This window comes from Canis lupus, chromosome 13, assembly GCF_003254725.2.
Source record: "Canis lupus dingo isolate Sandy chromosome 13, ASM325472v2, whole genome shotgun sequence".
Classification (NCBI taxonomy): domain Eukaryota; kingdom Metazoa; phylum Chordata; class Mammalia; order Carnivora; family Canidae; genus Canis; species Canis lupus.
In genome coordinates this window covers 45,190,103-45,315,496 of record NC_064255.1, presented here as the reverse complement: position 1 = coordinate 45,315,496, position 125,394 = coordinate 45,190,103, and the positions used below count along the sequence as shown (strand labels likewise).

The window sequence follows — 125,394 nt, the reverse complement described above, 5'->3', positions numbered from 1 at the left end:
TGCCTGGGCTATGTCAGGGCCTATACGCTCATAGGGCACATTACTGCTCTCTTCCAGAACAAGAACCAGGACAGGACTTGTATGGCAATTCGAAGGTTTTAGAACTTTAGGAAAATGGACGATTTCCTATACTGTCATGTTAACATCAGTTCTTTTATCGAGCTAGAATACGGGTTCCGAGAAAGGGTGCACGTAGTAAGAGTGCCGCGTTATGAGTTATCCCAAAGTGAAGAAACCTGTATAACCATCATCCTAAGACTAAGCCATGACCAGAATCTTGGAACCTCACCCCCCACCCCTTCTCTCTCCAAATGACCAGTCCTCCCTCCCCTTTGGCTCAGAGGCAACCCCAGTACTGACTGCTAACACCATAAATTAGCCTTGCTGGGTCTGACGCTTAGATACATGGAATAACAGAGCACGAATGTTCAACTTTGGCTCTTTCATAGTAGAATGATAATAATCAGGTGTGCTGTTGCACGTAGCTTGCTCTAAACATTGATTTCAATGTCATTTGGTGCACTTACGTGAGCATTTTTCTTTTTTTTTCAGATTTTATTTGTTTATTTGAGGGAGAGAAAGTGAGCACAAGCTGGGGGAGGGGCAGAGGGAGAAGCAGGCGCCCCGCTGAGCAGGGAGCCCGACAGGCTGGATCCTAGGACCCTGAGATCAGGACCTGAGCTGCAGGCAGATCCTCAACTGGGAGCCCCGGGGCTCCCACGGAGGCATCTCTGATGAGTATATACCTAGTGGGGGAGATGATGCATCACCAGCTATGTGCGTGCTCAACATTAACAGATAACGGCAAACAATTTTACACAGTATTTGTAGCAAAGCGCACTCAGGCTCAACATGCATGAGTTTCAGTTGCTCCATATCCTTACCAAAACTGAGTATTGTCAGTCGTTTTATTTTTAATGTTAGCCATTTTAGGGTGAGAATAGAACAGTTTCACTGGGATTCTAATTTGCATTTCTCAGATGATTAACCGTGTGAATCATCAGATGCTTAATGAATCTCAGATGCTTATTTGCATGCAACCCTTTAAGATTATTGTACGTATTATATCATTTGTTCTTATTTTATAAATACAGCAGATCACATTGATTTTCAAAAGTGAAGCTGACTTCTCAATTTAGTGACCTTTATATTTTTGCTCAACTTGATAATTTAGGATTTTTTTTTTTAGGCACCAAAATTTTTATTTACCCACCTTCCCACTCTCTTTGAACATTATAAACATTAACTAAACATTATAAATAAAACTAATCTTTTTGATCCAGGGTTGTGATAAGAACCATCATGTTACAAAAAGGTGCCCAGATCTATGTCTGCTTTTATGATTCTCTGGCCCTTCTCAACCTCTGGCTGTCACTTCTCTCATCCTTTTTTGGCTGTCCCTTAGCCGTCTTTTTTAAACTCTGTAAAATAGAAACTGCAAGTACTAACCTCATTGTTCTGTGAAACCTCTTCAAGAGAATGCCCAGCACTAAGCCAGGCTCTCTGGGGCAAACTCTCAAAAGCTCCTCCCTTCCTTTTTTTTTTTTTTTTTAGATTTTATTTATTTATTCATGAGAGACACAGAGAGTAGAGAGAGAGAGACAGAGAGGTAGGGACACAGGCAGAGGGAGAAGCAGGCTCCATGCAGGGAGCCCAATGTGGGACTCGATCCCGGGTCTCCAGGATCAGGCCCTGGGCTGAAGGCAGCACTAAACCGCTGAGCCACCCAGGCTGCTTGTCCTCCCTTCCTTTTGATATAATCCATTCTCATCTCTCATGGGCTGAGGGACCAGTGAACCAGTAAACTAAGAACATGGGTACAAAGTTCATAGGCCAAGTGAGGGCCTAGAAGGTGATGTGTATGGGCTTTGGACCTTGACCACTGCTGACTTCCAACCTAAGTAAGGACTGACTGGGTGAGCAGTTCCCAAACCCCTGAGCTCAGGGTTCCTTGTGGGTTCCTCCTGGGTACCTCTATTATGACCAGGGCTTGAGAAGGGGCTTCTCAATTCCCTCTGCCACACCGAGAACAGTACGAGGGATGCAGCAGAGGCCAAAGACTGAGTGATCAGCCCTGGGGAGTCAGTGGGGGACATTAACAAACCTATCTCAAAGTTGGCGCCATTTGCTCTTGGGGAAGAGAGGTGGGACCCCAGCAAGGCCAGCAGTTATAAGGCAAATAGTAGGCCTGGTTCTCAGTAGAGGTAACGATCGGGCTTGAAGGGGCCATCACGGGACAAGCCCAGGTACTGGGCCTGCTTCTCAGTCAGCCTGGTCAGCTTCACATTCAGCTTACCCAGGTGAGCTTCAGCCACTGCTTCATCCAGCTTCTTGGGCAGGAAGTGAACCCCAACAGAGAACTTGTCTGGGTGGGTCCACAATTCAATCTGTGCCAGCACTTGATTGGTGAATGAGTTGCTCATCGCAAAGCTGGGATGGCCCATGGCGCAGCCCAGGTTGACCAGCCGGCCCTCAGCCAAAAGGAGGATAAGGCGCCCATTTTTCAGCCGGTAGCGGTCCACCTGGGGCTTGATGTTCACCTTCTCTACAGCATTTTTGTGCAGCCATTTGATGCCAATCTCCACGTCAAAGTGTCCAATGTTACACACAATGGCATCATCTTTCATTTGTTCAAAATGCCAGCCAAGGATGATGTCAACACAAACTGTGGTGGTGACAAATGTATTGCCATCCTGACAGGCCTCATCCATAGTGGTCACCTCATAGCCCTCCATGGCAGCCTACAGTGCATTGATGGGGTCGATCTCTGTGATGATGACGCGGGCCTCAAAACCCTGCAGGGCCTGGGCACAACCTTTGCCCACATCACCCTAGTCTGCTACCACTGTCACCTTGCCTGCAATCATCACATCCATAGTCTGCTTGATGCATCTATAAAAGACTCCTGGCAGCCATACAGGTTGTCAAACTTGCTTTCGGTGACAGTCATTCACATTGATGGCAGGCACCTTCAGCTTCCTGTCGGCCATCCCCTTGTATAGGTCATGAACCCCTGTTATGGTCTCTTCAGAAATGCCTGATAGGAGCTGTGGGTACTTGGTGTGGATGAGATTGGTAAGGTCACCTCCGTCATCCAGAATCATATTGAGGGGCCCGTCCTTGAAGTACAGTGTCTGCTCAAGGCACCACAGGTGCTCCTCGTCCGATTCCCCCTTCCAGGAATACACTGGAATGCCAGCCTTGGCAATGGCAGCAGCTGCATGGTCCTGGGTGGAGAAGATGTTGCAGCTGGACCACTGCACCTCAGCACCCAGAGCCAGATGCGGGCACCCTTCAGTGGCTTGGAGGCCGAGTACATCTCCCTCATGCGCATCAGGCCCGGCATCTCATTCTCCACAATGTCCAGGGCCTTGTGTCCCCAGGAGGCCAGCCTGACGTCAGTGACTTTGTAGGGCAGTTTGTCCAACATACTGGCAGCGCTTCCGCACAGCGTGATGGACACCAGCAAAGGGAGCTGGCCTTAGGGGGTAGGACCTGACACGGGAAGGGTGGTGGTGGACAGATAGTGATAACTTAGGATTTTTAAAGATTATTTATTTATTCCTGAGAGATACAGAGAGAGAGGCAGAGACACAGGCAGAGGGAGAAGCAGGCTCCCTGCAGGGAACCTGATGCAGGACTGGTCCTGGGGTCACAACCCGAGCCAAAGGCAGATGCTCAACCCTCTGAGCCACATAGGCATCTCAATAATTTAGGGTTTTTGTACCTATGTCATTAAAGAAATCGACCTCCAGTACTTTTTCTTGGAAAGCTCCTAGGGCACGATGATATTATAAAACAAGATCCAAAGACTTAGTGCATCTCTTCCTTAAATGTTTGGAAGAACTCATTGGTAGGGACATCTAGGCTTGAAGTTTTGCTTTCTTTTGCTTTGTAGGAAGTTTTTGCTACTTAACTTCTTAAGCAGAACATCAGGAAAGTGCACATCAGTAGACTGCAGTACATTTTCACAAGCTGAGTACATAGCCATGTGGCCAGCACTCAGATTGAGAAACATAATCAGCACATAATCAGCACATAATCAGCCTTCCAGATGCCTGTTTCTGGCCTTCTTCCAGCCATTATCCCCCTTCCCGAGGGTGATTGCTATCCTGAATTCCGAGACCATTATTTAGGTTTGCTGTTTGGGTACTTGATTGGAAATCTGTTGAGACTTACTTTTGATCCAGTATATGGTTAGTTTGGGTATTGTTTTGTGTTCACTTAAAAAAAAAAAAAAACAAAACCTGCCTATTTTGAAGTTGTTGAAAAGAGCACACTATAGAAGTCAATTTAGTCAACTTTGAGAATTGTGTCATTCAAATGTTGGATATTCTATTTGTCGGCCCGTTCTATCCGTCAGTGAGAGAGATGGGATAAAACCTCCAACTATGTCAGATTTGTCAGTTTCTTCTTTTGGTTCTGTTACTTTTGGCTTCTTATGTTTTGAAGTCATGTTATTAGGTTCATAAGATTGAGAATTGCTGTACTTTCTTGATGGATTGAACATTTACAGTTATATAATATCCCTCCTGATAATTGCCTTGAAACCCACTAGGCCTAGTGTTAGAATTGCTTTAGCAGCCATGTCTTTGTTAATGTTTGTAATGACCCATCTTTATCTACCCTATTATTTAAATACTTTGGTATTTAAGATTTGCCTCTGGTAGGCAGCATATAGTTAGGGTGGTGGTGTCATTGTTCTGAAGACCTTTGTCTTTTACTTAGTGTAATTCATCCATTTGCAATGAATCTAATTATTAATTATTTGGGTTTACTTGTACCATCTTACTCTTTGTATTATATTATGTATCCTACATTTATGTCTTTTCTTTTTTTTTTTTTTTTGGTTATCTCTTTTCTTCATTTTAATTAATTAGATTACTCCACTGCTTCTCTTTTATTAATTTGTCCTACATTCTTTACCATTTATATCTGATAGGATTTCAGTTCAGTCTGAACAGTTTCCTTTAATATTTCTCATACTACAAAACTGGTAGTTGGGAACATATTTTCTTGATTTTCAGTTATCTGAAATTATCTTTGCCTTTATTCTTGACGGATTTTTCACTGAGTGTACACTGGAGGTATTGGTCCAAGGTCTTTTCAACTTCATTGTGTTTGATGAAGAGTGATGGCTACTGAAATGGTTGTTCTCCCCTATACAGTGTTTTGTTTTTTCACTCTGCTACTTCTGTGACTTTCTCTTTTCTTTGATTTTCAGCAGTTTGACTACAATGGGCGTAGGTATGGTCTTCTTCATATTTATCTTGTTTCAGGTTTCCTGAACTTCTTAAATCTGTAAATGTATGTGTTACACTAAATTTGGGGAAATTCCAGCCTTTGTTTCTTTGTGGGTTTTTTTCTTTTTGTCTCATTTTCCCTCTTTTTTCCATCTGAAATTCCAGTCATTTGTATGTTAGGTCTTTGCTGTTGTCCCATAGGTGCATGATCTTCTATTCATTTAAAATGTTTTTCCTGGTTCTCCATATTGGATTAATATCCATTACCTATCTTCATTTGCATTGAATCTTTCTCTTGTGAATTTTAAAAAATATTTATTTATTCATGAGAGAGACAGAGACAGAGACATAGGCAGAGGGAGAAGCAGGCTCCCTGTGGGATCCCTGGGATCAGTACCTTGGCCAAAGGCAGAGGCTCAATCACTGAGCCACCCAGGTGCCCCTCTCTTGTGAATTTTTAATTTCAGTAAAAGATACTCCTAGAATTCCCATTTGGTTGTATTTTATAGTTCCTTTTTTCTCTTGAGATCTTCCACCTTTTCCCTTATAATGATCATGTTTTCCTTTATGTTTTTGACCCAATTATAATATCCACTTTAAAATTCTTATCTAATTCTACATCTGGATCACCTCAGGACCAGTCTCCACTGATAGTCTTCTCTTTTGAGATTTGGTTAGATGTTGCTGATTCTTCATAAGTTAAGTTAGTTGGGATTGTATCCTGGATATTGTGATTCTTTTGTTGTGGGAACTCTGGGTTCTGTTAAATTCCTCCAAAGAGTATTGATTAATTTGCTTAGATTCAAATAGCCAATTCTGTCTATTGTGTAGCACCTCAAAATGCACTTCAGTAGTTTTATCTTTAGCTCGGCTACTTGCAGACCACCCTGCAGACACATGGTTCAGGGATTAGTTTCAAGTTTGGGCACAGTTTATACTTAGAATTTGGGATTTCTCCCTTCTGGCTCTATTTCTGGGATCTCTTCTCACTTTCTAGAGGCTGTGGTTGCCCTAAAATCTGTCTTCTGGTTGAAAGGCTGTAGGTTTTCTATGAAAGTTTTACTCACCCCATGTGATGCAGACTGCGGCATAACTAAAAGCTAAAAAGCTAAACTAAAAGCTAAAAACAAAACAAAACAACAACAACAACAAAAAACCCACCTTTTTCTGTCTCATTCTCTTAATCCAGGTGTCAACTAATCTTCAGACTCTGCCTGGTTTTGCTTACTCTCCTGTGCTTTCAGGTCATTATCTGCTTTTAATTTATCTACAGTATTTTATAATTTCTACCTATACATGTGGCTGCTTTTTAAGATTTTCTGTCTTTGTTGTTTTTTTTTTTTTCAGAGGTTTTACTTGTATGTTGGTTTGCCTTTGTCCTGCTTGAGTGTTTGCAGCACTCTTGAACTGGGACTTCTTATCTTTCACTAGTGTAGGAAAATTCTTAAACATTGTTTTTAAAATATTGCCTTTGCCACGTTCTCTGTCCTCTTTTTCCAGGACTAAACTTGTTTGTATCTTAGACCTTTTCACTCTGCTGTAAATCTCTTGACTTATCTCTGTATTTTCCACTTTTAAAAAATTTTATTTTTAGTTTCTCTGTGCTTCAGTCTAGATTCTTTCTGACATATTTTTTATTCGTTAACTCTGTCTTTGTTGGGCTTAATTTTCTGCTAAATCCTATCCACTGAGTTACTAATTTCATTTATTAATTTTTCAGTTCTAGAATTTCCATTGGATTCCTTTTTTTATAGTCTCCACTTCTCTGCTGAAATTCTCTCCCATAAATGTAATTTAGAGTTATTTAAAGTCCACATCAGATAACTCTAATATCTAAATTTCCTATCAGTCATTTTTTCTATTGGTTTTCTTCTTTCTTAAAAAAAAGTTTAAAAAAAAAAGTCTTGTCCTGGGGCACCTGGGTGGCTCAGCGGTTGAGAGTCCCAGAGTCCTGGGACTGAGTCCCACATCAGGCTCTGAACAGGGAGCCTACTTCTCCCTCGCCTGTGTCTCTGCCTCTCTCTCTGTGTCTCTCATAAATAAATAAATAAATAAATAAATAAATAAATAAATAAATAAAATCTTAAAAAAAAAAAGGTCTTGTCATTTTTGTAGACTTGGTTATTTTTGAATGATTAACATTAAATAACATTGTGTACAAGAAATTACAGACATAGTAAAACGTTCTGTGTGATATTTCTTTAATAAATGAAAGATTAAAAAAAAAAAGATTATTTCAAGGTTTCAATAGTCTTACAGACATTTAAAAATAGACATTAAAAAGTAGAGCAAAGCCAGCTGGGAAAATGGGTTCTGGTCTTGGAACTTTGAGGACTAAAAGCTGCTCCATCTGTCTTTCAGGGAACTGCACATCTCATAGCTGCTGCTTACTGCTGCTCTGTGCCAATCAGCTTTTTATTTCTGACTTATTGAAATATAAAATGGCAATCTACCCCAAATCTTCATGACATTATAGATCTCATACCCATCTATCTCCTCCTGATTTAGTATATTTTAGTTCAAGTTCCTGAAGAAAAGAACACGGGGGGCTCAGTGAAGTCTATGGATTGGTACCCATTGGGACAGGTGTGCACGTCCCTGGCCTAGTTGGCCATAGCCATAGGTGTGAACTCACATATTCACAAAGGGCAGCAAGAGCAGGAAGTAAGTCTCAGCAGGGGTGCCTGGGTGGGTCAGCTAGTTGGGCGTCTGACTCTTGATTTTGGCTCATGTCTTGATCTCAGGGTCATGAGATGAAGCCCTCCATTGGGCTCTGTGCTGAGCATGGCGTCTTCTTAAGATTCTCTCCCTCTCCCACTGCGCCTCCCCCACTAAAAAAGATATCTGCAGCAGAAACCAAAGACGATCCTGTCTAGTATAGTCTGAAGGCATTCATGTCAATATCATTAAATTTTGTGTTATTTTCTTCATTTATTAGCTTTGCTGAAGATACATTACCTCTCACTGTTTTAAATTTGAATTCTTTTCCTATGAGCGAATAGTGTTTTATTTCATATATGTGTAACCCATGGATGGTCTATTTTTTTTTTTCCAGATTAGAATTTACTTCTGGTTCTGTCAGGCAGTTAGACTCAGGACATTCACTGCAATCACATCAGGGATTGGACTGATTTGAAACTGAGCTTTAGTCCTTGTGCTGGTCTATTTCTAGCTCATCCTTATTTGTAAAACCTTTCAGCTTCTCAGTGTCCTAACCATAAGTCTAGGGGTTTACCAGAACCCTTCCTCCTTGGCAGACTAAACTCACCCCAGTGAGACCTTCAAAAGATCTTCTGAGCTCCTCAGCCTCTGCTTTCACTCTCGAATGGACTACATCCTAAAGGAAAAAAGTAGCCTTGAATACTAGCTCATCAATCTTGGCTTCTTTCTTCTTCTAGATCTTTGCCCAACAAACGTTCACTTTCTTAGTAGCTTTTCAATTCCTTCAAACAGATTCTAAAACCATTTTGCCTAACTTTTTAAAGCTATCCTATTGAGGAGGTTGTCCAAGACAGCCACCGTAGGAAGCAAACTTCAGATGCTATCCACATACTTCCCAAGAATGTCACCAACTTAGAATAATTGGTCTTACTTCTCAAGACCTTTGATCCCTCCATACTATGGAAGACTTTATAGCTAACCTTTACATTAATTGTTGCATCTGATGATTTTTCTCAAGAGTTTTCTGAAAACATAGGCCATTATGGCACATCCTCTGCTCTTGCCCCATTGCCTCAGAGAGACCCCAAGTTCAGCCTAAGGAACTCATGAAAGTGGAAAAGAGCTACATGGTGTGATATATACATGTCCTCATCTACTCCAGCCATCACTTTTGTTTTTGATGAGGGTTGTGATTTCTTCCACTTTGCCTGGCATATGGGTAATGACAGATATTAAGCTAATGGGATATTTGGGACAAAGAGAGATGTTGAGTGGACCCTATCCACCACCACAGCATGGGTCTTTATATAATAAAAAAACTATCAACTCTCCTCTTGTTTCCTAATATGTACACAGAGCATGATGGCTGGTCTCCTACAATCACTACCACCAATGGCCAGCTTTTCAAGGACTCTTGGCTCTTACATGAGGTGTTCTTTAGCTCCCTCAGCAAATAGGAGACACATTTGGAAAGTGACAGGGGTTACCTGGTTATCATTTGATTTCTCGTACTGAGGGAACTTTCAGAATGTTTTCCAACCCTTCACTTCACTATCACATTGAGGTACAGCCTCCCATCTTCTGATGGATTTGGGTATTAGGACCACATAGATCCATGGAATTATTCCACCTCGTCTCCAAAGCTTGGGTTTGGGGAGTACCGGGTTGGAAAATGATGTGGAAAGTCAACCTCTGCTTATCTATATCTTAAATGTGTTGCCATGCCAATGATGTCATAGTATTGGGGTAAGGCCCACCCAAATCCATTCTTCAGCTTCCTCCCACTCACCATCAGTTCCATTTCTAGATTGTTCCCTATAGGAGTGATTGTCTCCTGCCTAGTTGACTCTTGGTCTCCTACTTCCATCCTCCAGAACATCCTTCAACATCTTCTGTATGTCAGGGGGGAAATCTTTTTTTTTTTTAATAAATTAATTTTTTATTGGTGTTCAATTTACCAACATACAGAATAACACCCAGGGCTCATCCCGTCAAGTGTCCCCCTCAGTGCCCATCACCCATTCACCCCCACTCCCCGCCCTCCTCCTCTTCCACCACCCCTAGTTCGTTTCCCAGAGTTAGGAGTATTTATGTTCTGTCTCCCTTTCTGATATTTCCCACACATTTCTTCTCCCTTCCCTTATATTCCCTTTCACTATTATTTATATTCCCCAAATGGATGAGAACATACACTGTTTGTCCTTCTCCGACTGACTTACTTCACTCAGCATAATACCCTCCAGTTCCATCCACGTTGAAGCAAATGGTGGGTATTTGTCGTTTCTAATGGCTGAGGAATATTCCATTGTATACATAAACCACATCTTCTTTATCCATTCATCTTTCGATGGACACCGAGGCTCCTTCCACAGTTTGGCTATTGTGGACATTGCTGCTAGAAACATCGGGGTGCAGGTGGTCCCAGCGTTTCATTGCATCTGAATCTTTGGGGTAAATCCCCAACAGTGCAATTTCTGGGTCGTAGGGCAGGTCTATTTTTAACTCTTTGAGGAACCTCCACAGTTTTCCAGAGTGGCTGCACCAGTTCACATTCCCACCAACAGTGTAAGAGGGTTCCCTTTTCTCCGCATCCTCTCCAACATTTGTTGTTTCCTGCCTTGTTAATTTTCCCCATTCTCACTGGTGTGAGGTGGGATCTCATTGTGGTTTTGATTTGTATTTCCCTGATGGCAAGTGATGCAGAGCATTTTCTCATGTGCGTGTTGGCCATGTCTATGTCTTCCTCTGTGAGATTTCTCTTCATGTCTTTTGCCCATTTCATGGTTGGATTGTTTGTTTCTTTGGTGTTGAGTTTAAGAAGTTCTTTATAGATCTTGGAAACTAGCCCTTTATCTGATACGTCATTTGCAAATCTCTTCTCCCATTCTGTAGGTTGTCTTTTAGTTTTGTTGACTGTATCCTTTGCTGTGCAAAAGCTTCTTATCTTGATGAAGTTCCAATAGTTCATTTTTGCTTTTGTTTCTTTTGCCTTCATGGATGTATCTTGCAAGAAGTTACTGTGGCCGAGTTCAAAAGGGTGTTGCCTGTATTCTTCTCTAGGATTTTGATGGAATCTTGTCTCACATTTAGATCTTTCATCCATTTTGAGTTCATCTTTGTGTATGGTGCAAGAGAGTGGTCTGGTTTCATTCTTCTGCATGTGGATGTCCAATTTTCCCAGCACCATTTATTGAAGAGACTGTCTTTCTTTCAATGGATAGTCTTTCCTCCTTTATCGAATATTAATTGACCATAAAGTTCAGGGTCCACTTCTGGGTTCTCTATTCTGTTCCATTGATCTGTGTCTGTTTTTGTGCCAGGACCACACTGTCTTGATGACCACAGCTTTGTAGTACAACCTGATATCTGGCATTGTGATGCCCCCAGATATGGTTTTCTTTTTTAAAATTCCCCTGGCTATTCGGGGTCTTTTCTGATTCCACACAAATCTTAAAATAATTTGTTCTAACTCTCTGAAGAAAGTCCATGGTATTTTGATAGGGATTGCATTAAACGTGTATATTGCCCTGGGTAACATTGACATTTTCACAATATTAATTCTGCCAATCCATGAGCATGGAATATTTTTCCATCTCTTTGTGTCTTCCTCAATTTCTTTCAGAAGTGTTCTATAGTTTTTAGGGTATAGATCCTTTACCTCTTTGGTTAGGTTTATTCCTAGGTATCTTATGCTTTTGGGTGCAATTGTAAATGGGATTGACTCCTTAATTTCTCTTTCTTCAGTCTCATTGTTAGTGTATAGAAATGCCATTGATTTCTGGGCATTGATTTTGTATCCTGCCACGCTACCAAATTGCTGTATGAGTTCTAGCAATCTTGGGGTGGAGGCTTTTGGGTTTTCTATGTAGAGTATCATGTCATCGGTGAAGAGGGAGAGTTTGACTTCTTTGTCAGGGGGGAAATCTAACTCCGGAGACAGTCCATAGGAAGAAACTAGAGCACCACTGGATGAATCCTCTTTACTTAAGGGGTCATAAACTGTCCTTCAACCTTAGCAGCTTACTCTCTGTAGGACTTACTGTATTATTCCTGGGAAAAACTGACCTCCTCTGATGTTTGTTCCAAATTAGTAAGGAGCAGTCTGATATTCCTCATATTGCAACTCTGAGGCACAATGTGCCCCCTTGTCCCATTTTTGCTTTTAATCCACCAGATGACCCACTCCAGCATCCCAGAGTAATCACATGTATGTCATCATCCAGTGTGCCTGCAGCTCGAAAGTCACAGAAAACCCCTGGCTGGATGGCACCACTCTAATAACTAGGCAGTTTCTCATGTTTGTCTTAGTCTTTCTCTGCTCTCTTCTCACACATGAGGTCATTCTGCCCGAGTCTGTTGGCCATTTACAGGGACAGGGCTGACCACAGGGCTGGTCTGGATTTGAAGACTAGTAGGAATGGCACAGCAACTCAACTATGGAAACTTCCACTTTGTTTCACCATCTCTTCACCCAGAAAACAATGCAAAGTATATGCAAGCATTCAAGGACCCATGGTAGTTTCAAGCCAGTGGACATGGTGTCACTGGGTTTCCCTTATTTTTCAAAAGGTATCTCTGCAGGCTGGAAAGAGAGGAGTTTCCTAGGTCCGAGGAGCCCAAAGCCCAAATCCTGCTGTCTTCTATATCAATTTTGGCTAGGGGCCGGAGCCCGTCAGCCGTGTCACCTAGACCTCATGTCAAGGTCCTGGATTCACAACTTCTTGCTGTGCCACAGTTACATAACCTAAACTTATTCTTATTTTTCTTGGGACAATGAGACTCACTCGTTAATCATCTTTTCTTATTCTCCTCTTGGACTCTTCCACACTTCCATCTCTTTGAACCCACTACCTCTCCCTTCTCTTGGTAGAAATCTTTGAATCAGTTCCTGAGAAAACCAAGGCCATAAGGTTAGACCTCTTAACCACCTCCTACTCATTTACAGACGACTCCCCTCTTGTCTCAGGGGAAAACTGGTCCCTTGCCCTAAACCTCCACTTGGCTGTAGGGTCCCTCCTCCTGCTTCCTCCAGTTCTTCATTCCACCACCATCTCCATTTCCCTGCTTTTATCTTGAGGATGAAAAGTTCCTAGCCCTCTCTTCAAGAAAGGAGGGAAAAGCAACAGGATCATTGGCCATAGTAACATGTCAGTCACTACTAGAACTGGTTTTAAACTTGGCTCTGTTGATCAATGACAGCTTTGTATCATCAGTACCCACATGTGATATTGTGATTGATGATAAGAAATATATATTTGGTCTTGGTCCCAGATCCTGGTAGAGTTCCTAAACCCCTCAGAAATTTCCTAAGTGATAAAAGAATTAAGATGCCTTTGTGATGTTAATGAGGTGACTTAGAAAGTCCCTAGGTAACCTGAGGATGGGGTTGGCTTCCTGGGGAGCCCATCCTGTGATTACAGGATTGCCTGATTAACTGCCAGAGGCGGAGACATCCACCTGGGTTTAATCCTCACTCTTGCACCTTCCAGCTGTGGGAATTAGCACATGTTACATACACGTTCTGAACCTCAGTTTCTTCTAGTTCCCATGATTGTTGAAAGGTGTCTCGGGAGACCAGTGTAGAACACACTGCCTCACTGGCCTTCTTCTCTTCTGAAAGGAGCTAAGTAGTGTCAGTAAGCCACCAACTGGCCTTCCCGTCCACATCCCTTGAATCCATGACAGCTTGCTGGCAGTCAGCTCTCAAAATCCATGAATACACACATGACATCAGTGTATAAAGTACCAAAGATGATGGCATTGAACCAGAAAGTCTGATTTTTTTTTTTCTTGCTCACTACCATGAGTCTGTCACCTGCAATGTCATCTCATTGTGGTCAGAATTCAAAAAGTACTTGGCCTAAAAGACCCATCAACGTCTGCTCCTTTATATCCCCAAATTTCCACGCCAGAGCACGAGGGAGATGGTTGCAGGTGCCTTCTAGCAAGTTACTCTTTCCGCAAGGAGGGTGGTGGTGGGATAGGGCGACACCTAGGTCACACAACCGCTTCGCTGCAAAGATTTTGACGGTCAGACTGCACAGAAAAAACATGCTGTTTGGAGGCTGGATGGATTCGGAGCCAGTGGGGAGGGCGCAGGGTCTCTGCTAACCCGCACATCCTCCCTGCAACTGAGAGTTGTCAGCAGGTGAACTCCCTGCTTTCTGAGCCCTGTCCACACCTCGGCCAGCCTGCTCCCCATGGAGGTTCCCCTCCCCTAAATCTCTCCCCCACACTGCCTGACCCTTCTCACTTCCCAGCACCTCAGCTTCCCATTCCCCTTGCACAACCTTGGGCGGGGGTGGGGGGTGGGGTGGGGAGGCGGTCTTCCTCCCATGGGTCTCCTCCCTTCTACAAAAATGACCAGAGGCTGGGCCTGGGAAGGACACTCCTGAACAACTGATCTTCCTGTGTCCCTCCTGTGAGGAGAAGGCTGGGGTGCTCTGCACCCCTTACTATCATCAGGTGAGTGGGCAGGCTTAGGGCCAGAGGACATCAGAGGGGTACGCCCTCTGGGAGAGGGCCAAGAGGCATCTCACACTTGCTAGAAGCCTCACGCTGTGTGGGGGTTTTCAACCATAGTTGGACAGCCCAAGTGCACTTTGGGGATCTGGAACCGTCTCCTGCTTGAGGTAGCTGCCTCAATACATCCCATATCTTTTTTTCCTGAGACATTTCTCCTCATCAGTTTTACTGTTCTCTCTTGATGGCAACTACAAACTCCTCTGTCCTGAAAAGCCCAACTTCTGTGCTGCCACCACAAGCTTTGTGTACACTGTTAGGCACCCCTGAGAGTCATCCATGCTCAGTTCCCATCTACCCCAGTAATGCCCTACTCTCCAGAGGAACTCTTGGCACCCAGTGTCCTTCTGGTCTACCACTTACTAAGTGGCTGACGCCACTTACACCCAATGGGCATGAGACCCCACACCCAGGGGTCCTTCCAAATTTTTCAATCTGTTGATTTTCTCTTTATCCCAGTCCCCACTCTGCACACTTACAAATTTTAATGCCCGTGTTCCCAATTTCACATAATGGTTCTGCCTAACAGACAACTGAAGTTTGCTGATAAATGATTACACTGAGAATTTGAAAATCCACCTCGATTAGTTACATAAAGGAGGAACAAAAATTTGGAGCACTTATGAGACATGCCGAATAGGGTGCTAAAAGGCACGTGTTATTCGATTGGGATCATCTGTGGTGGGGTCATAACGCTTGTCCAAGTCCCACTCTCAAGGTGGTGCAAGTAGGAGCGCCACAGGTAATGGAGCCAAAATCAGTAATAAGCAAGTAGATATGAAATGCGGTGGCTTTTTTTTTTTTTTTGAGAAGGGGGAGAGAGGGAGGGTGAGACAGAAGTGGGGAGAGGTAGAGGGAGAGAGAGAATCTTAAGCAGACTCCAGGCCCAGCATGGATGGAGCCCACCATGGGGCTCACTCTCAGGACCCCAAGATGATGACCTGAGTCAAAACAAAATCAAGAGTTGGACGTTTAAGCAATGGAGCCACTTGAAAGCAGTGACTTTCAAGGCACTACCGGAAGTTGGCCAAAACTTTTAGGTTAGTCCACTGGTTGGGAGTACAGCTGCAGCTCTCCTGATCATCACATTCATCCCAAGATTTCTAGAGAACACTAGTTTGAATTTCAGATATTCAAATTTAGGCAATTCTGAGAAATCTCTGCTAGAAAGTGCTGGAGGAAAAACAAAACGAAACAAACCCTCCTCAGCTTACTTTCTTATTGCCCTGGTTCTTCACAACCCTCAGGCTTCAGAGTGATTGCAAAGGAATTTTTTCCAAAGGACTGAGCGCATTTCTTCAGGAGAGGAGATTACATTTGAAATGATGCTTTAAAAAAAATTTCCATTTAATGACTATAGACAATTTGCATCTTTCAGTTTCCAATTATTATTCTCAGCATAGCTACTCACTCGCTCTAGTTTCTAAGCAAGTACTTGTACACACTTTTTTTTTTTTTATAATGGCAATTGAAGATAAATGTCAGGAGTGAGTTCCGGGGGCGGGGGGGGGTGGACACCAAACTATCTTCTGCTGAATGTGTCCACCGTGGTGAACGTGCTCTATTTCAGGTTACCTTGCACTACAAGCTTAGGGGAGTAGACAGGGCCAGAAAGCTCATGTATTATTTCCTCCCGTGTTAGGCTTTTTCCCCTTTCTAGCTGTAACTAAGTTCCGTGGGCAACTCTTTTCTAGAAGGATCATAGAAGCTTTTCTCTCATCTTGTGGCTGGAAGTTACTCTTCACACGGAGATACGCGGTTAACGTTCAAGCGAGTCATACAGGCCATGAGGCCCACGGCACCGTGGAGAACAGGTCCTGCCTCCCTGGGGGGCTCACACAGGCCAAGAGAGGTGTTGTCCAGAAGCAGCTCTCGTCTTCACTGCTGTGGCCCTGGGACGGACTCAGGAACCTTCCATCTTTTCCTGTGGGTGATGTTGTTCATTTTCAGTTCACTTTCCTTTCTGTCCCATTATTTAAAAAGCTGCTTATTAGAAATGCCCTTCCTTTGGGGCAACCTTCCTGGAACCTTCTCCCTTCACTGGTCTGCCTGCCATGCACCTCGAGTTGGCTTTTTTTTTTTTGGTCTGAGACAGGCATCAGTGATTTATTCTGTCCCCAGTCTACCCTGCTCGTTACACTGCTGGAGAACTCGATTTCAACTCACTTTCCTATTTTGTAGCATCGGATGAAGTGCCTCATGCCTCCCCATTGGCTGTAGCCCAGGCTGGGTGCCCTGTCCCGACACTGGCCATCCCCCATTGCCTGCCATCCACGTGCAATTAAGCTTTTCCTTCACCTCCGCCTACTATCTTTGGAGGAGTCTGCAAGAGTATTTTCTTGAGTCCATCCTCAGCTTTGGGTCCAAAGTAAGAGTCGGAAGACCATCTACATCACCAATTTAAACGGAGTGTTTGGATTCTGTGTTGTAGGAATCTTGTCTTCTCCCTCCTGTCGAGCTTCTGGGAGTCTTAAAGTCTAGATCTTCAATCTTCAGGTCTACGTGGGTCCTTGTGGGTTCTCTAATCTTTACGTGGTTTCTCAGGTCCTGATAATCCATCGTCAAGCACGAGTTCCGTGACTTGCTTCCTCCCACATACATTTCCTGGGCACCCACTCGTGCCAGATGTCCTGCCATCGGGGGGGGCTGAGGTTCTAGTGTAAGACAATTTCAGAGAGGGGGTGACCGGGGCTGATACACACTAGAGGTAACCAGATGGCAGCGTTGGACGTAGTAAAAATGGGCATCTCTGCCCGACGCTGGCACATGGTAACCACTCAGTTATTAGCTCAGTCTTTTGGAAACATAAAATGTGGTTGTTTATCCTTTTAACTCACTGTTCGGCTGAGGCGTGTATTCCATCTGGAACTGTTCCAGATTAAAAGAGACTGAAGAGACAGGACAGCTCAGTGCAATGCTTTCCCCCAGATTACGAATAAAATCGCCGTCAAGGCCAATACTGGTACAAACGGAGAGGTTTTAATCTAGACTGTGTATCAGGTAATACAACTGTTATCAATGTTAAATTTCTGGAGTGTGATCATTGTAGTGTTGTTACAAAGATGTCCTTGTTTCGACACACTAAGTAAGAAGCATCATAATGTGATTTACTCTCAGTTCGGGGGAAAAATGTATCTATCTGCAGGGAGAAGTGTACCTGCACACACATGCACACACACACATGCACACACACACACACACGCACACTCAGAGTGGCATGGAGAAGGTGGCAAAATGGTAACAGGCAGAAAGTCTAGGTGAGAGGTACACGGATGGGTGCTCAATATACTACTCTTGCATTTTTTTTCTGTAGCTTTGAAATTCTTCAATATAAAGAGCGGGGTGTGGGGGTGGGGGTGGGGAGGGAGCCAATAAATAAAAGATAAAATACTTTAAAACTATCTTAACTGGTTTTTTGAAGCACAATCCTGAGAACAAAGAAGTCACCAATCAGTTCTGAAACCAAACACAAATACTTTTTATTTATGGGATATCATTTTACATCAATTCCATTAAAACCTAAAACCAGTTTGCTGTACTCAAGTTAGGTGGCATAACAGTGTTTTAGTTAAGCTGGAGTCACAGGTTTATGGACGTAATGCAGATACCGACGACACGAAGCGTTCACAGTTACAGGTTGGCTGCTGTCCGTTTAACAGTAACCCCCAGGGGAAAGGTTTTTTTATGATAAAAAGCAACCCACGTTTTGGTCTCATTTACAGACACCCAACATTTAGTTGGTCAATGGATTCTATACATTTATTATACAACATATGAAAGAATAAAAGATAAGGCTTACAGAGGTATTTTAGCAGTTTTAAGAATAAAAACCAAGGGCACAAACTAACTTGGAAAGCTTTCTGGATAAACTTCAAAAGCACTGTTAAAATGGAGCCGGAGAGGCAGCAGACGTGTGTCGTGAAATGAGAAGCTACAGGTTTGTCAAGTCAGATCTGTACGAACTTAATTCAGAGTTCATGCTTCGGGAAAGCTGCGCGCTACGTTACCGTGGGTGTTTACGGCAAATCAAATCATGGACTTTCTGACCTACCAGTAAACACCGAAAGGCTGTATTCCATGACGACAGAGTATTGCAATGGGTAGTTCAAGACACAGTGGCAGGAGAGAAGGGGTGTAGACAGGTAAGAAACAAAAACCAGAAGAAGGCACCCTAATTTCTTTAACATTAGCCAGTAAGTGTCTGATGACTGACTGCTCAATTTTATGTAACTTAGGGACATTTTTAAGAGAAAAGTATCTTATTACTATGCGTTTGGCCCCTTTTCCTCTCCCTAAAAATAGCTGCATAAAATCAAGAACCAAGGGCAAGCTCTCCACAGTCACAGAGGTTTATTTTTCAAGGCAGCTTAAAAATTATTTGGAGTCTTCTAAATATGCAAGATTATCGACACCTTGGAATACTTACTTTCATATTCTAATTCACGCATAGTTTTTCCCCCTATTATCAAAATGTTCGCTGTGGATGAAATGTAACAGCTCCCCGTAACAATCCTTTTATGTTAGGATTAACTGTGCTTAGTGTTTTAAAAACATTCTCCAGTTCCTAACCCTAACTTTTAAAATAATTTCATCTATGATTTCTTTAAGCAAAAACCATAGTTGACCGAATCTAAGAACTGTTGCCTTTAAAGTGTGATTTTTTTCTTCTTTTTTAACTTTACCAGATACTTCTGAAAATGAATCACGTCTTTCACAAATTCAAACCTGCCTCTGGCCCATCGCCACTGGAATACCAGGCACCTGTGGGAATGGAACCCCTTGCAACACATCGGTCCCAAGAGCTGTGCTTTGCCATCAACATCTTCTATTCTCTTCAGATATTAATTTGTGCAAACTGGTATGAAGTTGTAAGGTAGAGGCGAGTCTACAGTTCCTAAGCAAGGAATGATTAAGTCTGCTTAATCACTACAGAGTTTTCCACACTTCTGGTTTATTTCACAGCAAACCACACCTTTCTATTTGGTAGAAAAAGGAAGTGATTTCCTTCTACCATTATCATGATCTTGTATATGCACACACACCGTATATACATACAAAATTTTCTGTCTTTGGTGGTTCAGTTAGGGGAAAAAAATAATATGAAAATCTGAACACTGTTTGCAAAGAAACTGTGAAATAGTGGTCAGGAGTAGCATTGTCTGTGTGCTTTACTCATTTAATGCCATTTAAAGGTTCACATTTAATCCGAAAGATTTTTTTGGCCAGATTTTGCAGTAAGCCGAACCTCTTCCAATCATTATTCCATCATGGGTCTTGCTCACACCTACAGCATTCACTTGTTCAAATGCACCATTAGCTTTTTACTTGGTTTAAATCATTAGACTTTTATGTTTTCACAAAACTTTAGGGACTAAATTAGTCATTCAATAGCACCAGATAGTTGAGGGGAAAACATGTTATCTAGACATTTCCTCAAGAAGGGTAAGGCAAGGAAAAAAAAAAAAAAGACACAAAATACAAACCTAAAAATACCGTCCTGTTTACTCTTGTTTCCTCATCCACATAAATAATGGCTATCACCTTTCTGTACAAATTACTCGGGTAATGAATGACGAGTGGCCCCTCCAGGAAAGGTCCTACTGTGTAATAAAGTTAGCTCAATGCTGGTGGTTTCGTGTCCACTGCCTGCAATGGACATCCTGCCAGGAAAAGCCTAGCATGAAAGAAAGAAAACAAAAGAAAACACCTCTCACTTACAGTATAGTTCTTTTTTCCGAAAAATTAGAAAATTAGACACCATGAAAGCTTAACTAAAAATCCAAACCACAACTGAAAGTGCTCTGCGGTTACAAACTGCCAGCAAACCATTAGGTTTCCGCGGAGGAGGCAAAATCAATGTTACTTGAATGGCACGGGAAGCATCGGCAGACCCAACACTGACTAGGAGAATGCAAAAGGAAAAAGAAGACCGTAAAGGAAGTTTACGAGAGTTTCAAACTCATTTAAAAAAAGGTGCAATTTTAATTTGTTCATTTGTACCTATATTCAAACTACTACGGCTTTAACATCAGAGAATAGAAACCTACACCTTGCGTGGTGAAAATCATTTGTGGCATGTGGGACAAGTCTATATGCTCAAATAATTGTAACTTTCATCATTTAAAAAACGCTCATATTTAAGGAAATCAAATTATATTTGGCATATGCCTCTGGAAAAGTTCTGATTCCCACCTCCTTCCAAAAGTTGGCCTCTTTAACAATGAGGTTAATTCTGGCAACATTTGCTTATGGTAACAGCTGTTCTCTCTTGTGTTCTGAAATGCTACATTTGAGACCAAATAAAGTATAATCGGTTCATCTGAAAAAAGGGACTAGAAATATGCCACAAAAATTATTTTTACAATACAGTTTTGCAGAAATAATCTCTAGGTGAAGCTTTTTCTTTTTATACACATATACAAAATTTAAACAGCAATATACACATCATCACAGTGAGGACGTTGGCAAATTCACCAATCTGTAGTGTAAATACAAACTGCAAAGCAGCCTTCCAAGAGAACAATGCTACACAGCAAGCAGAGCTGGCCCATTCAATAGCAAACACCAAAACGTCCCTGCAAAAGGGAGACAGTGCAAGAAAAGCAGCATGCGCTTTGATACAAACAGCAATTTATGGCTAATGGTTGACATATCTGTGGTAACAGTGACTCTCTCGCTGCTATGCATAAAGTCCTAGGACATCTGTTTGTCTTTATACCACTCCACAAACTCGTCCAACAAAACTGGCCCTAAAGAGAGAGAGAGAGAAAAAAAAACACGGCTATAAGGCTCTTCCCAGTGAGGAGGGTGTGCGAATGTATAGCGATGGGGGTGGGGTGGGGGTGGGGGTGCGTGTGCGAGAGCGCCCAGCGCCGGTACTTACACGCTCCATCTTCGTCGTAGTTGCTGAGGTCAAGGTTAATTGTCCTGCTAAACTCTAGCACATTGCACCACTGGTCTTTGTTAATAACTTTATATTTTGATTGCTGATGGGAGGGAAAAGTAATATGAATTACTGACACAATTAACAAATGGCACGGTTTCAACTGCTGTATGAATCAACTTAATAAAGTTCATGAAGGTTAACTCTTTCCATTTGAGGTATGCTAAGCACCAATCTGGGAGAAGGATGAGAGAGAGCAAGAGTAGAACTTAAGATGACAATTTCCATTAGAAAAATACCATGAGGGCTCAACACAAAATGACAAGCACATCAAAGAAACATGATTTTTATCCCTAGAAGTGAAATTTCTAGACTGCCAAAGCCCTTTTATTAAAAGGAGACACAGAGAGAGAGATAATTAGCCTACTTCATAGAGATCTTGTAAGAATTAAAAGAGATAATTTATGTAAAGTACTTCATTCAGTGTTTGGCAGAAAGCAGGTGCTAAATAAAGAGTAGCTCCCACTAATAACCCCTGCCCTGATCAGCACGCTCCCTGTCAAGCTGTCAGCGTCAAGCACACCCAGCAGCGAGGCACCCTTCGGGAACTCACCAAGGGCTCCCGGCGGTCTCAGCACTAGGTGCTCTGGCCGTTGGAAAAAAGTTACTGTTCTAATCACTCAGAACCTGAATCTCATCTTCAAAGTAATAAATTAGAAGACCCATGAAGTAGTTTTCCTATTCCTCTTAGACAAGAAATATGCCAGAGGCATTACTTTTTTTAAAGTACACAATTCCTGTATAAAGACTGAAAAATAAAACCCAGATTCAACAGTTTTTATATCCTATCCATGAAAACTCAGCAACACCGGGGAATAGCACGAGTAGGTAAAAAAACTAAGAGAGCTGAGCCCCTGGTTTGGGGACACAGACGCAAGAGAAGCTCAAACCAAAGGACTGCGGTGTCCTTTGAAAAGAAAAAAAGCAAACTAACGTAAAAGAGAGAACAAAGCCCGGACTACAAGTTTGACTCTAAGCAACTCAAAGCAAACACCAGTCAGAGACAGCCGAAGATGCTCCTGCAATTGTGCAAAGTCGGACTTGCTCACAGCAAGGTCTTTCAGCTAAAAAAAAAATTCCTCCTCTCGCTGGGGCTCAGATTTCTGCTATCCCCTGAGAACAAGGACCTATTTCTACTCATTTTCCAAAGAAAGCTGATGTTTCATGGGATAACCAGAGAAATCAGAACAGATCATCTGTAGACGTGGATTGGCGTGTAAACACCTCGTACAGTAAAACTAGTTTCCAGACTTGTCTTGAGGAGTCCTGGTTAGTGACGCTAAAAGCAATTTTTAGTGACAGTCCTCAAAGAATCCGGTCAGCTGGAAGTTCTTCTGGACCAGTGTGTCAAGTGAATTGTAAGAAAGAGGGTGGCAAGAGGGAGGCCGGAGTCAGGGTAGGGCCCAAGCTTTTCTCAAAGACCCAGCACCTTCATCCTTCTGGGCAGAGGGTGCTTTGTAAGGGGTTTGGGTCTGGAGGGCAAGAAAGATGCCAAGATACGAGACAAGCCAAGCAGCTCAAACTCCCATCTCAGACATTTCCAGGTCCTACAGTATCACCTGGCATCAAAACCAGCTCCTGATAAACCAGCAGCTCAAAACTTTGGATCATTAATAGTTAGAGCAAGCAACAACAGTGAAGTGCTGGATTTTCTTCTATCGCAAACATGAAGGAAAACTGAAACTGAGGGAGATATTGCCAGTTTGCCTCACACTTAGGTTGACCTAGGTCCCCATGTTCTCGGGGACAAGAGTGGATAACAACACATGACAAGCTTCTTTTAGTAAGAAGGCAGATGGCTGTTCTTTTAACGAAAGTGGAAGTTCATCGTTGTATAGAGCAGGAAATCCTAACGGAGGGAAAGCTGTTAAAGTGGGGTGACAGAGAGGAAAGGACAGAGCTGTGGCTGTCTCGGATGCGCCTGCACTGGGAAGCCATGTGGCACATACACCCCCCGCCCCAGACACACCCAGAGAAAACCGGTGACTGCTAACGGACAGCGATTACGTCACCATCATTCCTACGGGCAGAAGGGGACAACACACAGAAAGTTACGTGAAATGGTTAAATAAAAGTATACTTGGTAGTTCTAAGCAAGCAAACATACATTCCATAAAATAACAATTTGGTACCTCTAAGAATTGGTGAAAAACTGGAAAAAGGGGCCAGATTTTTCCTAATAACAGTCCCAACATGCACTTGGCAGTGTTTATGTCTAGGCTGCGCTGGTCCTTTTCCTGTTTAACAAACAAAAACAAGGATGAGCCAGGTGCCCCCAAATAATAATTTCCAATCATCCAAATTTCTATTTCACTTCGACACAAAATTAGTAAACAGCTCATTTATCATACACCATAAAAACCCTGAACCAAGCCTGAGGTGGGGGAGGGGAGGCGGGCAAATGCAATGGAAGGGCTTAATCGGTTGAGTGCTGTGTCAATTTACCATGGGAGAGATTCACGTCAACTGAGTGATCGCCCTGATGCAAAACCAATTAGTTATGTAGTAACAGTAGCTATGATTATTTCATGGGATAAAGAAAAATCTCCAACTCAATCACTTGCTGTGATGTTTATGATAATTGTCCATATCATGATCATTGACCCCAAAGCCCACATCTTAACTAAATGGAATGTTAAAGGTTTCAATTTCCATGCCTAGAAATCAGGTTTCCTTAAGAAAAATCATGTTTTTCCAATCATTTTATTTCACTAAGTGTTTTTCTTGAACCTAACGTTGGAATTAAATTCAACTCCTAGTAAATGCTGGGGCTCTGGAGACTCTGAGAGGATGAACTCTTCCACCCACCACTGGGGGGAACAGGGTCTGGCCTACTGCAATCCTCCTTACCTTGGATTTACTAGTTGTGGAATCTCTTAGCGGAATACCCCTACCCAGTAGCCAAGTGAAAGACAACATCTTATAAGGAAACCAGAAAGGCAATAGTACATAAGCCTGAATACGGGCAGATTAAGTTCTATTCACTTCTACTTGCAATTCAAGATCCTACTTTCTCCTTCTCACCTTTCGTACAAGTTCCCATTCCAGAACTACAAGCAGGCCGCTTCAAGGTAAGGGGACAGCACCTGGGACCATAAGCGGTGGCCTCACATATCCAACGCTAGCCTCCTGGTGGTATTTTAACTACAGTGGAAATGTGCAACAGTAGTTTTCTACAAAAGAGAGAGTGCCTGGCTAGCCCACTCGGGGTGGAATCTAAATGTTCGCCAAACTCAGGCATGATGCTGTGACCACCACCGTCGGCCACGTGTGCAGCCACACATAAATGACCTTCCGATAAAATTGACTGTTACCTCAAGGACTCCGACCCTGGAGTGCTCTTTAGCACACACCGAATTTCTGGTCATGACACTGGATTTAAAAGTGAAGGACTTAAACAATACAGCAAATGTGAGGGCCTCACTCGACAACAGCAAACAAGGTAGATGCAGATTCGGGAACCTATGCAGTAGGTCCGTCCTTCTGGTCCCAGTCATATAAAGCGTTAACGACCGTTCACGGACAGACCAGGGCAGAGGGCTCCATGTCACCCCTTCTCTGTTACAGGCCACACAACTGAGTCTGCTGATGGCGGGGGCCCGATTCCACGGTTCCGTGCAAACAGGTGGGACCTCCCTTCCACCGCTTTCTCTGCCTGTCTCCTGGCCACATCTACGGTCTTGCTCAGGGCTTGTAGGACTCTCCCATGGAGAGGAGGACAGCAGAAAAGGTGCTCCCGAGATTGCCCACCTTTTGCCAACCACCTCACCGGTTTGTACATTTCAGGGGCTCATCCTCCTGTGATGCACCCTGCAAGCAGAGGGGAACCTCCTCTTACCCGGTAACATAGGTGTGGCACACAGCAACAGCACACCACACTATAAAGCAATCCACAAGAAAATTTAAAAAATAATAATAATAAAATAACGAGTATTGAAAACACACGCGGCACCACAGGACCGGGCCCAAAATTCATTTGTTGCACAATAGCTCCAGTAGCACAGGGCCGACGCCACCAGCGCTCAGCCAAAGCTGCCCCTCTGAGGGGTTTGTAGTCGTTCACTACACTTGAAATCACTAGTCTTGCCTTGATAACGTTTGTGCCTTCTTCCAACATCAATGCCTCTGTCCCCATCACAATGGACATACACTAAGGTGACAAAAAAAAAAAAAGAAAAAAAAGAAAAGAAAAGATACAAAGGACCTGGACAGACTCTTTGCAACAATATAATCATCTGACAAACTGATGATCATGAAGGATTTCAATGCATGTGTTTGGCAGTGAGGCCAAAACATGGAGGAAAGGCATCAGACTCACAGGACCGGAAGCTGAACAGCACTCACTTACTCCTGCTTTGCAAGGGTGCCAGCCGGTGGCTCGCAATCACTAACACCATCTTCTGCCTAGCAAATAAGAGAAAGATATTATGGATGCACTCATGGTCTGAATGGTGGCATCTCACTGATAACCAACATTGCCGGTGGGTGGACACAACTAAGTGCAAATGACCATGACTGGAGACACTCAAAATTCCTGCGAACAGCACAGTTGAGCTATCCCACGGCAAACATCTCCTAAACAGGAAAACTGGAGACACACCCAGGGAGTTCTTGGACAATGCTCCTAATGGCAGTCTCTGCAAAAGGGATCCCAATCAAAAAGGAAATGAATCTTCTAGGATGCTAGGAGGTAGCCGTCAACATCATGGGCAGTGAAGAAGAAAAAAAAAATCACCTTAATGAATTCAAGGAGTATGGTGAAGACATACAGAAGCTCCTTGAAAGAAATTAAACAGTACACTGTCAACACCGACCCTATGATCCTCCGCTCCTGGAGCACCAAGGAGCAAGGGACAGACTTCTGCATCTCAAGGTCAGAATCTACGCAGGAAGGACCTTGAGACAGACGGTCAAGAGTCGATCGGCGTCCCCCGAATGCCCATCAAGGTTAAAGAAGAAGAAATGAAACTTCCCTTCCTGACTACTCCTGACCCAAGATGTGGGGGGTATGTATTTCATGAACTTTCATTTTCTAGGATAACAACTTAAAAAACAATTTTATTTTTCAAATAATAGGAACTGACACCAAAGATGTACTAACTCCCCACAATACACAACTAGACTGCCTTGTTGTCTTCCTTAAACAGAGATTTTAAAAGAGCAGCTACAGATGAATCAGGCCTCTCGGTGATGGTACAACCGTAAAACCAGAGGAATGTACTCTGAAGATCTGAGGACGTTACCTGTTGTACCTGGAATAAAAGGATTCCTCAATCTAAAGTCTAACAACAGCTAATACAGAAAGGGATGACATTTTTATTAAGGTCTGATTTAAAGCTTCTAATATATACATATATAGATATACGTGCATTTACTATATCTCATATATGTATGTATAGGTGTGTAAAGCACCTTTGTTCATGTAAGACTATTCCAGTATAAACCTTCTTATAAAATGTCAAAATGAAGCATTTTTTTCTTAAATCGCTCAAATGACTTAAGTAACAAGAACAGAAACAAAGCAACTTAAATATATAAATATTGTATTAGAAAATTAATCTTCCAACATCCAGGTATCCAGATATGCTGTATCAGAGGTGCCCAACTGGCTCCAGATGATTTCTAGTTTTCATAAAGTGTTAATAGCTTAAGACTTTGTATGTGAAAAGGGGAACCTTGAATTATTAAGATTATAAAGAAAATAAAATTCCAAAAAAAAATCCCAAACATTTTCAAAAGAGACTAGATCAACTCAAGAAACAATATATGTGACCACAATTCACAAACATAAACGGCAAAAACCAGTCCGAAGTTGGTACATGAAATCAAAAGGCCTAAACTGAAGACCTATGATACACGTTCTGCAATTCTCCCTTGATACCACAGGGATTACAAAAGATAAAGAGAAAACGCGGTCCTCCTTAACACAGCTCCCTACGGAAACAAATATAAGGTAAAAATAGTGCTAAAGAACTTATGAATCCTAATCTGGTTCAGTTTCTAAAACTGAAAACACAGTAAAATCAGTTTTTGGAGTGGGAGTCCTTTTTTTTTAAAAGAAAAAAAAAAAAACAACCTCATTAAAAACAAGTAAAAAACCCAAGACTGCCCTCTCATTGGGAAAAATAGAACTAAATAATCTGCTCTTAGAACTTACCCAGCATTCAGTTACAGGTAACAATGTTTGCAAGGCAATTACTTAAATTAAGTGAGACTATTGACACTTCTTTTAAAACAAAAGAAAAAAAAATCTGCCCACAGGAGTCTTTCCTTGTCATCTTATTTGGCAAAGATTCTATTACTGTAAGCACGACTCTTGGAAAACAAGTCATTATTTGAAACCTGAGGTTTGCAGACAACCTACATAATGTCAGCACAGAATAATTCAACCACTATTCCTAAATCTATGGGCAACATTTCTGGAGAGCTCGATCTGCACCAAAATCTCTTAAAGGTGCCTTATACTTAGACTCATTTCATACAATAACCCTGTTAGGTCACGCATTACGATAACCCCACTTTATAAATAAGGAAACTGAGGCCCAGGGAGCTGACTTGAGCCGGCAAGTACCATGGCGCTCTCCCGAGAAGGGGTGGGGGCGGAGGCTGCCGGCCAATCCCTTCCACGAAGAGCTGCGTGACCCCATACCCTATGAGTCATCCCCGAAGACAACACTGACAAGATGTTCGGGGTCATGACCCCGGGGTTGGAAGGCGCCACATTCTTCCTACTTTTGTCCTCACCCAGGACCATTTTCTGTTTTCTTCCTAATCCACCATGAAAACAGGAGAAAAAAGGGGAGAAAAAAGGGAGGGTTGGTGCGTGTTGGGAAGGGAGGCTGTGGGGGGAAACTAGATAGCCGTGTGCTTGAGAAGGGAGACTCGGCCGCGGGAGAAGAGGAAGTGGCCCCGACGACGGGGGCACGGGCTGAGGTCAGTCAGGGCACACTCTCTGCCAGCATGGTTGCTGAGGAAGGCCTGGAAAATTTTCCTGAGCAAATCCTACGGGTAACCCTCATCGTCGTTTCTGGTCGCGTGGGATGACTCAGTGGCCCTTCCACTCAGAGGAAGGTGACACAGAGGCTTCCTCAGGCTCTTGGGCCTCCACGGAACCTTCCGGCACATCCTCCTAAAGCTGGACTTGAGGGCCCCCGCCCACTCTAGGAGGACCCCCCACACCTGGCTCCGCACCCAGTCCACGCCCTGTCTCTCCTCGGCACCCAGGCCCGGCGCCCCCCACAGCCCGACACCTGTCCCCCGCCCAACGCCCAGTGTCTACTCACTCCATGACCTCAGCTCGCTACCTGCCTCAGCACTGAGCATGGAGAAAAACCAGTCTAACAGATTTAACTATTCCCAGATCCACAGCAATCACTAATCTTTTACCTCATTCCATTTCTCCACTTTGATGCTCCCTAGGTCCTTTAAAAAAAAAAAAAAAAAGGAATCAAGAAAAAAATGACCATTTTATTTTAAATGAGTTCATAAAAGATACTTGTTTATATAATAATATTTACGTTGTGGGGGGATTCTCTCTGCATAAATCCCACTTGTATGAAGGAACTGGCCATTTCCGCCCTTGAATGTGTACCCCACTCTCTTCCTCCCCCAAGACATCATGGGACGGGGGCAGCTTCAAGTCAGGGAAGGCAGTGTGGCTCTGTGAGGGCCCCGTGCTGTCCTGCCGTTGTCCCCTCCTCTCTGGCTCTCCCGTCTCATCATCTGCAAAATGGCAACACTGGACCAAGTGGCCTCTATGGTTTCTTTCAGCTCTCAAGTTTCACAATTCTATGGCATCTGTAAGACTATAAATAAGTTCTAGTCAAAATAAAATTAGAAGAAAAATAATGTAACTTTACAGCCTACCAGTATTTTAAATTGGCTACAAATTTGAAAGTGAAGGATAAAAAAAAAAGAAACACACCCACTGGACTATAATCTGGGTGGAGAGATGTCAAAGAGGTCATCTTACCGTTTTCCGGTACTGTATCATAGTTTTTTTTCCCTCCTATATTAAAGCATAATTGAAAATATTTAACTTATGCTATTGTTACGACAGGGAATATTTAGGATATTTAAACTATTAAGAAAGCTTAATTTCCATTAAAAGTTTGGTTATAAAAGGTCTGCTGCATTAATTATATGTTATTACCTCTAGGAGTCCTTTGTTAGTAGGGAAAAAATAAATACTACAGGGAGAAAAGAGGAGATGGAGTTCTGCTTCCAACCAAGATGGAGTTGGAGAAATCAGATTTCCCCTTTCACTTCGAACAATCAGAAAACTGGACCAATGATCTGAAAGAATGGCCGTCACACAGCGGACAGCAGGCATCTGGAAGCCCTACAGTGATCTCTGCTCACTGTTCAGAGGTGGTTTCCAGGCCAGAGCACGGGAGGGAGAACCCAAACCGAGCCCAGCAGTCTTGCTGAGTTGGAAAGGACAGAGTCTGGAGATCAAGGAGGCAAAGGTGACTATAATTTGTGGGACAAAATATCAGCAAGGTGGGAGCTACACAGGGAGAGATCTGGAGATACAGAAAGTGTCTCCCTCGCTGTGGGCCAAGGACTTATCTGTGTTAAGTGCGAGAGGAGCCTGAGTTCAGGGAAGTAGCCACTCACTGCAAAGGAGTAAGCAGAAATTCCCAGACCTCCCACAGGGCTGGGGAAGACCTTGTGTTCCACCGGCTGCAGTGGAAAGACCCAGACTGCAGGCTGCTCCAGACCAGTCCTTTCAAAGGATCAATCTGGTTCCAAGTAACTGTAACTATACACCAGGAAAATTTTTAAATTGATTCTTATTTAAAGGAACATAACAAGACCCAGGAGCCAACAACATAAAATTCACAATACTCAGCATCCAATCAAAAAACAAACAAACCCAGAAACTACTAGGAATGCAAAGAACTTGTCAAATATGACCCATAATCAAGATTAGAAATTTAAAAAAAGGAAAGAGACCCTGAAGTGACAGATGTTACAGTACCAGAGGACAAAGCTGTTAAAACACCTGTTATAACCATGTTCTAGATGTTCAAGAAGATAGAGGAAGATACTATCACATAATGAAGAGAGAAATGGGTATTAAAAAACCTCAAATAGAACATCTACAGCTGAAAAATACAGCACCTAAAATGAAAAACATACAGGCTAGGATTACCAGCAGAATTAGACACTGTAGAAGAAAAGATTAAAATTAGCAGATGTAGTAAGAAATATAACAAAGGGTAGGGGGGTGGAAACGCCAAAACCCTAAACATGGCATCACTGGCTTGTGGGACAATACCAAGCATCCAACATAGGTGTAACTGCAGTCCCAGAAAGATGGAAAGGGAGAACAAAAGTAATATGGAAGAAACAACAGCTGACAAACTTCCTAACTTCGTACCAAGTATAAGTCCACAGATTCAAAAAACTGAACGAACCCTAACCAGAATACACACAAGGAAAATTATGCCAAGGCGTATCACAACGTGCCAAAAAGCAGCGAAAAAGAATAGAAGCTGTTAGAAAACAAGACACCGTGTTCAAAGGAAAAATGAACATCAGACTTATCGTCAGAAACTACACAAGACAGAAGACAAGGGAGACAGATTAAAGTACTGAAAGAATGTTAATAGTCAATCTATACTCTTTAACCCAGAAAGGCGCCTTCTAAATGGAAGGCAAATTAAAAGCTTAAGAGAACTCATCACCAGAAAATCTTCACTAGGAGAAATGTTAAAGGGAATTTTTTAGGCAGAAGGCAAACAACACCAGGAAGAAAGGTGGATCTATGCAAAAGAAATAAAAAGTACAAAAGTGGCATACAAAAGATATTTTTGCCTATGTAAAGCAAAAATGGGAACGGTTTATGGTATGGTCTGACGTTTGTGGCTCCCCCTAAATTCGTATGTTGAAATCCTAACCCCCACGGTGACGGCTATTAGGAGGTGCGGCCTTTGGGAAGTGGTTAGGTCCTGAGGCTGGAGAGGGGTGCCCTTATAAAAGGAGACCCCCGGGGGAGCTCCCTCCTCCCTCTGCCACCTGAAGTTACAACAAAGACAGCCATCCGAGGGCCAGGCTTTCGGGCAATCACCAGAGACCTAGCCTGCTGGTCACCTTGATGCTGGACTTTCCAGCCTCCAGAACTCCGAGAAACAGGTTTCTGTAACTTATGAGCTACTTAGTCTCTGGTACCTTGTTACAGCAGTCTGGAAAGACTGAGACAATATACTGTGAGATTTTCCTTTTTAAGGTTTTATTTATTAGAGAGATTCTGAAAGAGGGAGAGAAAGAGCACAAGCGGGGGGGAGAGGCAGAGGGAGAGGGAAAGCAGACCCCCCACTGAGCAGGGAGCCTGACACTGGGCTCCATCCCAGGACCCTACAATCATGACCTCAGCTGAAGGCAGATGCTTCACCGGCTGAGCCACCCAGGTGCCCCACTCTGTGAGGTTTCATAGTGTGTGTTTAAGAAAAATGTACAACGGCAGCAGCAGTAAAGTATGGAGGGGCAAAATCAGAGTCTACTGCTGTAAAGGTTCTTGCATTATCCATAAAGTGGTGTCACATTATTGGAAGACTGTGAACAGTTAAAGATGTATGTGTAAAGCCTAGAGCAACCACAAGGAAAATGAAACACAGAGGCAGCTATTAGGGCAATAGTGGAATGGAATGGCTAAAATGGAATCATTAAAAAAAAAAAAATACCCCAATCCAAGTAAGTCATGATAAAAGGGGAAAAGGAATGAAACAGATGAGACATATAGGGGGGGAAAAATACTAAGGGGGAGGTGTAAATTTAACCATACCAGTAACTACATTAAATGTACACGGTTTAAGCATCTCAAGACAAATACTGTCAGACTGTCTATATGCTAGTCATATGAAGCTATATCGTACCTACAGAAACCCACTTTAAAAATAAAGACATGGAAAAAAGAAAAAGACACGAATGGGTTGATGTTAAAAGGATGGAAAAAGACGCTATCATGTAGGCTTTAATCAAAAGAAAGCAGGAATGGCTCCACTGGTATCAAGGTAAATTTCAGAGCACGGAATACTAAGGCAAAGAGACGTTTCATGATGCTAAAGAGTCAATTCTTTAAGAGGACGTAACAAAATGAAGTGTATCTAATCCTAGTGTCTGCACTTCAAACCCCTTGACAGAAATGACAGGAGGGATACATGTTGCTGGAGACCTCCACATTCCTCTCTCCGTAATGGACAGAATCTGGCAGGCAGGCCCTGGGAAGGATACAGAAGACCCGACAGCACCATCAACCAATGTGACCTAATGGACAGCCATGGAACGCCTCGCCGAACAGCAGCAGAATACCCATTCCTTTTATGTGTTTTACGCAGAAAACATTCATCACGGCAGATTGCATTCTGGAGCACGGACCAAGTCTCCATACGTTTAAGTCAACTCTAATTACACAGGGTATGTTCTCCGACCACAGCGGAATTAAACTGGGTATCAGTAATAGGATTATTAAGAAAGTCCTAAATACTCGGGAAATAACACCACAACACACTTCTAAATAACCAGTGGGTCAAAGGAGAAAATCACAGCGGAAGATGGGAGAATATTTTGAACTGAATGCAAATGCAAATATGTACAATATCTCAAAACTTGTGAGATCCAGCTAAACAAACCAAACCAAGGGATTCGATAACGAATCCATCTGAGAGCACAGGTCGGCCCGGCGAGCCTATCTGGCAGTGACTGAATGTGGGTGGCAGTTATTCATCCTACATACAAGGGCTCATTAACTCACTGGTAACGCTCACTAAAAGCAAAGAACTCTGCTGGCCGTTACTGGGGCTGCAAAGAAAGAAAACACACAGTCCCTTGGTCTGTCAGAGAAAAAACGAGGGCCTGCACCCAAACCACAGCCCCGCCAGGGCAGGTGGCAGGGCCCCGCAGGGAAGGCGCACGACCCCCTCCGGGCCGGGAAGGCGGGGTGCGGGGGACCTGTGGGCGGGGTGGACGCGGGAGGGGGCTGTGCTGCGGAGCGCCGGCGGCTCCGGGTGGCCGTCTGGCATGACGGCTGGCAGAGAGCAGGAAGGCCGAGAGGGCGGGCAGTGGACAGCCGCCCGGACTTCCCCACAACACAGGCGTCCTGCGAGAAAGGAAGCCCGGGGCTGCCCGCGGCCTAGACTTGGGGCCAGAACTTGGGTCTGGGTCCTGGATCTCCCCCTGATGAACAGCAGACCCGGGAGAACGTCTCTACTTCTCTGAGGACCACTCTCCTCCACTGCGAAGTAACTGAAACCACCCTGGCCTGTCCCTCAGACAGTGGGGGGCGGGCAGCTGCACCCCACACGTGGGGAGGCACGGAGGCACCGGGGCTGAAGGCCTTGGTGAGCTGGAAGGTGGCCCAGCGACCCTGGGGCTGAAGGCAGACGAGGGACACCCTGCTGACGGGACGCTGGACGAGAAGGGACGGAATGTGGAGATCAGGTGACTGAGGCAGCAGAGGCAGGGAGTGACAGGGGCCTCGGTCGGCCAGGCTGTGGTGGAAGCACCGAGAAAGAGGCAAGCCCAGGAGCCCTTCGGAGGCAGGCCCCACTGACCGACCCGGGGTCGGCGGGGAAAGGCCGGAGGAGCAAACGGAACCTGGGGTGAAGCAGCAGGTACGTGGCCAGCTCTGGCCCCAAACAGAAAAGCTAGAAAACGGGGCTTATCTTGGTGAGGAGATGGAATGCTGCTCAACAAACCTCACCCGCACAGTCAGAAACAGCTGACTTTGGAGGAAAGCGGTCCCGTGTAATAAAACATTTAAGCCTAGAAACCGCGTATCTACTCTAAAAGCATCTGGCAAATAACTCCTATTTACACTTCTACAAGCACCATTTAGTAGAACATCGTATCTGAACGTCACCATAGCATCTCTGACGTCCATAAACTTTCACGTGTCGTGATTTGAAGGTTCTGAAAATGCAAAACTTCACAAATGAGGACACCAGAGAGAATGAGCGCTGTTATCACAGGTGCACCAGAATTCACCATCAAGTCAACCTTCAGTGCTGAACCAGCAGAGCCAAAGCACGTAGAAAGTGAAAAAGATCAGCGTGGTGGTAAGAAGAAAAAAAAAAAAAGGTCTCTGCCACTGAACTCTCTAAAAACAATCAATCAAGGAAGCCTACTCACCTGAATCGACCAAACACGCTAACCTAACAGAAAACACCCCACCCTTCCTGACTAACGTAGAACTGCGTAGGCCGTGGACTGTGTGCGAATGAATACAAGCCAACTGGTGCCTCGAACTCGCTACCAGTGGTGACCGGGCTGAAAAAACAAGGCTTTATTTCACTCCAATGGAACCACTGTCACACACTCGGGCGGGCCTCACTAGGTGACGAACAAGATGCTCAACTTTTCAAAACGATGACTGGAAACTATGTTTGAGTAACGTTCACTGAAATTAGCTTGGGTTTTGAAATTCAAACGATTTCCAAACACAACACAGCACCCAAAGTGAAACTGGATTGGATCTGAGTAGTTTATTGCAGTAACTCAATGGGTGAAGGTTTGTTGTTCCATGAGAATGAAAAGCTTTACCAAGCCTATCTAAAAGACATTTAGCCCATTTATTCACGACTTCTGAGCCAATCGCAAGAGCTATGAAGGTCGGCCACCACGGCTTTTCGCTAACATCCTATATTTCTTTGCCCAGAATCAGTTAGTTTAGAAAGCATACATGTAGAAGGAGATTCTAACTAGCACCCTGGGAGTAACTTACTCAACTTCTTTGCTTGCAGCATGTAAAAACAAACCTCAAAAGGCAATAAAAAGTGGGGGGAGAGGAAGGGGAGGGAGGAGAGGGAAACATCTGGATAGGCTCCAGAGAACTCACCCGTGCAAAGTCAAACGCGTATCTGTAAATAAGTTTAAAGTTTGTAGAATCATTTAATAATGATCTTAAGTAATCCAAAGTATTTCTGAGTTTTTCTGTTGTATCACATCTAGAAAAACAGAATAAAGACAAATTACAACCTGAGGTTTTTTGTTTTTTTTTTTTTCTCTTTTTTCTTATTTGGGGCACTAAGATAAAACATATTACCAAAAGACAGAATAAAAACCCTAGAGCCGGAATGCATTCATGATGATATATTTTTTCCTACATTTTTGATTTTGAAAAAATTTCAAATGTACAGAAAAATAGGAAAGAACAGTAAATAAGCACCTGTACACCCATCCCCTCGGCTCAAAACAACTCCTGTCATATTTGTGCTCTCTCACATACATGCATTTCCTGTACCATTTGAAAGTAACGTGCCAGCGCTATGGCACTTCACTCCCGAACATTTAAACACCATCATCCCTCGTAATGTGTTATCAATGTGAACTTTCTTAGCTAATATACAACCCATTTACAAGGTTCCCAACTGTTCCCTCAATTTTCTTTATAGATGCTTTTTCTTGATGCGGGATCCCATCAAGGCTCAAGCACTGCTTTTAACTATCTCCTTAGGCCCTAGAAGGATATCCCGCCCTTTCTTCCATCTTTCTTGACCATGTCATCTTTGAAAAAAGTTGTTTTGTAGGATCCCACTTTGTCAGATAAGTTCACTGTATCCCATGAGGAGGCTCGTGATGTCGGTCTGTCCCATTACGAGTGACACTAAATTGATTCTTTCAATTAAGAGTAACATCCCCCCGCCCCCATTCTCCACTCACAGGCACTTTCCTTCCTCTGAAATAGTATGTAATCTATGGGATGCTACCTAGAGACTGTGAATCCTGTTCCTCAACAACCTTTCATCTGGTGGTTACAGCATCCATTGGTGGTACCTGCCTGCATCGACTTTACATTTGAAGACACAAAACGGTGACTCTTCTGACTCTATCTTGCTATTACCCTACTGCCTGGAGTTCTTCTGTAAAGCAAAGTTCTACTCACCACCTTTCTTCTTTTCTGGACTTAAGGCTTTTTGCTTCTTGACATTCAGTGTTATTAATCTTTAGCTGCCTTTATTCTTTTCGATGCACAAACTGTCCTCATTTGGGCAGTCGCCCCTTCAAGCTGGTGCTAGTGTCCTTCTGACGTGTCCCTGTCAGTCTCTGAGAGCATGTCCTTGCTTCTGGCACAACATATTCTAGCTCACCTTGTACTTTCTCTACCCTAGACTTGAAATCAGCCATTTCTCCAGGGAGCTTTGGTAGTGATAAAGCCCTATTTTTATAGGTAAGTGACATAACTGTTTATTTTTCCTGAGGAAGTAGACTAATTGGCTATTTCTACAAACTGATTTTCTGTTCCTAATATCTAGCCCTTAAAAATGAGAACTAAGAGTCATCATTTCCACCAGAGATATTAATGTTTTTCAAAGCTGGATGTGCTTCCTTATATTCCTCTGTAGAGCATTTACCTACTGCTACTAAGTATAAATAATATATATTATAAGTATCATCAATGTAAATATTTTATACAGTTTATAAACTAAAATATGGTTCATAGGAGAGCACACTGATCTATTTTTTAGCAATAAATTTGTGAAATTTGTGAAGGCTTTTTTGTTTTTTGCAGCTAACTACAAAACAGTCCCCATAATCTACTGAGATAATAAAATATCTAAAACCCCAAAACTAGAATAAATGCTTCATTTCTATGAATCTACAATAATTTAGAAGGTCTTTTATTTCTTCCTGATGTTTGTAAACTAAAAAAGATAACAATTCAACTATTTTAGAGAAGGCTTCTTTGAGGAATTGAAATGTTAGTTGACAACTAAAAGCAGAAGCTAGGTATTTTTAGCAGGGAGGTTTTCCTGATAACGGGAACAGCATGTGCAAAGGCCCAGTGGCAGAAGGAGGCATGCCAAAGACGGAAAGGAAACCACAGTGACTAGACAGGGTAGATGAAGAGGGGAAGTGGCTCTAAGATAAGGCTGAAAGGGAGGTGGGGCCAGGCCTTAAAGAGGTTTGTGGTCCATACTGTTTTGTTTTGTTTTGTTTTTAAGTTAAATCCTAGAAACAGTGGAAGCCACCTCCTGGGAGAGACCACAACCGCTGAACTTGCATCTCGAAAAGCTCACTCTGGATCTCTGTGGAGAAAGGCTGGGAAGAAAAAAAAAGATGCTGACAGCCTTGTTAGAGATCTAGTACCAGACTCCAAGTGAGGGGTGATGGAGGCTAAAAGGACACACAAGAAACAGGAGTGGAGGAGGCAGGAGGGGAGCAGGACTTACTCTGCATTGGACATTCTTCTGTATGATTTTTTAAATAGTATAAATAACTAATAATATTTTATTAATAATATGGGGGAGGGTCAAAGAAAACAGACACCAAAATATTTAAGGCCAAGGTCTCTGCTCTTCACTGGAAAGGAAGGTTAAGGACCAAAACCACAGGAAATTGGCCAGGTTTTGGCAGGTGGTTTAGTGTACTCCTGCCCAACGAGAGGAAGAACGGATGTTTGTCTCAACAGATTCAAGGGCAGGGACTCCTCACCTAGACAAGTGTTACTGCTACCCAGCTAAGAAAACGAGATAGCTGTGACTCTTTGGGTAGAACCGCAAGGCCACATGTGAAGTTCTGTAGCAAGCCCGGGAGTCCAGCCACCACCCTGGTCACAGATGTCCTTACGTTTGAAAGACACTCAGAGATCCTGTCCGGAGCGCAAAGCATAAAATGCCCAAAGTGAATTTTTCACTTCATGTATGTACTAAAGACAGTTAGCTACACAGGCTGGAGCTAATATCATCATTAAAGAGTTTCATCTGCTTTGAAAGGGGCCCGACCCCACAGAAGCCTCTGGCCTGACCCCACCAGGGAACAGGCCGCTGAGTCACCCGGCCCGGACCACACACTGCCACCTAGTGGTCGCTCAACGAGATCAAGTGCAGACGGAGTCCCTCCTAACCCGGCCTGGGAAGAAACTGGCAGGGGAAAAGCAGCCCCGTAAAGCAGCCCCGTCTTCAGCCCGTTCCCCTGCTTTTCCGTGCACCACACGTAAGGAAGCCCGTGGTAGCCTTAGAGGGGCAGACCGTGCCACACCACTCAGGGACTGTCCTTTCCCAAAACAAAACGTGCACATACCGTGGGGCCATTTCTTATGTGAGTTTTGCTCCTGCAACAGATTCAGAAGCACCAGGAATCCGGACAACAAGCCTCAGGTTATAAAACGGAAAGCAGTTCTCATGACCCACGGAGAGGCCTTCTTCACCCCTTCACTTAGCCAAAGGTCTTTTTCCAGCCCATCATCAGTTCTATGCAAAGTCAGCCACATCTCTAACACGCTTTTGTTCTGTTCTGCGTACACATCTCTATAAGCTTAATTCATCAGAAGCAACCAAGGCGATGAGTAAAACAAGTAGTCAACTGAAACGAGCTGGGCCTTCTCCGGACTGAGAATAATCTACGGAGCCTGGGGACGACTGCTCCCCACCAGCTGCTGTCAGCTGCTGTGGCTGCTCCCCAGCCCGGGTCAAAGAGGGGGAGTTCTCAGAGCCCAGGTGTGAGCCCCAGTGCATCACCGGCCCTTCATGGCTTTGGAACTGCCGCCAGACCCGCAGAAAGTGGTGGAGCAGATTCAAACCTCTGGTTCGAAAACCCGTGGCCCTTCCGTTTCTAGCACACACGCCCACTGTACAGGAGCCATTTCTTCAAACTTTGCATTTTAATCAAATAGGTATCGTATATACAGACACTCTCATGCACACTTTAATTCCATTTTGAGTTCAAAACACTTCACTGGACAGGTTTAATAAAACCAGAAAGAGATCAAACAAGAACAAAAATCCCAAACAGAAGACAAAATCGGTAACCCAGAAGATGGACTACTTCCCATCTTTACAGCACGTCAGTGATCACTTCTAAGCATTCTTACTTACAGAGCATGCACACCTTACACACACACACACACACTACTTAATTCAAGAAGTCAAAAGACTTTTGAGTCTTTTGATTGGACTTTGCTTCCAAGTCCCTGCCCTGAATGGACTAATTTGTGGATTTTATTTCCCCAGGATGTAGAACAGTGTGGTTGGCACCTCCCAGCTTCTTAAATACTTGCTGAACAAATGATGAATCTAGGGAGGTCAGAGGGAGGGGGAGCGGACGTTCTTAAAACTTGACATTGGACTATTCCGAACTCCACAGAACCTTAAAGGTTATTCTAATGATGTCTTCCTCACTGATTAGGAAAGCAATCTCAGAGTTTCAGACCAAGAAAACAAAGCAAGCTCCTCAATGTCCCTAGAGGGGGTCGGGCTTGTCATTCCACCCTGAAGGGCGAGGACCAAGGGGCAGTCTCCTACAGGAACCCATCTGCCACCAAATGTGTCACACCAAGTGTTAAGCGGAGTTCCCAACAAAGACCCGGCAGGGTCCCTGCAATCCCCTTCTGACTGCCCCCTCCCCCCAAAAATACACAGACCTCCTCCAGGAAACTGCATACCTCCCAGGCAGCGTGACCCTCAAAACACAGGGGAAAAGGCCTGGCACTGTGTAACATTCTTTTGTAAAGACAAATATGAAAAAGAATGTAGAAGTACATAAAAATGGGTATTATCCCCTCCCTCTTAAGACAAATGAAAATGTGCCTGAAAAATATTAATGGTGCTTCCTCTGAAGCCTTGAAATAAAATCTTGATATGGCCACACGTTCATCATCTCCAGGGACCCTTCAAAAGGAGCAGCCATCCTGTGCTGTGTTTGGAAGGCAGTGAGGAAAACAATCAAAGTTAGCATGTTCCCAACACCAAAAAACACAATTTTTAAAGAGACTTCAGAGGGCTTAACTCTAAAATTCTAGAGCATGCTGTCAGGAAGGTGTATCAAGGGTGACTTGACTTTTACCTAACACTCGTTTGCCATCAGACGGTAACTGTTAGAGGAAGAACATGACTTAGGAATCAGAAGTTTGGGGTTTTCTTCCCAATCCTGCCACTTAGTTTAACGTTTCCTGTATCCCTGCTAAGCTTCAGTTTCCTCATTTGCAAAATGTGCAGGATAAAGCCTGATCTGTCTTCCTTAGCAGGCAGCCATGAGGCTCACACGGGAGAGCAGTGAAAAGTGCAATAAGACTACTACAACCAAGTGCAAAGAAAGCACTCTCATCAATAACAAATGGACAATGCTAGCAAGTTGACAAATTCCAAAATTGTTTAAATAAAACCATAAATCCATTTCCACTCCAATTTCAATCCAGTAAATATCAAAGTCTGTTATTCCAAGTTAAAGTGAAAAGGAAAAGAGCCATCCCCCAGCACTTTAGACCAAACTTCTCATGCGAAGAATCAGCACTTCGTCTTCCAGTACCACGAAAACACTGACTCACCCATCCCCACTGTATCCTTCAATGCGGAGTACAGAGTAGCAACTGTTTTCCTGAGTGAAACTCAAGTGCATGTACACCCTCACACATACACGCGTGTGCAAAGTGGACACATAAAAAAAAAACACTATTTCTTTTTTCTTATTCTGGCTCAGGTAACACAAGTAGAAGCTATTACTACTTTTTAATCACTCGAGTAATCAAGCTCCAATTTTGCCAAAGCTAAAATCAGAATATATAAAATAGAAGACATCAAATAACTCATCTGAAAGTCAAAGTTTCTAGTCAACTTTTTCTCCCTACATGTAAACCAGATGCTGGTAATTTGCCTTTGCTATTTTTTAAGCTCTGCAAGTGTGCTAATATGGTAGTCACTGGACACATGTGGCTACCAAGCACTTCAAATACAGTTAATGCAAAATGAGACAGATCAGAAATATAAAATACACACCAGATTTTGAAGATTTAATATGAAGAAAGAACAGCTCATTAATTTTTAAAATACTGATTATATGTTGGAATAATAACATTTTTGGATACTAAATAAAATACGTTAAAATTAATTTTACCTTTAGTTTAACTTTTTTTTTTAATGCAACTGTTAGGAAATTTAAAATTAAACATATGGCTGACATCTACGAGGAGAGGCTGGTCTATTTCTACAGGGCAGATCTGTTCTAGAAGAATACTAAAATAAACAATATACGTTGTATAAAAATTTTAATTGCTAAAATTCATGCATAATGTCCTCTCTTCACCATATAAAAATAGGATTTGGTCTTTATACCTATGGCCACAGGGAAGTCGGCCAGAGCACGTGGCTTCCTCCAGTCACCTAATCCAGGCTCCCTGACATCCCGGGGAGGAAGCAGCCAGCTGGGGAGTGCGTGGAAGCCTCCCCCCAACCTCCAGCCCAGGGCAGCCTCCGGACTTACTGTAGAGAAGTCATTCCTTTTAACCATTCCTGTAGAGTAAAATAACCCATGTTTTGTGCATCCAGTTTCCAAGCTAGGACAAGCATAACTACCTGTATAAAAACAAACAAAAAAATAGACTGATCAAATCAGAATGACAGATCTTAGGAAATGAGACATATCAACAACTTCCCAAATGCTTCTGTTCAGTCACTGAAATATGAACAGGGTAACTTCAAAAACGAGTTCTAGTTTGGAAAACATCTAAAAAGGTTGATAATTAGTCTGCTGACAAGACCTTAGGGAAACATGAACTCTTATGATGCATGATGGTGGAAGTGTAAAGCCATTAACCTCTCCAGAGGGCAGTTCTGCAATATTTATCAAAATTCAAAATGAGTTATTGACTCAGCAATTCCAGGACTTAAGGAAAGTTCTCCTATAGATATACCTGCACATACACACGAAGATGTATATGCAACAATGTTCTCTGTGGTATTATTTATAGCAGCCAAAGACTGAAACAACCAAACATCTATTAATAAGGGACTAATTAAACATTTCCTTGCTGAATACTCTCCACACAAAGGAATACGATGCTGCCATTAAGACAAACCAAGGAGAGCTATCAGCAGAAACAGGGAACAATCTCCAAGGTTTATTAAGTGAAAAGAACAGGAGCAGAGGGCTAAAAAATAAAAAGGTGGGTGGCAGGACAATTGTAATAGTGGAGTTGTATCACAAACACATTAATGTTGGTGAACGGAACCATATACACTGGAGGAATAGGATATAAAATGGCTCAACATTCCCCTAAAGAGGCTGTGCCTGGACCGAGCACAGGCTGAGGCGCACGGCCCAATCACTCCTCAGAGGGGCACCGCTCTTGCTTTGAGTGAATCTTCTGAGACCCTGCAGGTATCAGGAACCGTGATGACTCTAGTTTACGGCACTGCTTACCACTTAGCTGCTTTAGGGAAGAAATGGCCCAGAGATCCTGATGGTGAGTTTAATAAACACCGAAGGTGTAAACACAAAGTTACATTTCAAAAGTACATCAGCTTCCAGCTGTCCGGGACCCTGCACAGGGACACAGCCGGGTCTACCCATCCATGATTGGGGAAGAAGTGGAAGCCTTCCCATCTCACCTACCTCAAAGACCCAAGATTAGAGGAGGAGTAACTAAAAAAGAAAGTAGGTCAGCCCTAGACAGGTAAAGAAGAGGGGCAGGGATTTCCTAGGACCTTCCAGACACTCTGTAGGACTGAGTATCCTGGACGGCTGTCCATACCTAAGGGACACCCAAGTCCTGACCTGGGGACCACATACACACTGCTGAATGGCTACATCTCCATTTGTTGTAACAAAAACCAATGGGGGAAATAAAAACAATGGGGAAAAAAAATAGATGTTTCTGCAAAAGGTGGCCAGGGACTAGCATATTCCACATTTGGAAGTTAATCTGATTTCTTTACACAGGACCTGAAGGCTCACGTCAACTACCAGAAGAACTGCCCTAAAACATTAGTCCTCAGCCCCACTGGGTCAGGTGGTGATGGTGGTAAGAGGATGATATAACATGAAAAAATTAAGGCAAGCAGTCAATTAGAAATCACTTTAGATGATTTCATTAGACTCTGAGAGCCAACACACACATTAAGTACTCCAGAATAGTCATTTAGGAGGTTCAGAACGTCTGTCCTTTTATTTGCCAACAAGTTAGTTTGTAGACTAAAAATGTCCAGCTTTGTCTAATTTATAACTGCAAGATTAATGAAAGGCTTTCTCTCGATGCTGACTTCAAGATTGATGCAAGATTAATGAAAGGCTTTCTCTTGATGCTGACTTCAGCATCAGTTTTCCACCTTGGAAATTATTATCAACGAGAACCCACTGAATCTAAGCCCTTTCATCAAATCTCAATTAAATCAGTACATAACCAGTTTTTAAAGTCACTAGGTTTTTTAGGTTAAAAAATCCAGACTAGTAGGTAGATTACTAGTACTGATTAGCAAACCAATGCATATCATCACAAGATATGATTGCTTAATAGGTTTAAAAAACTTTAACTTAAGAGGCCAGGATCTACTCAGAACTTCCCAAAAAGAGCTTACATGTTCTTCCAATTTACACATTTCTCCTCATGCCTCAGCTTTTCTTGGAATTCTGACTCCAGAATATCAATTTACCTAGGTAAAATAACCCACATTTTTCTAATTCAAACTCAGTATGTTCTCAAACAAAATCTATATTATATATTAAATCCTCTATCAGAAAGGTTTACAGTTCCACATTAACACTTGTTAAGTAAAAAAAAAAAAAATGGTTAGGGCACAGACACACACACACACACACACACACACACACAAAGTATGCAAGAAATGTGCCTAAAAAGCCAAGTTGATATTTACAGTGAGTGTTTCTTTACACAAAATGGACCTTTTCTTATGGTAGCTAATCAGGATGTTAATTACTTAAATAAAGGATTTTGCTGTTGCCTTCGTATATGACAGATTTGAATTTTACAAGCCTGCTTAAATTTCATAAGCTGTAAAGGCAAGGTGAGGGTTTTTAAAACCTTTAAAGTGCTTTAAAGCGTTAAGGCAACAGTGAAGACAAGCCTTTAAAAAATTATTTTATTGCTTATTTTTCAGATGTTAACATTTCTGAAATTGGGATGCATTCACAATTGATGCATATCAGAGTTTACTTAGCAACATTTTTTCTTAGTGATTATAAAAAATACAGCCTCTATCAGTGGCATCTTAGAACTGAAGCACGGTAATAAATACTTTGGAAAAATATTCTAAATTCGGTCTCCTAGTCTAGTCTTCAATGTGACTCGACATTTCAAGACTCTTTTCCTACAGAAACTGACAACGAGAGGCCTCATGACTGCTCCCCAAAAGGATAACAACGGCATCTCTCCATTATGGAGTACTGGTATTTGAAGAACTAGAATCAACACCAGCACTCCCTCCACCCAACAGGTCCTTCTAGGCTGCTGAGAGTAAATGCTCACACAATGCCTCTCACCCTGGAGGCCTGAGCCTGGCCTCTGGATCCCTCCCCTTGGGCCCCACTGGCGTCCTCCAGCCCCCTCTGGCCGAGTGCTGATGACTATGCTCTGGGTAGAACCTTTAGGTCCTCTCTCAGGCCCAAGTCACTCTCACTCCTTACTACTCAGTCCAGAAAACAAACACTCTGCTAACCTTGGCCCAGGCCATCAGGAAACTTCCTTTCATACAGCCAGTAAAATGTTCTTTCCTAGGTCTATGACTAGTCTATGGACCACATCAGGCAAATACTATTGGCCCAGTTGTCCCCAAACCTTTATAGCAAGCTGAATAATTTATTAAGATACCTAAACTGGATCACATTAAAATAAAAAAATACAAGACAAAAATCCATGTAGCGAGCTAAAGGCTCTTTAGAAAATGTAAAGTGTTGGGGGGATTTGGGAGGAGGACAGAGGCACACAAACATTAAGAGTAGAGAAAAGTTTTAACAAAAAAGTGTGGTCTTAATTCCTAGTTTTGTTTTTTTTTTGTTTTTTGGTTTTTTTTGATTTCTAGTTTTCTTTAAAAACATGATATATGCATGGGCACCAGCTAACGAGCCAAGAAGAGTCTGAATGAGGGGGATGATCTCTTAAGATCCCTCCTAGATCATAAATTCATTTAGAATCTGAGACATATTTGTTAAACTGGAGGCTAATACAATATTAAACTGCACAGTTAATGAGCCAGGACACTTGTATGAGCATCATTTTTCATTTTAGTTTGAGAGAGATGATGTAGGAACAGGGAAAGATATTCAACAATAACATGATGATAAGAAGTAAGAAAAAAATCATTAAGCATATAAACTTAACTTCTAATGTAATTTTTTTCTAACGTAATTTTTTAAGGAAATACTTAAGACCTTTATACTAAAAAGCAATCCCAGAGTTAAATTCAATCAGAAGCAAAAGAACTATGAAAAATTCTTGATAATTACAATCTACGCAAAACTCTTACAAGTTATTAATTATTCAAAGATGTGGACAGGGCAGCCTTGGTGGCTCAGCAGTTTAGAGCCGCCTTCGGCCCAGGGCGTGATCCTGGAGACCCCATGTCAGACTCCCTGCATGGAGTCTGCTTCTCCCTCTGCCTGTGTCTCTGCCTCTCTCTCAATCTCTCTGTTTCTCATGAATAAATAAATAAATAAATCTTAAAAAAAAAAAAAAAAAAAAAAGATGTGGATAAACTACATTAGCCCGCACAAATACAGAATAGACCGTGACTCAGTCTCCCGGCTGATCTCTTACTGGAGGTACACAGATCCACATCACTTTTTAAACATCTAATTACTTTATTATCATATCTTTTAGATACAAGAAATGAAACAAGAGAAAAAAAGTGACTAGTTACACCATACCAGTTACAACAAAAAATTTTGCTTAGAAATCAAATTAGAATTGGAACTTATTTCTTAGATTGCCTCATAAAACTAACCCACCGTTACGTCTCTACTGTTGCTTCATTTGTCAAAGGACAAAAGAGTTAAGGAAAATAATCAATTGATTTGTCCAACTTAATAGGTTAGACTTACATTTTCTGGTTCAACACCAATGTCTTCACAAAATTTCTCCATTCCTTCAGGACCTACAACATCATCAGTACCTGTGATGAAATGCAATCTTAGATAAATTAAATCCACCCATGTAAACTATTACTACTAGAGTAGTAACATATTGTTAAAATATTATTAAAGTAAACTAAAATCAAACACTTACAGGCCATAAGCCTTCCTGAAAGAAGAAATCACTGAGTGATAAGTTGAAAACCATTCTGAATTTCTGTTACTTCCTTTTAAAGGATTCGGCTTTACACCGTCATTTAAGTCAATTTATTGCCATGCCTTTCAACCTAGGGACACAGGCTACAAATAATTTATGTTTAAAGATAAGGCTACCTGAGTCCAACTCCTCTGCTCTTTAGCTTAAAGCTCTGACTTATTTTGGTAATAATTTCAATACATACAATCATCTCTGGAAATCTAGCAGGGAACCACACGATCTTCTTTACAAAATTAACTGGGAAACAACATAATTGCTTCTCTTACGTGGGAAAAAAGCAAGGAGTCTTTCTGTTCTTGATAAGGCAGTAAAGCCTCTTTCTTCCCACTCTGGCTTCCGCTCGGTTTCTTCCTGAAAGCACTGCCTACATGTTCCATCTCTACTTCATCTCCCATTCATCCTTCAACCACTGCAATTTGGTTTCTGCTCTCTCTCTACTGAAACTTTTCTTGTCAAGGTCACCAATAACACCTCCCCTGCCAAATCTGATAGGTAGTTGGTTTTTATTTGATCTGACCTTTCTGTGGTATCAGAAACTTTGAAGCAGTTTTTTCTTCCCAAATCTGCCTCCTCCCACAGCGCCTAGAAGTACCCTATTCTCATCTGGTCTTCCTCCTACTTCTCTTTTGGCTCCTTAGCATGTTCCTTTGCTTCTCCCCACTTGTTAAAGCTGATGCACAGAACTCCAGCCTGAAGCCTCCCCTAGTCCATTCGCTACCCTCTCCCAAGCAAGTTTCATCGATGCTCCAGCTCCCGGGCCCATGCTTTTCCCCTTAGTTTGGGGCTGTCTAGCACGCCACTGCCTGGCCGCCCTACCTCCTGTTTAACTGCCACAGCTAAACCCATCTTCTGCCCCCAGCCGCCTCCTGCATTTCACATTTTCAGCCACCACCTCACTGAGTGGATCGTCCTTTCCCTCCTATATCGTCTCACTTGGTGGCGCCACCAGAAATAGAACCCCGGGAGTCATCCTGGACTCTTCCTTCTCCTACACTTTCTACGGCCACTTAGCAACTGCACTGCCAGTTTTTCCTTCCAAATATTTCTTAACTGTACCTCTCCTGTGCCGGCCTGTTCAGGCTTTAGACTCACATTACCACAGCAGGCTCCTCAGGGCCTCCCCAGCTTCACAGCCCCGTACCCTCCAACCCATCCTGCACGCTACCACCTAAAGGAGCCATCCCAAACACAGAAGCCATGCTGGCTTAAAGGCCTTCAATGGCTCCCCACTACCTGGAGATAAAGTCCAAAGTGTGGCATATCAAGTAAGGTTCCCCATGATCTAGTGCCTCCCTTCCTTTGCATCCTTCCAGTCTTTCCACCTCCACATCAAGTTTCTTGAAAATAAATCAACAAACAGTACTCAGCGAATAAAAGCCAAGACCCAGAAACACTTACCTGTGGTTTGCTCCGCACATACGTCCTGACACACACCCAACACCAGATGTACTTTGCGGCCTCAGCCTATCTTCCTCTCCCTTCCCCGTGTTAGCTGGCTGCCTCATTCAGTTTTTAAGACCGAGAGCAGACAGGGGGTCCTCCACTCCTCCCCACCCCCACCTGTGGAGGCTGGGAGGGCCAGTCCCCTGGGCCCCCAGCAATGCCAGGAGAGGTTCTCACATTTGGCACATCTGTGCTAGGTCCCAGCTCAGCCGTCTTTCCAAGTTCCTCAAAAGTAAGAGCTATCGTGTTTCTCGTGTAACCTCAGCAGACCACCTGGCATGGAGTAGTTGCTTTTATAAAGTTTATTAAATGAATGAATGAATGCCAGCATACAGGAGTCACTCTACAGTCTTTGCACAGGACATGCCTCTAGATCTAGCACGCTCTGCAGAATCCACCATCTTCATGTGTCTCCATGTCATCCGGGCAACATTTACTGGACACTGTGTCCCCAGGAAGGGCGACAGAGCAGAGAATTCCTTTTTTTCTTTTTTGGGGGGAAGATTTTATTTTTTTAAGTAATCTCTACACCCAACATAGAGCTTGAACCCACAACCCCAAGATCAAGAGTCACATGCTTACTGAGCCAACCAGGCACTCCAGGAGTAATTTCAACACAAAATAATAATAAAGAGATGCTTGACTGGCATGGTCAGTAGAGCATGCAACTCTTGATCTCTGAGTTATGAGGCCAAGCTCCACGTTGGATGTAGAGATTACTCAAAAAAAATAAAATCTTAAATAATAATAATAAGCCACAATGAATGTATAAAGGTGGTTGCCCTCAACAAAGGATGAATATTAAAATCACCTAGAGGGCTTGTCAGAAATTCTTAGCTCCCCTAAAGTCAAACTCTGCCCTTCCCTTATAGTGCGGCCATGGCAAATATTTTTTCTGCACGCTGTTATTTTCCTTTTGATCACAAATGTGCTATTTTGTTACAAGATGTTTTGTTTCATATATCCAAATCTGTTACCCTTTTATGGGATTTTCTTTTTTCTCCTTTTATTCTACATGTTTTTCTATGTATTCCTAATTCTTTTATCTTGATTACTAGGGGAAGGGAGCTATTCTTCAAACAAAAGTTTAAAAACTGAAATCTTTAAGTAATAAATACTTAAATATTAAGACAATAATAAAAGTTACTATCCAAATAAAAGATTACTGTATTTTTAATTCAGTTATTTTTTTGCTACATTAATAAACATCATACAAGTTTTCATTTAAAAGTGAAAAAAATTAGAAAGCAAGTTTCCCTTCCAACCTCTCCCTACTCCTCGGAGACAATAATTTATTAAAAATGCCTTTAAGTAACCTTCCCAAAATAAATTGTTTATAGAATTCTATGTGCATGGAATAGGTATCTATTTATTTGCTGTTTGTTTATCTATGAAATTCTCTGTGGCTTTCCGGGCATAATTTGATCATTTCATCTCCAACAAGTGACCATTTTTGCCTCCTCCTTTCCATTTATCCCCCATTCTTTCTACCTCTCCTCTAACAGCACTGGCTCCTCATTTCCAAAACAAAGGCGAATAAGTGGCACAAAGGTAAGCATCCTTATCTCCTTCTTCACTCAAATGAAAATACATTTACCCATCTGATCGACTGCTAGCTTTGGCTTTGAGAGTGCATATGCCGACGTGTGTGCAGTCATGGGTATGTTATACAAATGACACATGAATACATCCACAAAGGAAAATAAAATACTCAGACAAAAGTCAGGGCAAAATAGACTAAAGAGAAAAGCTGTTTTCTCCCTTTCTTTACCAATCGGGCACATCTCCTCTCAAGATTTTTATGCTCATATATGTGCAAATATACAATGAAATCACTTTTAAGTTTGTTTCTCTACACACAAGGGTTCATGCTACACCTATAAATCCTTCACCGAGCTTTTGTCACTGTGTATGCCTGGTGACCCCCTGGAGAGCACCCCCGCCACCACTGCCAGCGGAGGCGGCACTCATGGGGACCCTGTGCATGGCTCACTGTTCTTTACATCGTTCATCGTTACATCACTGTTCTTTACATCGTTCTGCTACTGTAAAGAATTTCGGCCATGAGATCAAAGAATAACTTCTCATAAGGAAATAGCCACATATTCCTATTTCGCTAAGTGGCTTTGTTTCTAGGAACAGACGTCTGTTTTTTTGGTATATACTGAGAGGATTCCTCGGGAGGTAGTTGCAGATCTGAAAACATTACTTTATAATTCTGTTAAAATTCCTGCCCCTTTTGGTTTCCATTCCTCCTGATTTAAAAGCTCTTTTGCCATAATGTGTTCTTTAGCCTGGCGAGCCGCCCATCTTCCCCAGGCCTGTGCACAAGGCCTCGGCGGGTCCTGGCTTCCTCCCCACCCCGTCCGCCCTCCCACCTGGCCACTGACACTTCTCTCGCCAGCATGCATCCCAAAGGCGATGCTTCTCAGTTTGTCTGTTCGTTGCACTAGAAAATCAGGTGAGTGCACCCCAGGGCCTGGCAAACAGCAAATACCTCAAAGGAGGTTTGCCGAGGTATATGGTGCAGTGGTTAAGTTCTCCAGTGTTTTTTCCTTTCTTCCAGATTTTATGCAATGCCACTGTCATGTTACCTGTATATACTTGCATCTGGGTTTGGGGTTTTGTTTTTTGGTTTCTTTTTTTGAGATTTTATTTATTTATTTGAGCGAGAGAGAGCACAAGCAGGGGTGGGGAGGGACAGAGGGAGAAGGAGACACAGAGCCCAACACAGAACTCGATCCCAGGACCCTGGGATCATGACCTGAGCTGAAAGCAGACACTTAACCTACTGAGCCACCCAGGAGCCCCGCATCTGTTGTTTTTAAACAGCAAGGTTTTAACCACATGACTTGCAGTGCAGGACTCTGCCAAAAGTAGTATTTTATCCTAAAAATAGTAAACTATAGCTTGTTAACATTATGTAAAAGATACCCAAAATCCGGATATCTAAAACAACTGTTCTCTTTTTGTGATTATCTCTCTCGTGCACACATTTAGATTCAGTTATAATCACACTGTTGGGATTAGGATCGTATTTACACTAAATTTATGAATCCACTTGTAGAATTCAGCCATCTTAATTCTAACATTAAGAACTGAGAATTCTTAATTCTGAATATGCAACTGGATAACACAAAGTGGGTTAGAAGTGAAGCATGAAGGAGATTATTTTTAAAAGTTGTATCTAAAATCATTAAGTTGTGGAATGCCCTAACAAGAGAGCGGAGATACATCTGGAAAGCAGATGTACAGACATTAATCTGAAAAGAGTAGTTTCTCCCACTGTCCCAACCATTTTAGGCACTGCCCCTAAAAAAATATATTTGACCTTTTGAATGATGGCCCAGGGCCCTCATAGTGAAGTTTCCATAATGCCACCATGCTGCATCCCTGAGGCAAACAAGGCCACGCTGCCCCCTACGGCTGTTTTTGCCCTCTGCTCCCTTGCTGACAGGCCACTGGGTCACTGAGCACCTGCTCCTCCTGGTCCCTGATCTTACTGCAGTAAACCAAAACATAAGCCTGTCCTAGAACTTAATCCAAAATAGAAACTAAGGGGCTTCCATTCAGGACCTGGGAGTATGTCTATGATCTGCTTGTGGGAGCTTCCCGATAACTCTGAATTCAGCATTGGCATGTGCATATTTGGCTGAATGCCTTACTCTTAGATATATTTCAGAAAATGGAAATTATTAGGTAAATTTTTGATGCAAAACTGGTTCTTTTCAAGCTATTGGAAAGAAATGGGACTCCAGTTTCAGATGGAGGTTAAATAGCACTCGTCCACCTTCCTTTCTCAAGTCACAAAGACGTAAGGACCAAAGTCCAAAAGGGAGGAAACCTACGACCACAGCGCCCGGGAGGAAGAGCCTCCAGTGGAGTGGGTTTCATTAATTACATGTCTGAGAATCAGAAATGGAGCTGATAGGGATATTAAAAGGGGAGAGGCTACATCCCAGAATGTGTAAAGCAGTGCTGGGGTTAACAGGCCAGTAAGGAGCTAGGCTCAGGATGCAGGAGCCTCAGGCAGCAGAGGGCAGGGCAAGAAGTGGAACCGAGAACTCTGGGTAGATGTTGGAAGAACTAAAGGGGCACCCCTATGAAACAACTCCTCCACCAAGGCCTGTATGATCCACTCCAGATTAAAGTGCAGGGAGTCCACCCAAACCGGCTAGCTCTTTCCTAAGGACACAGAACTCAGCATGGGTGTTAAAGCCTTCCTCGTGCTAGCTAGCTCATCCCATAGCACAACCTGACAGTCACCCTGGTCATCTCACCATTCGTTATTATTATTATTCACCATTGAATAATGATCTACAGCTCACATCCATGTGCTTGAGATCATTAAAAGTGAAAACTTTAATTGGGGCTCTGAATGATTCCCCAATTTTAAGCCATTTTCCCTTATAAAATGAGAATGGTGGATAAAAATAGGGATAGCCATACCTACAAAACTTTTGCAAGGATGAACTGCAAGGAGCCATCTGACAGGGATCTCAAGGAACCTAAAGAATGTGGCTTAAACTTTATCCCAAATGTCACCGTCCTGAGCCAGAAGAAAGCAAACAAGAAGGAAAACTGTAGCCTGTTCTCTTCTTAAAGGAAACAGAAGTGTGGTCATACCATGGAAAAATTATGTTTGCTTGTAAAGGAAGACACACACACACACAAATCAAAAGAGCTGTGCTCTGACGGTAGAAGTGTACTTTTTGTCTGTTTAAAACATCCTTTTCTTAACTCACTTCATAAAAATCGCTATGAACCAAGATACAAAAGCAAAAAACCTTCATAATCAAAGTGATACAAATATGAGAAAACTCTTCATCCAGCACCCATCTATCAAACGCCTGGCAGAGTGCCAACCACTTTTCTTAGGAATACAAAATGTCTTCAAGAGATTCATTTCTTCATGATGTGACATGGAAATACATATGTTCAAATACTATGTAAGCATTTGTATGAATGTCCATGCCCTGCAAACACAATCCAGCTCAAACCTGTTCAAATTACGAAGGAGAATTCATTAGAAAGATACTGAGGTGGTTAACAAAAAATCCAAAGACCTCCAGGAATCAGAATCATGCCCTTTCAAGTCTACCACCCGAAGAGAAAGATACTCTTCTCCTAGCTTCAATCTGAAAATCTCAGGAAATGTTATCTGATTGGTCTGGCCTGAGTCATCTGCCAGCCCCATGGCACAACATCTGTGGCCAAAGGGGCCAGGCTCTTACGAGAAAATGGATAGGTACACAAAGATAAATGCAAAATGGATGAAAGATCTAAATGTGAGACAGAAATCCATCAAAATCCTAGAGGAGAACACAGGCAGCAACATCTTTGAACTTGGCCACGGCAACTTCTTGCAAGACACGTCTATAAAGGCAAGGGAAACAAAAGCAATAATGAACTATTGGGACTTCATCAAGATAAAAAGCTCTGCACAGCAAAGGAAACAATCACCAAACTAAAAGGCAACCTACAGAATGGCAGAAGATATTCACAAATGACCTATCAGATAAAGGGCTAGTATCCAAGATCTATAAAAAACTTATCAAACTCAACACCCAAAAACCAAACCATCTATTCAAGAAATGGGCAAAAGACATGAACAGACATTTCTCCAAAGAAGACCTACACATGGCCAACAAGCACAGGAAAAAATGCTCCACATCACTAATCATCACGGAAATACAAATCAAAATCACAATGATACCACTTTAGACCAGTGAGAATGGCTAAAATTAACAACACAGGAAACAATAAATGTTGGTGAGGACGTGGAGAAAGGGGAGCCCTCTTGCACTGTTGGTGGGAATGCAGGCTAGTGCAGTCACAATGGAAGACTATGTGGAGGTTCCTCAAGCAGTTAAAAATAGAGCTACCCTACGACCCAGCAATTGTACCACTAGGTATTCACCCAAAGAAACAGATGCAAAAAAAATAAAAAAAATTAAAAAAAACAAAAAAATTAAAAAAAAAAAAAGAAACAGATGCAGTGGAACGCCGGAACACCTGCACCCCAATGTTCACAGCAGCAAGGTCCACAATAGCTGAACTGTGGGAGGAGCCACAACGTCCTTTGGCAGATGAATGGATAAAGAAGATGTGGTCTATACAGACAGTGGAATATTACTCAGCCATCAGAAAGGACGAGTACCCACCATTTGCTTCAATGTGGATGGAACTGGAGGGTATTACACTGAATGAAATAAGTCAATCAGAGAAAGACAATTATCATATGCTTTCATTCATATGTGGAATATAATAGTGAAAAGGACCAAAAGGGAAACCGAGTGGGGAAAAAATTAGAGGAAGACAAACTATGAGAGACTCCTAACTCTGGGAAACAAAGGGTTGCAGAAGGGGGGGTGATGGGTAACTGGGTGAAGGGCATTAAGGAGGATAAGTGATGTGATGAGCACTGAGTGTTATACTATATGCTGGCAAATTTAATTTTAATTAAAAAATAATCATTTTAAAAATCACCATAACATCCCCCCCCAAAAAAAATCACCATAACAAATGATGAAAAAATTTGAAATATTGTGAAAATTGGGATCCCTGGGTGGCGCAGCAGTTTGGTGCCTGCCTTTGGCCCAGGGTGCGATCCTGGGGATCCAGGATCGAATCCCACGTCGGGTTTCCGGTGCATGGAGCTTGCTTCTTCCTCTGCCTGTGTCTCTGCCTCTCTCTCTCTCTGTGTGACTATCATAAATAAATAAAAATTAAAAAAAAAAGAAATATTGTGAAAATTGCTAAAACATGACATAGAGACACCAAGTAAGCAAATGCTGTCCGAAAAATGGTGTAGGAAGATTAGCTTCATGCAGGGCCACCCCAAATCATCAAGCTGTAAAAAACACAGTACCTGAATGCTTAATAAAGTGAAGCACATCAAAACGAAAGACAAATAAAAAACAAAAACAAAAGAAACCTACACATGCTGGGGGCGCTTGGTTGGTTCAGTTGGTGGTGTGTGCAATTCGTGATCTCAGGGTCATGAGTTCAAGCCTCACGCTGGGTGGAGAGATTACTTAAAAATAAAATCTTAAAAAAAGAAAAAGAAAGAAAGAAAACGAAAAGGGTGAGGCAGGGAGCGGGGGGAACAGCAAGATCAGACCACAGGAGGCACCCTCGCTTTGACACCTAATGAAAGGGTAGGAGAACTAGTTATGAAAAATGTCCCGTAAAGTACAAAGAAGGCTATTAGGCTAATTAAGGGGCTTCGAAGATGTACAACGAGGGCTGTCAGATGGAAAAGCAGAGAGAAAACACTCCAGGTGGAGGAATGGCAGTGAGTCAGGTCTTCCAACCTGTAGGTTGCAGGGAGTTTTCAACAAGAGGCGAAGCTGGAGGGGACTGCTAGGGAATCACATGTACAATCTATTCAGTTTTCTTGTTTTTGTTTTTGTTTTGTTTTTTTAAATAAGACAACGGGAGGCCCGTGAAACCTAGCTGGGAGCAGAGACAGATATGACAGGAAAATCGGTTTGCAAGGGGCTGAAATCATCAAATTTATAGGCTATGAAAAGGCCAGAAACACGGCAAAGAGGAAAGGGAGAGGAGCCTTTGGCTCAAACTTGTCTGGAAACACTCCTTTTCTTTTTGCACTGCACACAGCCACAGTGACAAACCACCCCTGGATTTCAGTATGATATTACCCAACCAGTTATTGTAAGTTGCAAAAATAGGACTGAATTTAAGACATTTTAAATGACAAAACAAACATTTTCTGCCAAATGATCTTTCAAAATAGACACTTAATATAAGAGATTCCATTGCACATAAGGGTTCAAAGCAGCAAAGCTTATTTTAACTTTGATGTACAAACCAAACAGTCACCCACTCCCAGCATTCTAAATAGGTTTCCTAGCAATCCCGAGTATTTCTCCCAAGTGCATTCATCTTTTCAGTTCCCTTCTAGTGTTCTGAATTCTTTGGCTTAGCTGCTGTCTATAAATAGGACATTTGGTGATTTGTTTCGACGATGTTCCCTCCCTCAAACAGGAAGAGACAGCACACAAACCACATCAGAAAAGTGCACATTTTTAAATCCTTTAATCCTCCCTGAGATAGTCCTTATTTTCACGAGGTTCAGTCTGAGATCATCTAAATGAGGACCTACCTGCATATTCGTAGAACCACTCTAAGCATCTCTTACTTGAAAAGGCTTCTTCTTCCGTCTTTATTCTGGTTGAATCATATTTCCTATACATGCTAGAAATCGAGAAAGGAGTCTGAAGTTATTTTAAAAGGCTGAGTTTCTCCTAAGTAGTAGATCGTTTTCATTCTTTCACCCAAACCAGACATCTATTCAGTATTTCCAGTTTATGTTAAACATTCTACTTCCTGCATTTGAAAGTTTCAGTTTTTTTAACTACAGGCAGACCCAAAACAGAACTGAATGGTAAATTCGTGATATACGTCTTTGCTCTGATTAAGAAGTCCTCAGTTAAGAACTGATCTGATGTATTCCCCTCTGCCTCATGAGCGAGAATGACTACAGAATGATAGAATGAGACACAGCCAGAAATGGCTACGGTGTCTTCTTCAAGGGTTGACCCTAGAACTCATTCACAGGACATGGCTCTGCATTAAATTCTCCGGACTTTCATGTCTTATGAGTCAGGGCGGGCACAGAACACAGTCTAAAGAAGAACCTGTCAGTATTAGACAGGTCAAGGGAACACTAAGCAAATAAAAAGAAACACTAAATTATGCGCAAGCCTCCGGGGGGGGGGGGGAACCTCAGGACAGAGAGGTGCAGAGGAACCCTGGCTTCCACCAGCCCCCCGTAATGCCCCATTGTGGTAGAAATACCCAGCATGAGCTGGAGGACGGAGTCAGGAAGCCCAGTGGCCTCCTCCTGCCAGCAGTGTGACTTTCTGCAGGAATTCTTTATTTCACAATGACCTGGGGCTAAGAACCAAGATTTTCCCTACCTGGGGAGGGGAGAGATGGCAGGATCTTTAAAATAGTCATTTTAATAGAAAAATTTTGAGTATATAATTTTTCTTTCCCTCATTTATATATAAATTGCCTCAATAGGTGTGGTGTATACATATTTATGATTATTTACGAATACGGTTTTAATTTATATATTATATGTTGCAAAGATCATACATAATTACTTTTTAGTAAGTTTTTAGTCGTGACCTAGACATTCACCCGAGTATCTATCTATACCTCTGATTAGAGATTCGGGTTTTAATAGTGAACATGGCTATAGAGTATTAAGATACTGAAACTGCAAACCACTCGTTTTGTATTTCTTCTACAAGAGACAGCCATGGTACCCAGAAAAAACAGTGGGTACCGGCCAAGGGTTCAAACATACAGGTTCCAATCTTGGGCCTAGACATTCTCAACTCACAGGATATAACTGGTCAACAATACAGAGACCTACATATGACACTGCAATATTTGAATTGCCTAAAAATACTCTACATAAAAAAAGGACAATTGGATAGCATTCAGTAGATAAAAGAAAAATACTGACACATGCTTATTACATGGATGAACCTCAAAAACATCATGCTAAGTGAAAGAAGCATGACACAAAAAGACCACTCCACGTGAAATGTCCAGAAAAGGCAAACCTGTAGATGGAAGCTGGACTGGTGGTTGTGGGGGGCTTGGGGGTGGGAACAAGGGGTGACTGTGAATGGCATCAGGGATCTCATTGGGGGGAAAGAGGGCGGAGACGTTCTAAACCTGGTTTGTAGTGATGGTCACCTAACTTTTAACTACTTAGTAAAAATCACTGAATCATATACTTAACGTATATGGTATGTAAATAAAATTGTATGGTAAATAAATAAAATTGTTTTTTTAAAAAGCCCAAGAAAGAAACTCAGCTAAAGCTATAGACCCCTATGCCTCTGGTGGCCAATGAAATGCTATCAGTAAGGGTATTTCACACCCTTCTGCAACACAGCTACTAGTTTTTAAACTAGCTTTTTCACACTAAATTGTATCAGACTGTGGTGAGAAAAAACAAGTGCCACATATTAGAGTCACAAAATGCTGTGTGGTGATTAGAATTCAACAGTTCCGTGACAATAACATCTACACTACCAAAGAAGTATTAAGTGACCTGGCTTCCCAAAGCTACTGAAAATCACTAGACATTGCTGGGGATGGTCTTCTCAGTCACTGCTATCTTCCTATAGATGGTATTTTCTACTCATCTGGGATATGAAGAGTTGACACCACTTTCACATTGTCGGAGTCCATCTTATCCTTCCAACCTAGCTGGGGCAGATTAGGTATCACAGCAAGAAAGAAACAGAAAAATCTTATCTCATCCCTTTGATTTTTAGATGTGAATATTCAGGCCCATTAGTGAGGTAACCTACAGAGCCAGAATGGAGGAAAATGGAAAAAAGGCAGAAAAGATTGAAGTTACGATGTCTGTTTATTGTCTTAAAAAAAAAAAAAAAAGAGAGAGAGAGAAAGAGAGAGAGAAGAGAAAAAATGACTCATGAAAATCAAGGTGATCTAATAAAGATACCTAAAATAAATAAGTCAAATGACTTTTAGAGTCACCAAAATTAAGCAGTTCCCTTGTCTGAAAGAGAAGTGGTTTACACAGTCTCCTTTTTCACCGTTTCTAGCAAAGTCTCACTCATCTGAGCCTCAAGCTCTGCTCGGCTAACACTCCAAGCAGACTGAGAGCTTCCAGCTGCCGCAGTGCTCCCCAGCCTCTCGGCCCAGGTCCCCTGCGGAAGCAAGCACTCGGCCCTGTGGTTGTGTGTGGTAAGTGAGACCCTCGTAGAGAACAGATACGTACCGACCCGGTGGTCCTCAACAGGCACAGACGACAAGCCCTTAAAAGGAAAGAAAGAAACTCTACACCAGTTTTGGTGGATCAACGGACTGAGAGAAAACTTCAATTTCTAAGAACTCGACTTACCTAATTTGGTTTTTGTTTTATAAACCCACACGTAAAAGAAACATCACAAGGTAACTACACTTTGAAAATGTTAATTCAAATTCTTTGATACACGTCACCGAGTTTGATCTACTGTCTCTGCGACATACCCATCGTGTCTACTTTTCTTGGCGGATAAGTCATCTCCGGAGGCAGGTCTCCTCTTTTTCCTCGGCGGCATCACTTTACTAAAGCAGTCTGAAGAGCTGCAAGACCGCAGGCTTCCTGGGGACAGAGAGCCATGGGGCACAACGGCAGGGTTAGCCACAGCCCAGCATTCCCAGAGCATCCCACCCGCCAAATTAAAAAATGTTCATGGCCTGTAGTGTTAAGGGGTTAGATGGTCTCCGTAAATGTTCTAAGGTAAAAAAAAAAAAAAAAAAAAAAAGGGGGGGTTTAGTTCCTCTTTGAGAAAATGTTACAGTCAAGAAATAAACCTTGCAACGACACAAGTCAATACTCCCCCCACTAAAACCACATGAGAAACGGAAGTAATCACAATTTCCATTTACTCTCCAAAAACACTAATATAAATCATCAGAGCTTCCAGTGTCTTTTACGTGGCAATGTTCCTTCCAAAGGAACCGCACCGCTATCTCCTTTGTGTATGTCATCAGGCAAGGCCAGGTCAGCCAGTCACCTTGACTCTAAAATACAAACAAGCACATCAGCCCCAATACTCTTCTCTAAGTTTCGAGAGATATCTGATCTTAAAAAACAAAAAACAACAACAAAAAGAAAAACAGGATTTAGATTTTTTTGCACAGCAGTCTGCTATGATCTTGAACAAAATTTCCATAATAATTTTTCATCCATTTCTGCCACTTTCCGCCAGGATTTTCAGAAGCATGACTTTAATTGGGTGAAAGATGTTCACGTGTAGTAACAACCGACAATCCCAGCAAGGAGCACTTACAGAGACCTCCCTGGGAGCCAGGCCCATTCCCAACACTTATACCATGTCGTCACTTGTTAACCTCCTACCAGGCTTATGAAAAGAGAAGTATTGGGACTGCCTATGCCGATCAGAGAATAGGGGCAGGGCAGGGAGAGGTTAGGCAAAACTTTAATTCAAACCCAGGTAGTCCCTGCTTCCGACGGTCTAAAACCCTTACAAATTACGAAACAATTATAAGATCATTAAAATGTGCCCATCCTGGCACAGGCGTTATCACATATGCCATTTGGGTCCCACAATAACCCCGAAAGCCAGGCAGGACAGGGATAATTATCTGTACGGGACAGATGGGGAAAACCAAAGCCTGGGCATCCAAGTGATTTTCCAAAGGCCCCAAAAGTGTCTAGGGACGAATTCTGGACCCCCGTCTCTCTCCTCCTTCCAGCAGCCCGTTCCCGGAAGGCCCTGGGCTCTCAGGGAGTCAGAGGACGAGAGAGCAAAAGGGTGCTGGTGTCTGAACGATCCGCATTCAATGCATCAGCTCTAGCCCTTCACCCAACTAGGGGGCTTGGTCAGTCACCGACCGGGTCTAGTTCATCATTTAAAGAGTAAGAACTGGGATACCTCCTTCTCAGGGTTTTTTTTTGTAAGCTTTTATTTATTTACTCATGAGACACACACAGAGAGAGGCCGAGACCCAGGCAGAGGTGAGCAGGCTCCCCGCGGGGAGCCCGAAGTGGGACTCGATCCCGGGACCCCGGGGTCGCGCCCTCCACCACTGATGTGTCCCCCGCTCAGGAGTTTTACGGAGACAAACACCCGATAAGAGCTTGGGCGCCAAGCCCTGCGTGAGGACCAACGCTGGGGATGGGGCAGGGGGGAGGCAGGGTGCGGCCAGGGCCAGGCCGGACCCCACGGTGGTGGCATCCCCATGCTGCCGGGCCGAGAGCCGGGAGAGGAAGGCTGGGGAGGGCGGCGAGCGGCAACAGATGGTGACGGAGCAGGAGCAGAGGCCTGAGGCCCATGCCCCGACGGCCCTTCTGGAAGTCTGCTCCGAGGCCGGGGACGGCACAGTCAGTAGCTCACGGTCAGGACCCCGGGAAGGGCCACCATCGGGTGCCCGGGGTGACCGACGAACTTCAGGAGCCAGGAATGTGCAGCCGCACCTTTCGGGCCACAGACCAGGGCCAGAGCCCGACCTGGGCAGGTGTCCTGCACCGCGTGATGGAGCCTGTGCCGCCACCGTCCCGCCTCCCCCCTCAGCACAGAAGCGACCCTCGGCCGCCCCTCTCCAGGTCCCCACCAGGCCCCATCCTGCCGAGGATGGGAGACACAGGCCCAAGGCACCCGCAGCCCCACGGCGGCAGGAGTGACCGGGAGAGGAAGGGGGGGAAGCACTGCCCACACCACATGCGCCCCATCTTCCCTGCAAAACAGTCCTATTCAGGGGACCCCTGGGGGGCTCAGCGGTTTAGCACCTGCCTTCGGCCCAGAGCGTGATCCTGGGGTCCCGGGATTGAGTCCCACGTCGGGATCCCTGCGTGGAGCCTGCTTCTCCCTCTGCCTGTGTCTCTGCCTCTCTCTCTGTCTCTCATGGATAAATAAATAAATCTTTAAAAAAAAAGAAAAATGGGCCTGTTTATAAACAACCCTAAAGCATACAAAACGGTCCAAAGAGTGTCAGAGTGACTCAAGCTTTTGCAAAAAAAAAAAAAAAAAAAAAAAAATTCTTGTCCCTGGATGCTGCGGGGTGGGGTGTGCACGATGCAGCAGCAGGGCCCCCAGCCGGCAGGCCCCCACCACCACCCCCCCGCTGTCCACGAGGAGACCAGGTGCCGGCGAGGACGTGGGACCCGGGAGCCCTCGCGCACCACGGGCGGGAGCCCAAACTGGTGCAGCCACCCTGGAAGACCGTACAGGGGTGCCTCAAAAAAAAAAAATGGAAACTGGTGATACCCGATGATCCAGTAAACCCAAGGAGGACAAAAACACGAACTGGGAAATAATATTTGCATTTCTACGTGTGTTCGACTTTACTTACAACAGCTGATAAGGAAGCAACCTAAGCGGCCGTCAACGGACGAATGGATAAAGATGCGGTGCATACACCTCGTGGAGTATTAGCCACGAAAAAACATTTGCAACAACATGGAGGGAACTGGAGAGTATTATACTAAGTGAAGTCAGAAAAAGACACTGTATGATTTTACTTATATGTGTAGAATCTAAAAAACACAAATGAAAAAAAAAATAGAAAGGAATTAAGAGGATAAATGAGTCACAGGGATACAAAGTATAGCCCAGTCAGCAATACTGTAATAACTCCGTATGGTGTGAGAGGGTAACTACACTTACCCTGGTGAACACTGTGTAATGCACAGAAATGTCAAATCAGTATGTCTTATACTTGAAACTAACAGGGATCCCTGGGTGGCGCAGCGGTTTGGCGCCCGCCTTTGGCCCAGGGCGCGATCCTGGAGACCCGGGATCGAATCCCACATCGGGCTCCCGGTGCATGGAGCCTGCTTCTCCCTCGGCCTGTGTCTCTGCCTCTCTCTCTCTCTCTGTGACAATCATAAATAAATAAAAATTGAAAAAAAAAAATTAAAAAAAAGAAACTAACAGAACATTGATGTCAACTATAATTTAAGATGGAGGAGGGAAGGAGGAAAGAGTGGTCTGTCTTAAACCCAAAGCTCATTTTGCCCTCCTTGGGTTTGTATGCATGAGGAACAGTCGGTGGCTCCTGGGTGGCAGAGGCGATTAAGCATCCAACTCTTGATTTTAGCTGAGGTCATGACCTCAGGGTCGTGAGATCAAGCCCCACATCAGGCTCTGGGCTGGGCAGACACTCCTCCTCTCCCCTGCCCCTCCCTGCCCCCTTGCACACCGCTCACTCTCACTCTTAAACAACAACAACAACAACAACAACAAAAAAAGGTCATTTCCTTCCAGTACTGGCTATGGCTTGGCTCTGAGTACCTCGTGTGGCAATAACCATTCCCTTACACCAGTGTTTGCAGAACGTGGAGGAAAATGCACTATCTCCTCAGCGCATCAAACAATGCACACACTAAGATCATGTCTTCACCAATATTTGCCCATAAAGGTTAATCCACTAGCTCCTCTCCTATCTGCTTCCTTGGAGGCAAACTGGTGTGATGTCTGGCTTCACTGAGTCCTACACACCAAGAGTATCATATTTTTGGTAAACGTACATGCATCATCAATTAACTAACTTTTTCAACTTTCTCTTATTTTCTTCCTTATTGACCCATGTTTTCCGTGAAAAGTTTCACAAATCATTTTTTCTTGTGTTTGTGTAAAATGAACTCATACTTAAGCCCAAATTTGGCATTTTTTTATATTTTTAAATTTTTTATCTTCTAAGAACCATGGTTTTAGCTTAGATTTTCCTCTGCTCCAGTGATCAGCATAAGCAAGTAGCTATTAGGGGGCCATCTTTTGCAAAAAAAATGATGTCTGCTCACCGTCCTGGTGCCCACCAGAGTTCAGGCATTCACTGGCTCACTGACCCTTTCACCCCTGCCTCAGAGGAAAGATGTGTCCAACTCATCCCCCAGGGAAGATACAAAGGACTACACGGCATAACTCCAGAGGCAGAAGCCTAGAACCCACAATGACAGTGAGGAGTGTCAGGCTACCTAAAACGCGATTTTTTAATATTGAGGCAAATAAGTTTACTTAAAATACTTTGCCAACATGAATCAAGTCAATAAAATATACAGAGGACGCAACTCAAGACTAATATGCCCCAAACCTGGTCCCCTTCTCCCTAGCATAGCTCCAGGGATCCTTCCTGAGTGAGAGCAACAGCTAGAGATTTTAAGTACACATACATAGGTACACGTTGGTTTGCAGGGCCCCATCTGGTTCACCTGTGCATACACAGCAGCTAATACAGTACCTTAGTACAACAATAGTAAGATCCATACATTATTGAGAATCCTACAGGAGACTCTCAATAAGTATTGTGAAATAAATGTGTTTCTGAAACATGTGTAAATCAAATTCTACTTGAAAAGTCAGTACATTTCCTCAGTATCTTCTCAGATATTTAAATTACCTATGCATAGATAAAATATCATTTCAGATTTTCTTCCTGTCAGTAAAATAAGGACTTGATTTTAGGTCTCCTGGCAAGCAGGATTTTCTTAAACAAAAATATTTGGGAATGTTGGCTTCTTAAAATAACCTTGTGATAAGCCTTTTTATAATAAAAATTATATTCATTTAAATGAATGTTTTACAAATTTGTATTTAGTTGTATCATTAGATTTAAATTTAGGCTTTACTAGCTCAGAACTTATATCACTTCATCTACTACAACTCAACTTTATCTCTAAACTAAAAGAACAATTTATGAAAATGTTTGTCTCCTAAAAGTATCTACTTAAGTACAATCAATCTGACATTACAGATCGAGGCAAAATATTAAGGCCGACACTTTGAAGAATAACTCTGAAGTACTCCCAAAGTTATCCTCACAAATCTGAGTGGCATTATTAGGTTCCAATTCCACAGATGAGAAAATGGCCGATAAAGCTGAGCCCCCAAAAGTTCCTAGATCAATAAATACTTAACAAAGATAAACAAATTCAAATAGATGCATTTTAAGAAACTCAAATTCAGTTGAAATGATGCAAGTTTTTATTCTCTGACAATCACCTGAGCAAAAGGCGTGATGAAAAAGATTTTAAAGATCCATCTTACATCATGAAAAATATTTGGCAGATACACATGAAAGAAAAAGCCTTTTGATAATAATAATAAAGGAGGAAGAGGAGGAGAAGAATCTCAACTAGTAATCCCGATAACTCACACTCCTTAATATTATTTTGATGTTCTGGTGTTCAGTGTTGGTATTTCAACACTAGATGAACAGTCTGAAATCGACCCCGACGCTGGGGTGTGTATACATGGTCCTTAAGGAGGCAATAAAAATTGCTATTTTTTACCCAAGGGTTATAATTTGAGTTCAGGTTCATTTCTTTTTGGTTTAGCGTTAAAAGAACTTCAGATCGGGCAGCCCGGGTGGCTCAGCGGTTTAGCGCCGCCTTCGGCCCAGGGCATGAGCCTGGGGACCCAGGGTCAAGTCCCACATCGAGCTCCCTGCATGGAGCCTGCTTCTCCCTCTGCCTGTGTCTCTGCCTCTCTCTCTCTCCTCTCTGTGTATTCTCATGAATAAATAAATAAAATCTTTAAAAAAAAAAAAAAAAAAAGAACTTCAGATCACTAAAGTAGATCCAAAATAGTTCTAAAGTGATCAAGCTGCTAAAGAGAACAAGGAAATATTCTATTAACTGCCTATATTTTCAAATAAATCAAGTAGTCAGTGAATTCTTCCCACATTAAACAATTAAAACTATTGCCAACGTCTTTCAGCATGTTTATTTTAATATTTGGTCTCACAAAACCTATTTCAAAGAGCAAATCGAACTCGTCTCGATCAGACTAAAGGCCCTTTAGTGACTACCCAGCTTTGTTTTGACAATTCAATTAAACCTGTTATTTTTAATAAACAGTATCTAAGTAGGTGTTCCAATGCCTTTTCTTTTTTAATCTTTTTGTTTTGGGGGCTCAAGAGATCTAAAATTAGAGAATTTGTCTGATTTTTCCTGTAAGTGTCAATGCACATTCTAATACAAAAATCTCACTAACTTTTCGTTTGAGTTTGTTGTATCATAACCTTGTTTCACTTAATAACATTTTACACGGTTCCTTCTGCTGCTTCAGTACTTATCTAGCTATTTCACCTCACTATTCACTGAACAATGTCACAAAGACATAGTGATTACAGTTGATAAATAAATCGCATTTGAAAACATCTTTCCAGTACCTAATATTTTCTTTCATTTCCTTTAACAGATCATTGAACTACTTGTCTGCTTGAGTGAAACTGTTAACGTCTAAATGTGCAATTTTTATCCTATTTAAGAAAAAACTTTTTTCCATTCCTTTCTCTCTAAATACTCACTTCTGACATCTAGCATCTTCTTCCTTACTCTTTTTTTTTTTTTTTTTTTGCCCTCTCCATTTGGCTTTTTTTATATTCATTCCCTGTAATTTAGATTTGGGGCTACTTGTCCAAGATTAACTCTCTCTCTCTCTTTTTTTTTTTTTTGTAGGAGAAAGACTGAGAGCACCAAAGAAAAGTGTTAGAAGAGACACAGGAGGAAGACAGCAGCCTCTCTCACACTTGGGTTTGGCTCTTCCACATAATTTCTTACAGATATTGCTGAGGTCACGGCACGGCTGGGCCAAAGATTCAAAGCAGCATTAGGGTTATCAATGTTGTCAGATCGCTAAACATCATGGATTTTATGTTGTTCAGGTTCTTAAAGCATACTCTGTCAAGTATGGTCCCCTCACAGGTGATGCTATAACCAAATGGGGAAATGTTAGAGAAAGAGATATTCTAAGAAATGACTAATGCGGGATCCCTGGGTGGCGCAGCGGTTTAGCGCCTGCCTTTGGCCCAGGGCACCATCCTGGAGACCTGGGATCGAATCCCACGTCAGGATCCTGGTGCATGGAGCCTGCTTCTCCCTCTGCCTGTGTCTCTGCCTCTCTCTCTCACTGTGTGCCTATCATAAATAAATTAAAAAAAAAAATGACTAATGCTAATTGCCACCAACCGGCATATACGAGGGACCAGGCACTGCACCAGCATGTTACACACCAAACAGCACACACAGGCACCAGGCCCCCAAGGGTGAAAAGAGGAGGCATGAGGCCAAATACATTTTCTACTTTCATTTTCTTAATTACAGCTTCCAGTTATTAAATCACCACATTTGGGTTAAATATTTAGATATAACATTACTATAGTAACAATATTCATTTGAATCCAAAGTTCAAAGTTAACTATACAACGTACAAGATTCAGAACTTAGAGGTTTTACTACCTCAGCTAAAGAAGAGACAAGACAACCTCAAGGCTGTACCAACACAACATTCAGTTTTAAATCAAGACTGCAAATCCTCAGAGCCCACCAACGTTCTGGTTCAGAACTGGAGACGAATATGCTTTACTTCTGAACTATTAAAAGAAGCCCTGAAAATTTTATTTCAGCATTATTGGTAGCAGCCAAGTTAAACACACTTAAATGCATATCAGTAGGAGGCTGCAGATATATTATGATATACCCATGAACTTGAAAAATGCGGAGACTTTAAAATATAAAGCAGATGCTTTATAAATGTGCTACTATAAAAAGATCAAGATACACAGAGTGACAAATACAAGAGGCACATACAAACATATACTTTTGTGGGAGGAATATCCCCATCGGCAGGGAAACAAACGTAAGAATAGAAGAGTTACCTCTACAGAATCAAATGTGGAGTACTGATGGGGTGTGGAAGCTGGGGGCAATAAATTGGAACAGAAATTTTCATTTTTTATTTTATACCTTTCCAATATTTCTTTTCAAACCATGTGCATACACTGTTTTCAAAATGTATTAAGTAAATTGTTTTTGATTGTCCTTGAGTTGATTCACTGACACAGAAAGATCAGGTGAAGGGAGCCTCTGTGGCCTGGCCTTCTGGAACACTCCGGGCACAGACTTTGCCCCCCCCCCACCACCACCACCCCCTTTTCTCACTCCTTACCCTGGAAGGAGGAGTGTCTGTCTGATCTAATTAGTGATCCAGGGAGAAGGAGCTGAGCAGAAGGGCCCACAGCCCTTCCTGAACTCCCTTTCAGACTGGCCAGCCAGCAGCAGCTCAGACTCCTCCGCCGGAGGGGGGACAGCAGTGTGCTGGCCTGTGCATACCTCGTCGTGGCAGTGACTAGGTGTAGGGCTGTCTAATTCAGGTGAATACAGGAAAGCCTCCGCATTCTTGCTATACATCTAGGCTGTGTTTTCCAACCAAACTGTTACTTCGATCTCCATCTTGCATCTAATTTTCAACTGATTCTGAACCAATCTAGAGGAGAGGGTGAGACAGCTCTAAATCCCCCAAGCCCCAAGATATACCATTAAATGAAAAAAGAAAGATGCTGTGTAATATGTACAGCATGATCTCACCGATGCTGAATTTCTAAAAGTACTATAAAACGGAAAGAACGGACATGAAACAGCATACTGGGGGAAGGCTGGATGGGAGAGGAGGAGGAGGACTGTCACTTTTTACTCCATTCACTTTTGTGCTGGTCAAAATTCACCAGCAAGCACGTATCCCTGTACCACTGCAGTAATTTTCAAAACCGTTTAAAAATATTTTAATAATTTTTGCTGGAAGACGTAATAACCACAGATCAAGCACACATTTCTGAACTTCAGGACTGTCAACAGTTTAGACAAGCAGTTCTCAAAGTGTGGTCTCCTGCCCGGCTGCTGCATCGGCATCATGTGAGAGCTTGTTAGAAATGCAAACTCTGGGGCCCCAGCCCAAGTCTACAGAATCAGAGACTCTGGGGGTGGAGCCCAGCAATCTGTTTTAACAAGCCCTCCCCAGCTGATTATAGGCTAGCTGAAGTTGAAGAACCACAGGACTAGAGAACGGTTTATAATAATTGTTTCAATTGTTTCAATTTTCCAATTCGTAAATCCCTAAGACCTACACAACACATACATGCACTCCCCTACCCACTTATCAAATCATGGTTCATCTCAATCCAGCAAGCATTTGTGGAATACCTTTCAAACTGCACCACTGGAGTTTTTAGTGTAAACTAAAATACTTTAGTGAAGAAACAGTACCGTGAGACTGCTAGGGAATATTCCCAGCCAATGTAAAGGGACTGAAGTACTCTGACATAAACCAGGGCCCCACGACAGAGACACGCCACCGCGAAGGAGCTAGAACATGGCTTCCTTCCTACACCCCGAAAAACATCCTCAACCAAGTAACAACTTGTTGGTGTATTACAACACAGATCACTCTCAGCTAGTACTTCTCCTTCATAACTTTCTATTACAAAGCTTATTTAAAAGTAAGTAGTGTAAGCATTAAAGATACCTGTTGGGTGATCGTCTTGGCCAACGTCTTCTGTTAGATTCTGCAAGAAATGGGTTCATTAATACCAAGAAATCACGTACCATATAGCAAGTTTTAAGATTCGTCAACATTTCCATAAACAGACGATATCTTAGTATCTGTGATCTAAACTTCTACCAAATACACTTAAAACAACTACTTTAAACGGCTGGTAGTTTTGTCTTTAAAAGGATGACTTACTAGCTTATTAAGAGTGTGGTAGATCTTATGAATATTTGCCAGTGTTGAGAGATGAGAGTTCAGCTGGAAGTCTTTAAAAGAAAAAGAAGAAAATTCAGTGTCATTTATTTCCCATGCTGCCAGAAGACTGTAAAAGAAGAAAACTCAGAAGTGAAGAAAAACAAGTGTTTTGCTACCATTGAATAGTATCTCCATTAATTTGACACTTATTAAATGAAATACAACATGCAACTACTGACCTCTTAGAAATAAAGTCTGGCAATAAAAGTTAAATTCCCAACCCGAATGTTTAAGTTCATGAAACTTTCATGGGAGCCATTAGGCAAAACAAAAATCCCTCAGTAGTTGTAAAATCCTACCAGCAATGAACCTGAACATAAGAGAAAAATGTCAATAACGTTAGCAAATTAAACAAGTCACACAAATAGAAGAAAGATCTCAAAAGAAACATGTTCACTTTCTCTTTCTCTTTCCCTTTCTCTTCCCCAGAATTACTAATACAGTATCAAATCAAGCTCCTGGCAAGAAAAGAATAGAAAAGCATCTCAACCATTTGGCATTTCTTGCAATATATTTATTTTGTTGGCTCTTATACAAGAGAGCGAGCAAAAATGGAACCTAAGTCCCTCCCCTCCCATCAAGCAAACACAGACAAATCAAAGGATTACACTGCAAGCTGAGTCCACGAGCCCAGAGCCCAGTGATGGAGTCTATAGTTACTTGCATTGCCATATTAAAAAGTGCCACAAACCCAGGAACACAGAAGCAGAAAATCATGCTCATAAACCTGTCCAAATCAAAGAACGTATCCCCCATCATCCCTAATAATTTCAGGATTACATGCTAAATCATACACACATCTTAGAATCCCACACAACATAAAACTCTCAACTGTTAGGCTTTTGCATCTCTAATTTCCAACATTTCTTACGGCCTGCATGCGTGTTAGGCTACATAAATGGAAGTTAAAATTTTACAAACAATTTTATATTTGAATAAACAAGTATTTTTGTAAAATATCAAGATTTACACTAGGCTCCTTTTCTTTACTATCATAAAGGTTAGTCTGAAAGTAACCTTGAAAAGATACTGTAACTCCGTGAGTTAGGCCGTTCGGATAAAAAAGAGGAAAAAAAAGTCGCCTTTCACTGGAATGGTTTATGTGGGACATGTATTAGGTGCAAAGAACAGACCAAAGAGCAGACACTACAATACAAGTTTTCTGCACTAGGCTGGACTCGGCTGCTGCTCTGAGTCTGGAAAGCGAGCTGACTTCCCTGCCAGTGTTTAGAAAGCTTTACTTTGCAAAATTGTGCCAGGAATCCAGTTCTGGGCTGGCCCGCAGAGCAGAGGGGCTGGCAGGCAGCAGAGCCTCTGGCATTTATATGTCACTGTCAGGAGCAGCAAACGCACGCTTGCACACACACACACACACACACACATGCACGGCTCTGACCCACCTGGCGGCAGATGCTCCTGTCACAGCCATTGAGAACTGCCCAACTAACCAAAATTAGAGGCTGAGAGACAACCAGAGCAGGGCCTCCGACTCTAAATGAGCTTCTAAATGGGCTTCCAATATAGACAATTGTTGCTTGTTTAGCATCTGAATGGTTTAGCCATACTTAAGGTAAATGATGGCATAATGTGGCCCAGAATCCTGATTTTTCATCTTAATTAGCACAGTTGCACAGAAAAGGTTTAGGAAAGCATGTGGAGTAGGTGTGTGCTTGTTTATTTACTTATGTTTATAATTAATAAACATTGAGTGGGGTCTCTAAAGCTAAAATCAACAGTGCTCTCCTGATCCACGAGAGGCTTTGGGGATCCACACACAGCCCTCCTGACCCACATTTACCACCACACCACAACCGCCCCTTTTTTGTACTCTCTCAATTTAAAAATCGGAAGACAAATTATACATTCCATCATCATCTCTAAATTAAACCCTGAAATATAATTCTGGCCCCACCCAAAAAAACACAAAAACTGTCTAGATTCTCTCTTCCCTGAGGCCACATGGTGTGGGACAGAAAAAGGGGCTTGCCAAAGACCTTTCAACCACTGAGGTTGCCAGATGCTCCCCCTATGCTGTACTTTCTCACAACCCTGATGTTAATTCAACTGTCAAAATTCATATAAAAGAATCTAAATGAGGGGCGCCTAGGTGGCTCAGTTGGTTAAGCATCTGACTCTTCGATTTCAGCGCAGGTCACGGTCTCAGGGTTATGAAATTAAGCCCCGTGCAGGGCTGGGTGTGGAGCCTGCTTAAGATTCCCTCCCTCTCCCTCTAGCCCCTCCTTCAGAAAAAAATCAATCTAAATGAATTAAAATTTCTAACTCCTTCTACATACAGAGACACACAGAGTCCCCCCCTCCCCAAACAAAAATCACAGCCAAAATACACTTTGATTTACAACCTCTCTGTGGAGTCTGAAAGCTGATTTGAATCTCAGGTCTACCAGTTATTTAACCTAAATCTCGATGTTCTCATCTATAAAATGAGATTATAATGCCAAGATGTGGCAAACATCCATTATAATGTCTGGACCATATTAAGTGTTCAATAAAAGAGACCAATTATCACATTTCGCTTATATCATTCTCCATACCACGCTGCTATCTAAAATGCTCACTGAAAAAAACAATAAATAAAAAATAAAATAAAATAAAATAAAATAAAATAAAATAAAATAAATAAAATAAAATAAAATAAAATAAAATAAAATAAAATAAAATAAAATAAAATAAAATAAAATAAATAAAATAAAATAAAATAAAATAAAATAAAATAAAATAAAATAAAATAAAATAAAATAAAAAAATAAAATAAATAAAATGCTAACTCCCAGAGGTCCAAGTCAAGTCCCATAACAAAAACTCCAAGGATGGGGTTCCTTCTGTGACTGAAGCAGGTGGCCTGCCTGGGACGTTTTTACAGCCTATGATGGCATTCCTGTGTTCATACACCACAAACTGATATTCACAATGATGGTCAAAGATAATTTCAGCACAGAGGGAAAAACAGACAAGAGCGTTTAAGACCAGGTTCTACATATGAACTTTCACTTCCCAGGCAATGCAGATAACGAGGCTTGTATCGCAAATCACACAATGCACTCAGCGATTCTCCATTTCCACAGCCACTGTCATCACCACCTACCTCATTATCGCTTTGCCCAAAGGAAAAAGAAAAGGGGAAAGAAAAGAAACCAGCGACATGAATAATTTCTCTTTAGCTTCACCAAGGTAAGGAGCAGCTAAGGAAGGCACACAAATTCAGACCAAAAAAAAAGACAAAAATGGCATTAAAAGATAAATCCACAAAGGTTAACACATATTGAATTTATGGTTCATGTGTTCAGTGCTCAGGGCAAGTAATAGACCTTGAAATCTAAAATAGATTTCACATCCTTAAGGAATAGATGTTAAGGGTAAAGATCAAATACTTTACAGAGAACGTATTTAGGAAAGCACTAACTGATTCATAAAAATCTCCTTCTGCTCATATTTCAATTCCAAAGGATAAATGCTAGGTTAAGTCACCTTTATTCCATGATCAAATGACTCTCCACAGTAAAGCAGTGACTGGGTTTCACTCTCCTGTGTGACATGCAAACTCTATATCCTATATTGAAAGCAAAAACTAGCTTTGCAAAAAAGTAAGGCCTGTTTAATACACAGCTTGCCTAAATTATACTCTGGGTATTCTTAAAACAATCGACAAATGTTGACTAGACATAAAGCTTCCTGGGTTTTTGTTTGTTTTTTTGTTTTGAAATTACCATTTGCTGTGACCTACATAGAATAAAAGAAATCCCACACACCCCCCATGACACTGGGGCGGGGGGGGGGGGGGGGGGGGGGGCGGGAAGGCCCAAAGTCCATGTCCCTAAACTACCCTAGCATAGGGTTCCACAATATAGACAGACACAAATATTAGGAATGAAATAATTCTGCAAGTTCAGACAATGACCATCAACCAAAAGAATCAAATTTAAAAATTAGCAGTCCTAAATAGGAGTTTACTTCCAGAAGAAGGTCAGAAACAATTTAAACTCTTAAAAATCAAATCCTTTCCTTCATACCATAGTCACTTGTAAAATAGAGCTGGAGGATGATCTCAACTGTAACAGGAACAAAAAGCAATTAAACACACACAGGAATAAATAAATATGTAACATACACATAAAAAACAATAAAAATTTTCTTAAAGACATAAATGTAGGGATATCAGAGATATTACAGCGCTGGAGTGGAAAGACCTGGTATTGTAAAGCAATCACTTCCCCTTTCCACCAAACTACAAATTAAATGCAATCAAATTCCTATTCTTCCTGCCTCCCAGATCTCCACCCCAAAAGAGGTGGAGAAAAGGAAGGGAGGCTGGCAGATTGATTCTAAAGTTCATCTGAAAGAATAAACATGCTGGCCCTGCCAAGAAATTGTTGAAAAAGAAGAATGAGGAAGGACGTGCCCTATCAGATAGCGATCCATAGTATAAAGCAGAGGTCGGTAAATTCTTTGTAGAGGACCAGGGCGTAAACATTTTTTAGCTTTGTGGGCCTTGCCATCTCTGCTGCAATTACTGGGCCATTATAGCTCAAAGCAGCCATAAACAATAGATAAACAAATGAGGATAGCTGTGTTCCAATAAAACTTTATTTATAAAACCTAAGTGGTAGGCCAAATTTGGCCTGTGGACCATAATTTGCCAATGTTTGGTATAAAGGCACGATAATTTCAACAAAATGGTACAAGTGCAAGAAGACAAATCAATGGAAGAGAGTTGATAAGCACGTGCATAGGTATAAACACACGTGCAATTAATATATGATATGGCATTTCCAATCAACAAGAGACGACCATTCGGTAAACAGAGGGGCAACTAGCTCGCATGTGCAACAGATTAAAGTTAATTCCAACCTCAACCAAGTTACAGATGGAAGGGGAAGGCATTCAAGGCAAAAGAAAATCCCTTATCTTTGGTACAGGGCCCTGGAGGCTCTGCCTTTACCCAACACTCCCATCTCACCTCCTACCCATCCTCCTTGCTTACTCTCCTCAACCACAGTGAGCCTCCCGCTGTTGTGTGAATATTCCAAGCACACTCCTACCTCAGGACCTTGACACGTGCTTTGCCTTGAGCCCTCTCTGGTGGTAACATGGCTTGCTCTCCCATTTTACCAGGTTGCCATTCAAGTATCACCTTCTTACACACCGTTGCCAGAACAACAAACAGGACCCCTTCTTTGACCTCTATCACCTTCCCATGCTTTCCTTTCCTTTTTCTTTTCTTTATATCACAGATTTGTCACCTTCCTGTCCCATCGAAGTGTAAGCTTCATGGAAGCCAGGACCTGGCTTTGTCCACTACTGTATCCCTTGTACCTAGAACAATACCTGGCACATAACAGGTGCTCAATAAACGCCCAATGAATGGATGCAAACACAAAGGCACCAAATCGTAATTTTGATAGTTCAGGGCATTTCAAGTGCATCCACATCATGTGAGCTTCAAATGTTGAGGAGCGGCATGATCAAAGAGGAAACTTATAAGGAAGACAAAGGTCAAAAAATGAAGAACCTGCCAACTCTGCTTACCAGTTTAATCTCCGGAAGGGCTTGTACCTCCAACTGGGCCACCCGAGGGTATGCAAATCAACCAGATAAACGTGGCACACTCAAGCAGCATCAACTCTACTCAATAGTAACTCCCCTGTAATGTGTTACACGAACACAAAAAACATGATTATAGAACAAGACACCCCGAGCTATGCCTGCTGGGACCCCATGAGTACAATTTAATTCACTGAAACTCCGCTACGGCGCAACACTGGTGGGGAACTTTGAGAAGTACTGCTGTGAGGCTGGGTGTTGCACAATTGTTGAAGTCGGGCATTTTTTTTAGGATTTCTCCGAGGCCAACATATGGTGGGGAGATGGTGAGTGGCCTGGCTTGGGAAGGAAAGGCCTCTTGCAAAGACTACTGGAAACGACTGAGGCCGGGAAGGGTTAGGGCCTTAATGAGTCAGTGGCAGTACAAGCAGAGAGGACCTACACTGTGGGCAGTGGGGCAGCAGAATATCCACACTGAACTCACTCAAGGTCAACTTTATTCAGTCCCCCCCCCGCAAAAAAAAGAGAAAAGGAGGGGAGAAGACAAGATATTTCAGTTGTACCATACCGGCCCTTCATTCTACTTCATGAGCTGGAGACAGGCACGCAAATCAGTTTCCACGTGCCCATCATACTTTGTGCATCTCACAACACTGTATGAGTCTAGTATTTAAAAAACGTATTTTCCATAAAACACGGTCCCTAAATTTGCAAGCCAGCTGCTTCAGCTGGTGCGCCACCGAAGAGCCAGAGATCCATTCCAGTGCTGGAGGAAAGAACTGGCTGTGCTGGATTGATCTGAGACAACCCGCAGCAGGGCACCTTCTGACAGTGATATTCCTAAGACAGGGGATTTTGACCTTACAGATGGACTTAGGAACTAACCTCTATACAAAATATGATTGTACTCGGAGGAAAAAAACCACCATTACTGTCTGTATTTAGGAGATGAGAAAGAGGAGTTCAGTGTTTCAGGTCCGTTTGTCCAATTCTTTTACTGGCTCAGGCAGGATCACACAACTCGCTGTGGCCAGGCTGGGAATGATTCACTTCTAATTCCTAATCCAAAGCCCATTCCTCCCTTCTAGCTTATTTCTTATTGGAGCAAAAACTGATCAATCTTCATGCTCCATAAAAGGAAAAAAAGCAACACCATTTCCCACCCAAAGTTAATAATGAAGTACACAAACTTAGAGTAAAATTTTCTTAAAAGTTACTAAAACTGGCTAAATCTAAAACAACCTACCGATTTAAAAAAAAAAAAGATTTATTTATTTTTGCAGGGGGTGGGGGGAGGGGAGCAGAGGGAAATGGAGAAACTTTAAGCAGACTTCACACTGAGCTTACGTGGGGCTCAATCCCAGGACTCTGAGATCTGAGATCATGACCTGAGCTGAAAACAAGAGTCAGACACTCAACCCACTGTGCCACCCAGGCTCCCCCACCACCTTTTTTTTTTTTAAGGGAAAAAAATGTGCAGAGGTGATACAACCAACACCACCAATGTTATTTTGATTTCAAGTACACTTCTTTCTTCTGAGCACTAACAATCATTGAAAGTATTTTATTTTTTAAGATTTATTTATTTTAGAGAAAAAGAAGAGCGTGCGCACATGCTTGCAGGAAAAGGAGAGGATGAGCACAGAGCCTGACACGAGGTTCCAACCAAGGACCCCGAGATCATGTCCTGAGCCGGTATCAAGAGTGAGATGCTTAACCGACAGAGCCACCCTGGTGCCCCTACAAGGATTTTATTATTAGCTAAGCTCTAGTTGGCCCGTCGGTGAGCAATGCTCTTAGGTGTAAAGGTTTGTTGTTGTGTTTTTTTTTTTTTAAGATTTTATTTATTTATTCATGAGAGACACAGAGAAGCAGAGACATAGGCAGAGGGAGAAGCAAGCTCCATGCAGGAAGCTTGATGTGGGACTCCAGGATCGTGTTCTGGGCCAAAGGCAGGCACCAAACCGCTGAGCCACAGGCACCCCACCCCGGTGTAAAGGTTTTTAATGCAGCACTGTGCACAGGTATGTACTCAGTAAATGCTTCTTGATTACAATGAAAATGATGAACTAAAGCAGTAGAGGCTCTTGGGGAGGGGAGGGACAGAATAATGACCAGGTTATTGACAAAAAAGTGAAGCCAAATCAGACAAAAATTAAAGGTTATCAAAATCAGCATCTGTCCTGAATGCTTCTGGGCCAGAACCAGAACATGATCTAGCAGAGCAGGGCTAGGGTCTCTCACACTGGGGTTCAGCATGTAATGCTCAGGGGCTAAGGTACAGGTCACGGGGCCCATTCCCCTGAAATGTCAACTTTACTCAGTGATAAGAAAAAAGGAAAAAACTCTTGTCGTCAGAGTCAAGGGTATATGATAGCTGAAACGTATTCTTTAGGTTTGCCTTGACTCCTCCTTTCCTCAAACAGGAGCCCTCCTTCCCGTGGCTTTCAGACAGAAGGAGGCCAATGATGTCAAGAGGAAACCTCTGCCAGCTTACAAAGAACATGTAACAACGTTTAATTTCAATCAACAAGAGTTTGGATTTGTTGCTGCAGCATAAAAGAAAAAAGGAAAAAAAAAAAAAAAAAAACAAGTACTAAACAAGTCCTTACAAGGCCATACATGATCTGACCTAAGTCATCTCATTCCATTATCCTTGCTCACTCCATTCCAGCCCCCTCTTCCTTGAATACTCACGTGAATTCCTACCTCAGGGCCTTTGCGTCTTCTATGCCCTCTGCCTCCCTGACTCCTGGTGTTCACAAAGCCTCATCGCTGACTTCACTAGCTATTCAAATGTCACCTCATCAGCCAGGTCTCTCCTGACTCCCTATCCAAAGCAGCACCTCCACCCCCCAGCAGCTTTAGATTTCATTGCTCTAATGTGTGTGCTAGGTTTGTGGGTCAGCTTCAGACGACATGTGCCCTTCTTTGTGAGAAGTAGGAATTTCTTTATAAAATGGGTAACAGCGCCTGCCCCACAGGGACACCATGAGGACTGAAGGAGTCCGTGATGGGACCAGCTGGGAACAGTGCCCGGCACAAGGTAAGCACAGCCTGGGTGCTGGCTGGGGTGCCGGCTGGGAGGCCGGAGTGAGCAAATGGCCTGCCGGCTGCCCAGCATCCTCTTCCCCACTGTCCACACCAGAACCCTGCTCGCTAATTTAGCTTCTTAAAATTAATCCAGTGGCTGCACATCAGAATCACCCGGGAGGCTTGAGAAAGGCGGCCAGGGCCCCAGTGCAGGCCAATTAAATAAAAGTGGGAGTGGGGTCATTGATTTCTCACTCAGTGGCCCAGATGGTTCTATATGCAGCCAGAGAGGGGAGTCCCAGCCCCACCCCAGACTCGGTCCCCAACCCACTGGGGCAGGCAACCTACTAAGGAATGGAACAAGCTTGGCACAGAACATACCAGAATCCAACTCATTCACCGGTACCCCATCAGCACGTGGGAAAATAAAAAAAGCTCAAGATCCAGGGAAAAGATCGTAAAACTGAAAAGCCAGGTGAAAACGAGAAGACCCCGAGCAGCAGGGGCAAGGCCTTCAAGTCATTCTCTGCCTCAGCAGGTGCTGGCCACTCGGGCACACAAGCCAGAAGGGGAGGCCCAGAGAGGGGGCGCTGATCGCGGTGGGAAGCAGGGCACTGTAGGTGACTCAGCGTTTTCACGGAGCACAAGATCCAAAATCGAAGCCGTCCGAGCAAACCGCCGCTGGCTTTCTCCTTCTAACTCTCCCAGGCCCCATAAAAGAGGCTGCGAGGAGATGCCACCTGCCTGTCCGGCAGAGGCGGCCTGCACCCAGCCCCTCCCCCACAGCCTGCACCTGTGGGGGCCCTCTCAGGAGCCGGCCACTGCAGGGCACCCTGTGTGCTGCCCTCCAGCTGTGACAAGGTGCAAGGGGCCCTAGACCCACCCTGTGCCCCGCCCCACGCACCCAGGAGCACAGATCACTCGACAGTTCAGAGTGAAAACCGTCCTCTGGTCTCACTAATGTCACCAGAGTCCTGATGCTCTGGCATTGGAAGGGCGTGGGCTACAGTCACAGCTCTGGGACATTCCAGCTGAGCGACCCTGCCTGTTGCCCCAGCTGCCTGTGCCTCAGCGTCCTCATCCGGAGGGCTGCAGCAATGGGCCCCCCCTTCGCATGGACTGAACATGGACTGAAGCGCTGCCTGCCAAGCCGTGAGCACGGGGTGGGCCCACACCCAGGCGCCCCTGAGGGTTCACTGCTTCACCTCCCGGTAGTATTAGCACCTAGAAGAGGCTAAGACACGCCGAACCCAGAAGATGAAAAGTAAAGACAAGGCAGAGGGGATGACAAGGTGACGGGTCTTTAAAAGTTATGACATCAGGGCACCTGGGGGGCTCAGAGGTTGAGCACCTACCTTCAGCTCAGGGCCGAAGAAATCAGTTTTTAAATGCCCGGGACTCGATCCAGGGACCCCAGGTCCCACGTCGGGCTCCCCGCAGGGAGCCTGCTTCTCCCTCTGCCTGTGTCTCTGCCTCTCCCTCTGTGTGTCTCATGAATAAATAAATAAAATCTTTAAAATAAAATAAAAAACTACGAGTATGACATCGAGAGCCAGTTGTCTGGACTTGAATGTACAACCATCCTTCTCAGCTTCCTGTTTAATTAAGAGCAAATAATTTGTGGTCTAATTGTTGGGAATGGCATTAAAGGGGTTGAGAAAGACAATCTCAACTATGGGGGCGGAAAAAAGAAGAAAATAACTTCATGGGGCAGCCCCAGTGGCCCAGCGGTTTAGCGCCCGCCTTCAGCCCAGGGCGTGACCCCGGAGACCCGGGATTGAGTCCCACGTCGGGCTCCCTGCATAGAGTCTGCTGCTCCCTCTGCCTGTGTCTCTCCCTCTCCCTTTCTCCCTCTCTCTCTCTGTGTGTGTATGTTTCCCATGAATAAGTAAATAAAATCTTTAAAAAAGAAAAGAAAAGAATTTCAAAGATGTTACACAAAACATGTTAGTAGCTCTACTATAAGGTAAAGGGGTTTTTTGTTTTTTTTTTGGGGTAAGATTATTTTATTTGAGAGAGTCAGAGAGAAAGGGAGTGAGCACGCACACGAGTGGGGAGAGCGCCAGGGGGAGAATCTTAAGGAGACTCCTGCTGAGCGCAGAGCTCAACACAGGGTTCGAGCTCACAACCCGAGATCGCCACCTGAGCCAAACCAAGAAGCAGGTCCCAACTGACTGCAGCCCCCAGGCACCCCAAGAGGTAACTTACATTTTCTCGCTTTTCTGCAACATTGTATGTCCCATATTTAAAAACAACGTGAAAAGCATATTTAGGAAGTAGTTAACACCTATCTATTTAGAATAAGATGTAAGAAGACTAAACTGACGGTTTCATTAGTGAGTTAAGAAAAGGTGTGCAATACTTTTCTTTGCCATAATCAGCTCCCCCGTCAGAATCAGTTTTTAAATGCCTGCTGTCATTGAGAGGAAGGCGGCAGAAATGAGGGGACAGGAGCGCTGGGAGAGGAGGAGTTCCTCCCACATCCTGATGCTGCTGGGCCCATTCCAAGAACAAAAGAACCAACAGCAAAGCGGAGCTGATCAGATCAGAAGCAGTGCCGTCCCAGTTCACGGGCCAAAGAGGAAACAGGGAATCCCGATGTACCTGCAGGGCCGCCCTAAGAACCAAGCCGAAGCGGCGCCACCCCCGGACCTGGAGTATGGAGGCCTGCGTGCAAGTCTCAATGCACCACGCAGAGGCTGCGTGACCTGGAGAAAAGGAGTTAACCTCTCCGCACCTCAACTTTCTCATCTGTAAAATGGAGGTGCTGACAGCCCAGTCATCAGCAATCCTCAGCCCCTTCCCACCCTTGCTCCTCCTCTCTCCCCGGGTCCCACCTTCTCGGACCTCCTGCTCCCGTCCTCCCCTTCCAGGCCAACTCACAAGCTCTCCCTGGTCCCCCCTCGCCACCCAGCCCTGCCCTGTCCCCCACACCCCAGGCCTACAGAACTCCCATCCTCCATGCTTTCACCCATGCTGTCCCCTGGGTCTCCTCCACCCCCTGAGCTGGGAAAGCACCCTCCCACCGCAGGCCCCTCCAAACCAGGCACACCTAGACCTTTTTCTTCACACGGGACGACTTGAAAAGTGAACCCCACGGGGTGCACACTAACCCTTCCATGAAGTCGAATTTTAACGGCTTCCCCTTTGTTTCCAGAGCACCCAGGGCATCCAATGGACGTAGCTGCCGTGGTGCCACGTCACCTGTCCGGTACCTCTGGGCCTGCACCACTACACCTAAGGAAGAAGCCCCCACCTGGCAACAAGAACCCCTCAAATGTTTGGTGACTGGCTAAGTGAGGGAAAGCCCCACTTGGTTCTTTCTGATAACCTCTCTTCCTCTCCAGGGTTTCCTTTCAGGGGACCCCGGTGGGGGCTCAGTGGTTGAGTGTCTGCCTTCGGCTCAAGTTGTGCTCCCAGGGTCCTGGGATCGAGTCCCACGTCGGGCTCCCCACAGGGAGCCTGTTTCTCCCTCTGCCTGTGTCTCTGCCTCTCTGAGTGTCTCATGAACAAATAAAATCTTAAAAAAAAAAAAAAAAAGAGGGGTCTCCTTTCAAAGCCTAATGAGGACAACATCGTTACACAGCAACTGTTAGCCATAAAATCAGAAGAAAGGGCCAAGCACCTCTCCAAACTATGTTTTATGTCATTTAATCAGTGGGATGGCTCCGATCTTGCCTCCTGCTTCTTTCTCCCTGCCCAGCCCCCACCTCCACCCCAAGCACACCAGCGTCTTTGCAATTCCTATTCCAGGCCTGCTCCCGCTCAGAGCCTCTGCTTTCACCTTCCCGCAGCCTGGAATGCCCCTCAGTCCCAGCAGGTCTTAAAACCTGACCCCCGCTATTCAAATCCACAGCACCCTCCACTGCTCTCCCCTGGCCCACACGTCTGCGTGCCCCACCCCCTGCTGTATTTCTTACCTACGGAACTCACAACCATCTGACACACTATCCGGTCTACCTGTTTATTTGCCTCCCTGCCCTTTGCTGGAATCAGAACTGCATGTGAGACGAGGAAGGGCCTAGGACGTGGTAAATGCTCAATCACCACTGTGGACCGAACAAGTCCTACTCTGCGGTCGGTATGCCTTATGCGGGAGGACCACTGAAGTGCACATGGTAGCTGAGGAGTAATTTGCCCACTGTCACACAGCTAATACCTACCAGAGCAAGGATCTGAATCTAGGCACTCTGACTCGAAGGCCCACACTTACCTCTCATGCCTTCCTGTCTCCCAACCTGACCTAGATAACAATTAAAAGACATCATCACATCCATGGAGCAAATCCTAGCACTAGGTACCTTTGGGCCATACAGAACAGCCATCCACTGGAAAACTTCAAAAGAACAAGTCATTTCAGTCTAGATAGTCCCATGTGGTAAATCATTACCAGATTTATAATTTATATAGCACTGATAGTTTTTCTTTGGATTTAATAATTCAGTTTTTAAAAAGGGGGGGGGGAGATTCATCACACCTTTTTATACTGCAATATCCCCCACGAACAGCAAAATGACAAATCATCAACTAACGTGGACACGGTCCAAGGTGACATGTATTAAAAGCCAAAGGTTGTGGTAGGAGGTGGTGAAATACGGCCTGCGAGGGGGCACAAGGGAACTTTTGGGGGAAATGAAAATGTTCTGTGTCTTAATTTTAGTAGTGGTTACACCACTAGAGATATGTATCCAAACTGATCAAGTTATACACTTAAAAAAGGTACAATTTTATATTATATATATGATTATAAATAACTAAAAAAGCAATAAAGAATATCAGATAGGAATTTTAACTAGTCTACCCCAAAACAGCCACAAATAACATTTCCATAGCAAATACTCCCAAATTAGATCCAAAAAGACGCAATAGAAGTTATGCATTAGCTCCTGAGCATCACCTTTCTCTCTCTCTATCTCTTTTTAAGACAAAGAGGTGACTGGAAAGACAAGCAGTGAAGAGCTCTAACGAGGTCCAGTAGGGTGGCTGCTGTAGGGCTCAGAGCCCACCTGACCACCGGCAAGGCAGCGCCCACAAGTGACACCGACGATGTGCCCCTTCCGTCCTTTGGGTAACCTCCGGCCGGGACTCTAGAGTCAGGTCAGGCCCATCACTGCCCTTCTCCACACGGGCCTCTACACGTACTGACCAGTGCCAGGTATGGATGCTGTACTGATCAGAACTCTTAGTTTCCAGCCTCAGAAACCAACTAGCCAATGTAAAAGAACAGGGATTTCGTTTTTAAAGGGCCATCAGGTAATTCACAGGTCTAGGCCACCCAGAAAACCAAGCCACACAACTCGAGGGCTTGAAGCAGAGCACACTGACACAGCCTGAACTGTCCTGGCCCCTGGGACCACAGCTGGCAGCTGCCCCCACCATCCACCCTCCCCAGTGGCCTCCGGGTACCCCCGGCTTCTGTCCAACACTCACCTCCAGCTTCAGAGTCACACTCCGGTGGGTGTCTCTGAGCGGCCCTGCCTGCAAAGGTGGGCATTTCCCATGCAGAGAAAGAGCCAGGGCCCTTGAAGACTGACAATGCCCATCATAAAAACAAACGGATGACACGCCACCTCCGGGAATACTAGTGATACAGGCCAGCAGGTAATAAAAGGGTTCCCAAAAAAAAATTTACAAAAAAAAAAAAAGTCCTCAAAGAGAGACATAAAGAATCCTAATCAGGGGTAACACTATTTGGGGAAGGTGGGGGTCTTTTTCATACCATTTAGTGTTGTACTTAGTATATCACTTAATTCCAAAGACCTACCTTCCTAAATTGAAAATGACTCATTAAGAGTGTTTTCTAATTAAAAGAAAAGTAATTCAAACCCAGAATAGCAAATACTTCTCTAGAATAAAGGACACAAATCCTTAGATCTGAAACAGTAATACAACGACTGCTAAAAGACAGGATTCTATCTAATGCATTTCAATATCTTTTTCTACTTAAAGCATATTTTTTAAATGTATGTTTGCTTAAAAGAATAATTCTCAAGAGGTCCTTCTCCTAACCTGAATCTCAGAATAAGAAAAAAGAACAAGCTATGAAAAGCTATTAACACTAATTCAAGATGACCAACTATAAAAAGATATCCGCATTAATGTCAGATAATCAGAAAATTCACCTCCAACTAACAACGTTTAATTTCTAAATGAAGAAAGCCTTCCAGTGATCTCAACGTATAGTTAACATTATGAAACAAACCCTAAGGACCAGAATCTGGTCATAAAACAAAAAGAGGGGTAATGTCAGACCTGTCAAGTCCTGCCTTAGCCTTATCTTCACAAGACTGACACACCAGATCTGAAATGGAAGCATGCATTTTCACACGCAGACTCCTGGCCCGTTAGCACATCACCAGCATTTTACTTTCTCCCAGACAATTTCTCCACGCCACAGTCTTCAGAACTGACATCTGCATGTATTTAAAGAGAAATATTATTTAAATTGGTTTGCTTATGGCTGACTTCGTCCAAAAACAAGACAGAATGAGTAAGAGGGAGTTTGTACTCCCTGAAGAAAAATCCCAAGACAATGAAAGATGACTCGGACGCACGCTGAATAGCAGGAGGGAGAATTAAAATTTTCCAGATAATTCACTATTTAACAGTTGACCATTTAAGTGCAATTCAATCCCTCTTTGAGGGCCTACTTTGTGTAGGCCATCATGGATGATAAAGTGGACACTAAATAAGACAGTCCCAGGTCTCAAGGGAGTAATAATCTAATTGGGGAGAGGACAAATAAGTCAACATGCAGCTATTGTTAAATTAGGCAGAACTGAGAACCGAGGCAAACCACAGTTCAGAGAGTCAACGGAGGGCAAGAGTGGGAAGAGAGGGAAGAGGAACCCAGAAGAGAACAATTCCCCAGAAATAGCACCGAGGCAGCGGGCAAGGAGGTAGTAGTCTGCGGGGCGGGGGGAACACACAAACTGAGCTTAAACCTCACTAGCTGACTCAACCCCATGTGTGGAGAAGTCTATATTTCCTTAAGCAAACGGGGCCCTCGAGGTTTTGTGTAAGGGAATCCTAAGGACAAAGATGATGTACCTGGTGACCAAGGGGACAAAGAGGAGGATGAGGCTGGCAAAAGCTCTGAATTTCATGACAACGTAAGAAAAGACAGGTCAGCCCCAGGACGATGGCAGTAGGTAGGAAAGAGTTCCATAAAGCATGGGAGGCGATGCAGTGTCTCTCTTACCACCAGCCAAGAAAAGAGAGGATGAGAAATGCTTAAGTTTCCACCTTGGGTTATTACATGAACTGAAGCTTCATTAACTAAATGAATAAAATTAATTAGCCTTTTTTTCCTCTTTGTTTTGACTACTACCAGGAAGCTCAGAGCCAAATATATGGCCTATTTGTAACCTATGGCAAGCATCTATGCGCAGCCTGCAAATCTACAATTTATTTTCCTTCTCTTATTTATTTGAGAGGGAGAGAGAGAATCCCAAGCAGACTCCCTGCTGAGTGTGGAGCCTGACCCTGGGCTCAACCGCAGGATCAGATCCAGAGATCATGACCTGAGCCGAAATCAAGGGTCACACACTTAACTGACTGAGCCACCCAGGTGCCCCTATTTCCCTTCTCTTCGCAGGCTTTTATCTATACTTAGCACGTCACCTTTAATTATTTTCAAAGGAGAAAAAAATAAATCAACAGATTTAAAAAAGATTGAGACCAAGCCAGAGATAGCTGGACAAAGTAGCTGGCTCAGGAATACAACCTGTGGGCTGCCAACTCAGAGCATTCTCCTCACTGTTCCACCCTAGCAAAGACCACATCTCATAAAAGAAGCTGAAAAATGCCAGACTTTCACTTTTTCAACCTTCCTTACAAGGAGCAGTGCCATGAAATCAGTTCTACCCAAGACACTGATGGGGAAGTCTCCAAGGTGACCTTCTAGAAGACTCCTCCCTGCTAAGAGGGAATTACAAGAAAACATCTTCCTTCCCTAACACAGGCTTGATGTCTGGGGCCGCAGCAACCACACTGCCAACATGAAGCAATGAGCCTGAGGCTTTCCATAAGCCAAACACTAAAAACAGAGGAATAAAAGGATGCAAAGAGCCTAGAGTCTTCAAACACTGAATGAAACACAGTCTGAATGATTTCAGACACTGCACGAGCCTTACAAACCATCTACTCTCTATACTTCTTGCTACTGGACAATAAGAAGTTCTATTATTTATGCCATTTTTAGTTGTGTATTGTTAACTTGCCAATAATTGATACTATACTGGTCAAATCATGAGGTCAGTTTCTGACAGGTAGTTTTTTATCCTGCTGAGTTAACAAGATCATTATTATTGAGATGAGAAAATGCAAACACATATTATTAGTCAGAAAGAAAGCAATACGCTTTAAGAGCTGCTGGGAGCAGCTAAAGATAAAAACATAAAGGGATGTAATGATAAACAACATTTGAAAAAAAAAAGTATGATCAAGTATCGATGGGGCACTTCTTGGAGGCAGGAACAGAGGAAGGAAAGAGTAAATGTACAGATGTCCTCTGAGGCAGAGAAAATGAGGGAGACTCTCTTTTCTGGCAATATTATGTTATAGACAAGTTAAGTTAAAAATCCTTTCCAATACAGAACAGAGAAAAAGGGGCATCTGGGTGGCTCAGTGGTTGAGCATCTGCCTTTGGCTCAGGGTGTGATCCCAGGGTCCTGGGATCGAGTCCCACATTGGGCTCCCTATGTGGAGAGCCTGCTTCTCCCTCTGCCTGTGCCTCTGCCCCTCTCTCTGTATTTCTCATGAATAAATAAATAAATAAATAAAGCTTCAAAAAAATACAAAAACTCTTAATTAAAAAAAAAAAAGAAAAAAGACCACTCCAAGGTCAAAAATCAGAGGAACCTAAAATCCACAGCATAAAGTCTAAACTGATCATGTTTAGAAACCTAGGGTTGGGGGAGGGCCTGGAGGAGAGGGGCTCTGTGTGTAAAGGGCACCTGCCCTTTGGGATGTAACAAAAATAAAAAAGGGAAAGAAATGACTAGCCTAATATTTTAAAACACTGTCTTGAAGCCAATCATAACTCTTGTTTCCAACCTCGTACACTTTACCCTTCATGTGAACAAATTCTAGCATTAAGCATGTATTTTAAAAAACATGTCCGTATTACATATTCACATATCACAAAGGGCTTCCTGAACATTTCATTGTAAGATCAATGAAATGTAAGAGAAATTTTTTCCTGCCCCCCCCAAAAAAAAAAAATCCATTGCCCGATTTTTGAGCCATTATTTAACCATCAACCACTTAATCAAGTATGCAAGTTCAGTGTGTGTGTGTGTGTGTATATATATGTAACCATACTAAAAGCTTCCAAATCTTAGGCCTTTTTGGTAAAACAGCATCATTAGGATCCTTAGAATATCGTCCTTGGGACTATGCAACCGACAGCCACAAGTTTCATTAAGACCTTAGAGATCACATACAACCAGTCTGTCATCCCCGAGCTCATCTTACTGCCCTCACATTACACGTTCTGTCAGGCACAGACTCAGCACTCAAACGGGAGGGGACGGCAATGGCCTGGGAGGAGGCGCTGGGGCTCTACAGCCGAGATGGTGGGCTCCAATGTTAGAGAGGCAAAGGGAAAGAAAGGCATTACAGCTGCAGCTAAGAGAAAAAAAAAAAAAAAAAAACCAAAACCAAACAAACAAAAGAACCAGGAAAACCTCTCCAGGTCCCCCCCACCCCGGTTTACCTTCTGCTACCCTCATTTGCCTCCCACGTTCCCCTGAAAACTCAAGGCCTCTTCTCTCCCTCCGCTCCTTCACGCGGGCTTTCCGAATGGGCACGGGTCCACCCTCCACCCCCCAGGCCGCCGCCGCCGCCGCCGCCTCCGCCACTCACTTCTAGACCATCTTCTCCCAAAGAGTCCCAGCGCTGGGCGGTCCGCACGGCCCAGGAAACACACGCGCACACCATCTAGACGGTCTTCACGGGGGCGTGCACGGGAGTCCCCTGCGCCCCCAGCCCGTACCCCGGGGGTCACGGACGCCGGAGCCACCCGACACCCGGCGTCCGAATCTGTGCCCGGGCCGCGCCGCGCCTCCGCGCCCGCAGACCGCTGCGCCAGACGGTGGAGGACCGAGCATTTACCCTGCGGACGCGGCCACCGCCGCAGGCAGGCGGGGCGAGCCCCTCGAGAGGCAAGAGCCCCGGCGCGGAAGCGCCGCGCTGGGCTCGGTCCTCCCCGCCCGCCGACGCGGGAGGAGGTCCGGGGAACCGCCCCGGCCCGGGGGACCAGAGGGGCTCCCGGGGGACCAGAGGGGCTCCCGGGGCTCGCGCGGTCCGCCGGGGAGAACGCACGAGTTCGCGGCGCCGGGAGGCTGCGAGCGGCGCGCGGCATTCTGGGACTCGTTTCCACAGTTACCCACGTGCACCCAACCCAACCGCGGCCCCGCGCGGCGCGGACTACAAGTCCCAGAATGCCGCGCGGCCGCCTTTCCCCTTCACACCCGGCCACCGGAGCCAGACCCTAAAGGAAACCCCTAAAGCGTCCTCCCCGCAAGCCTGGCCGAGGTCGCGCCCCGCGGCCGCGGCGCGGGGCTTCGGGCCCGGCCCTCCCTGCAGGGAAGCGGGTCCCCAAGCACCAGCGTCCACACCTGACGACCAGAAATTAGACAACTGCGTCACAGGCTGCCAAACCCACGGACTGCCTGGGACCCCAACACCTCCCTGCGCAAGCCTCCCCCCCGCCGCGCACACACGCACACCCCCAGTCTGCAGGGCCCGACCCCTCCGGACCCCGCCGCGGCGAACCCGCAGCCCGCGCCCCGGCCCCGCCTCCCGGTCCCGCAGCCGGAGCCCGCGCCAGCGCTGACCTCGCTTCCCGCCGCTCTGGGGGAACCGCGGCCAGCGCCAACCTCAGGGCACCTCCCCGCCCCCTCCGCCGCGCCCCGCCCCCTCCGCGCCCCACACCCCGAAGCTCGGGGCTCCCCCTTCCAAGGACCCCGTCTGGATCGGGGGCAGGGACCACCTCCCAGGAAACAGAGTCTCACACCTTCCCCCCCACGAGCCCCGCGCGGACCGAATCCGGACTTGACAGTCCTCCCCCCGCCCTGGCCCCTCCCCACCCCCCTCTCCTCCCAACTAGCTCTGCACCCCCACCGCACCTCCCCTACCCCTGCCCCCATCCTGCACCCCAGAGCCTCCCCGCCTCCCTCTCCCCTCACTCCCGACCCCCCTCTCTCCCCAACACCTGCTCAATCCTATTAAACCCCGACGCCTGCCCCCTCTCACCACTCCCAGTTACCCCCCCCACCCTCCCGACGCCTCTCCCGCCCGCCGGACTCCCCAACTATCCCATCGCACCCCGAGCCCTCCCGTTACATCAGCCCTCGCCTCGGTGCCCGCCCCCCGCCCGCCCTGCCCCGCTCGGCCGCTGCCCCCGTTCCCCCACCGCATTGTTCCCCCCGCCCCCGCCATCCAGCCCTTCTTCCCATTGTCCCCGCCCCCGCGCTCCCCTCGCACTCACCCGCCTTTCTCACGGAGCCGCCCGCACCGCTCAGCCCCTAGGAAATCCTCACCCCTGCGCCCCGCCGCTCGCTCCCTCTCCCCCTGCCCGCGCCGGTGCCACCCCCGGCCCTGCCCGCCAGCGCCCGCCGCCGCCTCCACCTCCATTCACCCCGGGCACTCCGGTCCCAGCCCTGCATCGCACGTCCCGCCCCCCCTGCCCCCAACACTGAAAGGGAGCCAGTCCCCACCCCCTCCCCTCCGCCCTCCCCGGCAGGCCGGCCCCTTCCCCCCCCGCCCGCCCCCGCCCCCGCCCCCGCCCCCGCCCCGCGCCGCCCGCAGCGTCACCGCCCGCCCCGGCCCCGGGAGGGGAAGGGGTGGCTCCCGGGCAGGGGCTCCGGGCGCGTTTCGGGACAGGAGGCGCGGGGCGGGGACTGCGGGAGCGGAGCGGAGAGTGGCGGCCACGCGGCCGCGGCCCGCTCGCCCCCCGTTACTCACTGACAGCGGCGGCATCCGAGTGCATTTTCGGGCAGCTCACACCCCGCTCGCCGCCCCGGCTCCCGCGCTCGCCTCGCGGTCCCCCCACCGGCTCGCCGCACCTCGGCTCGGAGCGGAGGACCAGCCGCCAGCACTCCGGGCCCGCCCCCCTCGGCTCCAGCCATTGGCCGAGCTCCGGCCGGGGGCCCGCCCCCCCGCGCTTCCCATTGGGCGAAGGGCGAGCGGAGGGCGCCGGTCCGGGCCCGGCAGGGAGGCCCCGCCCCCGGAGGGCCCCGGCGATTGGCCCGGGCGCCGCGTCCGCGCACCGCCCCCGGCGGAGGCCACGGGCTGGGGCCGCGGGTTGGGCCCGGCTGCTGTCACTCAGCCCCGGGGGTCCGGGAGCGCGTGTAGGGGCGAGGCTGGGGAACTGGTCCACCTTGACCCTGAAGCCCCGCCCCGCCGCGGGCGGGATTGGTGGAGCCGCAGACCAACCGAGAGGGATGGGTCGGCTTCTGAAACAAAGCACGCGTGGTGTTCCGCGGGGAGCCGCGGGGCGCCAGCGCGGTCGGGGCAGCGCGTGTCCCGCTGCGAGGACGGGGGGCGGGGCGCGCCCCGACCTGGGGCCCCCACTCGCCTCGCGCGCCCCGCGGGCCCCGCGGCGCTTCTCAGCAGGAGCCCGGTCCGCGCCCAACTTGGGCTGGGACGTCTCCCGCTGGGTGTTTCCTACCGCGGGAAACTGGACGAGGAATCGCCGCGTCCTCGTTTCCTGCAAACCCTCGGGTGGGGAGCAGATCCCCGTGCCTCGTGCAACTACAGCAGACCCTCCTCTCCCCGTTTGCGAAATGCACGTCCCTTCCAGGATGCACACACTTCTTCCCCCGCCCCGGGTCACAAGTGAGCTGTTGTGCAGGCTTCGGACGCTGCGAGGCACCGTCGGGCACACGCACCTCGGTGGACGCCCCGCCCACGGCGAGTTAGGGCCGCGCTCTGAGCGTGGGGCTCAGGCTGGCGCATTGGCAAGTCCAGAGGGGAGGTGCCGAGGCCTCAAGGACACTCAGCCTGAACCTGATTCACCGACTCTGCGGGGGGCCTCGGTTGGGCTGCAACGTGAAGGTGTTAATTTAAGGGAATTCTTAGGACCTAAGGCAAGAATTCGCACCATTTTCACCAGTTGCAACCATTTTTCTCAACGCCTTCCAACCGACTCAACACACTCTAACCATAATGCAGCAGAGTAACACTTTGAGATACTGGGGAGGATAGTCCCCAATCACAGGACACCTACCTTATTACCCTGTATCCCTAGGCCCTGCCCCAGCCTACAGCCAGGGCATTACACCCTCTCAAGGAATGGGTTACACCACAAACAACTGGTAACAAAACATTAGTCGCTTTGGTTTTAGGTTTCATCAGCCCAAGGCTTTTGAGTTTCAGCGTTCTGAAATTTAGGTTTCAAATCAAAGGGATAAGTGTCAAGCCAAAACCAAGATATTCTGAAAGAACAGGACCAAACCAGTTCCTCTGTCCCACACCACTTCTATTGTAGTCCACTCTTATCCCCCTTAATCCCTAATGTCTCAGGGGTAAATTATATCCTTATAATTTTATGTCTATCATATTTCTATCATCCAAGTGTTTATGAATCCCTTCACCTAATCATAGAATCTCAGAACTGACCTTAGGTTTCTCCTCGAAAATCTCATCCATATGGGTGACCTTTAACCTGCTAGGCCTCACAGAGATGGGTAATTACCTCTGGACTCTGAAATAGACCATTCCTTGTTGGACAGATCTACTTTTTTTTTCTTTTCTTTTCTTTTCTTCTTTTTTTCTTTTTTCTTTTTTTTTTTTTTTTTTTTTCTTTTTTTCTTGAGAGAGAGAGCAATCCCACAAGGTAGGGAAGGTGGGGGTGGGCAGAGGGCGAGGGAGAAGCAGGCTCCCCGCTGAGCAGGAAGCCTGATGATGCCTGATGCCTGATACCTGCAGGCTAATCCCAAAACCCTGAGATCACCACCCAGCCTTTGGCTATCTGCTTAACCAACTGAGCCACCCAGGTGCCCCAGGGCAGATCTAATTCTAAGAGAGCCTGCCCTTACTTCGAACAGAAGAGCTGCTCCTGCATTCTTTATCCCATTGATGCTTTCAACCTATCCTCTATCTAGGAGATAATAAATTATATATATCCTACACAAATTCATATTATTTTATATGCATAATATTTGTATGTTTTTTATTGATCATGGTACTTCAAGGGCTGAGACACATTGCTGTTTTGCACAGAAATGAGTTTGCTTCCTAACACCTCTAAATTTAAAATAAGCCCAAATTAAAATTAATTTGTTTTAGGTACCAGTTTACTATATTGATTCATTTGCAGGAAACCTGATAATAATGTATGTAATGGCTAAGCTACTGAGCTGTCTGCCCGCGGCTCTGTCCCTAGCACTCATCTCTTTCCTGGCTCATGGTGTCCACAAAAACTATACAGAATGTTTAACCTTTGTTATTTCTCAGCATCACTTTCAGTTAGATCAGTATGGTTATTTTCAAATAAAAACACACTTAAAAGAGTAATTTATACAGATCTTTTTGATAGTCAACTGCAGCCTCAAGCTTGAGGGGCTAAGCTCATCCTTAGTCTCACATGTAGTATGAATAGTAAAACAGGTATAATTAGGTGATTACATAATATTCTGCAGCTATCACCCCGTCATTTTAATAATCCACAAGACTATGAACCTTTGAGGGCAGGAATCTTCTTATATTTATCTTTAAGTCCCTAGCATCTAGCACGGTGCTTTCAAATAGTAGGCACTACTAAACTGTTCCTTAAAATGAGCCGAATCTTGACTGTAAAGTGAAATTTTAGATCTGAGAGAAGTCTTGGGAAGATCCAACTTCCTCATTTTAAGAATATGAGAGTTGAGGTCCAAAGGAGTTCGATGTCTAATCCAAGTTCCCCAAATAGTTAATGACAAAGCAGTAACTAAATTAGGTTTCTCCACTCCTAGACCAGGTCTTTTCTCCTGTACCGATATCAAAGCTTCAAACTCCAAAGATGGGTAAATCACTCTTCCTTCCCCTTAGAAAGTTATTAGAGCAATCTAATACAAATTCTATACTTCATAGCTGAAATACTGCCTTCTTTTTTATGAAATTCAACAGGGAATGTTTTCAATCTGTAATAGAACATTTAACTTTTTTCTCATTGGTACCGGCTCCAAATAACTTGATCCCTGTGGGGACGTTTACTGAGATAATAATGTCACATTTCTGTGCCTTTATATTCAAATCCTTGGGAGGGGGTTAGAAATTAGTAAGTGTTTGGGACTGTGATGGTAAAGTTAAACTTTTTCCCAAATTCTACACTCCACAGCATGCTTTTCTGCATGTGTTGGGGATGAGGATACAGAGTGGAGAAGGGCGTAGTCCTAAGACTGAAACTTGGGCCTGCTCAGACAAATAGATAAATGTGCCCCTGATAAAATTGGAGGACAATCGGAAAGAACACATGTCAGGGAGGAGTTAATTTAGCCTCAGATCACAGTGAAAGAGTATGTAGAACTCCACTAGTTATCAAAAGTCAGGCTACATGGGTTTACATGGAAACAAACAAACAAACAAAATAAATCAATCTGTAGAGGTCAGGATGCTTTACTTCTCCAAACTCATAACCAACTGACAGTTTGCTAATCCCAATGATAACAACTTGTTTTTTTAGTTGCTACCCATGTGATAGGCACTACTCTCGATAGTGCTTTGCTTGTTAAAGTAGTCCACCTAACCTTGCAACACTCCAGTGGGGCACTAATATTATCCCCAATTTACAGATAAGTTAACTGAGGTTTAGATCGGTCAGTAACTTGCCCCCTAGCTAATAAGGAATAGTGTTCCTAAGTGGTCAAATTCCCTGTGTTATAATGTACCCTCTCTTTAAAAAAAAAAAAAAAAATTATTTATTCATGAGAGGCACAGAGAGAGAGGCAGAGACACAGGCAGAGGGAGAAGCAGGCTTCATGCAGGGACCCCAATGTGGGACTCGATCCCGGGTTCCCAGGATCATGCCCTGAGCCGAAGGCAGTTGCTCAACCACTGAGTCACCCAGGGGCCGCAATGTACCCTCTCTTCTTAATCAGATTAATATATGCCCTCCATACCTGAGAGATTCATTTAAAAGGATACAATGATATAGAGGTGAATGTGTTTCTAGAAGTGAAACCTAGCCTTTTTCTAGAATATGTAGACACTCAGGCTGCCTTTGTAGATATATATTACAAAAAATATGAGTCAGAAAGATTATTTCCAGGTTATTCCATCCTTCTTATCTATTTCATCTTTTTGACCTTATTTCAATAACAGCTATCGACTTCCTGGTATATTATGAATGAGATTATTTATCTAGGGTATCTAATGAGGCTCTGCTGAACGTAATACACTCCCTATTCTGATAGATCAGTGGGACGGGGGACAGCCCCTTCAGCCTCCTGGAATTAACCTTTTAACCATTGAGGTCTGTGCTATGGAGAACAGTTTCAGCTTTTAATTTCATAAGTATGCTGTACTTAATGCTGCTTTTCACAGCATACATAGAACAGTTTTGCACTTGCCAGATGCAAATAGGGTAATAAAAATGTAGGTTTTGTTTTTCAATACCTATACATAGTCATGTCCCAATTATTAGGTTCATGGAAAAAGCTTAGAAGTAAACATTTTCTTCCATTGTCACCAAGAGGGACAGTTTCTCCTCAAAACTGACCATAGTCGGGGCACCTTCTTTAAATTTTCTAACCTGTTAGGCTATTATCCTATTAACATCACCACTTCACACCAAAGATAAACCTATCAATGAGCCAAAATTCAGCATCAATACTCTTAGACACTATCTGACTAGAAAATGTCCTACCCAAATCAATCTCTTATTTCCAAATAAAATCTTCTACCTTAATTTCTAACCAAAAAGACCTAATTAAACTATATTTTCTTTCCTTTATAATTACTATAGCTCTCAGCCTATTAATCCTTAGTTACCACAAGTAACCTCTATAATTACTAAAACACCAGTCAATAACGATCAACCAGTAACAATCACCAATCAAGTCCCATAACTCTATTACGCTGCAATTCCCATAGCTTCCTCGCTAAGAAATCCTGCGTCTCCCGTATCATAATCTCCCCCTGCCTGTGTCTCCGCCTCTCTCTCTGTGTCTCTCATGAATAAATAAATAAATCTTAAAAAAAAAAAAAGTGGTCATGATTGACAATCTGAAAAGATGGCATTGTTTGCCACGTATCTTGTCCACTACACTTTTCCTTTTATCAGCTTCCTTCTCCCTTGCTCTTCTTATGCTGACAATGACACACAAGCAAGTGACCTCTTTATATATTTTTTTAAGTGACCTCTTTATAATCACGACAGGTTACTTTGTAGAACTGATATCCTGTCAGGTGGGTTTATAATGTACATTAAAGGGATTTCCATTTTTTCATCAGCCTCTGTTGGGGCGATAATGTAACTCCCCAAATTAAAAAAAAAAAAAGAGAGAGACTTTAAGAGATGGAACTTTCTGGAACCACCTCTACACTGGGCATTTTTAGCTGCACTTTTGATGTTTTTTCTGAAGCAGAACATAGAACATAGGCTTAATCCAGACGGCCTGGATTAAAAACCCATTGGTTTAAGAAGACACTGTACCACTTAAGACGATGAGTTACCTCACATTTCTGTGTGGTTTTCTCATCTGCAAAATAGTGAAAATAATAGGACCTACCTCATGGGTATGTTGTGAGAAATGAGTAAGTATAAGTAAAGCACATAAAACTACGTGGCTTAATACCTGTTAGCTGCAGCACTCAGCATATTCTGGAATAAACCTTTCCCCCTCCCAGCCAGCTCGTCATCCCAAACCTTTCTTTCCCTCTAAGCTGGTCCCTGACTCCACAGTCACGATGTCTTATTAACTCGGCTTCCTTTCTCCTTTCTAGAGTTTACGGGAACATTGAGTTGGGGTACGGAAGCGTTCTTCACCAAGACACCCCACCAACGTGAAATCCGTCTAGTTTGAAACTGAAATTCAAGACTCTGAACAATAAAGGGGAAAAAATGAGTCCCTCGTATCAATGCTGTGTCATTCAAACTCTTTGAAAACTAGCTTAATGAAAATTGATTGATCTTGCAAGTTCAGATGTACATAGGAAATTCCTAAACAATCACACAGATTGTAGTAAATTACCGGGGAGCCTACATAAATAGAAGCCCATATTATGTTCCCATAGCGACTAATATCTCTTCCTCGTCCTTTGAAGTAATATTACCCTTCCCCGAGTGCCACAGTTACGGGTGTAAAAGATTTTTAGTCTGCTATACCAGAGGCAAAGTGTCTTCGAGTATCACCCCTGGGCCAGACTCCCCCACCTAAACCCTTGAGCAGGAATTCAACTTGTCTGGGCCTCACTTCCTCCCTCCATGAAAATGGGGCTGAAATCTTCAAGGGATAAATAGGATAAAATATGTGCAAGCACTTGTAAAAGTAAGAGAGAGAAGCAGGAATAAATGCATGAGCACCAATTCTGCGATGCTTTGACATACTTCCTTGTGAACTTCATGCGGTCTTGTGAGGTGCAGTTGGCTAATTTTTATGCTTGGGGCTATTGCAAGTAAAAATGAGTCTGTGTTTTTAAGTTATCTGGAAAAGCCTGGTTTCCTCCTTTACGAAGCTGCCATTTTAAGGCTCTCTCAGAAAAGCTAAGGATTTTCCAATTCTGCTGAGATTTGACATCAGTGTTTCAGTTTCAATTTCAATTTCTTTTTCTGATCTTTTTCTCCAGCCCAACCATAGAATGCTTAAACTGCCACTTTTCTTTTCTTTTTTTTACCCAGGACCTTTTATTTTTCGGAAATCCCACCTGCCTAGGGATTTAACAGACTATTTGAACAAAACTGTGTCCATTACCACACGTTCTTCTCTGAATTGGGTCTTTTCACCTTATTCGCATTGGGCTAATCAGGTCCTTAATGATGTTGCATGAAATTCGATCTCCGCAGGTATCATTTTCCAACTGAATCTAAACAGGGCATGACGTTTAGGGTGACTGTCACAAACACAGCATCACTTCAGTTAGGCCAGCTAGCAGGGCATGGGCAGGAGGAGTGACCATTTTCCTCGCACAGTGGCTTCTGTGTGTCGCCAGGCTCCCCATTCCCCCTGGCCTTCTCTAGCCTGCCTCCATGAACACAATGTCGTTTTAACATCCCTCTCAGGGCAGTACAGGAGGCCCCATCCATCTCCAGACGTCGGGGCTGCACAGCAGCCGAGCATCTCATTATGGCAACGTGAAGCATTCTGGGAGAGTGGATGGAGCCGGCAGGCAGCAGGGGAAGTGGGGGAGGGAGGAAGGGGCCGGCAGGAGCTGAGGAAAATATATGCTCACTTCCTTGGTGATAACCTGCTATGGAAGTAGGAACTTCCTGTTCTGGAAAGGAAGAGGATGGAGGAGGCCGCAACCTGGTGACTAAGCAGATTCCAGCCCCTACCACGTGGTGGGTCTGTCTCCACTACCCCAAGACCCCAACACTCACACCTGAACCCCCCAATTGAAGTCACCCCAGAAGCCAAGTCATGGGAAGAAAGTAATGAATCCACGTATTTAAGAAAAATACTGATGGTTCCCAGATAGAGAAAAGAACTTGGAGGGGCAGGCCTGCACGCACACACATGTGCAAGCACACATACGGACGCACGTACAAATCATTTCAGTGGGTCCTGTGGCTCCCAAAACGTTACAGGCATTTGCTTTAACCACTTTGGGCCAAGGCAGTGTAAGCAAGTAAAGCGTAAGCATCCGGGGTTAGTTGAAAGAAAATATTGTCCAATTGGGTAAATCGGTGATTTGCGTGTGTGTGTGTGTGTGTGTGTGTGTATGTGTGTCCTAGATAGACATTCAGTTGAGTTTACAAGTATTTCCCTTTGAAAATCCCAACACTCTAGGGATGAGCCAGTGGCCATCAGTCGTGTGCTGGTGACAGAGGGGTCCACCTGACGTGGGGCCTGCGCTGGGGCGACAGTGCGCGTGACAAGGTGAGCAGGTGCAGGCCGTGCGGTGGCAGGAGGGGAGGGAAGCTTGGCTGGGGGTGGGGGAGCAACATTTTCAAGGCCATCGGGAGGATTTTGGACTCCTGGACAAAGGGCAAGAGAGAAGCAGTGCTCTTTGGAGAGGAGACGCTGAAAATAAACTTCTGTTCCCAAATTTTGCTCACCTCCAGTTCCAAACTGGGTTGTGGTCAAAACTGCCTTTTCTGCAGCCGCGCACCCCCGGAGTCTGGGTCCTCCCCTGCCCCCTGTGACTCTCTGCCATCCCTGTGGCCTAGCGGTTCCATCCTCTGACCCCCTGGCCCCAGGCCCTGATCAGCACCCCTGCACCTGGCCCCCCAGGCCCTGTGCCCCCCACAGTCTGGTCCATTTGCTGGGCAAGCCTGCTCTTGAGCCCCTGCACCTGCTTCTGCGCCGCTCTCTGCCTCCCCGTCCCCCCCACCTCACAGCCACCCATCCTGGCCTCAAAGCTCCTGCACTACAACCGTCGTCTGTTCTGAACCTCCAAATTTTATCTAACTGGAGCTTTGGGAAACATTTCAAATTCAGATAATAGGCTAGGGGGATATAAATACTGGATTGGCGGCCACTTACATACCCCCCACTTGGCACCAGGCACCGTGCTAGGGTTTGTGGCAACTCATTGAATCCTCTCAACGATCCCAAGGGGTAGAAACTTCTGTTTAAACTCATTTGACAGGCGAGGCAACTGAGGCACAGATCAGATGAACTGACTACCCCAAAGCCACACAACTCGTAAGTGGCAAAACTGGGAGAATTAAGGCCAAGTACCTTCAGATCTGCATGTTGCCTCACTTTGCTCTCTGGCTCCTCTGTGTAGCACTGTACGGAGGGCCACTTGCCCACCCTCTGCAAACCACCCCCCCAGCCCCGCCGCCCCCAACGCACCCTCCAAGTCCTTTATTACAGAGGCTGTACCTATTTTTCTAGCACCTGCAGGCAGTCCCACCTAACATAAGTCTAGGGGGCCGGGGCCAATGTCCCGTGTCCTCTCTGCCCATCATTAGCGGGAGCATGAAACACAATTTCCCCAATTCCAGGGAATGGGACTTGATTCTCTTCCTCGTTAAAATGCTTTGGGGATCTGACAACAGAGCTACATGGGGGGTGTGCACCAGTAGGGCTCAGGGTGCCTCGGTTGGTTAAGTGTCCGGTTCTTGATCTCAGCTCAGGTCTTGATCTCAGGGTGGTGGGTTCAAGCCCCATAGTGGGCTCCATGCTGGGCGTGAAGCCTACTTAAAAAAATAAAATAAAATAAAAAGAGTAGGGCTCAAAGTAGCAGAGTATTGTTACCGGCCATTCGGCTTTAAAGGGCAGCCACTGCATGTGGATCAAAACTGTGCCACTTGCCCCCTTGGCCAGCCCTCCGGATAGACGGCTGCTGTTTTCAGGACGAAGTCCCTCCTTTGTGAGTGAAGGCAAACCTCTGTGCCCCCTAATGTGAGCAAGACTGAGCTTGGACGACATCCTGGAGGACAGACCCAGGGGGTTGCCTGAGAATCAGAGGGAGGCCAGGCCAGTGCTGAGAGGTTGCGGTGCTCAGTGGGCACAGGAAGGGTCTAGGGCCAATTCCTCTTGCCATATTGGGGTCAGCAAATGGAGACACCACTTTCTTCCCCACCTCCGAGTCACTGTGCCACCGTGGGAGCAAATAAACGACGCCTGGCTCCCCACAGCACCCAGGAAAGTCTAGATCCCAGGGGCCAACAGCCCCCTTCATGCCCCCTAGAGATGCTTGCATGTGCCTGGGACCTACGGGGATGATCACAACTTACCTGTCCAATGTCTCATTCCCTCAGCTCCTCGTGCGTGCCTGGCTCGCTGTTCCCGGATAAGCTAATGCAGGGGAAACACAGATGTGTTAACCCCGCACCCCCAGCAAAGATATTTACACTCAAAATAAAAGACTCCTAACAACTGGCTCAACACCAACAACATACTTCCCCCAGCCTCTCCTCCTCCCCGTCTCCAGTACAGCTCGGCTTCAGGCTCACCTCCATCAGGCCTCCTTTGACTGAGGTTACCCACAGTCATGTCTTTTTCCACTTCACACCTGCAGCACTGGAACGGAACTTGGCGGGAGGGAACAGAACCAGAACAAACAGGAATAGAATGTAGGGCCAAGGTAATGAGCTGGACACATTCCCTCATCTCACAGGTGAGGACACAAAGACACAGGAGAGTCTGGTCAGACAAGGCCCATGGCAAGTTGATGGCTCCGTGGGGCCACTTGGACTTTTTTTGGCCTGGCCTTTCCCTCTTTTGCTAGAAGGAGCCCTGCTTCTTTTCGGGGATCTGCTCATCCCACCCTTCATCAGAGTTTTGATAGCTGATCCCCCCCCAACATTCCCAATGAGCACGTGATCTCTTGTTGGCTCATTCCTCTCTTCACGAAACAACCATTATCAAGGGCCTTCTGTGTGCCCGACACTGCTGGGCTCTTCGAATAACATGTTGAGCAAAAACCAGACCCAACTGCTGCCTTCCTGGGGCTTACGAGCTTGCAGAGGAGGCATTCCTTAATTAGTCATGCAAGCAAGATAAAATTGCTATTTTGACAAGTAATAAGGAGAAAAGGGACACAGTTTTTGCGAGCCTGTGATAGGGGAGCTGGCTCAGTTACTTTGTACAGGTGTACAGTTTGTGCACTGTGCAAAAAAGCACAGCCAAGGGGGCAAGGGGGCTGGGGTACCACTTGTACTCTGTTCAACCCATGGGCTCGGTGTGAAGCTGTGTTTGCTCAGAGGAAGGGGCACCTTGTTCTTCACACACCTCTCATAACATTACATTCCCTATTTATAGTCCAAATTTCGTTTCTGTTACTTGCAACTGGGGGGTCCTGGCTCACAGAGCAAAGCTGGTTCAGCTCTCCTTTCTCCCAAGTCCGTTGGGCCTCCTCCCTCCACCAGGCCCCATCCCTCCATATTAGAAACCTCTGCCCTGTCAGGCCACCTCACCTCCAGCGCAGGAACTCTGTCTTTGATGATCTAGTTTTGTCTCCAGCACGTAACAAAAACTCAATAAACATTTAATGAATCAAGACTTGATTAACTCCCTACTGGCAGTCATTTTGTCCACTGGGATTGCATGAAGTGTGAGTACTGGAGTTTGGAGCAGCTTTCCTGAACATCTCTCATCTCCATCAGTTCCCCCATGGTTTCCACTGGCCCTGAACAAATGCAGACTCCGGCTTATGCTTATATTAATAAATAGCTCCCATTTGTCTACACTTTGGCTGGGGAGAGCTGGTGGAATTTATTTCATAAGGAAGAGTCAGCAGCTTTTATTCCATCTCTGCATGCCAAGTGGTAGTGGGCCTTTAAGATGGAGCGTTTTCCAGATCTGAAAGTCTAGAGCTGAATGCTAAAGACGGTTTTCATCTTGTGCTTAATATCTACTAAGGCCCTGTCTAGGGGCATCAGACAACTTGAGATCCACTATGGTTTTGTCAGCCGAGCACAGTCTGCTTTCTCATTGATCTCTGTATTATTCCCAAATTAAGAGTATATCACTCTTTTAGGTAGATCCTTCCCCTCTGACTCCAGGGCCTGAAGAATGTCAGCTTCATACAGTATCTCCTGCCACTGATGCTCTTAGCTTTGTTAAGGAAGCTGGTATTTGAGGGTTTTGTTTTGTTTTGTTTTGTTTTTGAGACTTATGTCCCCTTTTCCTAAGCCAAGCTCCATTGGCTTGAGATGTAAGCAGTCCTACGGGAGCTGCTGAACAAGCCAACATTTGGAAATAGGAATCAGGATTAGGTTGTTTTTCTTCACTGTGTCTCAAGATCCATGGGTTTCAAGAGACTCTGCCGTTCTTTTCTCCATTCATCATATTAGAAGGGAAAACACAAAGATGGTGCCTCCATCAGATCTTATCCATATTTTCTTCACCGAGACTCCCAAACCAGCAAGTCTACTGAAGGAAGGCAGGTGGTGGGGTTGCAAAAGGGTAACACACCCAGATTTTGCAAAAGCAGCCAAAGCTTTAATGTGGACTCTTCTGCTCAACACTGGACACATTATGTGAACTCTCTGTGCAAGATTTCTTTACTTATATTTTTTTAAGATTTTATTTATTTATTCATGAGAGATACAGAGAGAGAGAGAGGCAGAGACACAGGCAGAGGGAGAACCAGGCTCCATGTAGGAAGCCTGATGTGGGACTCGATCCCGAGACTTCAGGATCACGCCCTGGGCCAAAGGCAGGCGCTAAACCACTGAGCCACTCAGGGATCCCAGATTTCTTTATTTTTAAAACAAGCACAATAGCACCACTTACCTCACAGGAGTGCTGTGAGGAGGACTCCACAGTTGGTACTTGTGAGGTAGACAGAACAGTGGCACCCCAAACGTGCCCATGCCCTAATCTGTGGAACCTGTGAATATGTTACTTAATGTGGCAAAAGGGATTTCGTGGATATGATTAAGAATTTTGAGATGGGGGAGATTATCCTGGATTCTCCCAGTGGGCCCTGTGTAATCATAAGGAGCCTTACAAGTGAAGGTAGGGAGGCAGGAGGTTCAGAGTCGGAGAAGGAGATGTGATGGGGTCCGAGTGAAGCGGTTGCTGGAAAGGGCCAAGAAATGCTGGCATCTTCCAAAAGCTAGACAAGGCAAGGAAATGAATTCCTTCCAGAAGGAACACAACCCTGAGAACACCTTGACTTTATGGCCCCATGAGATTCATTTTTGTACTTGTGATTCAAGTACTATAATAAATGTGTGTTTTAAACCCCTACATTTGTGGCATTTTGTTACAGTAGCCATAGGAAACTAATACAGTATATAAAGCATTTATCCAGGACCTGCTAAAATACCATAAATCGCTGTGATTCTTACTATTATTTTTGTTAACTTGAATCATTTCTTTTTTTGCAAATGGCAGAAATTCAACCAATGTAGTTTAGGCCAAAAAAAGGGGAAGGGAGATTTTTTTTTTCTCCTATAATCAACAAAAGGCAAAGGAAATGTAGTAATAGAAGCAATTTTATTTATTGAAAGCTGGTCCCAGCATTGAGGTGGGGCTGACCCGGCCCACACAAGAAAAGCAGATGCTCCTGCCCAGGACTTTACCTCTTCAGAGAATGGTACAGAGGCATCTGGGTGGCTCAGTTGGCTAAGCATCCAACTCTTGATCTCAGCTCCGGTCTTGATCTCAGGGTTGTGATTCAAGCCCTGCATTGCGCTCTATGCCCAGTGTGGAACCTACTTGGAAAAAAGAGAGAGACAGAATGGTGCAGAGGTACAAGGGTGAATCAGACACAGTTTCTTAACTGCAAGAAGGTTGAGAGTCCAGGGGCAGAGAAAAGAGTTCGAGAGTAGCAGAGTCTAGCACAAGCATCCTAAGCACACAACTTCGGTGGCAGGATCTGGATCATACTCTACCCTACATGCCTCTTGCTTCAGCTAGGTTTTTCAAACTTCCCATGCATTCTGTGAGCTTCCCAATGCTCTCCCACTGAATTCCTCATCTGCATAAGTTAACCAGAGTAGTTGCATTGTGTGCAACTGAGAATCCTGTTCAGCTCAGTTGAGATAGTATAGCTTCAGGGCCCACTGGATTCAGGAACTAGGACTCAACAGGATGCTCTTCCCAACTCTGTCTTGTTGCCCTTTCATGTCTTTTGGCCTATTTTGTTTTGTTTTGTTTAAGATTTTATTTATTTATTTAAGAGAGAGAGCTGAGTTAAAGTATGAGCCAGGGCAGGAAGAGAGGCACAGGGAGAAGGAGTAGCTTAGAAAAAAAAAAAAGAGAATGACGCAGAGGTGCAAGGGGGAACTCCCTGCTCAACAGGGAGCCTGATGCAGAACTCCGTCCTAGGAACCTTGGGATCATGACCTGAGCGGAAGACAGACACTTAACCGACTGAACCACCGGGTGCCCCTGTTTGCCCTGTTTTTATTATGGTGGCAGTTTTGTTTGCTGTTTTGCATGTTTCTCAGTTTAGTAGGATGCATTCTTTTACATTTGGAGGTCACTCCTTAAAACATGTGATCTCAGGACAGAACTCTGATTGGCAGGGCCTGACTTATATGATCATATTGAAGCCTAAAAGTATGGCAGGAGATGGAATGGGATTGGTCAGCCCTGAATCATATACTGTCTTCTGGGGCCAAGGGTCTTGGATACTGTGGTATGAAGCCCCAAAAGAATAACATCAAGTTAGTAAGGGGCAGTTTTCCAAGATAATGTGAGCATTCTTTCCAAAAGAATAGAATACTAAGGAATACTTACAAGCAGGATATTTTTTAGAGATGTCTGCATCATAATTATTCTCGTTGTGATTTTATGACTATTTGTTCAATACTTGTTTATCATTTACTATGTATCAAGCACTGTGCTAAACTCTGGGGATACAAAAATTAGCAAGACATAAAAATCCACATACGGCAAATAAAGGAACTCCAATTAGCCAAAACAAACCTTGAAAAATATGAAGAAGGTTGGATGACTCCAACATCCCAATTTCAAAACTTACCACAAAGCTACAGTAGTCAAGACAGTGTGGCACTGGCATAATGATAGACATACAGATCAATGGAATAGAATTGAGAGTGGATAAATTAGAATTATGAGCATTTATGTTTAAGTGATTTTCAATGAGGGTGCCAAGACAATTCAATGGAGAAAGGATAGTCTTTTCAACAGTGGTGCTAGGACAACTGGATGTCCACAGACAAAAGGATAAACTTGTACTGCTCCCTCACATCATATACAGTAATGAACTCAAAATGAATCATGGGGGATCCCTGGGTGGCGCAGTGGTTTAGCGCCTGCCTTTGGCCCAGGGCGCGATCCTGGAGACCCGGGATCGAATCCCACATCGGGCTCCCGGTGCATGGAGCCTGCTTCTCCCTCTGCCTGTGTCTCTGCCTCTCTCTCTCTCTCTCTCTCTGTGTGACTATCATAAATAAATAAAAATTTAAAAAAAATGAATCATGGACCTAAATGTAAGACATAAATCTATAGAACTCTTATAAGAAAACATAGGCATAAATCTTTGAGAAACTGGATCGATCATGCTTTCTTAGACGTGACACCCACATCACAAGCAACAGAAGAAAAATACAGATAGACTGGACTTCATTGAGACTAAAAACTTTTGTGCTACTAAGGACACCATCATGAAAGTAAAAAGACAATCTTCAGAATGGGAGAAAATATTTGCAAATTATTTGTCTAGTAAGGGTCTTGTATCTAAACAACGTAAAGAACTCTCACACCTTTAAGAAGATACCTGTACTCTGAAAACTATAAAACACTGATGAAAGAAATTGAAGAGGACACAAAGAAATGGAAAAACATTCCATGCTAATGAATTGGAAGAGCAAATATTGTTAAAATGTCTGAAAAAAAAAAAAGAAAAGAAAATTCTGTATAACCCAAAGCAGTCTACACATGTAATGCAATCCCTATCAAACTACCACGAGTATTTTTCACAGAGCTAGAACAAAAAATCCTAAAATTTGTATGGAGGCACAGAGACACCCCCCCCCCGAAAAAGCCCAAGTAACCTTGAAAAAAGAAAAGCAAAACTGGAGGAACCCCAATTCCAGACTTCAAGTTATTTTACACAAAGATATAGTGATCAAAACAGTATGGTACTAGCCCAAAAATAGACACATAGATTAGGGGAACAGAACTGAAAACCCAGAAATGAACCCACAACTATATGGTCAATGAATCTTTGATAAAGCAGGAAAGAATACCAATGGGAAAAAGACAGTCTCTTCAACAAATGGTATGGGAAAAACTAGACCGCAACATGCAAAAGAATGAAACTGTTCACATTCTTTCACCAAACACAAAAATAAAATCAAATTAGATTAATGTCCTTAATGTTTGACAGGAAACCATAAAAATCTTAGAGGAGAATATAGGCAGTAACCTCTTTGAGATCGGTCATCATAGCAACTTCTTTCTAGATATGTGTCCTGAGGCAAGGGAAAATAAAAGCAAAAAAGAAAAAAAAAAACCTATTCGGACTACATCAAAATAAAAAGCTTCTGTACAGCAAAGGAAACAATCTACAAAATTGAAAGGTACATATGGAATGAGATAAAATATTTGCAAAAGACATATCTGATAAAGGGTTAGTATCTAAAATATATAAAGAACTTATAAAACTCAACACTCAAAAAAGGAATAATCCAATTAAAAATGGGCAGAAAATATGATAGACATTTTTCCAAAGAAGACCTATAGATGGCCAAGAGATACATGAAAAAATGCTCAATATCACTCCTCAGCGGGGAAATACAAATTAAACTCTAATGAGATCACGTCATATATATATATATATATATATAATGGAATATCACATAATCAACCACAAAAAAGAATGAAATCTTGCTATTTGCAATGACATAGATGGAGCTAGAGAGTATTATGCTAAGTGAAATAAGTCAGAGAAATACCATATGATTTCACTCATATGTGGAATTTAAGAAACAAATGAGCAAAGGGAGAAAAAAGAGAGGGAGGCAAACCAAGAAACAGATTCTTAACTCGAGAGAACAAATTGATGGTTACCAGAGGGGAAGTGAGTGAGAGGATGGGTGAAGGGGATGGAGTGCACTTGCTGTGATGAGCACCTGGTGATGTATGGCAGTGTTGAATCACTATACTGCACACTTGAAACTAATATTACACTGTATGCTAACTAACTGGAATTTAAATAAAAACCTTAAAAATCATAACCTAGTCAAAAAATGGGCAAAAGATCTGAATAAACATTTCTCCAAAGAAGATATACAAATGTCAATAAGAACATGAAAAGACGCTCAACATCTTAGCTATTAGAGAAATGCAGATCAAAACCTAGGTGATGGACATTAAGGAGGGCACCTCATGTAATGGGCACTGGGTGTTATTTGCAGCTGATGAATTACTGAACTCTACATCTGAAACTAATGATACATTATATGTTAATTCAATTTAAATAAAATAAGTAAAAAAAAAAAGACAAAGTGCCTATCTTCATCAAAGAAAAAAAAAAGCTTCAATGAAAGACACTTAACAGGATGAATATAATGAAAAAGGCAGATAATAACAAATGTCAGCAAAAGTGTTGGAGAACTAGTGTTGAAGAAGTTAGAACCCCTTGTATATCACTAGGGAGACTGTAAAACTGTACAACTGTTTGGAAAATACTTTGGCAATTCTTTAAAGGTTAAACATAGAGTTACTATATGACCCAGACCCACTAATTCCTCTCCTAGCTATATACCCAAGAGATATGAAAACATATTTACACACAAAAACTTGTACACAGATGTTCATAGCAGCATTATTCATATCAATTAACTGATGAATGGATACGTAAAATGCGTGTATCTATACAATAGAAAATTACTTAGCAATGAAAAGGAATGAAGTACTGATACATGCTACAACATTGACCTTGAAAACATGGTAAGCAAAAGAAGCCAATTACAAAAGAGAATACCTTGTATAATTCCAATTTTATGGGATATCCAGAATAGGCAAATTTATGGAGACAAAAAGTAAATTAGTTATTGCCTATGGCGGGGAATAGCATGGAGAGTGCCTCCTAATGGGAATGTATTTGGGGGGGGTAGAAAGGAATGAAAATATTCTAAAATTGTGATGATGGTTAGACCAATTTGATCATTAAAAAATCCATTAAATCATAAACTTTAAGTAAGTAAACGGTGTGGTATGTAAATTATATCTCAGTGTTAAGCCCTCATGGGGCTTACATTCCATTGGAAAATAAGTAAAACAAACAAATATATAAACGAACATGCTATTTTCAGTGTTACTAAAGCAAATTATAAAGCAGAATGGGGGATAGGGAGTTTCAGAGAGTGGGTGGGGGCTGCAATTGTAACTAGAGTATTGTTGAGGGCTTTCCAAAGAAGGTTACATATGAGAGAGGCCTAACGGAGATTAGGGTACAAGCCATGTGGATATCTGGAGAAAGAGTGCTCTAGGCAGAGGAAATAGCAAGTGCAAAGGCCCTGAGGCAAGAGTATCCCAATCACATGGATGAACAGAAAGGTCAGTGTGGCTGAAGAGACTTTTCTTATACGTTAGATTAGTTGGCGTCCTTTCTGCTATTGTTTTATTCCTTATACTAGTTTTTGGTACGTAGGAATCAGGAATACATCATCCTATTCTTGAATCTGGACACTTGGTCTAGAAAAGTGATTCTAAATCTTTTTTCTGCCATGATACACCTGAAAAATATGTTTCCATGAGCAACTTGTACCCACAGAAATTAAGATTAGGAGTGAGGTAATATATACCATAGGTTTGCATGTATGTACACAGCCCCAACTAAGTCTTCCACTCATGAAAGTATATCAGAATGCAAGGAAATGAAACTACTATTAGTATAATTTTGAATCTATTCAATGTATTTTTTAAAAAACATAGGACAACCTACAGAATAGGAGAGAGTATTTTCAAATTCTATGTCTGACAAAGGCCTGGGATCTAGAACATAAAAGGCCTGGGATCTAGAACATAAAAGGAACTGGTACAACTAATAATAAAAAAGATAACCACGTCAATTCATTTTTTTTTAATTGATAGCATCGAGACCTAAGGGGAAAAAAGGACATATTTTCTACTGTGTTCGTAACTCTGTGTTGTACTCAAATGCACCACATTCACTAGGTTCATAATAAATACTGTTGACAGAATGAACAATAAGACAAAAAAAAAAAAAAAAAGACAACCAAATTTTAAAATGGGCAGAGGACTTGGATAGACATTTCTCCAAGGAAGATAAACAAATGACCAACAAACAAAGAAAAAGATGCTCAACACCAGTAGTCATTAGGGAGACACAAATAAAAGCAACAATGAGACAGCACTGCACAACCACTAGAATAGCTATAATTTAAAAATTAATCAAAAACAACAAGACCAACAACACAGAAATACCAAGTGTTGGCCAGGAATGTGGAGAAATTGGAACCCTGGTCCTTTTCAGGTGTGAATATAAAATGTTTCAGCCTCTGGGAAAAATAGTTTGGCAGGTCCTCAAATGGTAAATGGAATCCCCATAGGACGCAGCAATTCTGCTTATTGAAAACACCTACTTGAACAAATACATGCACATGAACGGCAGCGCTATTTACAATGGCCAAAAGGTGGGAACAACCCAGATGTCCATGGATGGATGAATAAATAAACCAACTGTGGCATATGCGTACAACAGAGGATTATTAGCCATAAAAAGGAATGAAGTGCTGATGCGTGCTACAACGCAGATGAACCTCGAAAGCTTGGGAACATGGGCCACATGTAAGAAGCCATACACAAAAGGCCAACATGTTGTATGATTCCACCTTTTGTGAAACATCCAGAATAGGTTAAGTCTGTAGAGACAGAGTAGACCAGCAGTTGCCAGGAGCTGGGGGGGGGTGGGGGTGGGATGGGGAGGAGACTGTCGAGTAACTGCTTAATGGGAAAGAGTTTAATTGTGGGGTGATGAAAATGTTTTGGAATGATATAGAGGTGGTGGTTGCACCACTTTGTGAAGGTACCAACTGCCACTGGATGGTGCACCCTCAAACAGTTAATTTGATGTTAGTTTACCCCAATAAAAAACAACAACAACAACAACATAATAATGCATTCGAATTTAGGCCTTTTATTATTAATAAATAACCTAGTAAGACACTGTAATCTAAAATGCTCTCCCATCGCAATGCCTCTTCTTTCTTCCCCCCAACAATGTCGCTTTGATTTCTCTTTAATTCTTTTTTTTTTAAAGATTTTCTTTATTTATTCATGAGAGACACACACACACACAGAGAGAGAGAGAGAGAGAGAGGCAGAGACACAGGCAGAGGGAGAAGCAGGCTCCACGCAGGGAGCCTGATGTGGGACTCGATCCCAGGACTCCAAGATCACGCTCTGCACCAAAGGCAGGTGCTAAACCGCTGAGCCACCCAGGGATCCCCAATTTCTCTTTAATTCTCAACTAAGTGCTTGCCACCGAGAATCACACAGGGATGCACGGATTGGTAGGGAGGTGTGTTCTTTGGATGGACAGATTCATTCTTCTCCCTTTTCTATCAGCTGGCTTGTTTCGAAGGGGACATAACTCTTGATTTACCTTAGTTCAATTTATCCATCCTATCTTCCCGAGGTATGCGGCAATGAGGTCTCCTAGATACCTGTAGTTCTTACCTCCTTGCACTCGTTAACAACCTCAAGCCCACTTTGTCGGTCACCATGCCACTACCCTAGTTTCTCAAAAGCACAGGCTGTGAACCAATCGCATCTGAATCACTTCACCCCAAATCCAGGCCCACCGAATCAAACCAACTGTGGGGGCATCCCCAGGAATCTGCATTTTTATTCGGCAGCACTGCCATTGTCTTTGTTCTGGATTCCCCTTTGATAGTTAATTTACGAATTCATTCAACCATTCATTGAGTGCCCACCCAGGCAGTAGCCTAGATACTAAGGCGAGGAAAGAAATGGTAACCACAGTTTGCAAAACAAACAGATGAACAAAAAAACCCTAAAAAACCTGTACTTTGATTTGCAAAATAGATTAATTGTACCAAACGTAAACTATCTAAACTCAAATCATCTTAACACTAGCTCATTCAGACCTTTCTATTTCAAGATAAGGCTATAGTAACAGCAACGTCACATGGATTTATGTGTTGCAAAGACCGCGGACAGTGCTAGCAACCTGCCACATTGATTAACTCTGTCAATCCTGACCTAACTCTGATCCTGCAAACTCTGTAAGTATCCTTCCCTAACTTCTCTCTTTGGAGACCCTACTGAGACTCTGTCAAAGTCATATTTTTCCTTGCTCGGCAATTTCAATAAACTCTGCTTGTACAAGCAGCAGGTTTCCTTGGTGTTGTTTTTGTAGGGCTTCAGCAGCAGGCAAAGATATAAAATTGTTATTTTCTTCTATGAATTATCATTCATCTCCCTTACTGTTATTATGCATTCTGGTGTGTGTGATACTACGCCTAGAACCTAAATTTATAGTGTTTCTGGGCATTTCCCTCTTAAGCCACATCAGTTAAGACACATCCATTGGCTGCTTGTTCTCTACACCTTGAGAACAGAGTATTGGAGAGTTATTTCAGGAGTTAAGCTCCTGAAGCAGTAACCATCCCACGGTCTTAAGCAATTTGAAATGTCTAGATCCTGTGGCAACAAGGACTATGATTCTTGAAATGTTGCCAGGGTGTCTCTTGATGTGGATTTAGTCTCCTTCATCCTGTTCAGGATTCAGAGGATATGTTCAATCAGAAGATTCCTCTTTTTTCAGCCCTGGACATTTTTCTTCTACTATTTCTTTATTTCTTCCCCTCCAGTCTCTTCATGATGCACTTCTACACAAATATACAAACTTCTAAATCTAACCACCATGCGTCTTAACTTTTTCCCCCTCTTTAACCATTTTCATTTGAGTTCTAGACAAATCTTGTGGGTTGATCTTCCAACTCAGCAATTCAACTGTCAGCTATGTGCTATTTAATAACCCACTAGCAAAGGGTTTTCGCCCCCTTGTTTTATGAATATAATATCTTCCTAAATCTCCCTGAGTCTAGTTCTTGCATGGGGAATTGTTGTGGTCTGAATGTTTATGTCCCCCTAAAAATCATATGTCGAGGGCCATTGGAAGGTAGTTAGGTTTAGATGAGGTCATGAGGATGGAGCTACCTTGTTGGGATTAGTGTCCTGACAAAAGAGAAAGAGATGCCAGAGCTTGTTTTCTCCACCATGTGAGGACACACCGAGGAGGAAGCTATCTATAAGCCAGGGAGAGGAGGGCTCTCACCAGGAACCAAATCCTTCTGCACCTTGATCTTAGACTTCCCAGATCTAGAATGGTAGGAAATAATTATCCGTTGCTTGAAGCCACTGGTCTATGGTATTCTGTTATAGCAGCCTGAGCAGACTGAGACAGAAGGTGGCCTCCTCTGCGTTCCCTCCTGAACCAGCCTCAATGCATCATGTAGGGGGACGGCTTGCTACATCCATCAGCCCAGTCCCATCTGCTTCTGCCTTTCATGAATTTCTCAGTGATATTCCCAGGAATGCTCAAATCTTTGTTCTGCTAATAGTACCACCTCTTGTATTCCCACACTATTATGGATTGACCCTTTTAAAAATATGTTCTCTGCCTTCACAACAAACTTTGGACAGGAGGCAGGTAGGCACTTGTGTTTAGTCTGTCATCTGGATTTAATAGAAGAACTCTGATCTCAATTCTAGGCATGGCTTCTAACAACGACTTTGAGAAAGCCTGGGATGATATAAAAGGGCATTGATCCAGAACCCAAGAGACCTAGATTGCACTCCTGGGTCTATGTCTCACTAGCTATGTGATTTCAGTTGAGCTACTCACTTCCTTGGGTTTCTGTATTCTCATCTGTAAACCAAGAAGGTGGGCCAGATCAGGACTCTTAACCTTGGGGTCACAACATGCGAGAAAAAGCAAGAAATAATGATGGCTTAAGTAAGACAGAAATATCCTTCTCTACGCATAAACAGACAGCCCAAGGATCTCAGGAGAGCTCCAGCATCTTCAGGGACCCAGGCTCCTCCTTCTTGGTTCTTTCCTTTGCCATCCTCAGCATAGGCTTTCAGCAACACAGTCCCAGGATGGCTGCTTCAGCTTTCATCTCCACATTTCAGCCCCACAAGGGAGAAAAGGGCATGACTCCCTTTAAGGACCTTGTCTAAAGCCTCACTTCCTTTTATAGCCTGTCACCAAGAACTTGTCCCTAACCCCTACAATGATCATTGTAGCTGCAAGAGAGGCTGAGAAATGGAGTCTTTTTTTTTTAATTCTGGGTGTCCATGTGCCCAGCTAAAATTTGAAGGTTCTTACAGGGGCCAGAGGAGAAGAACTATCAGGGGACAACCACAGGCTCTGCCACAGTGGTGTGTCTCAATTGTGATTTGTATATGGAGAAACGTATTACTAATTAAGTACTCAAAATTTCTAATGAATTATTTTAAAACCCTGAGTGGATTCAAGGTCATCCCTCTGTTAGCACTTATTCTCGCTTCCTTCTATTGCGATGCGTTTTCTTGAGATGCAGTGTTTAATTCAACAGTAGGGAATCAAGGAAAACACAATCCTTTCAGTGCCTCAGTCTGCAGTGAATTACTGCTGCTAATAGTGACTCCTTACCAACGTTCGTGGCTTTCTCAACTGTGAATATGTTAATAAGAAAGTGTCATGCATTTATCTTAATAGCAATCATGTTGGCTCTTATGAAGGGAAAAAGGTTAAGAAATCTTACACCAAATGAGCTCTAAAAGTGCTTATCAGCTCGAAAACATGTGCGATTCAGGACATACAAATTCTCTTCTCATGAACCACTTGCAGTGTTATGACCTGGGAAGCTTCTAGACAATTCAGAGCCCTAGGCCCACTTCATACCATAGCCTAAAAACCTCGGGGGGGGGGGTGAGGCCCAGAAATGTCCCGATGGCACAAGCTCTCCAGAGGATCCCTGTGGACACTAAAGGTCAGGAGTACTTCCAGGTGTCCTAGGGGAAAGCCTTGGCCAGCACTTTTCACAACCTCCCGTGGACTACTTCAGCTGTGTCTGGCTGCCAGGCCACTCACGTAGCTTGAGGCAGAGGCCACTTGCTCTGGCAGGATCATCAGGGTGTCATGGTTTCACCAAGTGGCCCTCGCAACAGCATGATGGTTGCATTCACAGCTACAGTCTACCGCTGCACCACCGACACTGCTGTTCTTTGCAGCTTGGAACTCAATGGAAAATTATAAGCAACTCTTGGAAGACAGATATGCCAAACAAACTCACTTGCTACCTTCTCCAGCTTCTCTCTTGTCAAGGCTTCACAAAGTGCAGTATACAAGGTTGTAGTCTGTAGATGCAAGAGACCTCTTGGGCTTCCATATACTCAACAAACTGATGGTCTGGGGACTGATAGATCTACCCTACCTGGCAAAAGAACATACCTGCAGTGCTATGGGGTCCACAGCTCTGGGGGGAAAGAGGAAGCAAGCCTCTGTTTTAGGCTCAGGGCTCACTAGGTGCTTCTGAGGCACACAAGCTCATGTAATGCTCATAATAGTCCCCAGGGAGAGTGACATCTCACTGTATTCTCATTCTCCAGGGTGCTTAAGGAATGTGTTTAAGCTTGAAGAGGCCAACTGACCCTCCTTGACTCAGGGTCGATTAGCAAAATGGAAAAAAAAGGGGGGGGGGGAGGATAATAGTGGTTCTTGAATCAACACATTCCTGCCACAGCACATCTTCAAACTTCTGTGCTTGCCAATCCCCATCAGAGAAAATCTTTTGAGGGCATCTCCCATATGTATTTATTTATAAATTTATACATTAGAAACCAGTTTGCTCTTCAACTTTTAGTGGGCACCAGTATCACCTGGAGATCTTATTCAGGCACAGCTCATCAGGCCTCATTCCCAGATCATCAGACAGCCTGTGGGTTTGAGACAGGGACCCAAGAATGTGTACGTTTAACACGTTTCTAGATGATGTCAATGCTGCCTCTGATAGGCCCATCTTTCAATAGCATGGCCATAACCATAACCCCAAGAGAGAAATTTAGAGCATGAAAATACGAATAAAATAGTAATTCTTATTAATATTTTTCCTTCACCCAGATAATTGACTTACACAGCTCTGGGGGTGAAAGATCCCATTTTGGAAACCAGTGCATTAAACTGAGCCACACTGGCTTTCCTTGCCAGAGAGGCAGGCTCAGTGGCACTTCAGAAATCACAGAAATTTCCCAAACCTCAAACATTGCGCACAAAGGAGATAATAAAGGGACACATCAGATGGGCACAGCTCTACGTCCCACTAATATCCCCCCGTCGTGCTCAAGCACTCTGACTTTCATTTTCAGCTAACTCTACTCCTATCATCTTTCCTCTGCCTTAATTTTTTTTCCCTTTGTGATAACAGCTACCATCACTTTCAGGTAATGCAATCTAGCACCCCTGTTGTTCCTTTTATGGAAATTCTAGCCACTGCAAGTACATGTGGTACTTGATATCCACAAAGCAAAAAATGTTCTGAGTGAATGACGCTTTGATTGAACTTTAATTTTGCTGTTACTTTGAAGTCCTGGCTCTGCCTAAGTGATGTGCTGTTCAGCATGGTTACACTCAGAAGCACTCGGAAGGGAATTTTTTCCTACTCACATATGATGTGGATTTCCTCCGTGTTTTTGCTGTTTGGGTGGAAAATGGGGCAGGCTTATAGGCAGTAAATAAAAACCAGTCCCAATATTTTAAAAGAGAAGAGACAAGGGATGCCTGGGGGGCTCCGTGGTTGAAGGTCTGCCTTCAGCTCAGGGAGAGATCCTGGGATCCTGGGATGGAGTCTTTCATTGGCCTCCCTGCAGGGAGAGCCTGCTTCTCACTCTGCCTGTGTCTCTGCCTCTCTATCTGTGTCTCTCATGAATAAATAAATAACCTAAAAAAAAAGAGAGAGAGAGAGAGAAGAGACAAGGTGTTTGCAAAAACTTGGTGCATAAATTTAAATCTAAAGGCTATTAAGCAATAGGCTGTAGTAGCAATAGGCTGTTATAGCAATATAATTGTATTATAAATAAAATAATATATGATAAAATTAAGATATAATATTATAAATCTTATAAATTCTAGCAATAGGCTGTATCATAAAAGAAAAGAGCCATTGCTTCAGTGGATGAGAAAAGAAGCATCTTCTGAAATTTCGACATAAAGAAATTGGAAACATAGCTTATTGGTAAAGACAAAGTGCCTTCTGCCTGAAATAAGATAACCCCAGAATTTCCTGTGACCAAATCCGAGCAATAGAGCAAATGTCATGTACTGAGAGGTGCCTTTCAAAAAGCCATTTGTACTGAACAGGAAGACTGCTGTGACACATGCTCTGGCTTTTGTTGAATAAAGACTCGATTTCAAGCGAGATTCCAAAGGACTGATGCATATTGATCAACAAAATGGCTCATGCACATTTCTTGCCCCACAGCTATTTCTTTCCTCACTAGTTTTCCACCCATATTAATCTCAAATAAATGGTGCTTCTTCCACGGGGGAAGCCCTTGCTTGCTCAGAACTCAGAGTAATGTTAACCCAGCAGCATACACTGAAGGCATCATCTGGCACGACTACAATTCTCCAGTTCTTGCGGAGCAATCATCCAGTTCTCCCAGGGGGCCTTCCACCTTTTCCCTCTGCCCCTCACCCTCATTCCTGCCTCGGGAAGCAAACAGGTCAAATGGGAGAAGAGAGGCACTGGGAACGTGGACCATCAGAACCAGACATACATGGATGCATTGGGCACCTCCAGTGACTTTTAAAAGAGGAGGAGCAGGGCACTGGGGTGGCTCAGCGGTTGAGTGTCTACCTTTGGCTCAGGTCGTGATCCCAGGGTCCCAGGATCAAGTCCCCCATCGGGCTCCCTGCGTGGAGCCTGCTTCTCCCTCTGCCTGTGTCTGTGTCTCTGCCTTTCTCTCTTTGTCTCTCATGAATAAATAAATAAAATCTTTTTTAAAAAAAAAAAGAGAGAAGCAAAAAATAAGCAGTGAATACATATTATGTCCCTTAGAATATATTTATTTGAGTCCAATAAGGTGTCCAGCAACATATATATGCTGGTCTTAGAATCAGCAGTTACTAAATGTGCTATTCTGGGCAAGTCAACTCAATTTGTTTCCTCAGCTAGAGAAAGCAAATAATGCCTTCTGAAATCTAGCTGTGGTAGGTTAAAGATGGCCACACACTTTCTGACACCCCTCCTATTGAGAGGTGGAGTCCTGATTCACAGTCTTTGAGTAGTGAATAGGATATGGATGAAGTGCCATTGTTCGGATTTCTGAGCCTAGGCCTTACTCTTCTGGAAGCTTCCATTTTATTTATTTATTTTTTTAATCTCCTGCAATGCTTACCTTGGGAGCCCTGAGCCACCATATATAAAGTCCCACTACCCAACAATATAGAGAAAACAGCTAACGGGCTCAGCCAAATCTAGCCTTCCAGCTGTCCTCATCAGGGCACAAGCATATGGGTGAAACCAGCTTGGACTCTCCAGTCCATCCCAGCCACCATCCATCCACATGCCAGCAAGTGACCCCAGCAGTCAAGGCCACTTAGAAGGATTGCCCAGCCAAGTTCTGCTCAAATTTCTAACCTGCAAAATAATGAGACATAGTTTATTACAGAATAATAGATAACCCACATTAGATGATTGTGAGACTTAAAAAGAGATTATAGGTGGAAAAGGCTTGTAGACTCCAAAGCAACATGTCTTGTCAATAGTATTTAAAAGAACAAATAATCTCTAAACACAGGCATTTGCTAAGTATTAATTTAATACTTTAATTAATTTATTGGTGACATTTGCCATTACCACTTAGGGATGCAGTCAATTGCCATCAGGTGACAGTAGTGGAGATTAAGAGAAACACATTCAACATCTAGATATTTATTTGGTTAAGGGTCAAGGCTCTGTAAGTGAGGGATACTAAAGCAAACCCCAGCTGAGCAAAGAATATACCATCAGGCTTCAAGTTATTTATTTTGTAAAGGAATTTGGAACAATGATTTCTTTTCCTATTATTATATTCACCTTAGAGTATTTTGAAAAAATAAAATCAATTAACCAGAATATTAAAAAACGTGTACTGTATCTGAAAATTCCATCAATGCTTCTTGTTGAAAAGCTTCCCAATATGCCATAATAACGTTCTTGCCTTGGTAAGTTGCTCAGGAAATCCAAGATCTTTGAAAAGATTGTGAAACATTACTTTGTAAGTTGAGTGTTTGAAATTTAAAATGCACTTGAAAGAACACTATAAATGATAATAAGATTCCAAAACCCAAAGCCAATAGAATTACAAATGTTTTACAATGCTGCATAATGATATATTTTGAGGTTTTAAAAAAAGTTTCCCCAACCAATTCCATGCAGTCATTTCTTTAAGCTTCATAAAACCTGTTCAACCCTTATTAAACCCTTTTCAGTCGGATCTAAGGGAATCCACAGGATGTCAGAGCCTACCCAGTAGGGCAAGAGACTTAGGGAGGTAACATCTGCACCTGTTGCCCATGTCTGTCCAGGCCTTAGCACAGCGCCTAACCCACAGAAGCAGTCGGCAGGCGTCTGCTGCTATTGATCCCCGAAACGTGGTTCCCAGTCAGACCCCAGCTCTCATTCTTCTCTGCCTCTTGCTAGTGGCGACCATGAGCAAAGCTCAGCATCTGAAGCCTCCGTTTCTTCAACAATAAAATGAGAATCCATGATGCCCATCACATGGTGCCCCTGCAAAAATTCAATGGAACATTTTAACAGAATGGTACCATGCCTGGCACACAGGAAGCCCTCCAAAAGTGGCAGCAATTATTATTACTATTACTGAATGCAGACATAGCCCATTTGTGGCTACATCCACTGCCTAATTCTGCAATTCTGGGGAGTGGCAGGGGAAAGAGGACGTGCAAGGAGAAACTGTTATGACTTCTATGTATATTTCTTTTTACCCAAAAATATTGGAGATAAATTAAGCTTTACTTATATTTGATACATGGACCTATAAAACCTTATGACATATGGATTTATAGTAGTACATATATGTAAGTTATAAATACATTTAGCGTATCCATTGCGTTGCTCAATTTTTAAATGTTAAATAATATGATTGTGTGCATCGAAATGTTTGAAGAGCACTGGCCTGATCTTTCAAATAAGTCACTGGACCTGAAGCAAGGGCAGTGGCAACCGTGACCTCAAAGGAGCCCAGCTGAGGATAGAGGGAGCTAAATGTTCTCAACCACAAGAGGGATCTTGAGTCTCTGTCCCCCCAGCCTCCAGCAGATGCAATGTCCTGCTTTGTTAAGGTGGGAGTGATGTTGGAGGAGCAGAAGAGAAAAGGAGAATAAGACAAAGTGGGATAAACTCTAACAGCCAGCCAGCCAACCAGCCAGCCAGCCAGGCAATCCATTGGTGGTAAAGCTAGCAAGTGAGTGGGCTTGGGTTCCCTCCGGTCAAGGGACCTCATGAGGTGCAGGAAGGAGAACCTCCACAGGGCTGCTGATGCTGGGTCCGACAAAGTGAAAGGGAGAAACGAGGTCAGAGGGGTGGCTTGGAAAGAAATCTGCCCCAGAGATACAGGCCTGGTACTTGTGCCTGGGCGGAGGGACTAGCAGTAGGTAGAAGATCGGCTCTGTCCCCTGTAGGGTGGTGAATCCAGGCCTAGGGCACCATCTGTGTGTTTGAGACATGTGTGACATGGGCAGACATGACTCAATTGGGAACATCAGTTTTTAGAGTTTGGGCTATCAGATCTCCATGATATTCTCTGGAAATGTTTTCCCCCAACAAATTCTGTAAGAGGCAGGATCATGAGGAAGGTGGAATGCAGGGCCAGGGAGTTAAGAAAACTGTATTCTTGTTCCAGCTTTCCTATTGTTTTCCTGTACCCTTCCATCAGTCACCTGGTGCCTCTGAATTCCATTTTCTCACCTGAAGAACGAGAGCTGATTTACCTAGTCTCTGGATTCCCCCTCTAGCCCAGGGATTGTGAATTCCAGGATTCTGAAATGGGCATATTCTCTTATGATTTGCCTCTTACGCCTAAAAACTGAATACAGGGAAAAATTATAGCTTATTGGTGGTATCTGATTACTTACCAGTGTTTGACTAAGCGTTTCCCATTCTAGAGTCTTCTTCAATGTCTTTACTCTGAAGTAACAGCTACGTTACTGCTCCTACTTGCTGTTCACATCATGAGAGAGCGTTAACTCTCTTCTAGAGCTGCACAATACAGATAAGTTAGATTAAAGGAGTCTAAGAGTGAGTAAAAGAGAATAAAAGATGGAATCATTAGCTCATAGGAAACTCGAACTAAAGCAATCACATGCTTTCCAAATGTACAGGAACGCAAACAGGTCCTGACCCAATTGTATAAAGTAGGATAAGTTCACCACTCCACAGCAGAGAAGCATTTTTCCTTTTATTTTTTTCCTGGTCTTTTCCATTGTGCCCAGAACCCACCTAATCATCTAAAAAGTGTACTGAAGGGGTAGCCTAGGTGGCTCAGCAGTTGAGCATCTGCCTTTGGCCCAGGGTGTGATCCTGGAGACCCGGGATCGAGTTCCATGTCGGGCTCCCTGTGTGGAGACTGCTTCTCCCTCTGCTTGTGTCTCTGCACCTTTCTCTCTGTGTGTCTCTCATGAATAAATAAATAAATATTTTTTTGAAAAAAGAAAGTGTACTGGAATTCAAAAAGCAAATAAGAAATGAAATGTTGAACTGCTAGATTCCACTAAGTGGAAAATTGGTTGGAGAGCAAGGACAGAAAGGAGAGCCTGGGTCCGGAACAGAGAAGACGCCAGCTATCACGAGTGTGTCCACTGTAAAGTGGGGACAGAGATTGGGATGTTTCCATTTTTCCTCACTGCACTCCCCTTCCTCTCTCTACTGACCACCTCTACCCCAGGTTGAGTCACTGGGTTATCAGACCTATTCTCCTAGTCAGTTGGGGCTGCTATAACAAATAACCATAGACTGGGTGGCTTAAACAACAAATATTTCTCAGTTCTGGAGAGCGGGAAGTACAAGATCAAGGGGCTGGTAGATCCAGTATCTGGTGAGGACCCTTTTCCTGGTTGGTAGTTGGCCATCTTCTTGTATCCTCACATGGTAAAGAGCAGAGAGAGAGAGAGAAAGCTCTTGAGTCTCTTCTTTACAAGGGCACTAATCCTACCCACGACGGCTCCACCCTTATGACCCAATTTCCTCTCAAAGGCTCTACGTCCTAACACCGTCACACTGGGGAGTAGGATTTCAACATATGAATTTGGGGGGGCACACAAACATATTACCATGTTACCTGTCCTAAAGGCATCCTCAAGAAACAAGTGAATTCTCAAATTTAAAAGGAATCTGGAAAAGAAAGAAAGAAAGAAGAAAGAAAGAAAGAAAGAAAGAAAGAAAGAAAGAAAGAAAGAAAGAAAGAAAAAGAAAACCAAAGCCATATTCAACATACTGCTAGCTAGCTGCATTTTTTAAAGGGAAAAAATAAATCTAAATGGAAAACTGCCAGAAATGTTGGGAAATGTTTACAGGGATATTGTTAGAAAGTTTCTGTTATGGCAAAAAAAAAAAAATGTTTATAGAGTGTCTTACTCTGCCAGCAAGCAGTGCAAACATGACGAATCTGTACACTTTCCTTCTCTACAAACAAAGGAAGCTACAATCGAGGAGGAATTAAGTCTCCAGAACTCCCAGTCATCCTATATTCAATTACAGAATATGAACTCTGGTGTTATCGTTAACAGGAACCCCAAATTTCCGTAGAATTGATTTAATTTCTAATCCATAGATTTCCTCAGAAACCCTCAAAATAAGGGGAGCTAAGAGCTTGTTGTATCTCGCTGGGTTGCCAGCTTATTAGTCATTTCCAGTTTAGGCACCTTCTCAAAGTCTCCCAAGCAGTCCCCTGGAGCCCCCGCCCCCAATCTACCATACACCTTAGCCTCCAGCAGGTCTGCTCAGAGGGCCCAGCCATCAGAGACCTTGTGAGGCCCACCCTCACCCCACCCAAAACATCAGGGTCTTTATTTTCCCCTGGGACGCAGCAACTGCAAGCATCTGCCTGACTAGATGGTTAGAGGCACTCCGAATTACTAAACTCGCATTGGAATAATGACCATCGGGTTAAGGGGGATCACATGCTAGTGCTCCATGACTTCCTGTTAAAACTGGTGAAAGGTGCATCCTTTGACTCACACAAAGCACAATACTCTGAGGCCCACTACTGTAAAGGTGCAAAGAGATTATTCAATATACCGTTAATTCTAGGTAGACAAAAGATAGTGTCTTCGTAAAAATAAAACGTATGCATTTGAATTTTCCCCTTATCTCCATTTCTTGGAAGACTTCCATCTCTGGATCTGAGTTTCTTCTCACCTGTCTTCCAGCTCTTCTCTTTTTTCTATTCTGATATTAGAACATTTCACTGAGGGGTGGCTGGGGGGCTCAGTCAGTTAAGCATCTGGCTCCTGGTTTCGGCTCAGGTCAAGATCTCGGGGTCATCAAGACCAAGTCCCACATCAGGCTCCCTACATGGAGCCTGCTTCTCTCTCTGTGTGTGTCTCCTCTTTCTCTCTCTCTCATGAATAAATCTTAAAAAAAAAAAAAAGATCTCGGGATCATAATATAGAGCCCCATGTGGGGCTCCAAGCTCAGCGTAGAGTCTGCTGGAGATTCTTGCCCTTTCCTTCTCCTTCGGCCCCTCCCCGTGCTCTCTCTCTCTCTCTCTCTTTCTCTCTAAAATAAACACATAAATACATAAAGTCTTTATTATTTTTTAAAGATTTTATTTATTTATTCATGAGAGACACAGAGAGACAGAGAGAGAGGCATAGGGAGAAGCAGGCTCTCTGCAGGGACCCCGATGCGGAACTCGATCCCAGGACCCTGGGATCACACCCTGAGCCAAAGGCAGGTGCTCAACCACTGAGCCACCCAGGTGCCCAATAAATGAAATCTTTACAACAAAATTTCACTGAATTCTCAATTTCAGTTATACTATTTTTGAGAATTGGAGAATTCTTTTTTCAAATATGTCACATCATTTTTGAGTTTTTGGTTCCTGTTAGAGTGTTCAAGCATGGCTTTTATGTCCCTGAACACAGGAAGCATAATTTTTAATAGTCTATATCAGTATGTCTGTTCTGTTGTTTCTGCTGGTCATGGTTTTTGGTGTCTTACCTCCTACTGTACTCAGTCATCTCTGTGTAGCAGACATTGTGTATGAAAATTGTTTGTAGAGATAATTTGAGATCTCTTATCTTCCTCCTAAGAGGATTATTCATTACATTTTATTTTATCATATCTTATTTACTTATTTTTTCCAGGTGTCTAGGGGTAGGAGCCATCCAGAGAACATCAGGGCTTGACATTTTTTTGGCGCACCAAGAACAGGGCTTCTCAAACTACATAACTTGTGGATCTTGTTAAAGTACAAATTTTAACTTAGTATAACTGGGGCAAGACTTGAGACCATTTTTTTTAACAAGTCCCTCCCAGCGATGTCAGTGGTTGTGATGGTTAATTTTGTGTCAACTTGACTGACCACAGGATGCCCAGGTTAAACATCATTTCTGTGTATTTCTACAAGGGTGTGTCTGGATGAGGTTAGCGCTTAGATCTGTGGACTCAGTAAAGTATATCTCCCTCTACAATATGGATGGACATCATCCAGCCTATTGAAGGCTTGAATAGAACAAAAGGTGGAAGAAAGGAGAAGTCACGCTTTCTTTCTTCCTGCCTGTTGCTTGAAGTAGGACATGGATCTTCTCCTGCCCTCAGCACTCTTGGCTCTCAGGCCTTCAAACTGTATCTGGAATACAGTATCATTGGCTTTCCTGGTTCAGGCCATCAGAATCAGACTGAATTATACCACCAGGTCTTCTGGGTCTCTGGCTTGCAGAGGGTAGATTACAGGCCTTCTCAGTCTCTGTAATTGTTTGAGCCAATTTCATATAATAAATCCATGAGTATAGATTAGTATATCTATCTCTATCATCTATCTGTTTAACTATCATCTATCTATCCATTTTTCATCTATCGTCTATCTCTCCATCCTATTGGTTCTGTCCCTCTGGAGAACTCTAATACAATACTGATGGTCTGTGGTTCCATACTTTAAGGAACAAGGACTTAGAATGACTTGAAGCAGGCTTGCAGTTCTTTTGAGTGCTGACTTATTTCCGGTGTCTCCTAACATGGGTGTTTTCCATTTGATTTCTGCTTCCAGTAATTCTAAAAGTTTATCTGTAGATTCTGATGGGTTTTCTTATGCAATCATGTAGTCTGAAATAATGACAATTTTATTTTTTCTTTTCCAATTTTAATATCTTGTATTTGTTTTTCTAGCCCTATTGCACTGGCTAGGACCTCTAATACAATTGAAGTAGTCATAGCAGGCATTCATTGATCTCACCAAAAAGCCATGATTTCAAGAAAAAAAAGCATAGTTTTTTCAATAGTTCACTAGTGTCATGTTCCCTGTAAGATTTTGTACATATGCTTTATTAAGTTAAGAAAATTTTCTTTTAAAAAAAAAGAAAAAGAAAATTTTCTTTTTATTCCCAGATTGCTGAGACATTAAAAAATAAATAAATAAATGGGGGGGTGGTGTGCCTGGGTGGCTCAGTCAGTTAGGCATCCAACTTGGTTTTGGCTGAGGTCATTATCTCAAGGTTGTGGGATCAAGCCCCATGGGGGTCCCACCACTTAGTGCAGGGTCTGTTTGGGATTCTTTGCCCTCCTTTCCCCTCCCCCTCTGCTCCTCCTTTTGCTCTCTCTCTCTCTCTTTCCTTAATAAAGAAAATCTTTTTTTTTTAATGATGAATGGGTATCAAGTTCTAGCAAACACTTTTCTTAAATATATCTTTACATATATTGTTGAGGTGGAGAATTGGTTGACTTTCAAATGTTAAACTGACCCTGCATCCCTGGAATAAACCTAACTTAATCATAGCATATCTTTTTATCAATGCTGGACTTGGTTTGCCAATATTTCTTCAGAATTTTGCATCCACGCTCATGACAGAGATTGGTCTATAATTTTACTTTCATTTGACATTCTTTTCAGTCTTGATATCCTATTAGTCTGGGTTTTTCAGAGAACAGAACAATAGAAGATGAAGATGATTGATAGATAGATACATACATACATACATAGATACATAGATACCTATATATATCATAGATATAAATAGCTATAGATAAACAGATATACATGAAATATGCATTTCATGATGCCCATTAACAGGAAATAATTTTAGTAAAACACTTGGCTCAATAGGGGGTCAGTGGTCTATATAAGCTACCTGTATCTTTCCATATGCCGTATTTTCATTACTCTTTAGTTCAAAATATTTTCTGATTTCCACTGTGAGCTCTTCTTTGACCCACGGGTTACTAAGAAGTTTGTTATTCTATTTCCAATACTTAGGGATTTTTCATTATCTTTTTGTCATCTGTTTCTAGCTTAGTCTCATTTTCATGAGAGAAAATATTCTGTATTCATTCAGTACTTTGACATTTGTTGAATTTTGGGCTTTTTTTTGGCCTAGCATGTGGGCAATTTGGGTAAGTTTTCCATGCGTACTTGAATGAGTAGGGATCCCTGGGTGGCTCAGTGGTTGAGCGCCTGCCTTTGGCTCAGGGCGTGATCCTGGAGTCCCGGGATCGAGTCCCGCATCGGGCTTCCTGCCTGGATCCTGCTTCTCCCTCTGCCTGTGTCTCTACCTCTCTCTCTCTGTGTGTTTCTCATGCATAAATAAATAAAATCTTTAAAAAAAAAAAAGAAAAGAAAAGAAAAGAATGAGTAATTTGAAGTTGCTTCGGGGCACTGTTCTATACATTAACTGTGGTAGGTTGAGTTTACCTGTGTTCAAACTTGCTGCTTATTCTGTTTTCTGAGAGAGGAGTATTGAAATCTCCACCTGGGCGAAGCCATTTGAGATGTAAGTAGGTCCCAAGGGCTTGATGAGTGAGAAGAAGACTAAGAAAAAGGGATAATTTGGGCAGCCCCGGTGGCTCAGTGGTTTAGCGCCACCTTCAGCCCAGGGCATGATCCTGGAGACCCAGGATTGAGTCCCGGCATGGAGCCTTCTTCTCCCTCTGCCTGTGTCTCTGCCTCTCTCTCTCTCTCTCTCTCTCTCTCTCTCTGTGTGTCTCTCATGAATAAATAAATAAAATCTTAAAAAAAAAAAAAGACAAAGGGATAATTTGGTCCGCATCAGAAATTAACAGATATTTAGGGTAGATGTGGAAAGTTAGGTTAA

The 125,394-nt window shown here is 43.7% G+C and overlaps 1 protein-coding gene and 1 pseudogene across 18 annotated transcripts; both read right to left on the bottom strand.

The window, feature by feature from the left end:
- Positions 1-2,042: 2,042 nt before the first annotated feature.
- Positions 2,043-3,430, bottom strand: LOC112652133 (adenosylhomocysteinase-like; annotated as a pseudogene).
- Positions 3,431-17,880: 14,450 nt separating this feature from the next.
- Positions 17,881-99,679, bottom strand: DCUN1D4 (defective in cullin neddylation 1 domain containing 4). 18 transcript variants are annotated; one of them, XM_025435510.3, is made up of 14 exons: positions 99,578-99,679; positions 99,359-99,419; positions 68,875-68,945; positions 68,656-68,695; positions 58,877-58,991; positions 55,959-56,050; positions 46,141-46,211; positions 41,569-41,660; positions 35,210-35,318; positions 29,342-29,377; positions 28,756-28,791; positions 23,502-23,606; positions 21,310-21,412; positions 17,881-21,175 (listed from the first exon to the last, which is right to left on the bottom strand). In XM_025435510.3, exons 1-14 carry the CDS (start codon positions 99,581-99,583, stop codon positions 21,120-21,122), a joined length of 993 nt encoding a protein of 330 aa, XP_025291295.1. In that variant the 5' UTR covers positions 99,584-99,679; the 3' UTR covers positions 17,881-21,119. The 18 variants fall into 18 exon arrangements, 17 of the variants coding, with proteins under 17 accessions (XP_025291295.1, XP_048948903.1, XP_025291298.1 ...); XM_049092946.1 differs by lacking the exon at positions 99,578-99,679 and adding an exon at positions 99,524-99,544; XM_025435513.3 differs by lacking the exons at positions 99,359-99,419; positions 99,578-99,679 and adding exons at positions 74,479-74,593; positions 87,394-87,507.
- Positions 99,680-125,394: the final 25,715 nt, after the last annotated feature.

Bases quoted from the DNA above. Each gene is read 5' to 3' on its own strand.
- DCUN1D4 (XM_025435510.3), bottom strand. The intron at 28,792-29,341 runs GTAAGATGACCT...TTTTTTTTAAAG, and splicing joins TGATACAGTACCGGAAAACG to GACCTAGGGAGCATCAAAGT. The intron at 21,176-21,309 runs GTAAGTACCGGC...CTCTCTCTTTAG, and splicing joins CTACGACGAAGATGGAGCGT to GGCCAGTTTTGTTGGACGAG.